Genomic DNA, 137,438 nt, shown 5'->3' with positions numbered 1-137,438 from the left:
GCCTATTTCTGATTGCTTCTCAAGTCCAGTAACTTGTTGGAGACATTGAAACAAGCGATCAGCATTCCCATCCGTATCACTATCACTCTTCGGACATTTTTGCTGCTCTTTTTTACGCAAAAAGTTGTTCATCAAATTTACAGCTTCAGATAGTTCAGATAACAACTCCATTTTCTGATTTTGAATGAGGACAGAACAGTACGTACGCGCATGCGCTTGCAGTTATTTTCATCCAACATGGTCTGTGCCAGCATAGATAATAGACACCCCATGGTAGGGGTGTCTATTATCTATGGTGCCAGCCAGGCTGTGCTTGTCTACTGTACAGCATTGACATTATTACACTGTAAGCAGCAAGGCAAAAATATAGGCGGATAATTAATCTCAAACTTATTCGAATCATGCATTAAAGATAATAAAAAACTTGAGGCACTGAGAGAGTAGCTCAGTCAAGACAATGGAATAAATAGTCCAAATTGTCAGAAAATATGTAATAGTGTAGCAATGGATTGGCCAGCATTGGTGTGATATGGGAAATGTGACACTAAAATAATGGGATAATTTTTCTGTAGGTAAGTAATATGTGTGACTGATTGCAATGCTCCCCATGTACAGTTGGAAAAGCCAAGTTCAGCAAGAGGAAATGAAGTACCGTACGCAAGGAAATTTTGATGTCAAAAAAATTTGACGAATTCAGACTTCAGCAGATTTGACGAATAAAATGTTGACGAAAATGAAGACATTTTAGGCAAAACCTGTACTTTTAAGGGCGCTTATAAACATTTGACGAATTTAAATTTGACGAATTAAACCGATTCGTCAAATTTTTTTGACATCAAAATTTCCTTGCGTACGGTAAGCTATATTATACACATTCAACATCTATGGCTTGAATGAGGAATTTATGTGTAATATGCCATGACCAAGATATTCCAGATCACAGCAGCAGCTTAACCCAAAAGAATGCAACATTTGCTGGAATCAGTTTGTAGGTTTTGACTACCAACCAAGAACTGAGTTTAGTTAGCTGCAGCTGATGGCTTTACCTGACGGAGCTGTGCATACACCACAGAACTGTTAGTTAGGGGAATGCAGTGGCAGCCATGTATGGTGGAAGCCTCAGATCAGTCCCAGAATAAGACCATGTTGTTGTTTAGACCACTTCTTGTAATCCTAATGTTTCATCATAGTATCACATCACTTATTTTCCAGATATACTGATGATATAACTGGTGTGTAAGGTTACACCTTCTTTGTTTAAAGTGTAACACAGTCATCACCTAGTTCACCAGAAAAATGTATAATGAACACAATTATTCTCCAACGTTGTTAATTTAATGGCTGATGTATATTAATGGATGTGAAGTGTAGAAAAACATGCAACTTATAATTTATCTTAGTTTACACCAGTGGGTTTCAGTATTTCTAACTCTGCCTAAAACAATATGAAAAAACATCAGAATCAATACACTGTCAAACACATGTTCTATACCTCCAGTTGTTTAATGATGTCATTGCTAGTGGTCTGGCATTGCACCAACTAAAACAATACGGAATACTTTGATGTTTGATGTATGGATATCTGATTGATATACCTCAGCTTGAAGATCTTTCACTTGTTGTTCAACACTTCCGTCTACTTGGTAGGATTTTAGTACATTGATGTATCCATCACGTTCTTTTGTTAGGAACATTAGTCGTCTTTCTCGTCTCATTGCAACTTCCTCCATCGTTTGAATTTTAGCCTGTTGTGGTGAAAACAAAAATGGCACAAACAAGACTAGCTACTACGTAGCTGTAACCTTTTCTGCTGCTAGTTCAGACTTGAGTGTGTCAACTTCTTGTCTTAAATAATTTTTATCTTCCGTCAGAGATTTAATACTAGAGTTAAGAATAAAAATAATAAAATGCACCACAAAAGTTGCAATGTATATATTGGGACAACTTAGATATTTTTTTGCTGGACCCAAATTGGTCACCTTGCTTCGCATAATTTTTTTTATTATGGGTGTCATGTACTGGCTATACCACAAACTTTGTTTCCAATTCTTTCACTCGACTGATGTTCATCACATCCCGTTGCTGTAGCTCACTGACATGACGTTGCATAGCAACTGGATCAGCTACCAGATCAGAGCCACACCACTGATCCAATTTCTTTCTCAATTCCTACAAGTTTATAAATATTACACACACATAATGAGGTCCATTAAATACTGACCTCATTTTCTAATTGCAGTTTCACTAACTCTGCCTCCATATTTTCAAATCTTGCTACTTTCTCTTCCAATGTAAGTGACTGATATTTCAGTAACTCAACATTACCGCTAGTTTCCCTGAAATTACACCAGTTACATTACAGTATCTTGATAACAGTTGTACAGCACCTTAACACTTTATTTTCACCAAGAAGCCTGGTATTTAATCTTGAGAGGTCACCATGTTCACTGACTTGTGTCTTCATAAGCTGAACTAACTTAACATCATCACTGTAAGCCTTTCTATCTCTTTCCATTTGCTAACAACAAAACAATTGATAGGAGGAGAAACACTTCTGCATTGGACTCCCAACCCCATTTCTCACCAACACGTGGGACTTGAAATTCATTCAACAAATGTTAAAGGATTTATTGCTGATTAATCCAGTACAATAAGGTTCATAGTTTGAAGTACAATTCAAGTGTTGACTACATCATACCTTGATTGTCATTTTCGCTGTAAACAAATCTTGTTCCACTGACTGTAGTGACTTGACCTTTGTAGTCAGTTCTCGAATGGTGTCCTGATATTGTGAACAACTCTGCTCCAGCTCAGCCTTCTCTAACTTGTGCTTTTCTTCTGATATCTCATACCTAGCATCAATACATTGGCTTGTGCATGGAAACTATTCAAATTTAGGGAATCGATGTTTTTCGCTTTTACAAAATAGTACTATTACTATAGTTTAAATGCTAGCAACACTTATGTACCTTGGTAACAAGTGACTGTTATATTAGAGATATTTTAAAACAACACACAAACAACAAACGTATATGTGACAATGTCTTGTTCTTTTTAATGAAACCATCTTGTTTGTCAGCTCACAGGCTTCATTTTCTGTAGCCCAAATAAGAGCACACATTACATTTGCATTTGTTTACGTTCCAGTAGAAGAAATACAATATCATCACTAATTCTCAACTTAACATGCCTTCCTACCCATATGTGGCAGGGATAAAGCTATACCTAGGGGGATTGGGGAATTTCGCAAATTCATGGAAAATACATTTCATTTAATTTAGCTATGGGTCCCAATTTAAGAGTAGTGTATTTTGTTAAACAGATAGATTTGTTTACTCTTCCAACTATCCATGCTATAACACAATAACAGATTGAAACTATGGTAACCCTTTCCTTAGAACACTACAGATAATATTGAGATAATAAAAAAAATTGGAAAAGGTCCAGAAACATGCAAAAAGTGGTGATTTAAATACGCGTACACAGAATGAAATCAATTTCACATCTACCAAACACTTTTTCCCAATTCTGAAATGAAGTTATTGATTGTGGACAGGCCTACACCAGAGAGCAAGTGTATACACAGTTGATAATTAAGACAAATGGTAGTGTGTTGTGTGGCCAAGAAAGCCAGCATGTCACACCATGAGTATATATTGACAGGAAGAAAGAAAATTCGATCTTCACGTCTGTGTAGCTCCATGGTCCCTTCTTCAAAGCACACCATTCATTGCATTATAGCTGTCTGCCAGGTAGGCCACACAGACTGGGACATAGTAAATTTGCTCCAGCCATTCATCACCTTGATATATAAGTGACCAAAGTTTTCATTTCCTCTTCTTAAGGGCTCTAGTCCATGGGTGCCTAGATTCTTCTTTGTGCACACTTTTTGTTGCAAAACATGTAACATGTAATTTGAATCGCCTTAAAATTTAATACAGATAATGAACATATGAAGGCGAATCCACATACTGAGTTTGCAAGGAATCTGATAAGCGTATGAACGTTTATTCCTTTTAAAAAAATCAAACTTCTGTCACGTACGACTACAGGGTAAACCACTTATGGGAATACAGTAACTTTAAATTGGATGGATAAATAGCTAGCCATGATAGTAGTGTCTGTTGATGGTTAGAAGAACAAAGAAGTAACAGCTATAGAATTAACCCAAACAACTGTAAATCCTAGAGTTGAGATACTCTAATAAAACAGTCACCATGGGGTAAAAAGTGCATTATAATGTGTCACCAGAGTAACCTTCAACTAGGGACCTCCATACTGATTGAACACCCAAATCACGGCTGTTCATCTCACTTAATCTCTACTTCATAAATTTTGGTTACAATCAATCTGCTTAATAGTAAAAGTTTAATTTCATAGATCTACCAATGAACATTCTATGTGCAATTCCTCTCAAAAAAATGTGCGCTCTATTAGAGTATCAAAATAATACCAAATGCCAATACAATCATACACTTCTGTCTGCAGAACACAAAAGAAAAGAAACCCACACAAGCTGTAAAAATAGGTGTGGCCTGGGTGAAAAAAAAGATGTGAATCAAAGGTGAAATGGCTGCAATAATGCTGATAAATTTTAATAATGGCTGTGTACATTATTAAAGTTTATATCATTGCCTTGGCCACCACCTTTGATTTTGCAACTTTTTCACCCAGGCTGTTGAAGGCCACACCTTTCTTTCACAGCTTGGCTGTGTTTGTGTGAATTACTATTACCTGTTGGTGTAATAGTCTCGTTCAGCTGTGGAACTCTTAGCCTGGCTTTGAGCCTACAAGAATCGAGCATCTGAAATGATACTAACTAGCACGTAAACAAACCTGAATGAGTTCAGCTTGTAGCCTCCTCAACTCTTTCATACTATCATGATGTTCTGAATTAAACTGTGTAGTTTTCTCATTAAGTTCATTTTCAGTGGATTTCAGTTCAGTTTTCAATAACAGCAGGTCCTCCATAATTTTGTTTCGCTCTTGTTCCAGATCATGTACACGTCTAGCAAGTTCCTCATTAGTTGGTGACCTGTTTGGTAAAGCCTCTTCTTCAATTCGAGCTCTTTTAGCTGCTCGTTTTGCAACAGTCAACTCAGTTTCCAGCTGTGCCACCTTGGACTGCATTACTATCCAGTCACAAGGAGTTGGATTAGTAGTTTGCACATGTGGTGAGGAAGATGTGCTGGGACCCGATGTGCTTTTCTCTGGTGAGTTCTTTGGTGTATCCGAGGATGAATCTGCTTCAGGACCTACCACATCTGGGTCAAACTCATATGAGCCATCCTCAGAGCCAAGTTCTGGAGAATTATCGCTAGAAGAGCACAGAATTATTTCTTCCTCTACTGTAGCATCACAAGTCTCATTAGAATCAAAGTCCAAACGAAGACGAACAGATTCAATTTCTTCCATATTATCAAAACCCACAAACGAATATTGAATAAATATATCTCATTACCACAATCGATATTACAATGGTGACGCTGCAGGTTGAATCTTCTTTCGGCATCGCTTCAGCGCGGCATTGTACTTGCTTACAACGCCATGAGTCGTTGTTGTCTCTTGACGTTCCTCTGGGGATGTCAGTGTGTCGCTGGGATGTGAAGGATGGGAAGAGAAACTTGTTCTTTCAAGCACACGATGACGCTATCATGGTAATGCGAGCAGACCCGGACCGAAAATGGATAGTTACCGCTTCCTATTCCGGAGAAGTGAAAATTTGGAACATGGATTGGAAGTTATTGGTTACTCAACAAGCACCTTCAGACTCAGTTTCATTTGTAAGTTTCCCACATTGATTGCTAGCAGCTAGAGTCTACATGAGTCTACCTTCGCATGTTTACTTTCAGGTAGCGTGGTCCAAGGATGGCTCTAGATTCTTCATAACTACCAATGGCTTTCAGTCTTATTTGTCTTGTCATGAAATAAAAGGGACGTCAGAATCAGATGTAAGTGTCCAGCTGCTATGGAAGGTTATGCCACCAGATGCGGCTGCAAAGAAGTTGCAGATGCAAGAAGTCAAGCAGCAACACTTGTCACCAGCTAAAGCATACAAGTATGGTGATGTATTTACTGCTTGTGAGGTAACTGAATCAGGAAATTGCATCGTAATGGAAGAAAGAGATGGTGAAAATGGAGTTATTCGTTTGTACTCAAGCACCGGCTCATTGCTGAAATCTCAGGAAATTTTTGCCAAGTCAGCACAAAAGGAAACAGATTTGTTAGTGCTATCTGATGTCAAGGATGATGCATTTGTTCTCTCTCTTCTTGGAGGGTCAAACTTGGTAATCAATAGTGTGACACTAGAAATCATTACTTCTTTTGAAACAGTAAGTATTGTATTGTTTTCCTTGTGTATGTATATCTGACCCTGAGGTTAATCGGGATACTTGACATCTGCATACATGTATGCTTCATGGATTCATAAGGAGCAGTTAAAGTATTGTCATGATCAGGATAAGAAAATTATTCACTTTACAAAGAGTGCTAAGATGGTTGTAGACTGTGTGGGTAGTCTATCTATGGCAGTGAGCAAATGTAACTATTTCGCTTTAAGTTGGGGACACTCTATTAAATTTTTCTATATAATAAAAGAGTCGTTAGTATTTTAAAAAAATTCTTAATTTAAAAATGAAGTAGGGATCTATGCAACAAAAAGTAGTGAAACAAGAGATGAATGATGGTGTTACAGCATAGCTCAGTGGGAAGTCCCTACATTGGCATTGAACAGCTAATATGCCAAAGTAGGGACTTTCCCACTGAGCTGTGCTGTAACACCATCATTCATCTCTTGTTTCACTACTTTTTGTTGCATAGATCCCTACTTCATTTTTAAATTAACAATTTTTAAAAAATACTAGTTTGTTTAGTTTTTTGTTGTGGCACAGCTAGCTACAATGTAACTTGTATTAGTCCACTTGTATTTTTCACATTTGTAGGTATGGGAAGGCAGATACCATCATTTGTAAACATCTTGCCCATTTGCTCAGTGAGAAGTGGAGTTCCCCATATTCTGTAGTTATGGGCAGGCTTCGCTGTAGTTTGGGGTTCTCCTTGCTGCGCTCTTCAATAATGTGTATCAGGGGATTGCATTCTAGATCCAAGTGTCCCTGTGTGCCTCCAGCTGTCGACCTTGCTGTTGCTGAGGGGCATCTGTCTCCTTTAGAACAATGATGTTTTTGTATTGTGCTTGCTTCTTTTTCTTATACAAATATGTCTATCAGAACAATGTAACTTGTACTGTTCTTATCATACATGACTGTTGTATTAGAGTGACTGTTGTATTAGAGTATATCTCGAAGTGAGCAGCTAGCTAGACCAATAAGGAGTGAGGTTTACTGTTAAGAAAATATCTAGATTGTTAAGATGTGTGGTCTCCATACTCTTTCACTATTAGATCTTTAATTGATGGGCGTGGTTGAACCTATCGTGAACAGGATCCCAATCACGAATTTGTAGATACCGGTATCTAGCTAGTATATCTCTTCTTTTTTTCCCCCGGGGTATCCAGCACCCCTTGCCACCACCCCTAGCACTAGATGTTGAAGTGCTAGCCAAAGGAAAGACTGAAGTATATCTCTTATGGTAGCGCCAGGACTAAAACGCTTCTGAAATCCAGCTCTGAAATAATTTTGTGGTGTCTATATATTGCCGTATAGCCTAAATATTTCAAGGGGAAAATATTTCGAAGTTGAGCAATGTTGCTAAAAATAAAATTTTCGTGGATTTGCAAATACTTCCAAAATGTATTAGACTATATGGAAGCCTAAATATTTCAAGGCTAAAATTTTTGCTGATAACATTTCCCCCCTCGAAATATTTAGGCTATACGGTATGTTGCTGAAAGAAAGTGTTGATACGGAAAATTAACACTGGTCTCCATATGGTTTCGTTGGATGAAGAAGAAAACAAGCAGCCTGATTGAAGATAAAGATAAAACAAGGCACAGAAGGCCTATACTTGTCGGAACCCCAAAAGGCACATCCCACTGGTGAGTTTGTTATTGTGGTGTAAAATGGTGGCCGTTCGCTGCTTCATTTAGCCTCTGCCGGAGAGCAGCCTTACAAAGGCAGTAATATTTAAACTGTTTGTTTATGGTTTGTGGCCACAAGCTTTACTTCAGGACAACACAGTGAGGTTTTGAACACCAGCCTACTTGTACTTGTCAGCTATGAATGTGCAAAATGTATTTAAAACCATGTTGTCCAGTGTTACCTTTGACTTGTGGGATGCATGAAGTTTCACTTAATAGCTTTGACTGTTGTACTTGACTAGAAACAGTGTGTAACATTATTTTATGACATGGTTACATTCTTTTGGCATGACTACATCTTTAGGGTCCCAGTACTTTTATAATATGTTTGGCAGGACAAAATCTGTGTTGTAGGCAGTTTGACAGCACACTCAAAAAAATTACTGGGAGCACTGTAAAGTAACTGCAAGAGTCCATAATAGATCTGTTGAGTGATTGATCTATCAGAGTAATGGATTGTTTGTTAATGTAGCAGTAGGACCTACATTTATGGTACTGTATATGTATATTGTTGTCTTTGTGACATGTTGACACTGCTGTATACCATTGTAGGGGTTTAGTAGTCGCACATTATCATGGGATGGAAATAATATAATACTACCAGATGGTTCAGGGAGAAAGGTCACTTGGTGGGACAAGAAAGGTCAACTTGTCTACAAGTTTACTGGCCTCCCAGTGGATGATTATATTGTGTGCACACAACTGGGATTAGACCGATCCGTGTTGTGGGTGTGTGGAGTATCATCACTGATGTGTCTGTCGTTAACTAGGAATGATGAAGGTAGAGAGTTAAATGTGGCACCATGACATTAAGTTGTAGATATAATAGTTCATGATGCACCTTTGTATTCTTCATAAGTAACTCAAGCTAAAGCTGGACCATTCTAATAGAACAGTCAGGTGTACTCTCTAATGCAGCTTTCTGTGATTGCTGTATACTAGTGTTGGTTGCAATATACATGTAAACTTTAATACCACATTCTTTATTTGATAGCCATACCAAAATGGTCTTTTATGCCCTGGCATTTAAATGTATTCTTTAGTGGTGTTCCGTAGTGAATCTTACTATATATCAAGCACTAACTGTACACACTAATCATATACTTTTAGTACATATTCTAAATTGTGTGTGTACCCACAGGGGTAATTCAGTCAGCATCTCTAGCACACAGTTTATCAACTACACAAGAGATTACTTGTTGTGGTCTTGCTCTCTCCCCTGACATGAGCAGGGTTGCTGTTGGTGATATGGTGGGCAACGTATGGATATATCATCTAAAAGAAACTAACCCAACACACCATCATAATGTTAGTTATATTATTTATGATAAATTTAGTATGTCCTTTATTAACAGGTGGGGTTGTCGGTGAGGTGCATTATTTGGAGTCACTACTCCACAGTTTTAGTGGGTGATCTTGGTGGTAATATATACTCTTGGATTGTTAATGATGGTGTGTTTGGATTGTGGACCACTCTGGGTGGATCAGTGATTCACTTGAGACAATCACACAGTAAAAAGGTACAGAATACTTACTGCTTAAGTTAATACTGTTTAGTTTGAAGTTTGGTGAATTTGGCAAGGGAGCGGTGTTTTGCCAAATTAAAATCCACCAATTTTTTTGTCCAATACAAATCTGTATTAGTTACTAACAAATTTGTTCATCTTGCCAAAATCCTATTGTGATATATTCGCCAAAGTTTCCTCCCGCCAATTTTATCTGCTATACAGTACTACATGTCTAGTAGGTTTGCACTGATGTACCTATATGTCCTTCCGTATCACTGTAGTTTGTGGCTGTTGGCACATCAGAAGGAGTATTGGTGGTATATGGGAGTGACCTGTCTAACCCTGTTGTTACAGTACCAGCTCATTCTCCGTGAGTTGACACTGCATGTGTATATTATTTTTAAATTTAATTTTTAGTTTCATAAGATCTAATTATTACTGTACCCCTGTACAGTTGCATGCCTTTGTGTAGTATGGTTTACTTGTTTGTCTTTAATCAATCTGGTTTTTGAGGTTGTTGCTTGGTTGTAGAGTTGAAATATGGAGCATATGCTGGAGCCCATCTGATGAGAGATTAGCAACTTGTTCTGAAGACCAGACCACTAAAGTATGGCACTGTGCAGACTGGAAGGAGTAAGTACTGCTATTTCTAGCAGCATGCATGTATGTACAAGGTCTGCCTGCTGGCCCACTTACTTACCTGCTTGACCACAGTCACAAGGCTATAGAAGCTAAACAAAGCAGCACATGGTTGCCATTTTATGCCACAATTACAAACTCACATGAGAACTCTCATGTGACATTTGCCTTTTCTGGTTCTGATGATTGTCTGCCCTCTGTTCTTTCCTTTTGGTCATCTTCTCCATGCCAGGAAACCATTAATTATCACATAATGACACTTTTCTTAGAGGAGCACATTTAGATGCCACAATGCTATTTGAAGCACTTGTGCTACCATAAGAGGGAGTAAATATCTGAAGCTGCACTTACACTACAATCAGATCACTACTGAAATCAGAAGGCATTGACCAATGATTAGAGTACGCTTAAAACAGTGATCACACCCCTTATGGGTGCTCTGTATAATTCACATACAGCTCCCATGAAATTACCATAACTCACAAATGGTTTGGGCAAATACGCTGTACTTTCGTACTGGATATAAGCTAACACTAGAGCACATTTTAGTCCAAACCCAACTGCTAATTTGTTGTAGAATGCGAGTTATAATTTTTCCGTTTAAACTAGAGCTAGTCTTACAGTTTAGACTCTAGAGCCTTGATACTTTCATAATACACTATACAAAACAGTACAAACTATTGCACGTTTTTATTTTTGTCTTTTAGCTTCTCAATCATCAGATACTCAACTTTCGGTTTGACACTGCCACCAATCTTTCTTTTCACTTCCATGCTATTTATCACCTGAGGATGCTATCAAAAAACTGCAAGCGCTCTTTATTAGCAAAATTACTACAGTAACTCCAAAAATTTCATGCCTTTTGGGAGAAAAATGACAGACTAGTTCTATTTTAAATATAAGGGTGTAGAATAGCAAGGGGCGTGCCTGTTTCCTAATGCACAGGTGCTAAAAATTCAATAATAAGCGACAGACTAATTAATGATCATAATATTTCCATCAATGTAAAAGATAACCTGTTTCGCCATGTGACTTGGGAAGCCTTACGCAAACTGTACAGAGCACCCTTAATGATCTAACAGCGTTTATAATATCTGCTGCAGTATTGCTGTAGAAATCAAGACAAAGCTCTCTCCCTGATCTATTGTGTCAATCACTCAGTTGAGATGAAGATACTCTAATAAAGCAGTCATCCTAATACAACAACCATGCTATAGAAGTAGTATAAATGAAGTGGAAATCCACTGAATAAAAGCAGTGAATGGTAGCATGTGGTAGATGGTGTTAACATTCCAATATAGGGATTTTCCCACATTGCTATGTTGTAATACCACTATTCTTTTGTTCTACTACATTTTATTGTTGGATCATAATTTTTAATGATACTATTGAACTACTAGAATTTTAATTTATTAGTTTTACGATGGATAGTTATTACCTATGTAGGGCCACTCATGTCTGTGTGCATGAAATAATATTTTTACTATGCCTCCTTGCATTATTATACAGGTTGGCTGTGCTTAAGGGACACACAATGGCTGTAACTAGTGTAGACTGGTCTGTTTTGGATGGAGTGTCATTACTAGCATCCAGCTCAGATGATCAGGTACTGCTTACAATCTTGCTTCTCAGTGACATTGTTCACGATACTTCTTTTGTTGTGTTCATAGACAGTCAGGGTTTACAGTGGGGATACGCTTGAACTGCACCAAGTGTTGTCAGCATCAGGCTTGATACATGGATGGTTTACACTGACTTATCTCAAGTTCTATGAACAGGTAATGTTAGTATGTAACACACTTGAAAAACCAACTTTAAGTACTCTTAGTGTATACCAGAGACAAATTTTTAAGCCAATCAAAGGGACATGGTTCTTGCATTTTGTAATTCTGACTTGCGAATTTTATAGATGGTGATACAGTGGTCCTTCATTATCAGCTGGTCATTGATTAACTGAACATTCATCTGGGAACAGTACAAGTGACTGTTCTATTAGAGTATTTTGTCTATGGTGTGCATTCTATTAAGGCCACTTCAACTAAATCTTTTGTTTCTCGGGCCCGACCAACCCTATATTTTTAGCATAAAATAATTATGTTAATCACATAATCACCTTGCAAAGAGTGATAACGAGTTGCAAATTTACCTTTAAGCTCTCAAATAGTAGGTAACACTTAATATCTCACCATATAGCTGCCCACTCACAAGTGATACAGCAACCATAATGTAGCTTAGCCACCATTTGACTCGCAAAATCACTCTTCAACTAGCAAAATTAAATATTTTTATTTTTATTTTACCGACCTACCGACCTTTATTTGGCTGAATTTCACCCGAGAAACATAAGATTTAGTTGAAGTGGCCTAATGGGGCTCTGTATATAAATGAACGGATTTAATTTGATTATCTGAACACATTCAGAGCCCAATAATAGAGGGACCACTGTATTCAGAAACTTTTACATGCACACTGTGACAAGCACACACATAATACACAGCTTATAAAAGTATTTCTTAATAGGGCAAGATGTTGTGTGCTACTACACAAAATGGACATGTGGTGATATGGAGGATTGGGTCAGCTCAGTCATCTGATGTGTTGTACTACGGGAGGATGCATGGTGGATCTGTTGAAGGACTTGATGTTGGCCAATCAAAAGGACTAATGACAACCTGCAGTGCTGACTGTGTAGTACACGTGGTCTCTATTCACTGAGTTTTTGTGTATGTTTGTATTATTTATCAGATATGACAATGCAGCAGTGTTACATATACATGTAAGACATGGGCTATGTGAAATTGTGTACTAAGGAACAAAATGGATAATGCCAGTACAGAATAGGGAAGTTAACCCAAGATGAGACTCACTGTGCATAATATAGATCCTTTACACCCCTATGCACTGTGCAATCTAGCCAGGTGCTACTTACAGTGGACAAATCTGGGAGGGTACATTTTGTTGGTAATGCAACTAGTGTACAGCTGACAAGTCTCTGCAACGGAAAATTCTATCAAGTCTGACTGTGTGCACCACAAGGCTGTGTGTGTATTAAAACTTGTGAAGTATACAGCCACTACACATATAAGACAAGTGCGATTGAGACCACTCGGTGTGTACTGAAACCTTTGATCTCACCTTTGATATATATTATTCACTTGCTACTATCTGTACATAAGTATAGCTGTAGCAGTGAATATACCATAATTATGTGACTGAAGCCCATTCAAACAAACAATAGCAGCAGTCAGAGCCTCAGGGGCGGATCCAGACTTGTCGAAAGGGGGTCAAATAAAACTGAAGCACTACATCGGCTGGTTTGGTGAGGTAAGACAAAAAAAAGGTCACAGCCAGCTGACAATACACTACTGGACAATAAATCCATGCTGTTACCATGGAATTCCCATGATCCTCATGAAATACCCATGAAAGTTGCACTTGGTATTTTTCATGGGTAATGAAATACCCATGAAATGCACAGAGCAAAACAATGTACCCATGAACAACCTATGAATGAGTGAGTTTAGTTTGTATGCATGCACAACCGGCCATGAAAAGCCTATGAAATCAAACCTGTGGAAAGCCAATGGAGATTATTCATAGGTTTTCAACAGGGTTTTCATGGCTGTGATTTCACAGATTTTCATGGTATATATATATATACATACCCACTCGTTCATAGCGGGTTGTTCATGGGTACAGTATTAATTTTTACTCCAACATCTCATGGGTATTTCATTTATACCCATGAATAAAAAAACCAACTGCAACTTTTCATAGGATCACGGGAATTCCAATGTAATAGCATGGGTCATTTTCCAGTAGTGCCACCTCACCAACTACGCATTAAAAATCCTTGAAAATAAGCTTGCTACACACTGCTCTAATACTGTGACTGTTTTATTAGAGTGACTGCTCTATTAGAGTATCTCGATCTTGGTATGCTAAAAATTTTTGGAGAGCCCCCTTCCGCCCCTGAAGAGCAGCATACAAGCAGTTGCTAGTATATATATATATATATTTGTTAATGTACAAACTCAATCATGAGTATATTCGTACATATATATGTAGCTAGTTAGCTACTTATTTACAAATTTATAAAATTGTTAAATAAATTAAGAGATGGAGCTTGGATAATATGATCATCTAGTTGGTTCCATAATTTTATTGTAAAAGGAAAGAAGGAGTTCATATAAGCATCTACCCTTGTTGGCAACTGCAGAAATCTTTGATGGTGGCCTCTAGTTGTGGTGTTGCTTGGTCTAAACTGTTGGTGCACATTTTATACATTAGTAAATTATTTCTTCGCTTCTCCAATGTGTGCCATTGTAAACTGTTCAACATTTCTGTCACACTAGCTGTTCTATTATAGTTATTCATCACAAACCTTGCTGCTCTTCTCTGTACCATTTCTAATTTATAGATGTTATGTTCATGGTATGGGGACCACACTGTACTGGCATATTCTAGAATGGGGCGAACAAATGTATTATAGCAGTAGCATTTAACTGTTGCAGGACACTTTGCTAGATTCCGTTGTAAAAGACTCCTTACTGAGTTTGCTTTTGCAGTGATCATGTTAACATGATGTGTCCATTTAAGATTTTTGTCGATAATGACACCCAGATACTTTCTATGACTTACTGATGGTATTAAGGTATTAGATAGGTAATAGGATGATTGAACATAATTCATTTTATTGGTAATTCTCAAAAATTCAGTCTTTGAAGGATTAAATGACATCTGCCAAACATCAGCCCATTGTGATAAAGTATATCCAAATCATTCTGAAGTGCTACCACATCTTGTTCAGAATGAATACTTCTGTAGAGTAAAGTATCATCTGCATACAACCAAATTTTTGATGAAATATTGTGTGCAATATCGTTAGTGTAACATAGAAACAAGAGTGGTCCCAACACTGACCCCTGTGGTACTCCTGAAGTTACTTTACACAGTTGGCTATATTCACCATTCACAACAACTTGTTGGGATCTGTTCGTCAGGAAGCTTTTAATCCATCTTAATATATTTCCACAAATACCAGAGTGACTAAGTTTGCTGCAGAGTCTGTTTATAGGTACGGTATCAAAGGCTTTGGACATATCTAAGAAAATTGCATCAATTTGTCCTGATAGGTTGAGAGTAGTGGCAAAGTCATCAATTGTTCAAGTTCAATTAACTGGGTTTCACAAGATCTTCTGGATCTAAAGCCATGTTGTTGGTCAGCAAGAACATTGTGTTTATTTAAATGAGAGTATAGATATTTGAAGATATTATATGTTCTAGGGTTTTGCACACAACACTGGTAAGAGAAATTGGTCTATAATTTGCTGGTAAATATAGCGATCCCCTCTCTTAAAAACAGGTACCACAAAAGCTTTCCTCCAATCATCAGGGATAATTCCTTGTTCTAAGGATCCTTGGAATAATATTGTAAGACAAGGTGCTAGTTCTGAAGAGAATTCTTTCAAAAATCTGGTTGGAATATTGTCAGGGCCACCAGCCTTTTGAGCATCCAAGTTAGACAGTAATTGTGTCACACCTTCAACATTAACTTCAATACAGTCCATATCTGGAAAAGGTGGGCCTGGTACTTCTGGTGTTACTGAAGTGTCTTCTATTGTAAACACAGACTTGAATTGATCATTAAGAGCATTAGCCTTATCTGTAGAAAGCTTTAACAGCAGCAGCAGCAGCAGCAGCAGCAGCAGCAGCAGCAGCAGCAGCAGCAGCAGCAGCAGCAGCAGCAGCAGCAGCAGCAGCAGCAGCAGCAGCAGCAGCAGCAGCAGCAGCAGCAGCAGCAGCAGCAGCAGCAGCAGCAGCAGCAGCAGCAGCAGCAGCAGCAGCAGCAGCAGCAGCAGCAGCAGCAGCAGCAGCAGCAGCAGCAGCAGCAGCAGCAGCAGCAGCAGCAGCAGCAGCAGCAGCAGCAGCAGCAGCAGCAGCAGCAGCAGCAGCAGCAGCAGCAGCAGCAGCAGCAGCAGCAGCAGCAGCAGCAGCAGCAGCAGCAGCAGCAGCAGCAGCAGCAGCAGCAGCAGCAGCAGCAGCAGCAGCAGCAGCAGCAGCAGCAGCAGCAGCAGCAGCAGCAGCAGCAGCAGCAGCAGCAGCAGCAGCAGCAGCAGCATGTAATAGCAACAAATAGCAGAAGCAAGCATGCTTGTCCTGTTGCTTGTTGCTGCTGCAGCAGCAGCATCAATACCGCGTATAATGCCATACGTCAAAAAAATTTTACACGCGAAATTACTGCATCCATACCAATGCGTACTCCATATTAGGTGAGTTGGTTTAATTCTAATGAACGCACTCGAGACGCACTATACTACTCTACGAGTCTACGTTGTGGATTGCGCGATCGTCACATCAATCATCGTGTCAGGGGATTGTAGATCTACTCAATATATAGACTATTGCCACAACAGTCCCGACAACAGTTAAGACACTGTGAGTTTGGATGGTCACTGGCCATGGAACGCGCCTGAAAGCTACCTTTATTACTTTAATTCATGGTTTCCTGAGTTCCAACTTCCCTGCGACTAGTAGACCCTCGGTATATCCCCATATTATTGTGATCTCCTTACAAGTACCAGTGTACCCACAATTCGTGATTCCTCCCTAAGCAGTGCAGTTGAACATGTGAGTAACAGTCACCTCTCTGCAAGGCCAACTTTACCCTCAAAATAAGAATACTTTATATGTACTATAATCTACCACCTGTTTATTTAGACCATGAAATCTTGACCCATAGGTGACTGGCTGAGACAAGTTTCACTGCATGTATACAGTTGGTTACATATTTGCTATTTTTTGGCACTTTGTGCATATCAGTAGCCTTACACATAATAATGAGGTTTGTTCTACCCCGTGCCACTTCTTTTTACTCTGTGTGTGTATGTACGTACGTACACGTAAAGGGAAAAGTAACTGCCCACGTGTATTTATGGTGCTTTGTTCGTCTATTTGAGGTGTCACCATGAGTCCTTATGTGAACACAGAGGAGGTTGGTGGCATACGAATGACCCAATTAATGGGTTTGCAGTGGTTTTGAATTCAACACTTCTTGCAATTTCATACGAAATGCTTAGTGTGGTCACGTACATATGCATGTTTTTAGGCTAGCTACTACTCAAATCAGGCCTCAGGATGCTGTACACACTTTCCAAATTTATTGTCAGGGATGGTAGCATACTCCAAGATTTGCATGCACAAATGTGCAACCACACTACGTTTCGTATGAAAATAGGAAGAAAATAGTGATGCTCAAGTCAGTGCATCTACGAAAACATGACAGTGGTAGTCTCATATGCCCAACTCTATAGCTGCACACGAAACTAATTGGAACAATTCATTGCTATTAAGTAGTTTAGTGGTGGATCTTGTAACCATGCACCATTTCATACTGCAGGTCACCTTAGAATTTCAAAAATGTAATTAATATGGAAAGTTTTCGTAGTACTTATCATGCTTCCAACCTCCTCTGACATATGGACACGTCTTGTGCCATCATTCTGCTGTTGTAGCTAAAAGCATGAACAAGAGATGTGCATTGTGGATGCTTACATGGAGCTTGTCTGTGCCTTTTCCCATATTCTTTGGTAGTCCATTAGGATTCTCACTGGTTCCTCAAGACATAATATCTCTTGGTTTCCTGGAGCCTCCTTTGTTCTGTATCCAAGTGTCTGGAACCTTTCTTGCTATTCATATAAGGGAGTTTGGCTTTTTCCTGGTTTGGAGTGTTCCATAGCCTAGGTGAAATGCTACTTGCAATATTGAACTCTAAGGTATTACCCTTATTCGTATTTGTAATTTGTTGTCCACTTGTCAGTTAGGCATTAGATGGCAATACACTACACGAATATAGCTAAGGCACAGCTGAGGGACAATAAAAAGTAAATGATCTAATGAAATATAATACTTCTTGTATTTTTAACTGTCTTATGTATGGGTACTAGAGCTATGTGTTTTGCTATTTCTCATCCACCTCAAGGTGCTATGAATATTATTATGTGTAATGTGTGTACAGGGCTACAGGCCTATTTCTCAAATAATGTCAAGATGAGTTGGGATAGTTACATTGACAGTCTGATTGCACAAACAGAAGATGTAGCTGGAGCAGTACACTGTGATAAGGCATGTATCATTGGACTGGACAATGGTGACTCGTGGACTACCCAAGCTCATCCTAATGCATTAAAGTTACAAACACAAGAAGGCCAAGCTATTGCAAGGTGTTTCAGAACCAAAGACTTTACCTTCTTCAAGACTACCGGTGTGTATGTTGAGGGTACATACTACATTTTTATAAGACAAGATGACAATGTTGTGTATGCAAGAACAGCGGGTGAAGCAGTTACTCTTCAGGCAACTAAAACTGCTGTTATTATTGCTCACTGTCCAGTAGGTAGCCAGCAAGGATTTACTAATAAAGGTGTTTATGCCATTGCACAGTATTTGGAGTCACAGAATATGTAATATAATAATTATGTTGTGAATGTGTGACATGAAGTTTAAAGCAATCCAGATCTGCCCATTCAGTGAAAATGAGTTTTTAATACATGAGGTCCGGGCCTTCTTTCCAAACAAATTCATTTTCATTTTGAGTGATCATGAGTGCAAGAACTATATGACCTGAAAATGTGATATATAGATCACTGGTGTAATATTGGGGTCTAGGTTGTTGGCCAATATATTATATGGCACAGTGGACCCTCACTTATCCACACTCTCGAAATTGGAACTGATTGTTTTACCAGTGTATTAAAGTATTTTGAGTACAGGTGCAAGTCTATTAGAGTACTTCAACAGAACTTTGTATAAATGTATTGGGTTTCAGTTATCCAAACTATTGACATAGCTATCTGAACACTTTTATCATTTAATATTGCCTGAGATACATTGGGGCTCAGATAACCGAGGGTTCACTGATTACTAACAACATGAAGGCTTTGCAAGCTATATACACATCTTGTGTTTTATTCCAATGCTAGTATTGTCTTGGAAATGGTGGTATTTCCCTGGCCACCTACAGGACTTGATTGTTGTGAACAGTTTATATGGTACTTAAAAGCTCTCTATTTGCATAACATCACATTACTTCGGGGTGGGGAAGGGCCGGTGTGCTTCAGCCTCGGCTTCAGCATCCCCACATCAGCAGAAGGCTGCAGACATGTGTTGAAATAAATTTTGCATAGCTGTACCGTTTAAGCTCACATCACACTCATTGCTGCTTACTCCACAGCATCAACGGCATAACATAATATATCCTAAGAGTATGATGGCCACTATAGCTACTAGAAACAAAATTATTATTATTATTTATCTAGGACCGCGTCACATACAACCAAGTACATACACCAACGTGACAGCCCCCCGGTGAGGCTATTAGGTGGTGAATGCATTATCTCCAAATCAACTCAATATGTCACAGTAGTGACAGATATAACACAATAGTGGCATCGTAACTAAAGGCCACCAGTAGCTAAGTGCCAGTACATCATTGGTGTGGTAATGGCACAGTGATGTGTACAAAGTATATGTATACAAAACATACAGGAGAGAACTATACATTATTGCAGTATTGTATGCAGCAATACATTATAGGCAACATCACCATGCAGATAAAAATTATTAGCCAATATACAGCAATGCATATCAACATCAACTAGAGCTAAGTAAGGTTCATCAGTGATGTAGCAATGGCACAGTGATGGGTGACACACTATAGTTATGCATACACAACTTTCAGGAGATAGCTACACAATGCTGTAGGCGTATGCAAGCCAGATGAACCAGATAAAGGAAGACAGCCAAGCCACTAGAGCCTAGTAGCTACGCCAGGTGAAGGCAAAAAAGATTAAGCACGTATTGAATTGCCTGACACCAACACAAAGAAAGTTCGCCATGCCAGCTGCACAAGACAAAATTGTTTACTTGTATTTTATATGTAACTGTAAGCTTATTGTAAAGAGCGTGGCATATGTCAGTTTAACGTTTTCTGATTGTTTATTTACGTGAATGAATCCACTGGCAGCTGGCATGGAGACTTGAGATGTTACAAACATAAAAACTTACTTGTAATCTTCTTGTTTACACAAGTGGCTTCTGGCTCTCCTGCACGGGCATCACTAATCTTCTTCGCGCAATATGTAAGTAATTAAGCAAGGGTGTGGTGCTGGGCGTTATATAGAATTACACGTATGGTAGGGTCTGCAATCCGAAAAATCAACTTCTACAAATCAATCCCCCTACCATTGTGGGATGTTCATTGTAGTATCCCATTGCTTGATCCACCATGAAACCGGAGGTACGATTGTTGTCTTCACAGAAATATCATTTTCAGTATCTCACAAGATGCAAGATTTATTTTTATAATTTCGTGCTCCACACAAAGGACTGGATGAAACTTGCTACTTAGCCAAATCGTATCCAGAGTTGTTGTAGTTGAAAACTACGCACAGAAATAAGTAAATGATTTGCTGGGTGTCCGGCACAGGGTTGCTTTTTTTGAAAAAACAGACAAAGAAATATGAAGTTTCGAATTCAAACTGCCCTACCACCCAGGGTAAGAGAAGCCAACTATTCCTCATAGTGTTTCGATACGGTTGGGTGCATAGTCTGTCTATGCTGTTAGTTTGGAAAAGATCTGAGACTTCTCACCATCTGGGTGACAAACGTCAAAATTTTCTGCACTATCACAGAATTGTGTCGCGCTTTCTAATCATTTCCAGCGCTTCTGCAGCCACAACAATCATCAATTATAGACTAAAACTATGGCAAAAGATGTCCCTGAACGTTTGGTAATAGCGGTTGTCAATTATTGTTTCATCCACAGCTTCCACGCCTCGCTCTAAGCTATGCATCAAGGGAGGCAGCAAAATCGTCCAAATTTGACTTCACCTCTCACGCTCCACAGCAGCTTCAAATCTTCACTAGATCACCCTACATCACCATTAAGCTTCAAAACATCCCAAAACAAACCGAAAAATGCACAAAATCTTTCATTTTTGATTCGAGCTGGGTGGAGCTCCTGGTGAGCTGCTGGTATACTGCATCATATGAAATCACAGAAACACCAAGTACCACTACTACCAAACGTTTTGATCCATCATTTATCATCATTCTAAACAAAATTAAGTGACCAGTGTGGCATCAGAAGTACTGGAAAGCACTTTGGTACCATTGAGAGAATCCCTTGAAACGACGCACGAAAATTTTGACGTTCTTCACCCAGATGGTGAGAAGTCTCAGATCCTTTCCAGACTAACAGTATAGACAGACTATGCATCCAACCTTATCACATCACTATGAGGAAGAGTTGGCTTTTCTTATCTTGGCTGGTAGGGCAGTTTGAATTTGAAAATTCGTGTTTTGTTTTGTGCTTTTTGAGAGAAAGCAACCCTGTGCTGGGAACCCAGTGAATCATTTGCTTATTACTGTGTGTACTTTTTAACTACATTAACTCTAGATAATACCTAGCTAAGCAGCAAGTTCTATCCTGTTCTTTGTGTGGAGCACGAAATTTTAAAAATAATTTTTGCATCTCACGAAATACTAAAATCGATAGTTCTGTGAAGACAACAATCGTGCCTCCGGTTTCATGGTGGATCTAGCAATGGGATACTACAATGAACATCCCACAATGGTAGGGGGATTGATTTGTGAAAGTTGATTTTTCGGATTGCGGACCCTACGTATGGTCAAGTCATCAGCACAAACAGGAGCGATGATTATACGTTTGTGCCTTCATTCACAGGCGAATCTATCCCCGGTTAGTTCATGTCTCTAGGCCTCGTAGTTTTCTCAAACATTAGTTATTAATTATTTATTTATTTATTTATGACGTAATTTTAACCGCGTTTCGTATTATTCTTAGTACTTGGTTGTATAATTATTAGCACTTTACAGTGACCAGCACTGAAGGTCTGACAGCAACATGTGCTGCAGCCTTAGGATTACCTAACCTACAAGGACTTAGACCTAGTGACTTAACTTACTGACTGAATAAGGTGTAACAGAAAAGGGGCCAAAGTAAGGAAAAAAATCCCTCCAGCCCCAGGATTCGAAAATTGAATGGTCCCAATTAAAAACCCACCCTGAAGTTTTCATTCAATTCATGCATTGGCAATAATTTTCATTGCCCGTTTGTTTTATGAGAATGCCAATGAAAACACAGGATGTGGGTACTTTTCTCATTAGGTTTTCATAGGACCGTCTTTAATTATGGGTGGGCGCCGCCACAGCCAAACTAATTTATTAGCCGGCTACTTGGGGGCGTTACTATCATCGCGTGATCTAGCGCGTGGGTGTTGTCTGATTCACTGAAGATATATTCAAAATTCTAACCGGGAAGACGATCACTTTGGAAGTAAATTCCAACGATACGCCATTGTTGGACGGTTGTGATTGACAAAGCGAGACGAGGTGAAGGTCCTTGGCGCGACTAGTATACCGGAAAGCCCCTTGTCATCCCGCCATTCCAAAGGAAACCACCTGGCATTAAGTTTTACGATTGTAGCACGGTGGAATGCGCATCTTTATAAAGTCTTTGAATGGAAATACTATCACAGTCGATGTTAAACCAAGTGATACCATAAAATCGCTAAAAAGCAAGGTGTTCGATAAACTGCAAGTACCACCTGATAACCAGCGACTGCTGTATAGTTCATCACAGTTGGAAGACAAGAAAACCCTAGCTGATTATGGAATTGAAGCTAATGCCAATATTCATTTTGTTGTTCGTGTTCCTGGAGGCTTGTCTGGATTGACATATTGTACCGTAAGATACTATAGTAGCTGATTCTGTTTTTTTAAGATGATAAGGTGTATGCTGATGGCAGTTGGTATCACGCAAGCTATAAAAACTGCTCTTGTATATTTTATATATTATTTATTTATGCAACTGCTGATGGTGATGTCAAAGAAAACTAAATTTGTATAGCCCATGTATAGTAGTCAAGCATGTATGGTCTCAGTGGTATGTGATGTTTTGTGGGAATAGAGGGGACAAAGTATTGAGTGTTATGTTAAGCCCAAGTGTTTTTGCATACTTTTACAGAAGCTGCTTGATGATAATTATAATTATATAGTCTACTATATATATGTGTGGTCTGATTGGAAAGGATTTCAATTTGATGAATTGGTCTATTAAGCTGTGCTCACCAAAATAAGATCCCACCAGGTACCAATATAGTTTGCCTATGGTCTCACATAACCTAGCATGTAGTCATTTTAATGGCCCACCAATGTGCTTTATTTACCAATGTACTGCCCTCTAATCAGATCACGTATACAGCACATTTCTTTTGCATCAAAAATTAATGGTACATATGATTTGGTAAACACCACTTCCTAGACACACCTGCACATACGGCCAGGCAGACTTGATTGCTTGTTTATCATCCACAATGTCTGGGAGACTTGCATGTAGGTGGGAGGTCAATTGTTTTTAAAAGAATTGCACTGGGAATCCAAAAATCCAACAGTGCAAGTTACCATAACTACAAAGGTTAGCTATAACCTAAAAATTCATTTACTTCAGCAAGGGACATTTTTTTGTGCTGCAATCTTCTCAGCATCAAAATACATACAAACATGACTAATAGCAGCAGTATACTGAAATTGAGGCAGTGGGGTGAATCGAAGTGATGCAGGTAGGAATGATAAACAATTAATCTGGCCTTATAGGATAATGATATATGAATGCCCATGCAAGATTACAATCCATAATTAAAATATACTGTGTTTTAGTGTTATATGCTCAAGGTGTAGTGATAGACACGTTTCCCTCTCACCTGCAACGAACTGAATGACACCCCATTACCTGGCCAGATTGTTGACTAACACACAACCATGTACAGCAAATGGACTGGACAATTTAGGATTTCATGAAACACAACAGTTGATTTCCACAGTGAATGATTTTGCAGAGTATCTGAATCTAAGAGGACAATGTGACATCCTACTACTAGATTTCAGTATGACAAAGTCTCACATTTGCTCCTGTATCACATTATGGAGCACGAGGGTCACTTCTATCATGGCTTTAAAATCAACTAGTGACAACTACTAGATCACAATATGACAACGAGAAAAGCGATACCACCTAGGTCCTGGCAGGTATGCCTCAAGGCACAGTACTTGTATTAAGCTAACATATAGTTCTATGTGTGTAGAAACTGATAGTGAGAGACGTTAGAAATCACCAAAACACGAACCCCCACAAATAATTGAGAGTAACTCCAGCTGTGATTTATAAAAAAACCCACCAAATTTTCACCAGTTACACTACTTGTAAACATATGAGCCTTATCCACAATTACGTCACAATGCAAAAATGGCGAAAAGTGTGGGGGCCTTTTGTACAGAGAACCATTGGGAAGAAACCAAAAGCAGACCGTAGGACTACTCGAGAAGTACGAAAATGCATGCCCCTACATAGTAAGATAGTTAATAAGCCTCACCAGAGTTTTCTCATGCTTTCTTCACGTGGAACATCTCGAAATGTTATCCCTTCCATACAAAGTATCCCACTTGGCCCCCACACTTTTTGCCATTTTTGCGTTATTTTCATGTTGTGACATAATTGCGGATAAGGCTCATTGAAGATCAATAACTTTTAAAATCAAAATTCTAACCCCCCTAAATTTGGGGGAGCATGATGTATGGTTTATTAGAGTATAATGTTTTGACACTTTTTAGAAATTTGGTTTTACCTACTGGCTCTGACTTTACAGTGAAGGTTCCTTTTGTTAATACCTACATTTTTGTAAGACAGATTTTTAAATTTTAATTTCATTCTGTATTTGTACTATACAGGGGCGGATCCAGAGTTTCGAAAGAGGGGGGGCACCTTTCTGAAAAACAGTTGAAGACCAAAAAAACTTGCTGAAAACCAGTTGAAGACCAAAAAAAAAAAGGTCACAGCAATAATAGCTAGTTATCCTTACCAACTATATCACGTCTGTTATGCAAAATAAAATCCTATTTGTAGCTTCATAGGTAAGCTACACTGCTTCATGAACATTGTGACTGCTTTATTAGAGTAATTGACTGCTCTATTAGAGTATCTCGATCTTGTATGCAATTTCTTGAAGGGGGGGGGGGGGGGGGGGGGCATTTGCCCCAAATGCCCCATCCTGGATCCGCCACTGCTATACTAGAATAAAACACAAAAATACTGAGTAAACTTTTTCTCAGTAACCATGCAGAATAATGCCTCACATTTTGGTGCAGAAACATGTCATAAGATATGTGAAGACAGATTTCTTAAAATCGAATCTAAAGAGCATTTATGATGACATTTGTATTTTTGCTACCACCCATGCATACTAAATCAATTGTATCTCTTAATATATCCATATATGGAACTACTCTCACTAAGTTTTTATGTATGTCCTAATGGGTTATGTTGAGGTCACACCATTAAAATGCAGAAATTTTAACATAAATTTTCATGATTTTTTTTCATTTCTAACGTCTCACTCTGCACAATAATCACAGCGCCATGCACATGAAATTACCATGCACCTGTGAGGAAGTACAGTTGTATGTGTTTAGTTGTTTTACATGTTAATTTACTGTTCAATCCAGCTCACAAGTCACAACATATCAGTCTAATTGAAATATGCATAGCTTCACTTAAACATACTATTGTGCCAAACATGTAAATAGGGTTGTACATGTACTGTGTAGGAATAAACTTATTTTTGTCACTACAAGTTGAAAAAAATGTATAACATGTTCACCAGAGCAAGTCTTGCACCATGCATGAAGTAGATACCAGTGCTATTCTAAATATATTGATCAACTCCACTGATTCAGTTAAAATGTTCAAACTATCATACAAGTTATCAGAAGTAACTAGTACAATCATGGAATTAACCAGAATGTAATTTTACAATAATTTACAACCCAATCTATAATTTACAATACTGCATGTAAGGGAGTGAATTAGTAGTCAGCAAAAATCTGAATCCTTTTGTTGTCGCCATCGGCAACATATACACTACCATTAGGGCTAACATCAATCCCATTGAGATAGCGAAATTTGCCATTAGCAGATCCTTGGGACCCAAAGCAATGAATAAAGTTTCCAACACTGTCAAACATAGACACACGATGATTTCCATCTCCCACATAAACAAGACCATTTTCATCAGTGGCAATACTACAGGGATAATTCATGTGTGCCAAACTTGTCAATATAATGACCATCAAGAGTGAATCTGGCAATGCAGTGAAGGTTACAGTCAGTGACAAGTAATTGCATTCACCACCAAACCAAATGGGTAATCCAACTGGTCGGAAACAAAAGAGAAGCTAAAATATCCATTATACTGGAACACCGATATACGACTACTATCCCACTCAGAAACATATATCTAACCGTTATGTGCCTTGATACCAAGTGGATACTGTAATTCTCCATCATCTGAGCCATAACCTCCAAAATGCAGCAAGTAGCTACCACTGAAATCAAACTTTTGCACTCTGTGGTTAATGTTGTCAACTACATATAAATGGTTACTCTCATCAAATGCAATACCACATGGATTAATGAACTGACCGGTCTTGTTACCTCTGTTACCAAATGAATTGATCAACTGATCTTGACCATCAAACACGTGCACACAGTGGTTGGAATAGTTAGTAACAGCCCATATTCCATTTCTGCCAAATGCAATACCCCAAGGTTTACCCATATCAAAATTATTGTTCACTGTCTTGCTAGGTAACTTTACTGCATGGTAGTTTCTAAAAGTAATGCTATAGGGGTTTCCTATGATAAACCTTCCATCAATGGATACATGTAACTCAGCTTCTCCAGTTTTCTTCCCTTCAAGTAAAGCTACATAACTACCATCATGGTTATCTCTTACTTCCAAGGATGTCACGTGGTCTGCTGATGATCTTAACTCCACAGTCACACTGTGACCTCCCTTGGAACAATGTTCTCCATTTCCATCCTTAGTAATGGAAAATTCCACTTTTGTATGTAGTTGAGAAGATTAGTTATTTCTGATGTATTTGGATCTGGAGTTTCACGTAACTGCAAATCAACAAGTTCACTTGATTTCAACTGATGTTGGTGCTTACTGTTTAGGTCCATTATTGGATCATTACATTGTTCTTTGATAGTATGATGTTTGCATGTCAGCTCATCATATGATTCACAGTCAAGCTTGTTTTCAGCACATTCACTACAAGTAACATCTACATTACCTGCCAATTTCTTCTTCAGATTCAGTTCATTCACTGATTGGCTCTTAAAATAAGTTGATTCAAACTCTTTTACTCCTCCTGTAGGGACAGTAGTCTCCTTCCTAAAATAATTTTAGATTGCATTCGTGCCTTCTCCAGACATTCTTCACAGAAGGAATGACAACAAGAAGGTAGATATTAAGGATTCCTCAGCAGCTGGTAACACACAGAGCACATAAGAGTATCTTTGGGTTCAAACGAGGATGACTGAATAAAGATTAAGTCATAGATACATTTATAGTAGATATTCATAATTCAAACAGCCCCACAACCATCTCATCGTACAATAAAAATTTGTAGCACAGACCATTATTCATTTGGGGACCTCAACAAAACCTGTTGCAAATACCAATATTGACAGATCTAATACAATAGCCAGATAAACAGCGGTGTTCAAATAGTCAGTTATATATAGAACATGCATTTATCTGTAGCATAACAAATGCAGTAGTAAAAACTACTGTATTTCTGAAATTGAAGATTAATAAGTGAATTAAGAAACAAGATACATGGCATACCATAAGTGCGTAAAGAAAACTCCTGCTTTGGTCAAATCCTGTTAAGTTTGTTGTTGTTGTTTTAGCCTATAGCTACTTTCTAGTGCACACGTCACCTTTACAAAAACGTGAATCGCAAATCAGTGTAGGGCACATAACTATGTATGTTGTATCATGGTTTCAATACATTGATCTCAAATTCATTATTTTCTAAACACTTGTACATTATCAGCTTTCAATAGATTCTTGCATGTGAATGCTGTTTATAGATAGTAAACTTGGAAATAAAATTATAATGCAAAGGACCTATTACTTCAATTAACATGTTTTCAAGCCACATATGTACATACTATTTCATACATGCAGTATAAATTATATGGATTCACCAAAGCATTTGGGGCTGGCCCTGTTTGTCCATCCCTGCAGGTAAACAATTTTAAGTGACATTGTTTTCTATTTTAAAAGATTACTTATTCATAAAGCTAACATCCTGGAACATTTTTTCATTGCACTATCAATTTTGTGTGCATGGTGCTGAATTTTTTCAATAAGTCAGTGCCTCAAAGTTGTAGTTGTATTGTTCCAGCAGGTGGTATTCTGCATTCTCTCACAGGGTTATACTGTGTCTAGGCATTATTAATTTTGATAGAATAAACAGTCATATACCAGCTTAGCCCTTACAGGTTTTGTCCAGTACCCAGATGTTGTCGTATGTTCTGGGATAGCCTTGATTTGATGGAAAACATGGTCACAGCAGAAATACTATTAAATGAAATGTCAACATCACATGGATCTTGCTAGCAATGGTAGTATATAAACATACTTGACAGTTAGACAGCACTGTCTTTAGTTCCATATACCTAAACTTTGCAATCGCAAACAACCATAATTCATGAAAATAGACATAAATCTTGTCACTAAAAAACTTGTCAAGCTGTCTACAACACTATCTGACAATTTACAGCTTAAAATTTGTTTTTCTTTTTCTGGAGTTTGAATTGCAACACATAACACAAATTACAAGCTTAAAGTTGCAGGGAGTCGCTGGAATATGACATATCTTGTTTAGTGGTTAGCTCATAGATAATATTTGCCACCATGGATAAGAAAAGTGCCATCTGTCCTAGGCTAGTTTCATACCATCACTGAATGATCGTCAACCTTGACTATACACATTCTCTTGATAATGGAAGGTTTACTGGTTTTGTGAGAAACTCATTTGTTGAAAGTGCCTAGCATGTTATTATGGACGATGGTAACTTGGTAATAAAATTCACCACATCATGAAATTATTTAAAATACAGTTTAGTACACACCTCAGAACATTCAACTCGAGCATTTGTCTAAAAATGTGTATAATAGACAAAAATGACTCACCAGGAATTAAACACAAAAACTAACCTGTCCCTGGAACTTTCACCAGCAAAAGGTTTATGAAAGACTACCACAGGCAATGTATATCACAGGCAATGTATAAGACCTATTGAAGGTTTTCTCCCTCATACAATGACAAACAGGATTTTTGGGTGCAAAACTAGCCCTGCCTTTCTATAGAAATATATGTGACCTAATTTGGGAAAATAGTCGGTCTACACACATCAATAGATTGTGAGATATGTGATTTTAAACATTTTAATCCAGTATAGCTTGGGTAGGTAAATATATGAGATTGAAATTTTCACTGTGATTGAAGCCAACCATGGTGCATGGGTGGTGGGTAGGCAATTGGTATATGAACATGTATGGCCAAGCAAGTCATACGGTATCTCCAGCTTTAATATTGGGATGTCAAGACCACTTGCACCACTGAAAATGAAAGAGATTTATGTAGAAAACATCTGGGAAACTGTCAAAGGCTGTCCATGTCTCTAGCCTCGCGATCGTGTTTCAGCTGGCCAGTGGCATTTGAAGGTGCCAGAGCGCTCCCGGCACACATCTCTAGAAATCCACTCGTGAAAAACAGCCAGAGCAAATCCTAAATTTTATGTGCCGCTAAAATTATAATAATTGCATATTCCAAAGTATTAATTAACCACATCAACACTATTATACTCTAGGGAAGTAACCACTGCATGATGTGTGTCAAATAAATAAAGCTAATAATAACAGTATACTAATGGTACTTATATGGCTGAAAGCTCTATAGTGTGTACAGGGTGATTTGTTATGTGGCTGAACTATCTGAGACTTGTAAGATACTTTAGAGTGACTAAAGTTTCATGGTTGAATGCTGACTTGGTTTGTCTCTTGCTGGATTCTAACTTGCTACGTACCTGAACTCTCTACATGGTGACTTAACATAGCCAAGGGGTGTCAAGTAGGTATGGACTGCAGGACCACAGTCAAAGTCTTGATCCAGGAAGCAAAAATTTCACTTGTGACTAAGAGCCAATTCCAGTACGTGAATACCTATGACTTTTACATGTCATAGGTTTCAAATTTTGGTCCATGACTGTTGACTTGGCTGGCTTTAACATATGACTCTGGTTGCAAATCAAGGGGTAGTCACTTCAATGCTGTTTGTTGAAACACTTACAATTGGCAACAGGATTCAATCAAGTGGTTTTTGTATGGTGAATCATCCGATCAAGATGTCCCTACAAGTGGAAATCAAGTACATTTTAAAGCTAATTTTTTAATCAAGCGATCAAGATGTCCCCAAAAGTGGCAATAAAGTCTAATTTTTAGCAACACAATAATTTACTAGACTTTTACAGTTGACAATCAAGAATAGGTGAAATCAAGGCAAAACTTCGACAATCAAATTCTTGATCCTAGTCACAAGTGTATCAACTGGAGGTATGGAAGTTACTATGGTAGCTACCCCTACAGTGCAGTTCTACCTACAGTGAGTACCTGTATGTCAAAATTAAAGATTTTTGCTTCTTGTGATAACAGATTCTTATTTAGATTCTTATTGAAAGACATATGCATAGCTTCCCATTCAGGCTATAGCCCGCAGCCTAGCTCTGTTGATTTTTTCTTTGGGGGAATTAGGGGGGTGACTGGGTGAAAGTCTACTATATTATAGCGAAGTATAGTTATGATAGCTATAGCAAAGTTCACGACCATAAACAGTTAAAATATGTAGTTGCCAGACTAGTTATATAGTCTAGGCTGTGTCATGCCTGCTTGCTTGGTTGTAGAGTTGAAATATGGAGCATATGCTGGAGTCCATCTGATGAGAGATTAGCAACTTGTTCTGAAGACCAGACCACTAAAGTATGGCACTGCGCAGACTGGAAGGAGTAAGTACTGCTATTTCTAGCAGCATGCATGTATGTACAAGGTCTGCCTGCTGGCCCACCCACCTACCTGCTTGACCACAGTCACAAGGCTATAGAAGCTAAATAAAGTAACACATGATTACCATTTTATGCCACAACTACAAACTCACATGAGAACGCTCATGTGGCATTTGCCTTTTCTGGTTCTGATGATTGTCTGCCCTCTGTACTTTCCTTTTATAATTGATTATATGGTATCTTCTTTTTCTTCATGCCAGGAAACCATACCGAGGCATTAATTATCACATATTCATATTGACACTTTTCTTAGAGGAGCACATTTAGATACCGCAATGCTATTTGAAGCACTTGTGCTACTGTAAGAGGGAGTAGATATCTGAAGCTGCACTTACGCTACAATCAGATCACTACCGAAATTAGAAGGCATAGACCAATGATCAGAGTACCCTTAAAACAGTGACCACACCCAACAACGTTTATAATATCAGGAGCTTATGAGCCACTCATAAGCTCCTGATAATATCAGCTGCAGTTTTGCTGTAGAAATCAAGACAAAGTAACCATGCTCACTCCTTGATCTATTGTGTCAATCACTCATTTGAGATGAAGATACTCTAATAAAGCAGTCACCCTAATACAACAACTATGCTATAAGAACTACTATTCCAGTGAATAAAAGCAGTGAAACATGAATGGTGATAATATGCAACATAGCATGTGGTAGATGGTATTAACATTCCAATATAGGGATTTTCCCACATTGCTATGTTGCAATACCACTATTCTTTTGTTCCACTACATGTTATTGTTGGACCATAATTTTTAATGATATTATTAAACTATGAGTTTTCCATTTACCATGGATAATTATTGCCTATGTAGGGCCACTAATGTTTGTGTACATGAAATAATATTTTTACTATACCTCCTTGCATTATTATACAGGTTGGCTGTGCTTAAGGGACACACAATGGCTGTAACTAGTGTAGACTGGTCTGTTTTGGATGGAGTGTCATTATTAGCATCCAGCTCAGATGATCAGGTACTGCTTGCAATCTTGTTTCTTAGTGACATCATTCACGATGCTTCTTTTGTTGTGTTCACAGACGGTCAGGGTTTACAGTGGGGATACGCTTGAACTGCAGCAAGTGTTGTCAGCATCAGGCTTGATACATGGATGGTTTACGCTGACTTACCTCAAGTTCTGTGAACAGGTAAATGTTGGTGGTGTGTAGCACACTTGAAAAACCAACTCTCTTAGTGTATACCAAAGGGAATTAAACTAATCAAGGGAACACGGCTATTGCATTTTGTAATTCTGACTTTCGAATTTGATACAGTGGTCCTTCATTATTGGCTGGCCATTTATTAACCAAACATTCATCTGAACAGTATAAGTGACTGTTCTATTAGAGTATTTTGTCTAGGGGTGTGCATTCTGTTATAGAGTAATTGAATGGGGCCCTGTATATAAATGAACAGATTCAATTTGATTATCTGAACGCCAATGAGTTCGGATAATAGAGGGACCACTGTATTCAGAAACTTTTACATGCACATTGTGACAAGCACACACATAGCTATATACACAGCTTACAACAGTATTTCTTAATAGAACAAGATGTTGTGTGTTACTACACAAAATGGACATGTGGTGATATGGAGGATTGGGTCAGCTCAGTCATCCGATGTGTTGTACTATGGGAGGATGCATGGTGGATCTGTTGAGGGACTTGATGTTGGCCAATCAAAAGGACTAATGACAACCTGCAGTGCTGACTGTGTAGTACACGTGGTCTCTATTCACTGAGTTTTGTGTATGTTTGTTTATTTATCAGATATGACAATACAACAGTGATACATATACATGTAAGACATCGGCTATGTGAAATTGTGCACTAATGAACAAAATGGATAATGCCAGTGTAGAATAGGGAAGTCAACTCAAGATGAGATGACTCACTGTGCATAATATAGATCGTTTACACCCCTGTGCACTGTGCAATCTACCCAGATGCTACTAGTCAGTAGACAAATCTGGGAGGCTACATTTTGTTGGTCATGCAGTTAGTGTATAGCTGACTGCAGACAAGTCCCTGTAACAGAAAATTCTATCAAGTCTGACTGTGTGCACCACAAGACTGCATGTGCAGCAGCAGCAGCAGCAGCAGCAGCAGCAGCAGCAGCAGCAGCAGCAGCAGCAGCAGCAGCAGCAGCAGCAGCAGCAGCAGCAGCAGCAGCAGCAGCAGCAGCAGCAGCAGCAGCAGCAGCAGCAGCAGCAGCAGCAGCAGCAGCAGCAGCAGCAGCAGCAGCAGCAGCAGCAGCAGCAGCAGCAGCAGCAGCAGCAGCAGCAGCAGCAGCAGCAGCAGCAGCAGCAGCAGCAGCAGCAGCAGCAGCAGCAGCAGCAGAAGCAGCAGCAGCAATATATATGCCATATATACGTCAGAAAATTTTCACACGCGAAATTGCTGCATCCATACCAATGCGTACGTATTCCATATTAGGTGAGTTCATACCTGGGCCAGGAGTTGGTTTAATTCTAATGAACGCACTACTCTAGGTTGTGGATTGCGGGATCGTCACATCAATCATCGTGTCGGGGGATTGTAGATCTAATTGCCACATTGAAAAGTCTTGACAACAGTTAAGACACTGTGAGTTTGGATGGTCACTTGAACGCGCTGAAAGCTACCTTTATTATTCATAATTCATGGTCTCCTGAGTTCCAACTTCCTGCCTGCGACTAGTAGAACCTCGGTATGTCCCCATATTATCGTGATCCCCTTACAAGTACCAGTGTAGCTACCCACAATTCGTGATTCCTCCCTAAGCAGTACAGTTGAGCCACCTCTCTAAAAAGGCCAACTTTACCCTCAAAATAAGAATACTTTATATGCACTATGATCCACTTGTTTAATATACTACCACCTGTTTATTTAGACCATGATATTTTGACCCATAGGTGACTGGCTGAGACTCAAGTTTCACTCAGAAGTCTCACTGCATGTATACGGTTGGTTACATATTTGCTATTGTTATTGCTGAAATTTTTGTGCATACCAGTAGGTATATAGCCTTGCACATAATATAATGAGGTTTGTTCTACTCCATGTTACTGCCTTTTTACTCTCTGTGTGCGTGCATACATGCAAGGGGGAAAGTAACTGCCCACATGTATTTATGGTGCTTTGTTAGTCTTGATCCGTACCATTTGAGGTGTACCATGAGTCCTTATGATACAGAGGAGGTTGGTGGCATGCAAATGAACTTAATTAATGGGTTTGCAGTGGTTTCAAATTCAACACTTGCAATTTCATACGAAATACTTAGTGTGGTCACGTACATATGCATGTTTTTAGGCTAGCTACTACACAAATCAGGCCTCAGGATGCTGTACACACCTTCCAAATTCGGGATGGTAGCATACTCCAAGATTTGCATGCACACATGTGCAACCACACAATGTTTCGTATGAAAATAGGAAGAAAATAGTGATGCTCAAGTCAGTGCATCTACGAAGACATGACAGTGGCAATCTCATATGCCCAACTCTATAGCTGCACACAAAACTTATGAGAACAATTCATGGCTATCTTGTAACCACCATTTCAATACTGCAAGCCATCTTAGAATCTCAAAAATGTAATTAATATGAAAAGGTTTTCGTATAGTACTTATCATGTTTCCAACCTCCTCTGAAATGTGGACACGTCTTGTGCCATCGTTCTGCTGTCGTAGCTAAAAGCATGAACAAGAGATGTGCATGGTTGGATGCATACATGGAGCATGCCTGTGTCTTTTCCCATATTCTTTGGTAGTCCATTAGGGTTCTCACTGGTTCCACAAGACATAATATCTCTTGATTTCCTGGAGCCTCCTTTGTTCTGTATCCAAGTGTCTGGAACCTTTCTTGCTATTCATATAAGGGAGTTTGGCTTCCTCCTGGTTTGGAGTGTTCCATAGCCTAGCTACTTGCAATATTGAACTTTAAGGTCTTACCCTTATTCGTATTCGTAATTTGTTGTCCACTCGTCAGTTAGGCATTAGAAGGCAATGCACTACATGAATTATATAGCTAAGGCACAGTTGAGGGACAATAAGAAGTAAATGATCTAATGAAATATAATAAAATACCTCTTGTATTTTTAACTGTCTTATGTATGGGTACTAGAGCTATGTGTTTTACTATTTCTCATTCATCTCAAGGTGCTATAAATATTATTATGTGTGTACAGGCCTATTTTCTCAAGATGAGTTGGGATAGCTACATTGACAGTCTGATTGCACAGACAGAAGATGTAGCTGGAGCAGTACACTGTGATAAGGCATGTATCATTGGACTGGACAATGGTGACTCTTGGACTACCCAAGCTCATCCTAATGCGTTAAAGTTACAAACACAAGAACGCCAAACTATTGCAAGATGTTTCAGAACCAAAGACTTTACCTTTTTCGAGACTACCGGTGTGCACGTTGAGGGTTATTACTACATTCTTATAAGACAAGATGACAACGTTGTGTATGCAAGAACAGGAGGTGAAGCAGTTACTCTTCAGGCAACTAAAACTGCTGTTATTATTGCTCACTGTCCAGTAGGTAGCCAGCAAGGATTTATTAATAAAGGTGTTTATGCCATTGCACAGTATTTGGAGTCACAGAATATGTAATACTATTGTTATGAATGTGTGACATGAAGTTTAAAGCAATCCAGATCGGTGAAAATGACAGGAGGTCCTACTTTCCAAACAAATTCATTGTGATTGGGTCCAAGAACTACACACCTGAAAATGTGATATATAGATCACTGGTATAATATTGGGGTCTGGGTTGTTGGTAAATATATTATATGATACAGTAGACCCTCACTTATCCGTACCCTCAAAATTGGAAACGATTGTTCTACCGGTGTATTAGAGTATTTTGAGTACAGATACATGTTCTATTAGAGTATTTCAACAGAGCTTTGTATAATGTCAGTTATCCGAACAATTAACTTAGCTATCTGAACACTTTTATCATTAAATATTGTGAGATACATTGGGATTCAGATAACCAAGGGTTCACTGATTACTAACAGCAGTTATGTAGGATGAAGGCTTTGGTAATTGTGCAAAACATTCTGATCAAGCACAAATTATTAAAGTAGCTATACGTATGCACACTTGTGTTTTATTCCAGTGTTAGTATTGTTTTGGAAACGGTGGTATTTACCAATCCACCTACAGTAGCTATCATATTCTTAGGATTATGGTACGCTGTTGATGCTGTGGAGTAAGCAACAAAGCAATGAGTGTGATGTGAGCTAAAACGGCACAGCTATGCAAAATTTATTTCAACACATGCTGTGGCTGATATGGGGATGTTGAAGTGCAGCCCTTCCCCACCCCGTGATATGTTTATCAGTTAGAGAGCTTTAAGTACCATATCAACTACTAGAAAAAAATTCAAAAATGGTCCCAACTAAAAACCCACCCTCAAGTTTTCATTCAATTCATGCATTGGCAATTTTCATTGGGTTTGTCCTATGAGAATAAAAACACAGACTTTAAGATTAAGGAAGAAAATCCATCCCTCCTGGAGGAGACTGAGTGTGGCCCCGACCGTGACTAGACATTGGGTGACCTGCAGTTCGATTCCTGTGGTTGGAGGGATTTTTTTCCTTACTTTGGCCCCTTTTCTGTTACACCTTTTCAGCTATAAGTCACTAAGTTTAAGTCCTTGAAATTAGGTTAGGTAATCCTAAGGCTGCAGCACATGTTGCTGCAGACCTTCAGTGCTGGTCACTGTAAAGCATTAATACAATACAATAATACAGGATGTGGGTACTTTTCTCATTAGGTTTTTCATGGGACCGTCCCTTAATATGGGTGGGCGCCGCCACCGCCAAACTAATTTATTAGCCAGCGCGTTACCATCATCGCGTGATCTAGCGCGTGGGTGCTGCCTGATTCCGGCACTGAAGATTTGTTCGTGAAAATTCTAACCGGGAAGACGATCACTTTGGAAGTAAATTCCAATTATATACCATTGTTGGACAGTTGTGATTGACAAAGCGAGACGATCGTGAAGATCCTTGGCGCGACTCGAGGCGCGACTTGCCACGAGCAATATACCTAAAAGCCCCTCATCCCGGTCCACCCTGAGTGACAACTGCATTCCAAAGGAAACCACCTGGCATTAAGTTTTACGATTGTAGCACAGTGGAATGCGCATCTTTATAAAGTCTTTGAATGGAAATACTATCACAGTCGAAGTTAAACCAAGCGATACCATAAAATCGCTAAAAAGCAAGGTGTTCAATAAACTGCAAGTACCACCTGATAACCAGCGACTGCTTTATAGTTCATCACAGTTGGAAGACAAGATGACCATAGCTGATTATGGAATTGAAGCTAATACCACTATTCATTTTGTTGTTCGTTTTCCTGGAGGCTTGTCTGGATTGACATATTGTACGTAAGATACTATAGTAGCTGATTCTGTTTTTTAAGATGATAAGGTGTATGCTGATCATGGCAGTTGGTATCACGCAACTATAATAACTGCTCTTGTATATTTTATATATAATTTATCTTATGCAACTGTTGATGATGTCAAAGAAAACTAAATTTGTATAGCCCATGTATAGTAGTCAAACATGTATGGTCTGGTACGTGATGTTTTGTGGGAATAGCTGGTGGAGACAAAACATTGAGTGTTCTGTTAACCCCAAGTGTTTTGCATACTTTTACAGAAGCTGCTTTATGATAATAGTATTTATTATATAGTCTATTATATATATGTGTGTGTGTGTGTGTGGTCTAGCTGATTGAAAAGGATTTTAATTTGACAAATTGGTGAGTTAAGCTGTGCTCACCGAAATAAGATCCCGCCAGTATAGTTTGCCTATGGTCTCACACAACCTAGCAAGCGGTCATTTTAATGGCCCACCAATGTGCTTTATTTACCAATATACTGCCCTCCAATCAGATCACGTATACGGTACATTTCCTTTGCATAATGCTCTTTAAAATGGTGCATATGATTTGGTGAACACCACTTCTAAGACTGCACATACGGCCAGGCAGACTTGATTGCTTGTTTATCATCCACAATATCTGGGAGACTTGCATGTAGGTGGGAGGTCATTTGTTGTTTTTTTAAAATTGCACTGAGAATCCAAAAATCCATAAGTGCAAGTTACCATAACCATAAAGGTTAGCTATAACTAATAATTCATTTACTTCAGCAAAGGGAATTTTTTTGTACTGCAATCTTCTCAGCATCAAAATACATACAAACGTCAGCAATATAATGAAATTTGAGGCAGTGGGGTGAATCGAAGTGATGCATGCAGGTAGGAATGATAAACAATTAATCTGGCCTTATAGGATATATGAATGCCCAAGATTACAATCCATAATTAAAATATACAGTGTTAGTGTTATAAGCTCAAGGTGTAGTGATAAACACATTTCCCTCTCACCTGCAACAAACTGAATGGCACCTCATTACCTGGCCGGATTGTTGACTAACATCCAACCATGTACAGCAAATGGACTGGACAATTTAGGATTTCATGAAACACAACAGTTGATTTCCACAGCGAATGATTTTGCACAGTATCTGAATCTAAGAGGACATTGTGACATCCTACTATATACTAGATTTTAGTACTGTAGCAACATAGTCTCACATTTGCTCCTGTATCACATTATGGAGCACAAGGGTCACTTCTATCATGGCTTTAAAATCATCAACTAGTGACAACTACTAGATCACAATGTGACAACCAGAAAAGCAATACCACCCAGGTCCTGGCAGGAATGCCTCAAGGCACAGTGCTTGTATTAAGCTAACATATAGTTCTATGTGTGTAGAAACTGATAGCGTCTACACGCTATAATGAGAGACATTAGAAATGACCGAAACACGAACCCCCACAAATAATTGAGAATAACTCCAGCTGTGATTTATAAAAAACCACCAAATTTTCACCAGTTATACTACTTGTAAACATATTGAAGATCAACAACTTTTTAAAATCAAAATTCTAACCCCCCTAAATTTGGGGGAGCGTGATGTATGGTTTATTAGAGTAAAATGTTTTGACACTTTTTAGAAAATTGGTTGTACCTACTGGCTCTGACTGTACAGTGAAGGTTCCTTTTGTTAATACCTACATTTTTGTAAGACAGATTTTTAAATTTTAATTTCATTCTGTTATAAAAATACAACAATACTGAGTGCACTTTTTCTCAGTAACCATGCAGAGTAATGCCTCACATTTTGGTGCAGAAACATGTCACAAGATATGTGAAGACAGATTTCTTAACATCGAATCTAAAGAGCATTTATGATGACATTCGTATTTTTGCTACCGCCCATCAATACTAAATCAATTGTATCTCTTAACATATCCATATATGGAACCACCCTCACTATGTCCTAATGGGTTATGTTGCGGTCAGACCATTACAATGCAGAAATTTTAATATGAATTTTCATGATTTTTTTCATTTTTGGTCATTTCTAACATCTTGCACTATATGCACTCTGCACAATAATCACAGCACCATGCACATGAAATTACCACGTACCTGTGAGGAAGCACAGTTGCATGTGTTTAATTGTTTTACATGTTAATTTACTGTTCAACCCAGCTCACAAGTAACAACCTATCAATCTAATTGAGATATGGGGTATATACTATAGCTTCATTTAAACATGCTATTGTGCCAAACATGTAAATAGGGTTGTACTGTGTAGGAATAAACTTATTTTTGTCACTACAAGTTGAAAAAATGTATAACAAGTTCACCAGAGCAAGTCTTGCACCATGCATGAAGTAGATACCAGTGCTATTCTAAATATTATAATGTATAATGTTGATCAACTCCACTGATTCAGTTAAAATGTTCAAACTATACAAGTTATCAGAAGTAACTAGTACAATCATGGAATTAACCAGAATGTAATTTTACAATAATTTACAATACTGTAAGGGAGTCAATTAGTAGTCCGCAAAAATCTGAATCCTTTTGTTGTCACTATCGGCAACATATATACTACCATTAGGGCTAACATCAATCCCATAGAGATAGTGAAATTTGCCATTAGCAGATCCTTGGGGCCCAAAGCAATGAATAAAGTTTCCAACACTGTCAAACATAGACACACGATGATTTCCATCTCCCACATAAACAAGACCATTTTCATCAGTGGCAATACTACAGGGATAATTCAAGTGACCTCTTTCAAACCCATGTGTACCAAACTTATCAATAAAATGACCATCAAGAGTGAATCTGGCAATGCAATGAAGGTTACAGTCAGTGACAAGTAATTGATTATTAACATTCACCACCAAACCAAATGGGTAATCCAACTGGTCAGAACCAAAAGAGAAGCTAAAATATCCATTATACTGGAACACCGATATACGACTACTATCCCACTCAGAAACATATATCCGACCGTTATGTGCTTTGACACCAAGTGGATACTGCCAAAATGCAGCAAGTAGCTACCACTGACATCAAACTTCTGCACTCTGTGGTTATTGTTGTCAACCACATACATATGGTTACTTTCATCAAATGCAATACCATGTGGATTAATGAACTGACTGGTCTTGTTACTTCTGTTGCCAAAAGAATTGATCAACTGATCTTGACCATCAAACACGTGCACACAGTGGTTGGAATAGTCAGTAATAGCCCATATTCCATTTCTGCCAAATGCAATACCCCAAGGTTTACCCATACCACCATTATTGTTCACTGTTTTGCTAGGTAGCTTCACTGCATGGTAGTTTCTAAAAGTAATGCTATAGGGGTTTCCCATGATAAACCTTCCATCAATGGATACATGTAACTCAGCTTCTCCAATTTTCTTACCTTCAAGTAAAGCTACATAACTACCATCATGGTTATCCCTTACTTCCAAAGATGTCACGTGGTCTGCTGATGATCTTAACTCCACAGTCACATTGTGGCCTCCCTTGGAACAATGTTCTCCATTGCCATCCTTAGTAATGACAAAAAATTCCACTTTTGTATGTATAGAAATGTAGTTGGGAAGATTAGTTACCTCTGACGTATTTGGATCTGGAGTTTCACGTAACTGCAAATCAACAAGCTCACTTGATTTCAACTGATGTTGGTGCTTACTGTTCAGGTTCAATATTGGATCATTACATTGTTCTTTGATAGTATGATGTTTGCATGTCAGCTCATCATATGATTCACAGTCAAGCTTGTTTTCAGCACATTCACTACAAGTAACATCTACATTACCTGCCAATTCCTTCTTCAGATTCAGTTCATTTACTGGTTGGCTCTTAAAATAAGTTGATTCAAACTCTTTTACTCCTCCTGTAGGGACAGTAGCCTCCTTCCTAAAATAATTTTGGATTGCATTCGTGTCTTCTCCAGACATTCTTCACAGAAGGAATGACAACAAGAAGGTAGATATTAAGGATTCCTCAGCAGCTGGTAACACACAGAGCACATAAGAGTGTCTTTGGGTTCAAATGAAAATGACATTAAATTCTGAGTAAAGATTAAGTCATAGATACATTTATAGTAGATATTTATAATTCAAACAGCCCCAACCATCTCATCACACAATAAAAATTTGTAGCAGAGACCATCATTCATTTGGGGACCTCAACAAAAACTTGTTGCAAATACCAATATTTACAGATCCTAATACAATAGCCAGATAAACAGCGGTGTTCAAACAGTCAGTTATAGAACAGTCACATGCATTTATCTGTAGCATAACAAATACTAAAAGCTATTGTATTTCTGAAATTAAAGATTAATGCACTAAAAATAAGTGAATTAAGAGACAAGATATATGGCATACCATAAGAAAATTTCTGCTTTGGTCAAATCCTGTTTTTTTTTGTTGTTGTTGTTTTAGCCTACTTTCTAGTGCACACTTTTTACAAAAACCTGAATCGCAAACCAAAGTAGGGCAGATAACTATGTTGTATCATGGTTTCACTACATTGATCTCAACTTCAATATTTCTAAACACTTGTACATTATCAGCTTTCATGCAATAGATTCTTGTGAATGCTGCTAATAGATAGTAAACTTGGATAATAAAAATATAATGCAGTGGTATACAAGGACCTATTACTTCAATTAGCATGTTTTCAAGAAATTACTAGCCACATATGTACATATTATTCCATACTTGCAGTACACCAAAGCATTTGGGGCTGGCCCTGTTTGTCCATCCCTGCAGGTAAACAATTTTAAGTGACATCGTTTTCTAAAGATTACTTATCCACAAGGCTAACATCCTGGAACATTCTTTCATTGCACTATCAATTTTGTGTGCATGGTGCTGAATTTTTTCAATAAGTCAGTTCCTCAAAGTTGTAGCTGTATTGCTCCAGCGGGTAGTATTCTGCATTCTCTCACAGGGTTATACTGTATCTAGGCATTATTAATTTTGATAGAATAAAAGTTATATACCAGCTTAGCCCTTACAGGTTTTGTCCAGTACCCAGATGTTGTTGTATGTTCTAGGATAGCCTTTGATTTGATGGAAAACATGGTCACAGCAGTTAAATTAAATATTGACATCACGCTAGTAATGGTAGTATATAAACATACTTGACAGTGTTCTTGGGCAGCACTGTCTTTAGTTTCATATACCTAAGCTTTGCAATTGTAAACAAACATTATTCATGAAAATAGACATAAATCTTGTCACTAAAAAACTTGTCAAGCTGTTTACAACACTATCTGACAATTTACAGCTTAAAGTTGCAGGAGATGCTGGAAAATGATATATCTTGTTTAGTGGTTAGCTCATAGATAATATTTGCCACCATGGATAAGAAAAGCGCCACCTGTCCTAGGTTAGTTTCATATATACCATCATTGAAATGATCGTCAACCTTGACTATACACATTCTCTTGATAATGGAAGGTTTACTGGTTTTGTGAGAAACTCATTTGTTGAAAGTGCCTATAGTATGTTCACGTTGAGCTGAATCCTAAAAAACAGCTAAAAATTAAAAGTGGATTTTTTCTCAACAGAGTTAACATTTCAGCCAACCAGATGATTATTGGTAACAGCAAAGGTGTCAACAACAGACACGTACAGTTTGGCTCCATTACAAGTTCAGGAAAGGGCTATAATGGACACTGTGTTTATATGGCTTCCCCATAGGAAATGTATTGTGAAAATTTTGATTGGCCGTAAATATTATGTCAAATATTTGAACAAAAAGATTTTGAAACATTTTTAGCGGGTCAAGCAGTACTACAAATAAGCCAAATTTCAAGATCGTGTGTAATTGCATCCATGAGTTATTAAATGTTTTTGAGGGTTCAGCTCAACGTGAACATACTATAGCATGTTATTATGGACGATGGTAACTTGGTAATAAAATTCACCACATCATGAAATTATTTAAATTACAGTTTAGTACACACCTCAGAACATGAAACTCGAGCATTTGACTAAAAATGTGTATAATAGACAAAAATGACTCACCAGGAATTAAACACAAAAACTAACCTGTCCCTGGAACTTTCACCAGCAAAAAGTTTATGAAAGACCATCACAGGCAATGTATAAGACCTATTGAAGGTTTTCTCCCTCATACAATGACAGACAGATGCAAAACTAGCCCTGCCTTTCTGTAGAAATATATGTGATCTAATTTGGGAAAATAGTCGATCTACACACATCAATAGATTGTGAGATATGCGATTTTAATCCAGTATAGCTTGAGTAGGTAAATATATGAGTTTGAAATTTTCACCGTGAATGAAGCCAACCATGGTGCATGGGTGGCGGGTAGGCAATTGGTATATGAACAGAAAATGGTCAAGCAAGTCATATGGTATCTCCAGCTTTAATATTGGGCTGTCAAGACCACCTGCGCCACTGAAAATGAAAGAGATTTATGTAGAAAACATCTGGGAAACTGTCAAAGGCTGTCCATGTCTCTAGCTTCGTGATCGTGTTTCAGCTGGCTAGTGGCATTTGAAGGTGCCAGAGCGCTCCCAGTGGCTGGCACACATCTCTAGAAATCCACTCATGGAAAGCAGCCAGAGCAAATCCTAAACTTTATGCGCCGCTAAAATTATAATAATTGCATATTCCAAAGTATTAATTAACCACATCAACACTATTATACTCTAGTGAAGTAACCACTGCATGATGTGTGTCAAATAAAGCTAATAATAACAGTACTAATGGTACTTATATGGCTGAAAGCTCTATAGTGTGTACAGGGTGATTTGTTATGTGGTTGAACTATCTGAGACTTGTAAGATACTTTAGAGTGACTATAGTTTCATAGTTGAATGCTGACTTGGTTTGTCTCTTGTTATGCAGCTGGATTCTAACTTGCTACGTACCTGAACTCTCTACATGGTGACTTAACATAGCTGAGGGGTGTCAAGTAGGCATGGACTGGAGAACCACAGTCAAAGTCTTGATCCAGGGAGCAAAAATTTCACTTAAGACTAAGAGCCAATTCCAGTACATGATCTGTGATGAATACCTATGACTTTTAGATGTCATAGGTAAAATTTTGGTCCATGACTGTTGACTTGGCTGGCCTTAACATACAACTGTGGTTGCAAATCAGTCACTTCAATACTGTTTGTTGAAACACTTACAACTGGCAACAGGATTCAATCAAGTGGCTTTAGCATAGTGAATCAAGCGATCAAGATGTCCCTCCTACAAGTGGAAATCAAGCACATTTCAAAGCTATTTTTTTAATCAAGCGATCAAGATGTCCCCAAAAGTGGCAATAAAGGCTAATTTTTAGCAACACAATATAATTTAATAGACTTTTACAGTTGACAATCAAGAATCAAGACTCTTTTATAGGTGAAATCAAGTGATCAAGGAAAATTTCAACAATCAAATTCTTGATCCCAGTCATAAGTGTATCAACTGGAGGTATGGAAGTGACTACGGTAGCCCTTCAGTGCAGTAGTGAGTACCTGTGTGTCAAGATTAAAGATTTTTACTTCTTGTGATAATAGATTCTTACTCAGATTCTTATTGAAAGACATTTGCATGGCTTCCCATTCAAGCTATATCCCGCAGCCTAGCTCAGTTGATTTTTTCTTTGGGGGAATTAGGGGTGTGACTGGGTGAAAGTCTACTATATTATAACGAAGTATAGTTATGATAGCTATAGCAAAGTTCACGACCATAAACAGTTGAAATATGTAGTTACCAGACTAGTGCCAGACTAGTTATATAGTCTAGGCTGTGTCATGCCTGCTTGGGTGAAGCCACATCTTATGGTTGGTAGAGTTGTACTGTTCACACACACAATTCTGTTTGTAGTGCACTGCTTGTGTTGAATCAGTTGAATAAAACGGGAAATTTGAGACATTGTATTGGCAAGGCACTAGCAATGAATCTAACAGATCTGGGTTAATATCTTCCAAACTTGGGCTATCTGAGATTGAATATTATGGCATTTTTATAGTTTGGGGCCATTCTCAAAACAAGGAACTTTGTAAAATCACAAGCTTTTGAGATTAAATCTGAAGGTAACTATTTCTACCGGTTGTGTGTGTATGCTATTTTGAAGACAATCTACCTTAAAATTGTACTTTTTGAGTTTGAATTTAAGGACAATTTCATGCTACAAGGGCGGCTCCAGAATTTAGGTGACAGGTAACTACATTTTTACAAATCTTGGGGGTCTGGTGAAATACTTCTTAGGAAAATTATGCATTTAGAGGTTGAATATGGTGAAGATTTTCACCAAAATCTTTAAATCTGACATTTTAAACATAATTTAGGAATTGATTGATGTAGCCTGTTATACTTGCTTCTGCTGGCATACAGGGATAGTATCAGGAGCAGGCAAATGAGTTGGTTTGAAGCACCAGACACATAGATGTCAGGTCTGGGGGCATGCCTCCAGGGAAGTCTTCAGGTCTCAAATACTCTGAGATACGTAACATTTAAAAAAAATACAAAATGTACCTGTTCTAGTCAATGTAGGCATTAACCTCCAAAAATTTCTATTGATCACCCACACAGTTTTCTATAATGCAAGGGCAGATCTAGAATTTCAGAAGGGGGATGCTAACAGGAGCATTTAAAATGATGGCTGGTTTGCTAAGAAAAGCGACAACTGGTTTATACAACTAACTACAGTAGTATAGTGTGCGAAGCGTGCTCTATCTGGGGGGGGGGGGGGGGGGGGGCACAGCAAAATTTTGCAATTTAGCCTATTCGGTATTGAATTTGGTAATATTTGGACTGAAAAATGATGCCGCTTTGTTTAAGTTACTCACAATGCTCGTAAAGCATTATGAGTCATCTAAATGTAATAAGGATGAAATGACACCATTATTCCTGAACAGTTGTAATACTAGCTGTCAAATAAGGGCACGGCCGTCATATAAAGAGTACAGCCAGTAACTAAAAATTTATTCTTTACATCTTAAAGAACAGGAATATGAATATCAGCTATATACACATGATCAATACTTGCTTATATTGGTATATTAAATTTAGCAATTTTAAAGTTTTGGATTTTTGCTAATTGATTACATCAATTCATGAATTGCTAAATTTTGTATATGCTAAATTCATCAATATACAAGATTGCTAATTTCATTTAGTGTATTGCTCGGCTTGAGGTATAGCTAGTGTGCTGGCTCAAACTATAATGTCCAAACAGTAACAATGAAGAGAGGGCTTAAGAGGACAAGTATAGACTCACCAGTGTGTATAGTACACAAACGTAGAATTTTACAACTAGGGGGATCTGGGGTGATGCTCCGTCTGGAAATTTTTGGAATATATATAGCTATCACAAGATTGGATCTGGAAGCTATTAGCCAAATACTCTATTGTACTGAAAGATTGTGGGTACAAGATGGATAAGTTCAGTTGTAAGCAATTATAGTTGAAAAGCAGGACTACACTTTTAAAATTAATGTTACTGGATTATAAGGCAATACATTGTCAAAGACAATACACAAGATTAGATCTTGAGGTTATTTAGTCACATGTAGAGATTTAAAATGTACACAAAAATAACTTCACCTTTGTATTATAGTCACAGACTGTTCTATTGCTATTTCAATCTGACTTTTTACAACTATGGCCCCATCACCATATTTTACAACCAGAGTCCAAAGTCACTTACATATACAACCAGTTTTGGTCCACCCTTTATAACCTGGGCACACTGACAGCATAAATGCTGCAGTCTCATTCGAACTTATAAAGTTGAACTTCAAGAGGTTTGGGAGTGCAGACTCTTAGATGCTAAAATATAGGGAGATTCATCAGATAAATGCAGCACGAAACTTTGGTACTGGTAAAGCAAAACCAAACAGTTCTCAGATACCAAACCCTTGATAACTTTATCCATGCTAAGAAATTCACCGTTTTACTTAAGAATGTCAACCCAAACATCAAGTTTGTAGTAACAACTAAAAAAACTATGATATTGAACAATTTGTTAGAAGCTGTTCTCGGAAAGTAATTATCTATGGTATAGTATATGGCAGGATGTTTGGAGCAATGGTAAGGCCACTCCAAATGAGACTGTAGTTTCCCATCCTCCGCCCGCATCATGTCTGGGCACCCACATTGCATGTTATTATTGTCATTATTTTTCCAAAATCACTTCCTGTACTGCTTTCTGGAAACTTCTCATAGAGCCTTTTATTTTGCATTGCTAAAAAGCCTAAAAATGAACAGTTCTGGTGGTTGCTAGTTTGCAAAGAAGCCATTTTCATGACCTTAAAATCCTCTCAAGATCGAGATACTCTAATAGAGCAGTCACATCTTTAACAATGAATAATGATAACTAGCCTCCTGCCCACACCAAATAACAAAAACATCAGGACGGGAAACTACAGTATCATTTGGAGTGGCCTAAAATAGCAGTGCACAGATCAAGAAGGCAAATGTGTGACACACTAATAACTTTTTGAAAAACATTTTTCATGATGGATGCTCTAATAGAGTAGTTGACTGTTCTATTAGAGTATTTCGATTTTTAGCAGCTTTTAGGTAAAGCCTTACACCAAAAGTATAATTTGAGCCCTCTCAGTAATTCTAACAAAAGATGAGCCATTCACCTTTCCCTTTCCATCTTTTCATTGCCCATGCATGCATATAAAATGCAATTGCATCTGTACTGCAACTTCTAGAAGCTTCCTAGCTTGCACATAGTACAATTTTGGAGGGGGTGCTAAGCACCCCCTCCAAATCCACCCTTGTAGAAGTGAGCTACAATATTCATTTTACTTTTATACATGTCATACTACATTAATTTACTGCTCAGTACCACTTATCTATGCTAGTAGTGTTCCAATACACATTTTTATATGTAATCGTATTTAGTAAATTTCATTGCAAAAGCCATAATCTAAGTTTAAATCATCACACTGATAATGCTAAAATCTTTTGACAGGAATTATAGCCCAGGCTATCTACTTCCAGAAAATAGTTTGTATATTGAAAATTTCTTAAGCATATGAAACTAGTTTCGGTTTTACAAAACACTATGAAAATCAAGAAACCCTTGTAACATCACTTAGAATCAAAATACTACATAAAATGATAGTTAAAAAAGACAAATATATAAAGTTCTATGCCCTCTTGAAAAGGGGTCTGGTCCAGAATCAATGTGCCAACTTGTTTTCAACTTGCTTTCACACTCAAATACCATAAAACTTGATATCATTCAACTCCTTATGGATTGCTCTATCCGATTCCGGCTGAACAAAATTCTTAATCACCATGGTAATGGTGTGATACCACTATTTAATTAGAACACGAAATTCATGATTTGCTCTCCAATCGATTTTGTATTGCGTAAGTTGCTACTTACCATCGTTTGTTGTAAATTTGCAACCTGTAAACACTTTGGCTTCGAATAAATTTGTTACCATTGGATAGAGGAGTGTTATGCGTGTATAATAGCGGCCGAACAATTTTGATACTGCCTTCAGAACCAGAGTTACGATGAATAATGTAACTTAAAACTAACTTACCTCCATAGGCTGCTGTACATTGATTTTACACATAATATTTAATGGAAAATTGTAACGTATGGGTTAATTTGACATGAGTTTTGATGTGTGCCCTTTACAATCATAGAAAAACAGCCTCTGTGTCTCTCATCACTGCTACCAGCAATCGTTCATGGCATTTTCAGTGTATACGTGGCTTGAAATTTAAAAGGAAGTATACATTTTATGACAAAGGTTGATTAAACACGAAAATTGATTCTGGACCAGACTTTTTTGAGAGGACACTTAGCCATACATTTTAAACCCTGGAGATTGCGTTTGGTATGTTTTATTTATTAATTATTTGCTTTACAGCATACATACAACAAGATACGTACAGTATAAACATTGGTCCTTAAAATCTAGTGTATGCTGAAGGTCCACTGGCATCCAGTGCCAGTGGCTACGTGTGCTGAAACAACCAAGTACACAGTGTAGTTTACACAATTTTTAGGGGGAGGGGGGAATTTTCTCCTTAACAGCCCTAGATCCAACCCCAGTACCTGAATAACACTGGCCAGTATATACATATATGCTACACTTCGACATATACATATTTAATGTGCATACACAAAAGAACAATACCGATCTCAGGACCTTACTATACCTTATGCTCTGAAATGAAACGCTGCTAACAACAGCTCAACTAAACACCACTAGCATTGCTCCTTTAAGTAGGCTTTATTTGGAATTCCTAATTCTAAATAACGCACAGTTAATCAAAATTGCATATTGTGCTTTGGTGTTCTGACAATCCACATTATGCACAATGAAATGTAGTCTAACGAACAGTGTTATAGCTTGGAATACCTTTTAACTGAAGTTAATGATTTGATGCACTCTCTCGTGCACTTTCAACTAGATTGACAAAGCCCCGCCCTAAACTTTTCACGTGATTTCAGTTTCAGGGGAAGTTCCGAGAAAGTTCGACATTCATTATGCGTATATTTGTGAAAACTCTCAATGGAAAGACCGTTAGTTTGGAAGTAGAACCTACCGAATACTTCGAGACAGTCAAGTTGAGACTTTTTTTAGACGATCCAGCGCTAAAAGATGACGCGCGACTGATATATGCCGGAAAGCAACTTGAGGATAGTTTGACTCCAAGTGACTATTGCATTCAAAACGAATCCACCCTACACGTGGTTGCGCGACTACTCGGAGCTGGGCCGATTAGTGTTTCTGTAAAATCTTTGACTGGCAGAACCATTACGGTCCAAATAGATCCTGGAGAAACCATATTAGTGCTGAAAAAGAGAATTTTTGACAAGTTAACCGTTCCGGTTGATCACCAACGATTGATTTATAATACAATACAATTGGAAGACAATAAAAAGACAGTTTCTGAATACGGAATTCAAGGAAATGCTACTATTCATTTAGTTGTTCGAATTCCAGGAGGACAAAGCCATATGTCTGCTGTGTTATATTAGCCCACATTCCAAATTTCACACATGCTGTATGTGCTGCTAACTATAAGTCCGTGACATGACTGCGTATAATATAACTGTGTATGTGCATAGCCCAGCCGTAGCATTGCATTTTTACGAAATTTGAAAGTTTGTTGCAGTTGAAATTTAAGGCTCATTCATGAATATAGTATGTGTTACACAACTTGACTACACCGCAGTCAGGCTTTGGACAATTTTGCTGTGGAATTTTCTTAACCATCACTGTTTTGTCTTGTAGAATATTTTGAAACTTTAAATAGCATAGCTACTGTCAGATGGAAGGTATTCACTGGTGCTTACTTTAAAGTGTGAAGTTACTTTACTTGAGTTAGTGAATCAGATTTTCATGCAGCTACACAACAGATGGTCGTGTCACCAACTCAAAAGTGTAAGCCTGAGTTAGTATTACATTGTCATAATTGAAATCGCAACTCCACTATATTGTTGCATCATTATGACACCTCCACTTTAGTTGTTTACTTTTAAAAGTTTCTAACTTTAATTTACTTGAGAATTGAGATAACCACTTGGCTATGGGTATCATCTTTATGCTAGCCTTGGTTGCAATGGTTCATTGATCATGAGTCATTCTTCTAATACTTATTGTCAAATATAAATCACCAGCCTTTGAATGACATCAGCACATGCAAGTAACATAACAAACGCCATTGATTATGCATGAACACATTTAACTGGCTGCACAATTTATCATGTGTCAAGAATGCAATCAATGCATATCCACATCAACGTGATCAACATGTGATGATTCATGTTAACAGATGTTATAAACTCTTCATGGTAATATCCAATGGTTAGTCTCCCACACTGACAAATTAATGGTTCAGTTGGTATATGTGCATGCTTTGTGCTTGATCATATACATAACAATAATTGCACATTGTTGTGATCACATCTGTGCCAATGCACAATTTAGCTATTATAGGCTTATCATTTGTACTAACTGACATGCACCAAAACACCCACCTGCTCTCTGCCTACATGTCACATATGTATTTCATACATTGCATGCCAACTCGGTATGCTACCCTATCATGATATTGCATAGCCAGAACTTTGCCAATGAGAGTGGAATGGTGTTTGTAACAGTATAGAGATGGGAATAGATAGATAAGATTTGATCACCACTAAAAATTTGAACTAGTTATGATGTATAATGAATAATTTGGTATGTGTGTACAGTGTTTACCACTGCTTCCATCCACTGTACATTTAAGAAAATACCACTAAGAAGTTTTTCAACAACTACATTATAATGTGTAGACTGAATGTGATTCCTGTTCCTTCCTTTCACAAGCCAAGACCTTACTTATAATTATTCACAGAGGGACTCAACAATCTAATAAGTAATTCCTACAATGATACTCAAATTGAGTTTCACTCTGTACATGCGTAACAAATTAATAGAACTAATAAATCATTTGATTGGTCAGTTGCTGAGCCCTATGTAGCTATTTCTCAAGACATCTAATTTACTTACTGCGATAACTTGGTACAGACAGATAGATGAGATGCTTGCGAACAGACAAGGAACCAATTTAGGATTTAGGAAATTAAATCATCCATATCTGAGTATGCAGTAAATGCCATATGTTTATTGTATAGGTACTATGTGCTATAATCATCAAGAATCCAGACATATATGCTTGTTTATTATTCTGGTTGACTGGCTAATGCAAATGATGGGTGAACCTAATTGTACATGTTTGAATTCCTACCACCAGTGGGAGATATTGTATGTATACATAACTCAAGTTTCTTACATTTTCATTGCCACTATATAAGTACCATATATCGTATTTAGAGCAAGCAGTGTTGTGTTGTGAAGTTGACAAAGTAGTTAGCTAGAAGTAGCTAGTCTTTGCATACACTTTTAACTGCAGTGAAGTTGACAAAATGCTAGTGGTATATTGTGTAGTGATCCTTACAGTGAAACTGGCAATAGCTCAGAGTACAGAACAGTGTGGTACACATCAGTTTAATTCTCAATTCTTTCCTGGTGAGTCTTGTGAGGACATTTACAATAAAGTCCAGCTAATCATGATAGGCCAGGATTTTACTGGACCACTAATGGGCCATGCAGAATGTATTGTGCAATGAATTACACTGGGTCATCTTGTTTGAATATCTATAACAAGCATCCTGAAACTGGTGACAAACCTGGGTATTATCGCATGAATAACAATCAATGGATCTATTGTAATATGACAGCAGTTGCAAATGGCTATATCTCCACTTGTGCTGGTATTGGAGGAGGATGGACTAGGATAGCAAACATTGATACCAATGCAGGACATGGTTGTCCCAGTGGGTGGCAAACTGGCATTCAATCTGGTGTTAATTTCTGTCGTCAACCTGACAGTACTCACTGTGTCTCTGCCTATTTTTATACTAATGGAACAAGTTATCAAAGGGTGTGTGGAAGAGCAAGAGGATATCAAAAGGGAGCTACAGTTGCCTTCTATTATGGTAACCATGGGGGTCATTCAAGAACTAGCTACTATGCAGATGGGCTACTGATCACTCGTAGTTCCAGCTATGAACATGTTTGGTCTTATGTTGCTGGCTATTTTGACAACCATACACAATCTTCCTTCAACTGTCCATGTGCTGTTGGTAGTGGACCAACCTCTCCCACCTTTGTGGACACAAACTTCTACTGTGAATCAGGAGCTGCTGATGTAATCGATTACACTGCCTACTACTTGAATGACCCATTGTGGGATAGATCTGGTTGCTTCACTAGTGACTGCTGTAACAATCCCCTTCAACCCTGGTTCTTTCGTCAGTTAAGTGGTGTTACTTCAGATTATATACAAGCCAGAATTTGTACTGGCTGGAACTTTGGTTCATCAGGTATCTTGATTGATCAGTTAGAGTTGTACATCCAGTAAAAACATAATTATTATGTACATTCAACATAATTATATGTAGCTATATGAACTTTAGCTGTTGTAAGATCACATACATAGTGCATGCATTTGCAGTGTGTACATAGCAAGTTTCTGTATAGTCATTAGAGTATACATACTTTACATTGATAACATATATTTGGTAGACAAATGGTTGATATAGCTACAGTTCAGTTGAGCCGGAATGTTCATTTGAACCAACAGACCATGCAGTTCATTTGATGTGTGTATTCTGGTATTTGTTATTGCATAATACTGGACTTACTAAACATGTTTGTTAGCCCATCAGGTTGACTGTAGCCTTTATCTTTGACACAAAGCTTTGCCAATCAATTCTAAGCGGTTTTCAAGTACAAACTCACAATTATCAGCCATGGAAAGCATTGTCCAGCATAACTTAAACTTTGAAGGCCTATAACTTGCTCATCCTTTACCCTATTCACAGCAGACAACCACAAAGCAAAGAGAAATTAATGTACATTATGATTAAAGTACCTGGTAAAGGCTGAGCCTGTATACCAGAAGGCCTAAGATGTTTATATTAACTGCACTAAGTATGTTTGAAAAGTAGGAGAAAGAAGAAAAAATCCATGACTGGACCTGGGCAGCCTTGAACCTGCAGCCATCCGATTAACGCTCGAATGCTTACAGGAGTCTGCCAGGCGGTCAGGATATTTTCTTCTTACTATTTTCATGTATTTGTATCCATAGGAACCGTAGAGAGTGACTTATTATCTCCAAGTACACCAAGTGGAACCAAACGGACATTATTTTATTATGATTAAAGTACCTGGTAAAGGCAGAGCCTGTACATAGTTTCATTAAATGTACAGAGAATTGGAACATACCATGTACTTTGTAAGTAACAGAGATCATACTATTGATTATCATCATTTTCCCAATGGCTTCAATACATTTTTATGGGCATCCACAGAACCAAGTTGTTGTACATCATACACAATTAACACTAATTGTATTTTTTAAGGAATTGGTCTATTGTTGATTATGTACATCTAGATCTATGCTGAAACATTTACTAGTTAGTTTGTTAGTTAGTTAGTGTGTGTGTGTGTATGTGTGTGTGTGTGTGTGTGTGTGTGTGTGTGTGTGTGTGTGTGTGTGTGTGTGTGTGTGTGTGTGTGTGTGTGTGTGTGTGTGTGTGTGTGTGTGTGTGTGTGTGTGTGTGTGTGTGTGTGTGTGTGCATATAGTGTATGAGGATGTTGTATGTAAAATGGATCCCCTGTTAAAACTGATCTTACAATTACAATCAAGTATTTAAGAGTACTTTGATTATGGTATTTGACTGAACTAATCGTGCACACATGTATGAGTTATGAATAGTTTTGTGTCAGTCATTGTTATTGTTTGTATACGTATCTTATTACTATTGTATCATTAACTGTTGTTTTGCTACTGTAATAATCATCTTATATGTATATACACTTGGCTACGACATTGATGAAATGACAAAATATTACTCAATGATGTCTCTTTATGCCACGCTATTGCTTGAATTACTAATTGCAAAATTTATTAATTTAAAAATGAAGTGCATAGGGTTCCAGCGATAAAAGTAGTGAAACAAGATAATGCTTGGATCATTGTTAAAAAGTTGTTTCCAGCTCAGTCTGTGAGTCCAGTCCACGAGGCCAGTCTATGAGTCCAGTCTGCCAAAATACATTAGGCCATATGAATGGTGGTATTAACATAAAGTGATATTATAAAAGTTAATTCCTTGCCTTGATGAGCCCACTACAGTACTAGTGTTTCATCTATAACATATGCCATTAAATAATTCCCTCACTAACATATATGTTTGCTTGCATAGTTCATGATCTGCTCAATTGAACGTGTATGTTAAATTGAAAAGTTTGATTAAAGCGTGTTTCTGGCTAGCAGGCTTTTAGCTCCACCATTGGGTTTGACTGCATTTACATATAGCTATAAGACTGTATAAATTTTAGACCTATAAATCTTTTCATGGAACAATTTAATCACATATTTCCCTCTTTTTGTTGTGGTTTTGTTATTTCAGAAAATGCAGTTTATATCATTTTGTAGGTCATTATGTACGCAGCTGCATTCATCAAATTTTATAGCATTTATTTAACTTTTGTACAAATGCATGTATACTTTTAGTCAGTAACACATGTAATTTTACTTTTTTGCATGATTTATCATTCTGCTGATATGCCTCTTCTTGATTGGCACTATGCAGAGCCCAGTAGACATACATTTATATTATCTATCATAATGCCATCCGGCTGTGTACACAATACAATAAAAATGTTTATTGTAGATAACTAAAAAGCTAGAATCAAAAATGTCTGGCAATTTGATTGTTTGCATGGAGGCCAAGGGATGGACTTTATCTGCCACCATCACTTTCTTTTCGTTTCTCACTTCCATATATTTTTTTTTGTGGATAAACTGATTAATATGCAAGCAGAAGGATTACTGTAGGATTTAATTGCACCTCTGGCAATTTGCAGGTAACCCTTACTCCAAAAGTTACCATTACCATATATGGCATTCTCTTTCAGTAGGGTTTTACTACTCTTTCCACTGTTAATTTGTAAAAATCGTTACATAAAATCCTCTATACAGTACATAGAATAGTGATTGACTGTTACCCATTCAGACCACTATAGAAGCATGCAGAAACAGATGTCTAGGGCTGGATTGTGGTTTGTAAACAGAAAGCTCACTGTAAGTAAACAATACATTGACATAATATTATATAGTGAAAAGTGCTACAAGATTGCCATGCAATAAGTTGAAATTTTATTGTGTATATAATGGAAAGCTAGTCCAGATATATACATACCATATTACTTTCTTGGTAACCTCTATACTGGTACTTGCCTATATAGCTGAAGTGGGAGCATCATTGAGGTACAATGTATCACTAACTGCATACATAATTGTTTGTGTGGGGATTATATAGTTATAACAGGTAAATGTAATTATTAAAGAATGCATTATGTGAGCAAGTTGCTTTCGACAAAAGTTATGATGTATATGTTCCATATGGGGTACCATACCAACTGCAAGGGAACATTAATATGTGTACGTAAAAAGTTTACTATATAAAAAACATTGAGTTGCACTGTGAATATTTATGTACCTTTAGTTATACTATATACCCCATTTGTACCTAATGATGATATTTGTTCCATGCATTGTGTTAAATGTTGTACATGAATTGCATATAGTTAAATCAATTCACTTATTATAGAATAGTTACAAGAGATGTCATTTTGGTGTATGCTGATGCCATTGTTAGCATTGATAACATGCAGCGGTGTAGAGTCTACAACATGTAAAAGATATTTTGTAAAACCAGATTATGATGAGGATAACAGCAAGAATACTCACACTATCCAATACTACATCAACAACTTTGATAAATATTTCACTTCCTACACACAAATATGGTTCAAATCTGGTCAATATTATCTCTATTCTGATGTGTTCCTAAATAATATAACCAACATTGCTTTTACCGGTCAAGGAATGAACACCTGTGGCATTACTTTTGTAGCTTTTGCAAGTGTGAAAGTTTGTAATAGTTCTAATGTCAAATTTGAAAACCTAAGTTTTATGTCTGAAAAGGACCAAAAATATCATGCATTTAAAACTCATTCAAAATTCAAGGGTGAGGAATGGCAGTATAACAACTACAATGGATCAATTATTCTTTTTCATTGTGTATCAGTAGTTTTCGAAAATATAAAACTGATGATTAATGCAAAAGTTAATGGTATTGTTGTTGTGAATGCCAGAGGCTTTCAGCAATGAATAACATAACTATAGCAATCCAATGGTCACCTAAAGTTTGCATTGACCCAAAAGATCCACAATTGTATGGAATTAAGGTCTCCTACAACAACATGTTAAAAGAGACAACAAATTGCACATTTAACTTAACAAATTTTATTTTTTCAATTGCAGCAAGAAAATCATGCATTAATATCTATATGTATGCAATGAAAATACAATTAAAACAAAGAAATTATACTGTTTTCATTGTCATTCAAAATGCTGTGTTCTGTAATCTAACTAACTCAGCTGTATTGAATTACAAAAGCTACACTTGCGGAAGAGGCACAAAAAATATCTTGCACATTAGTAATGTTACAATAATGCAAAATATTGGGAACACTAATTATGCAATGATTTATATCATGTTCTCTACTTGCGGCTACACTGAGCAATTGGATTTTCATGTAAGGCTATATGATAAGCAGCAGTACAATTTTATTACATTCCAAAACTGTTCGTTCAGAAATAATTCTGATATATTATCAATGATTTCTATATTACCTGCCAGCACGCGAACTATTACTGGATATGTCATGGTAAATAACAGTGAATTTTGTTATAACAGGAATGTTCATTTCATAAATGTCAACAGGAATCAGGAAATCATATGGTAGTTAACAAGTTATATAGTCATTATGCATGCAAAAATAATATCTAATATACATTATTATGGTGGAAATGATTTGATTTCAATTACAAATGGAGTAATTGAACTATCTGGATCAGTGCAGATTGTATTCAACCATTATTATGAGAATATCATCAAGTTGCACATGACTACATTAATTTGTAATGGTAGCATCAAATTATTAAGAAATACAGCTAGATTCATTTTGGGAGCAAAGCTATGTCCTACTTTGCATTATCGGAGAACACATTTGTTAACATGTCAAGGTTGCAATACAAGATCGCACTTATAGTAGCTACTAGTTCAAATCTTATCTGTCCCATACAATTTGTTGGTAAGTTTTATAAAACAGATTTTACAAGAATGATTGTAGCATATGAGAATGTACACATGACATCTGAAGACTTGCCAGGAGAAGACAAGTCGTTTGGTAACTGTTCTTGGCTTGCTGGCTCTGTAGTTCGTAAATATACAGCTAAGTATGTTTACAACAAAACAATTGACATAAAAAACTTAGTGGTTGAAAAAATTTCCACCAGACCTATTCCTTTAAATCTAATAATGCAGTTAAAAGTAATTGCTATTCTCCATTATTGGGTGAGATTAGCCCAGGAAAGACTTTATTGATTAAATTAATGGTGTCAAAACAATGGCTGAAGCAAAAGTATCTTTATGATACCACTCTTGTGGTTGAAAACTCTTTAGATGACAATGCTTGTGATGTTGTAGATGTGTCACAGCTATCACAAATATATCATAACCTAGATTGCAATGAGTACAAATACACTCTGTGGCCACGTAATGAATCTACTAAAACCTGCAAACATTTTCTTGGTTTACATGGTATGCCAGAAATGTTTTATGTGCAACTGAATTGCCCAATTGGATTTACTTTACAAAAGAGTAAACAGGCATGTGATTGTGATCCGATTTTATCATCTAGTTTGCTATTAATTACTTCTTGTAACCTAGATGATGGAACTATACAACGTCCAGCCCATAGCTGGGGATCACTGATGTTGCTCCCAAAGGCCCATTCTCCTATGATGTGTCCCCTTATGGTTCATACTGTTTGCCACACTTGTCTTATCTCAACCTGTCCATTCCTGACTCACGGTGTCAGTTTAACAGGTCTGGTGTGTTGTGTGGACAATGTCAATATGGCCTCAGTACAGTATTTGGTTCATCATGGTGCCATGAAATGTTCTAATGTTTATTTATTAAACATTATACGTTTGGGAATAGCTGGTATTGGTTTGGTACTAATACTTTTCATTTTCAACCTCAGTGTTATTAATGGAACAATCAACACATTCATTTTCTATGTAAACATCCTCAACATTAACATCTTTACACTGTTTCCAAGTTGTAAACCACAGGTAGCTTGCTCACTACTTTCATTATTCAACCTTGATTTGGGTATCACAACATGTTTCTACAATGGAATGGATGATTATGCTAAAGCATGGCTGCAATTGGTGTTTCCTTCTTATATGCTAACAATTGCTCTTTTGCTTATTATCACCAGTTGCTATTCCATTAGAGTACAGAGATTAACTGCACAACGAGCACTACCAGTATTGGCCACACTGTTTCTATTATCTTACACTAAAGTACTACAAACAGTATGTAAGGTCTTGTTTTCTTATGCTAAAATTATTCACCTCTCTTACAATACCACAGAATATGTGTGGTCCATAGACACTGTTGCTCCACTACTTGGATTAAAATTTACACTAATTTTTGTTATTTGTTTAGTTATTTTCTTCATTTTGATGCCATTTAATTTTGTGCTGCTGTGTACTAGGAAATTGTCATATTTTAAGTTAGTGACTATGTTCAAGCCATTGCTTGGTACATATTTTAGCTCTCACAAAGACAAAGTGTACTATTGGACTGGTCTTCAGCTTTTAGTTAGGGAAATTGTCCTTGCTTTATCAGGTCTTCTTAAAGATTCCAACCTGTTGGCTATTGTCATATTGCTGTGTGTGCTATTATCTACACAAGAGACCATTTAAAGATAAATTCAACAACATCCAAGAGTCACTTTTGTTGTTAAACTTGCTAATAGTACATGTGGCTCCTTTATACAAAGATGAATCAGTACGCCTTACAATAGCACAAATAACAGCAGTTATTGGTCTCATATACCTGATAATGGCAATATCATATCACTGTGTAATGTTCAAGTGGAAGGGCGTTGTTGATAATTATGTCAATAGATTGCAATCAATCGTTCACAAAATGAAACACATGAAAAAATGTAACAATTCAAATAGCATTACAATGGATGATTTTAGGAGCAGGATTACTGATGTTACTTACAACTACAAGGAATTTAGGGACTCTTTAATTGGGTATGATGAATAACAAAAACATACTACATATATATGCAAAATAATGTTAAATGACTATATGTAGGTACCTGTGGCTGTACTGTGCATATGTACAAATATATACACTATTGTGTATTTGTAATATTTTTCATTTATTTGTGCTCTTCATAACTCAACTTAATAGCTCAACCATTTGATCTTTATGATGATAAAATCTGTGAATATCCAATTCCTAGCTACGTAGTTGTTAACACAGTGTATTAATCTGTACTACTGTTTTGTGCACATGTTTATTTTACAACAATATATTAATTTTTGTGTGCATGCTGGAGCAGCCGTGTGGTAGAGCAGGCCAAAGAGTGAGGAACCAACTTTGACAACGAATCATACATGTAGTATGAATTTGCCGGAAGCTTAAAAGATATGGATGTCATTTATGGGTTGTCCATAGAAAATTTTATTACATGAAGCTCTGAGAGAGTATTTTAGATGATTTCACTATGTTATTACAAATGAATTAAGCAGCTACTGACAGTTAATGTAAAAGTGAGAGAGGCTGATTGCTCTATTAGAATATGTCTCGATCTTTTCTTGCAAGCATTGTCCATGCACTGAAAGTGAGAGGGCTACATATGCCCACCTCCGCTCTCCTGTTTCCACTGCCTATATGTGTGCTAAAAGCATATATGCATTTCTGTATCTAGTGCTAGCATCCATGAGTAATTGCAGTGTGACAGTGTCTAGAGTTGATTCGGAGAATCCAATATAATTTTACCAGTGGCAAAGAATGTGGGAAATAGAGTATAGGTTATTTGGGCCTGCACGGGTATTCAAATAAGTCATTGATTATCCTGTATTTAATCGTGTTGGTATGGAGTATAATTAGGACTGGTAAATAGCTGTTAGTCTTCACAATTCTGTTCAAATAAAAATTACTCTGGGCTGTACTGATCATGATGTCAGATGCATGTCCTTAAGCGAATTCACTTGTCGATAAAATTATGCTCCTGATCTTGTGGAGTTGCTGGCAGTGACTCTTGAAATCATCTGTTAGTGATTTTATGCATTAGTAGATCTTATGCATGAGTAGATTTTATGCATGTTAGTGATTTTATGCATGCATCCGGGGGGTTCAGGAACCCCCCTGTAAAATTTAGACTTCTGCAAGCAGGATCTTAGCGGCACACCATTTAGTGTGGCAGGACAAAATGAGTGAGTAATATAGTGTAAGGGCGCAGCACAACAATTGATAAAGCTTGCATTCATCTCTCAGGGAAGGATTCACAGAGGTAACATGAGCCCTGTTCAAAACTTGTTATAAGGGATCGATATACTCTAATAGAGCAGTCAGGTATACTCTAATAGAACATGCATGTAAATATATCCATGTCCATATGAAGTTTTTCAGACATTCTAACATTAAATGCAAAACTTAGCATGACCTTATGCATAGATAATATGTGACCGGATTTGACAAAACCAGGCTTCCACACACATCCAAATTTATGACTTTGAAGGACCATAATTCAGTATGAAAGTGAGCTATCAGTTTCAAATTTGGACTTGTTATTACATAAAGCAATGAAAGCATTGTGTGAAAATTGTAGGGAAATAGCATACTGCGTTGTCAAGTTACTATAGCAATTAAAGTCGAAGAATTGGATGTGTGTGGAAGCCTGGTTTTGTCAAATCCGGTCACATATATACCTTACCGGTAAGGTATATATTATCTATGCCTTATGCTGCTATAGCTTTGGTGTGCAGTGTTTAAAGATATAGAGCTCTAGTAATTTATCACTTGTGTTATGCAAAATGAATTCATACTATGCATATTTGTATAGTTATATTGTTTTGATTGTAAGTCATTCCATTTGTATCAGTGGATTCATGGCTCCTATACCACAGTGAGATATACCTATCACTTACAGATTACTATATGTGTCTCTGTGTTAAGCTGTCTGTTTCCACTAGGTGGCTTTATCTAGTACTACCTTCATCCCAGGGGCACTTATATGCATCATAATTAATGTACTTTTGCATAAAATATAGCAATTTGCTGAGTTTTGATTCATTAAAATATTGACAGTCTCTCAGCAGCTGGGGGCTGTGCCCCCAGACCCCTGCTTCTGGTAACTCAATGCTGGTGCTGGAACCCCCCTTCAAAAAATCCTGGCTACACCCCTGCTAGTTGGATATCTTCTGAGAGACTTCCTAGGTTTAAATTTGGGAGCATTTTTGATAGCTAGCTATTTAGCTAAAATGCATGGTTTGCAAAGCATAATATTGGTTAGTGTTTGATGGTAAACAAAATAAGGTAGCATTGTTATAATTTACAAAAACTTTCAGTTTATGACATTTGATTGTGACTAGTTTATGACATTTGATTGTGACTGCTTTATTAGAGTAGTGGCTGCTCTACTACTCATTTTTCTTCACAGTGTGCTTATAACTGTAAAGTGCATTTACAACTGTTGTCTTTTCAGGGGCAGATCCAGACTTTTTAAAAGGGGGGTTCCACTCTGGAATTGCAACTTCAGCCCAGCTATAAATCAAAGACCAAAAAAAAAGAAAAGGTCATCACCTGCTGACAATAGCTGCCCCTCACCATAGATACCTTCACCAATTATATTTCCTTATTTATAATTCCACATGTACTATATACTGCTCCTCTTAGAATACTGTGACTGCTCTATTAGAGTATCTCGATCTTGACTGCTCTATTACAGTATTTTGAGTAAGAGAGGCTCTTTCAAGGAGGGTTCCATGGAACCCTTTGACCCCCCCCTCATCCGCCCCTGCTTCTATTTGCCAGCCTGCTGGCTTTCTGTACTTCTGAATACAGTGTGAATGCATGATTCCTATTTCTGGTGCCAATACAGTCCTGTACCAAGGGGGAGAAAGAGAAGGGCCGGGGGGATGCCCCCCTTGGCGGCTTGGCCCTCCTCAGATCCGTCTATGGTGACAGGGGTGTTGGTCACCCCTGGAGAAAAAAAAGTAAAAAAGATAGATGATGTAGCATTGCTGTATAGGTTCTCGCTAAGGGATTTTTTGGAAAAACCATAATACTGTATATAAATCTATGCTGTAAGTACTGAAGTACAAAGAGAATTTGATCACGTGTGTGATCATGTAGTGATCACGTGCGTTTGACAGATTGGCCTTCGTGGTGAAGCGGAAGCGGTTCAAGTATGGACAGGAGTTTCATCTCTGCTTCAGGTGTCATTAATTTGTGTAATGCCACGGGAAAAAAAGCTTGCATACAATGCATTGTGTGTTAAACGCCCTTTTAACTTTAAATGATCAGTGCAGTTGTCAGACCACAACGTTGACACTTTAGTAACAGGGTTGTAGAGATGCTTGCTGCTTGCGATAATCATATGGTTTCAGCTTACTGCACTGCATAGATCTAGCTACTATAGACTGGTTGCCTTTTTAAGGCGTGGTCGTTTTACCGTAACCTTACCGCATACTTTCCGAGTTTTCTATGTCAAAAATGTGTTTAGGGTTTCCAACTCAAAATAGGAAGGTGCTTACTTTTGCAGTTTCTGGAGATTTTCACACACAGATTGACCTTTAAGATAAAGCAAACATGTGTTAATTTACCATTGGATTGTTTGTAGCATTGGGTATCAACGTAAGCTTAACACACAAAAACAACAAAAAGTGGTCACGTGACCAAAAATACCTTAATGGTTATATCGGACAGCTTATTGAAAAAAAATCATTGTATTTTAGGGTGATCTAAGTCACAAGTATTGTATTTCTTAAGACTTCTACATCTTGGAGTGCTATAGCACATCCTGTATAGCTGTAATGGGATTGTTGGTCACGTGACCACTTTTTGGATATTTACAGTATAAACTGTACCTTATATTGAAAGAAATAGACAGTTTAATCAAACGGTACGGTCGTACCATTTAAGTAGGAATCCAGATGAAATTTCGCACGCCGCCCAAAATTCCGCCTTTAAAAATCATCCTAGAGATATCTTACAAGACGAAAATCACTTTTACGGAATAGTACTAGTCCATATAATACATAAAACAGCATTAAATACAACAAAACACTTACAGGTGACCGGATACAGAATTTTTAAAAATCGCCAAATCTTGAATTTTAGACTGACTGCCTAACTGACTGACTGCCTAACTGACTGACTGCAGTCGCAAGCCTAGAGGCCAATCGAAGCAGTGCACTGCCACCATTTTACGCCACAAGAACAAACTCACCAGTGGGATGTGCCTTTTGGGGTTGTGCCCTCTGCGTCTTGTCTTTTCTTTTATCTTCAATCAGGTTGCTTGTCTTCTTCATTCAACGAAACCATATCAAGTCGTTAATTTTCCGTATCAACGCTTTCTTTAAGCAGCATAATAGACGCCACAAGATTATTTAATGCGCTTAGACTATGCTACTGTACAGAGGCATAGATTTTATATTCCTTACTTATATAACCTATAACATAGGCTACTGTACGGAAGTACCAGTACTAGATAGCTTTCATGATAGGTCACAAGATCCCGCCCATTCTTCATTCTACGCATTATTGATCTATCAATTGAAACCACAATGACACACCCCTTTTACGCTAGCTGCATTTCAGTGACCACACACCTTCAATTTAGAAGGCTGACTCGAGATACTCTATAATCGATCAAAACCATGCCTCTTTTTAGGCAAGCGCACATCTTTGCAGGCTGACTCGAGATACTCTAATACAGCAGTCATCCTAATAGAACAGTCACATGTTTATAGCTGGTTGTATGCCTTAACAAAACAACTAAACAAACTAGTATATTAAAAATTATAAATCTAAAAATGAAGTAAATCTAAAATCGATAAAAAGTAGTAAAACAAGAGATGAATGACGGTAGCTTTTACAGCATAGCTCGGTGGGAAATCCCTACTTTGGCATTGAACACAAAATAATTGCTATACCATGTCAAAGTAGAGATTTCTCACCAAGCTATGCTGTGAAAACTACCATCATTCATATCTTGTTTCACTATTTTTTATTACTTGGGTTTCTACTTCATATTTAGATTTATAATTTTTAATATACTAGTAAATATTAACACCTGTTTGTTTTATCTTAAGGTCAGTCTGTGTGAAAGTCATCAGAAACAATGAAAAAGGCTGAGGCATCATCCCATTTTGCAGTGGAAATCATATATGAAGGGATTTTTGGTCACGTGACCACTTTTTAGATATTAAATTGTGCTGATATTGAATGCTGCAAACAATCCAATAACAAATTGGCACTTGTTTGCTTTATCTTAAAGGTAAATCTGTGTGAAAACTCCAGACACAACAAAATGAGGCACCTTCCTATTTTGAGTGGAAACTCTAATGTATTATGGCCAATGGCCGGGGAAAACAAATGTTTCGGTTAACTTTAGCATGTTAGTACTAGCCAGCTTTTAGAACAGAAAGTATGTTATAGTATTAGGTTTGAGCCAAAACATATCCAACGCGTAAGGTTAAGGATGAAAGAGAAGGTGATTTCCTCTCAATCTCAGGTTTTGGAAAAGCGATAAAACTCACTGAAAACATTCTTCTTAAGACCTCGCTACTAGTCAGAATGATAGATTGGGTGGTTTTAAAACGTTTTGTATCTTTAAAGAATCCATACTGTTTGCTAAGCTATTTTTAACAATGGGTTTTTGTTGACTTCTTGACCAACATTTGTAACACGGAAACACGCATTTGCTCGCAAAGGACACACCCTAAAAAGGAAACCCATCTAGTATGTACAAGTTGAGCCGCTTGAGTTGAGCTGGATCCTCAAAAAACAGCTAAAAATTTTTTTTTCTCAAGAGAGTAAACATTTCAACCAACCAGATGATTAATGGTGATAGCAAAGGTGTCAACAACAGACATGTACAGTTTGGCTCTATTACAAGTCTGGGAAAGGGCTTTAATAGACACTGCATGGCTTTCCCATAGGAAATGTATGGTGAAAATTTTGATTGGCCATAAATATTATGTCAGACATTTGAACAAAACGATTTTGAAATATTTTTAGCGGGTCAAGCAGTACTACTAGTGTGCCAAATTTCAAGATTGTGTGTAATTCCATCCATGAGTTATTAAATGTTTTTGAGGATCCAGCTCAATGTGTACATACTATAGTTAGGGTCCGCAATCTGAAAATAAACTTTTAATTGATCTCCCTACCATTGTGGGATGTTCATTGTAGTATCCCATTGCTAGATCCACCATGAAACCGGAGGCGTCTTCACAGAAATATCGAATTTAATATTTTTGTGAGATGCAAAATTTATTTTTTAAATTTCGTGCTTCACACAAAGGACTGGATGAAACCTGCTACTTAAGCCAAATCATATCCAAGGTTGTTGTAGTTAAAAAGTACGCACAGTAATATGCAAATGATTTGCTGGGTCAGCACAGGGTTGTTTTCTTTGAAAAAACAGACTAAGAAATACGAATTTCAAACTGCCCTAGCTATAGCTACCACTGGCAGGGCAAGAGAAACCAACCAAAGCAAGCCAAAAAAATGCACAAAATCTTTCATTTTTGATTCGAGCTGGGTGGAGCTCCTGGTGAGCTGCTGGTATACTGTATCATATGAAATCACAGGAACACCGACTGCTGCTACTACCAAATGTTTTGGACCATCATTTATAATCATTCTATGCACCACTTTGACACCTCAGATTAAAGGAAACCACAGGGTTATATATCACATATTGCCCTGACCACAGAGCAATATCTAGATATCGCCCTGTGGTTAGGGCGATATCATGACATAGCCCTGACCACAACTGCCTTTGATGCTGAGGCAGCTACAAAGCATCAGTTCCCTTTGATTATTTATATAGAGATACTTAAAGTTTTGCATTGTGGGTTTGAGTTAAACATGTTGATTTAGTTAGATGCATTGTTGTGAAGCAAAAAGAATTGAGTGAGTCAGCATTGCATAGTTCAGTTACAAGACATCACTAAATAATCATTTTTGAAATGTGGGGATTGTTTTTCTAGAGTACATTTCAACTGCATGAAAAGATGCCTCAAACATTCATAACCTTTATGTCTAAGTGTTTATTTTAGCACCTTAGGTCCACAAAGTGGTTATTTGGTTTAAAATGGTATCACTACAACCAGTGAAACCCACAATCATTTCTTTTTTGTGCCCACAATTTAAACTCACAATCGATGTTTGCAAACCTCTGTATAAAAGTAATGTGGTGAATGCAGGTTTGTCTTCCTTTATCTATTAGGTGAGCATACCAGAGTGGTATATATTACTTATACCATGACCACTCGGGGTTTGCCTGATATATGCCCATGCCCTCGGGCTTGGGCATATATATCAGGCCCGTGGCCATGGTATAACTATTAAATACAATATTAGGTGACCAGTGTGGCATCAGAAGTACTGGAAAGGACTTTGACACCCTTGTGAGAATCCTGTGTAATTAATGATGCATGAAACTTTGATGCTCTTCACCCAGATGGTGAGAAGTCTTAGATCCTTTCCAGACTAACAGCATAGACAGGCTATGCATCCAACCTTATCACAATACTGTGAAGAAGAGTTGGCTTTACTTGTCTTAGCTGGTAGGGCAGCTTGAATTCGAAAGTTAGTGTTTTGTTTTCTGATTTTAAAAGAAAGCAACCTTGTGCCGGGAACCCAGTGAATCATTTGCTTATTACTGTGCGTACAGTACTTTTAACTACAATGACTCTAGATAATATCTAGCTAAGTAGCAGTTTTATCCAGTCGTTTGTGTGGAGCATGAAATTTTAAGAATAAATTTTGCATCTTGTGAGATACTAAAATCAATATTTCTGTGAAGACAACAATCGTGCCTCCAGTTTCATGGTAGATCTAGCAATGGGATACTACCATGAACATCCTGCAGTGGTAGGGGGATTGATTTGCAAAAGTTGATTTTTTGGATTGCAGACCCTATATACTAGTTGTTAATGTTGTTATGTACCTAGCTATCAATGCAATATCATGCCCCACCCCTGGGGCAACACAGAAAATTTGACATACTGTATTCTAATATCAATTTTCCCTGTGAAGAAGCTTGTCAAATCCCCACATCACCATGTCCCCTATTTCTTAATTAACACTATTCCAAGTGGTGGTCCTAAGGCTGCCATTATCGGTATTGGTAAAACCAGGAATGGAGAAATAGGAAACAGAAAATGGGAAACAGAGAAATGGAGAATTGATAAGGAAATGAGTGGATAATCAAACTACTGTGCATGTCAATTAAGTGTAGGTGAAAGTGTCTTGCTCGGGAGGTGTCAACTGTGACAAGCTGAAATGGAGACGACGATTAGTGGTGACAGCTCTGAATCAGACCCAGATGAAGCGAGAGATGATGGCAGTGCTTGTGACTTGAACAGAGTTGACTTTAGTGTGGGTTTTTGTTGCTAGTATACTGTCGCAGTCATTGCAACAAGGAATGCCAATAGATGTGGGTAGAAAAGGAGGAGTTGCTAAAAGAATAAGACTACCACATACTCCAGTTGAGAGCAGTTCTTCACGATGTTTTGTGCAAGATAATGGTGAGCCAAACCCAAAACGCTTTACTGTGACAAGCACTGCTATCGTAACACCATACACTTCAGTTGCCACCTGCACCATTATCTGTTTCAGCAAGTGTGCACAGTCTATGGGTATCGACCAACAGACAACTGCTAATTCATCTATTTCTGTACCACTGATATCTCCTTCACAGATTCAAGATATGTTTTGTAGAAAATAATCAGCAACAGAGTTGGGGTCGTTACTCTAAAAATGTAACTAGTTACATATTACTCATACTTTTATGCGATGTAGCACGCTACAGTTATATCTTACTTACTGAAAAAGTAACGAGTTACATATTATTCGCTACTCTGAGGGCTGTAACTAGTAATAATATTACATATTACATTTGTTCATTACAAACTATAAAGTAAGTCCAACTTTCTAAATACAAGCTACCAGCCTACAACTACAAGTGACACGAGCGAGACACGTGTTTCTGTGGTGTATTTCAGCCACAAATACATACTTTGTTGTTGTATCTTGGCCTCAAGGGCACTCCCCTTACGCCATCATTCTTTTTCCATGCCTATAACGCTATCTCCAGTCTTTCCAAAATGCAATCAATCACATGCCTGGATACAATGCGCCTTAATAGGAAGCAACGCATTACATTTGTTACAATTTCCGAATGTAATATCCGTTACATATTACTTGCTACTTTGTCATGTAACACGTTATATTACTCGTTACTGTTAAAGTAATATTATTACATAACGCATTACCCCCAACTCTGATCAGCAATATTCAAAATTCCAACAGTGTGTCATTACTCCAGCTATGTCTACTCCAACAGCTTACCCTTTAATCACTGCAACTTCTTCCACTTGTTTGATTCAACATCAGGCAGCTCCAGCATTGTCTACATCTATCAACACAGTTGGTGGACAAGTTGCCAATATTCTACAACTGTTACAGTTGTTCATTAATACTAGTGGTAATAGCCAAGCTCTCCCAACTGCCTCAACTCCAAGTAACTTCCAACAGCCAGTCAACCCGTTTATTCTTAATTTTAAAACTAATCTCACCTGTGTTTGCCAGTCTTTTCATCAAAACTTTTCTTCTAGTGTTCAACTAGTTGTTGCACAAGCAGAGTGCTGTTTAGTACAGAAAATTACAACAGGAACGAACTTTTTAGGAAGAGAGTTCAATTCACACTATATCATGTTCAAATTTCTTGTCTGAAACTGGCTCGTCCTTCTTTTTCAGGATTACAGCTTGTTGTCCCTCCTGACACAAATAGCAAAACTGACACCAGAACAATCTAAGTTCACTGAACAAGAGTTACTCATTAAACTTTGATTGTGTAACTAACATGGTAATCCAGTATGTTCTACATTTTTATGGTGTGTGTATGATTATATCACTATGCTGAGAATCACAAATTTTGTCCCTACAATAGTCACAATATTGCAACAATCAGCTTAAAACTTCAGTAGCATTTATTGGTGCCATATAATGCTATCAGCCATTTCTTGCCATCTACATAATTCAGTGTTGTTTGTGTGTGGTGTAATGTTTGCTATTGTCTTTATTTAACTATGCATGTAATGTATGTTTAGTTTGTTGTTGTAATTGTTTTGTATCACTCCAACAAGGAGGAACAGCATTGTGTTGGTGGTTGTGAGTATAAAATAATAAATCAATCAATCTAATAAACTATTAGATTGATTGATTTAATTTTGCCTAGCTGGAATTCAGCAATTTACCTCAAGTATTTATAACTACATGAAAATTTTAGAGCAATATCCCTGGGTACCATGACCTGGACATTAAACAATAATAAACACCATAATAATTATTTTGCATTAACCGGTAAAAAATACAGCAATGATTTTGCAGTTAGTATAAGCTTTGAGTATGCCCCATTACGTGGACTACACTGTAGTCCAAGTATACAACAATTCAAACACTACTAAATAAAAAGCCAAAGACCATGGATCCAGAAATTAACTTCAGTAGTAATTATTGTCTTTATGTGTAGGAAATGATCGTCCTTCCTTAGGAGATATGTACAAACATGTAGTACCATCTGTAGCAGACAAGTGGAAAGGTCTTGGTGTAGAACTGTTAGACCCTTCTGTAGTGGAAGGACGTGCGTTGGAAGTGATTGATGCAAACTTTCCTCGGAGTGTTGAAGAATGTTGCAAGAGTATGCTTGAAAAATGGTATACCACACCAGATGCTAGCTGGAATAAACTCATTGATGCTATTAAAAATATTAATTTGAACTCCATTGCTAGTCAGATAGAGGGAAAGTTGAAAGGTAAGTGGTGAAGAGTAAGAAGTGTAATTATGTTACGTAAATCTGATCAGAGTTAGTAACTTTTATTCATGTAAAAACATCGCATCATGTCTACAGACAAAATGAAATTTAAGACCTTAAACCAAGTTACCGTATAGCCTAAATATTTTGAGGGCAAAATTTTCAAGGTTGAGCAATGTAAACATAAATTTTTCATGGATTTACAAGCAATCTCATATATGGAGGTCTAAATTTTTCAAGGATAAAATTTTCACTAACAACTCCAAAAACCTTGAAAGAGTAAAAATTTTCCCTCTTGAAACATTTAGGCTATACGGTAATGTTAGTAGGGCTGCAGTTAAATAGTAATCCATCAGTTGGGCGAGTCAGTGTCGCTAATTACAATTACATCACATGCACACATATGTGTGCTTATTGGAATTATACATGTGATAAGTAGCACCATGTGTCACAGTATAGTGTCACAGTAGTGGCCTGGAGTATAGACAGCTTGTAATTTGCAGTGGCCTGTACATTTACCAAATCCAACCATCATCCAAGGACGGGTGTTGTATCCAAATACCTTTAATCCTACTATCAATGTTAACCACCTATAAACATAGGTTGAAAACCAGTCTGTAGGCAGGTTAACCATTGTGGCACTATTGCATAAGCATGTTAGGGATATTCCATTAAAGGGTAATAGCTGCATTCCTGCAAAACTATAGCACTATATCTCTAGTCCACTAAAATTAATGATTATTGCTTTGAACATGATTATTTTGTAGGGAGCAGTGTGACTGAACCTTGCCAATCACCTTTGAGTTCTCACATGTGTAAATATCGACAACACTTGTGTCGCATGTATGCAAAATTAAAACTGACTTCAATGTATGAAATATTAGACTGCTGCTCCTCAAAGTACATTGATTTGACAATTAAAAAAGTCAATAAACAAAATGAAACAGAGAACAAAAAAGGCAGTGACATTGTTAGTGTGTCTGAAATGCTTAATTTTGAGGGTGGAGAAAATAAAGTAATTTTAATCAAGGGAGATCCAGGAGTGGGTAAGACTACACTTGCTATTAACATATGTAAATCTTGGGCAGAAGGTAAATTGCTGCAAACATATACAGTGATTCTGTTGTTATTACGTGATCCACTAGTACAAAAAGCAGAAGGCATTGGTGACTTGCTGATGACACTAGATGATGAGTTCAGAAAATGTGTTGCTAAAGAAATTACAGATAGCGATGGTAAAAATGTTTGTTTTATCCTTGAAGGATATGATGAATTACCTAAAGAAATACACCAGTCTTCGATTTTCTTTAAGTTAGAGGAACAACTACCAGATTGTGCCATAGTGTATACATCCCGTCCTGAAGCTTGTAACTGGCTAGAAGGTGTCGAGTACCAAATCCAAGGTTTTACGGAGACTTCAATATGTGATTATATTGCAAACACATTTAAAGTTGAAGATCAGAAAATGTTGCGTACCCAACTGGTAGATTCACATTTTGGGGCAGTGACAGGTCTGAACATCTTATACATTCCTATAATTTTAGCGATAGTGTGTATGATTTTTAAACACAAGAAAGATGTACCGAAGACACTTACAGAACTGTACACTTTGTTTTGTTTACGTTTGATACTCAGACATATCAGTAAACAACACCCTGATAATCAAGTTACTGCACTCCGATCACTAGATCGTCTTCCAAATTTTACTCAACTGTGTTCCTTTGCATATAAAGCTATCAAAAACAAAAAGCTTGTATTTACATCACAAGATCTTGAAGATACCTGTATTGCTGACATTCAGAACAATATGGGTCTATTAGTAGCTGCTCCTAGTATTTCAGAATTTGGCATTGAAACGTCTTACAATTTCATACATAAAACAGTGCAAGAATTTTGTGCAGCATGGCACATTTCTAAAGCATTATCCCCAGAAGATCAACTTGACTGCATAAACTCTTACTGGCATGATAATGACTACAGGATGGTGTGGATGTTTTATTCAGGTATTACTGGACTGAGTAACAGGGAAATACTAAATGTTATGCTGCCATATAAACTAATGAGCTCCTGGCTTACTTCAAAGACAGTACGACTTTTGATTGATTGCATTTATGAGACACAAAACCCTGAAGTCTGTCAAATAGTAGGAGATCACCTTGATGGTAGGCTGATTGATCTCAGCAGATCATGGATAGCTAATAGCTATTTCCTCATGCAGTACCAAGAAATAGAATCAGTATACTCTACTACTAATTTGAGTCATCAAATGTTTCAAAATTTGAAAACATTATTGGATAATTCAAATTATGATAAGGCCCTTAGTTTTAGTTGGTCAAATTGTACTATGACATTAGATTTGATTTTTGATCTTGTTTTTACAGAGCGTTGTCCCATTACTGAACTTACTATCATGGGTATGCGATTCAATTCAGCAAATGTTTCTAATTTTAAAGCTGACTATATACAGACGTACCATCACACAATATTGCATTATTACAATTATCCAACTGTTGCAACAGTTTCAAAGTAGTAAATATTAGTTTAACTATGGCAGTATCACGCTCTGTTTACCTAAAAAATTCCAATTGCTTTAATTTTCTTGGATTACGTTACTGTCACTTTGGTGCTACAGGATTTGACAAAATTGGTGAAATTCTGCAAAGTAATGAATCTATCACATCTGTTAATCTTTCTTGCACTTTTATTGAAGACAAGGGAATAGATAGGTTAGTGCATTTTTTGAGCATTACCAACAAAATTCAAGATCTTAATTTGTGTTACAACTCCATCACTGTAGCTGGTGTACACCACCTAATAAGACTGATGGGAACTCTCACCAGAATTGATTTGTCAATTAATCCTTTGAAAGATGAAGGAGTCAGTGTGCTCTTATCATCTCTCATAGCCACAATGAAGCATATTGGATTACGTCGTGTAGAGATGACATCATCTTCATGTCATATAATTGCTGACACTTTGCAGAAAGTAAACTCTATAAGTTTTACTCTACCCAAAGGTGATTGTAAAGTGATCTACGATAGTTTAGTCAATACCATCAGGTTGAGTGATATTGAAATTGAGATTGAAGATCTGTCAATGAATGAAGACATATTAAGTGTTATAGCACAAAATCCTCATATTGGAAGTTTGACACTTAGTTATGGTGAAAACATTATGTGGGTAGAAGGTACCATAAAGACATGGATAACAGGTGTAACTAATTTATTAGAACATACTGTATCACTTACAGAATTGAGTATTATAGGCTATGATGATGAGAACTATCTTTTTGATGACATACTAGTACTTGCTGATGGTGTCAAGAAAAATAAATCAGTCAAAATATTAAAGTATAGCGATAATTCAATGACAGTGGATATTATGTTAAAGTTTTTGGAACGACTAACAGAGGCTTGTACATTAGAGGAAGTAGCAGTTACAGTGTGTGTTGATCCTGATGACTATCATGATTGTCAATGCTTAGCAACTGTAGAGAAAAATGTTCGACAAATTAATAACAATAGGAAGCTAAATGGCATGTCTGCACTCTATGTAATAATTAATGAAGATCTCAGCTATTAAATGATATCATTCAAGAAGTGCTTTCAATTTTCAAGACACTAAACCATAATTATTTCAAAGTTTTGCTTTTGTAATGTGTAATGACATCATTGAGTAATTGCAAGTACACTCAACTGTACCACACTTGCATGTATATAGCATACAGTTTACACCTTGTCCATACGATGACACACAATTATATCATTTTGTAAGTATGCTCACATACTGTCATTCATTTTATTGATATGTAAGATCCAGTATTAAAATATTTTCATAAAACTCACACCAAAGGCTGCAGCACATGTTACTGTCAGACCTTCAGTGTGCCACTGTAAAGCTTTAACACAGAGCAAAATTTATGTAAGGTGAACTAAGTATAAGTAACTTCTTTATAAACATGAAGAGGAGGTATTAGCCAATTGCAAGGTGGAGCTGAGGTTTCTATGCATTATTCTAACATTAGCTCTGAAGTAGTGATATACTACAAAGATGCTAGTTTCCATGCAATGGTGGTGGTGATGTTGATTGGTGGTTAGCCACAAATCTATATATCTCTTACTTCCAACCTGAGCACAACATTAAATTCCATTCAACATTCCGTACGTTCTGGCTCAATCAGTATTATACAGCACCGAACTAACTTCAGCTATCATAGTGTCATGATCACATAATAGATGTATGTTTATGATGCAATGGGGAATATTAATGTCTTATTTGCAGTATATATTGCTAAAAACCCTCACTTTCTGCAGTATTTATCTGTTGGCAACTGTTGAGACTAATGACATTGTTTTCCATTATACATTTTGGCAGTTCCATTTGATATGTTTCCGCATCTAATAAAATTATATGCTGTTAGTCATCAACTGTTCTATTAATTAATTGCAAGTTTAGCCCTTGTTAAACATAGTTAATATTATGACATACACTGGATAGAACTGTAATCTATATAACCCATGCGCATCCCATTCACGTAATCAACTTTGGAGGTAAAATTTAAGGCGACAAAAATTTAAGGAAGGAAGATAAAGTCTCTCCACCCTCCCACCCATGTTTGGGGTACTTAGGCGTGAGTGGGGGAGTAAGAGTAATTATATTGGTAGATATGTAAGTGGTTAAAGTTACATATCTCTAAACATGTAATACAGGTGTATGAACACCCGCTTTTACAGAGTTGTATGTGTACATGTTTCACAGCTGTATATATGCACAAGTGTTGGTTTTCTGTACACATATAATAGCACAGGTACAGCATTGTACATGTATTATAAATATGAACATGGTAATGCTGTGTACGCATTGATGCACTCATTGTAATGGCATATGTGTGTAATCATTGAGGTGCTGGTTTAAAATAAAATATCGTAAGCAGATGTATGTAACCATTTACACAAAAGCATGATAAAATGATGAAGGTTGAATTGTGTATATATACTTGTGGTTACGCCTCAGCATTACAACTAATATTAGGCTAGCTACATCAAGCAGGTTGTTCAGTGAAAGCTACAGCTGTGAGCAGTAAAAATGTGGTATGAGGTCAGCTGGTGTGCGGTTAAAAATTGATGAGTTTCAGCATTTCACTAGACTCAACAGCTATAGGTTTCCCTTGCACGCACAAGCAGTGACCTCTACAAGTTAACGGTACTAGCTAATCGCTTTATGTAATCCTGTATGGTCCAGTTATCAAGGGGGTGTCACTCCGATAGGCACTGTACTACGATCTGCGACCGCGGTCAAAACTAAAGGTCAATGAACAAGGCCGATTTTCCACGAAGAACAATGGTCAAACTGTTTTTCCAGCACGGTCCGCAAAGCTTCGCGAGTAAGTAGTACACGAAAATATAGCGAAAATAAACGGAACCAGGTCAGTAGTCAAGACAAATTTTCGATGAAAGTCAACGGTCAAAATCGAAAATCGATCTTGACCGGCTTTGACCCCGGTCGCAGATCGTAGTACAGTGTCTATTGGAGTGACACTCCTCTCCATCCATTTTGGTATAGCAACATAAAACAAGATCAAGCACGTCTGCGTGCTTTATCACATTCTTCTGGCACCCGCAGTGGTTGGCTTAAAGCACTTCCACAGCCTGCTTTGGGTCTAGCTATTCCTCCTCACGATTTTACTATAGCTTTACGTTTGTGGCTTGGCATTCCTTTGTTCCCTTCTTTACCACTCTGTACTTGTCTATCTGTCATTGACCAGTTTGGTGATCATCTGCTGGGGTGCTCTCATGGTCCCTTGAGGATCCAGCGTCATAATGCTTTAGTGTCTGTTGTACACCATGCCTTGCTCCAAGATCACCCTGGTGTTCTTAGGGAGCAAGGCATTTCATCTGACCAATCTCGTCCTGGCGACATATACCACCCTGACTTTCATCTTGGTCGTCCTGCCTATTTTGATCTCTCCGTCAGGAGTACCACTCAGTCTGCTGTCATATCTTCTGCTTCTTCTCAGGCTGGGGTGGCCGCTGCTGTTGGTGAGATAGCTAAGGACAACCAATACCAGGACATTGTGAATGATAATGGAGGAGATTTTATCCCTCTTGTATGTGAGACCTTTGGTGTTTGCCCTATCAATTTTAGGATCCATTTAGCTGACAGAACAACTGTTAGAAACGGTTTACCTCGAAAGTTTGCTAGGCGCCAACTTCTCCAGCAACTGTCTGTGACTTTGTGGAGGTACAATGCGAAAATGATACTCCGCCAGTATTCGCTTACTGCTGAGGACGAATTTCCTGACTTTGACATTGGTTAAGTTAAGTACGTAGGTAGTAATAATTAAGTATATAGTTAGGTAATAAGTAGTAATATGGTGTAGTTTTCAGTATGTACGTGTGTTATGTCCCATATTCCTTTCCTATTATTGTTTGAACATAAAACAAGACAAATTCACTGCTGGGGCCACAAATGATAACACAGTCCATCTATATTTACCCCCCATCAATACCAGGATAAAGAGGCCGGTATAGCGCCCTATTAATAATCCCTTGCAGGGGCGAATCTAGGATTTTTTTTTTACATTAACATCTACAATGACATTCACGAACATTGGAGTAGTAAACACTGAGAGCGGCCATCACAATCCAAAAAATTCCCCGTAGACCGGCATCCCCTGAAAAAATCCTGGCTCATTCGGACAAGCTGACGACAGAATAACTGAAGTCAAACACCAGAATTAATGAGAGGAGAAAAGCAACACGCCACACGTGTCACGTAAATTTATTTATTTTTCAGAAGGGCGGGGTGCTATGGTTGGCTACAACTATCTATGCTATATCTATGCTATATCTATGCTATCTAGGGGGTCTGGGGGCATGCCCCCACAGATTTTTTTTGCAAATTTAGCCTATTCAGTGTTAAATTTGGCTAGACTGAAAAATGATGCCACTTTGTTTAAGTGATTCACAATGCTTGTAAAGTATTGTGAGTCATGCACCTTAGTGTAATAATGATGAAATGACACCATTATTCCAGAACAGTTGTTATAGTTACTAGCTGTCATATAAGGGCACAACCAGTGACTAAAAATATATTCTTTGCATAAAGAACAGGGATGCAGCTACACATGATCAATATTTGCCATTAATTTTGTATTTGAAATACCTTAAGTTAAATTTAGCAATTTTAGAGTTTGCTAATTGATTACATCAATTCACGAATTAATAAAATTTATATGGTAAATCCATCAATATACAAGATCACCAAATTTAGTGTATTGCTTTGCCTAAGTATAGCTAGTATGCTTTACAGTCAGTCTCTCATGGTTCAAACTATAACGTCCAAACAGTAACAATGAAGAGAGCTGGGCTTGAGAGGGCAAGTATACACTCACCATGCAGTGTGTAAAGTACGCATACGTAGAATTTTCCAGCTAGGGGATCTGGGGTGATGCTCCCTCTGGAAATCTTTGGAATATAGCTACGTATCACAAAATTGAATCTGGAAGCTATTTTTAACCAATTGTACTGAAAGATTGTGGGGGTACAAGATGGATGAGTTCAGTTGTAAGCTATTTTAGAAAAACAGAACTACACTTTTAAATGCTAAGGCAATACATAATAGTGGATTGTCAAAGACATACACAGGATTGGATCTTAAGGTCACTGTAGAGATTTAAAATGCACACAAAAAAACTTCAACTTCGTAGCATATATAGCCACAGACTGTTTTGCTACCATTTCAATCTGACTTTTTACAACTATATGGCCCCATCACCATTATTAATTTTTTACAACCAGAGTCCAAAGTCACTTACATATACAACTAGTTTTTGGCAACAACTAACCCCCTTATAATGTGACAGCATAATTGCTGTAGTATCATTTGAGCTTATAAAGTTGAGCTTCAAGGGGTTTGGGAGTGCAACCCTGTATGACATTATAAGTTTCAATTGATGCTAGATTCAGATCAGATAAATGCAGCATGAAACTTTGGTATATACTGATAAAGCAGAAACAAACAGTTCTCAGATACTACAGCCTTGTTACAAACTGACCTGCCTGTCCAATTTGTTTTCAAATTCCAAGAACACTGATTGTAACTGTATACATGCTAAGAAATTAACTGTATACATGCTAAGAAATTAACTGTTTTACTTAAGCATGTCAACCCAAGCATCAATGTAGCAACAACTGAAAATACCCACTATAGTATTAAATTATTAATTTTGACAGAAGTTGTTCTCAGAAAGTGATTAGTATATGGCAGGATGCTTGGAGCAATGGTAAGATAGCAGTGCACAAGTCAAGAAAACACACTGGCAACTTCTTGAAAAAACATTATGATGGATGTTCTGTTAGAGTAGTACCGTTCTATTAGAGTATTTCAATTTTTAGCAGCTTTTAGATTAAGTCTCACTCCAAAAGTATAATTTGAACCCCTCTTAGTAATTCTAAGTAAAGATTAGCCATTCTCCCTCCTCTTTCGATCTTTTCATTGCCCATGCATACGTATAAGATGCAATTGCATTTATACTGCAACTTCTAGAAGCTTCCTAGCTTGCACATGGAAAATTTTTGAAGGGGAGGTCCTTCAGCACCCCAAGCACCCACCCCCCCTAAATCTTCCCTTGCCTTGCTCTCCCACACACTTTTTGGTAACTTTTCTATTAGTGTAGAAATAGGCATATAGACACAGTGAACACTGTCAGGTTAATAGCAAAATCTAACACACTACTGTGTCACCCACTGGGACAACCATGTCCTGCATTGGTATTGACATTTGCTATCCTAGTCCATCCTCCTCCAATGCTGGCACAAGTGGGAATATATACATATATAGCCGCCTGCAGGTGCTGTCATAATACAATAGATCCATTGATTGTTATTCATGCGATAATACTTAGGTTTGTCACCAGTTTCAGGATGATTGTTATTGATATTCAAACAAGATGACCCAGTGTCATTACACAATACACATCTGCATTGTCCAGCAGTGGTTCATTAATATCCTGGCCTATTATAAGTCTTATGACTGGCTGGATTCATATTGTAGATGTCCTCACATGACTCACCAAGAAAATAGTGTTCATGAAACTGTTGCATGCAAAAACAGAAGGAAGGTTGCATTCAGTAAAGAAATTGTGCATAACTATTTCAAGTGTTTGAATAAACTGCATTTATTTGTGTGGGCAAGCAAAAGTAATACATCTATCCAGCAAGTAGGAGTGGACCCAGTTTAACGTGCAAAGACTCAGCTGTGATAAGACTCAGCTAATAATTAGTGGGAGTTACAACTGACTCTGATCAGTTGCTATGGAATATGTCTAATCCCATTTAAGTCCAAGAAAACTAACATGGCTGCAGGTTTGAGGCTGCCTGGGTCCAGTCATAGAATTTTTTCTCCTTTCTAAACATATCTATTATAAGATAACATCTTTAAACAGATACGTAGTAGCAATTAAGTGTCTTACAGACCTTTGTGCTCATAGTCCCTCATACATAATGTATTTGTGTAGATTACTGGGTATTCATAAGTTTTTGTATGTACACAAGTGTCTTGTCATCTTTAAGACCAAACTGTTGTAAATTAAAAGGATTAACTGATTATGCTATATTGCTAAAGAGTTATATGTGCATAACTAGGCTTCAGCTATTTTGAGACTTTTATGTGCTCTTAGTATGATAGATACATTGGCATAATTACACCAAATTATTTGTGTTTTTATACATTATAACAGTTTAGAGGGTGTTGTGTGCTTTACTTTCTAAAATGGGCCATCCAAGTATGTGGAGACACCTCTTAATCTATTCCTATGCATTGCTGCACAAACATTAGTTATCAGTCAGTAGACATAAACCAAAGGATACAGGATCTCTGCCTACATGTACTGATGTTGTGACAAAGACTTTTATTCATTGTTTCAGTTATAGAGTAGAAGGGCATTGTATGGCATGTCAGAGTAGTAAACTGTTCATACATAGCTATTGTAGCAGTCCAACAATAAACCATTTGAAAGTGCAAATAATTCATTAACAACACCATGGTAACAACAGTGAGCAATTATTTTTCCACTATAGAGTGTAATGTATATGCCAAGCTACCAATGCAAGGGACTGACCCTTAGTTTTTACCATATAATAACAGTTGCTTCAGTTTGTTGTTATAGTATTGGCAAGAGGTCATGAACTCTTGGTATTGGTATATTTGTGGTATTTGTTACTAGGTTGCTTTCATGTGTTGATGTCATTTGTGACCGGATTTGTGAAAAGTACCTTTTTCACACACAATATTTGACCTATTTTTGAACTTTGAAGCTCCATAATTTTTTATCATGGCATATAATTGCCTGAAAATTTCTATGAGTGCAGCTACAGACATGATCAAGTTAGTCAGTATAAGAAGTCAAGTATTACATGCTGGTATGTAAAATGTGTGGAAAGGTACCTTTTCACAAATCCGGTCACATTTTAAGGTTTCTGAACTAAAGGTGTCTTGTACAATTATTATAGGAAGAAAGCATAAAAATTTGATAACGATAATAAGTTATGTGCTAGATAGCTACGTATAATAATACTTTTATATGTTCATATGTTACTGACAATATATGTATCCATAACAAGTGCTCTATATAAAAGTATTATGACATGAAGTTCCAAGTATTGTGTGTCCCACATGCACTTGCAATGCAGTTCACAGTAACTATGTGATGCTATACAACTTTACTTCTAATGTATTGTGTGCATGGTGTTTGCCAATTCATACTCTACATGGATCTGTTATCACCAATATTATGCCCAAACACATCACAGATAAGTCTGCATTGACCATTGTGAACAACTTCAAACAGCCAGCTAGTTATTCCATATGACTGAGCCTGTGAAAATAGGGCATGTGGGCACAAAAAAATTGCCTGCATCTGCTTTATCAAACTTTCATTAGCTTCTTATCATGCCATGATGCTATGGCCATACAAATTCCAGTACTCATAAAAAATTCAATTGGTGTTAAAGTTACAGAATGCAGATTTTTAATGTCAGTATTGAGATTTTATCTGTTATGTAATGTGATATAGTTTGTGCCCACATGCCCTATTTTTGCAGGCCCAATCACGGATAATAATTCAGTTGCAACAAGAATAATTTTGGGGGATTGCCTCAATGTCTCTATACTGCAATGGCATGACAAATTAACGAATGTTTATAGTTATTTATAAAGGCTTTACATTTACAGCACAAGTGCTGAAGGTCTGTAGGACACTTAAATCCTACAACCTGTTAAAAATTGTTCCATAAAGTAGGTTTGAAAAGGTGGAGAAGGAGAAAAATTCCATGACTGTACCTGGGCAGTCTCAAACCTGCAGCCATCTGATTAACGCTTACAGGAGTCTACCAGGCAGTCAGGATGTTTTCTCCTTGCTATAAAGCATTTTACATGATGTCACAAAATTGCCAATGTATATGTATGGTCATAGCTACTTTTAATTTCTATTTTACAGTCTACTACTAAGATTAACAACTCCCATAAGCAATAGTTGCAGTGATTTAATTAATTGATTAAAATTGCCTTACAATTCATTCTATGGTCGTAGCTACTTTTAATTTCTCTTCTACGTACTACTAATTAATGATTAAAATTGTCTTAAAATTCTATAACTTTCAAGCACAGATTTTTGAATTGCAGCCTTTTAGCTACTACATAGTTCTTTTTTTAAATGTCTCTCATTTTCATTCACTATTTCCTTAAATTTCTTTCAATCCTTTTTCACAATTAATTTAATTTTAGTTATCAATTGCTTCCAGCTCATGATATAGAAAATTTCCTAAGGGAGCATGCTCCCAGACCCCTAGTTGGACCATGTGCTATATATGCATATATGCATATATGAGTGTGAAAAATCCGAGAACTCCTTGGTTACCCCCTCTACTGACACTTCACCACACAAGCCCTCTCCTGACTATAACTATTTGGACATTTAAGTTTTGAGTCATGTGATATAGCACACAAAATACTTCAAAAGACAAAATTATGCAGATTCACTTACTATCAATTATTTGTAAAAAATACCCACTTCTCTCACATCCTGCTTTAAGTTAGGGCTAGTTGTAAAAGCAGTCTTTTAGCCACTGGATATGCATGTATATTGAAAGAACAATAGTTTGAATAACAACAATGGGTGACATATGTATGTGTGGGCTGACTGCGTATGGTTCAAATCATTCAAAGAAAATCTTGGGAAATAAAGCCCTAAAACAAACCACTTCTGACAGGTTTCAAAGTAATTGTCAACAGTATAGCTCAATTAAGGGATTTATTTAAGATGGGATCAATTTCCAGGAAAATAACCTACTTAATAACCACCTCATCACTTAATAAGACTGTATCATTACAGTAATCATGTCAGGTAGTATGCATCCAGTCCGGCCACAATAGTAAGACTTCCACATTATTCATAGTCTTGTTATTGGGCTAGCATCATTGTAGTTCAGCATTGCATACATGGTTTAAGAATTACATTCATAACATATTCTACTATGTAATTTACTTATAATAAACACAACTGTATGCTCCAATTGTTTAATCATGTAATAGACTTTTCGCAAGTGTAAATGTGATCCAGCATCTTTTGGTATCTGTTGCATTCAGCTTCAAATTGTAGTAAACTTTCCATGTACAAATTCAGTCCAGTATTATTTTATTTTATTTTATTAAGGCTTTACAGCACAAGTGCTGAAGGTCTGTAGAACACCTGGTCCTACAACCTGTTTATGCTAAAAGTGTTTGAAAATATTCAGAAATATATGTACAAGTAATAACTTGCTGTGACTATTTTTGATCAAGTGGTTTGGTACTGTACAACAAGTTTAATCTCAAACTGATAACATATTATGCATTGAATAGTCAATAGTATATTACCTTGTAGTTTAGAGCTGCAGTTTCCCAAGAAACTGAATTGATAAAATGTCAAACAATGGTTAAGGTGATTTTCTTAGCTTGATAAAGTGATTTCTATGTATATTGTGTTTAGGGAAGTGCATGCAATTGATGGTGCAATATGGCCAGGGTTCAGCCTATAAAAGCAGCTCTCACTCTGTGCTATATAGTTCAAACCAGCTAGTGTGACTAACTGAGTGTGCTGCAATTATTTCTTCAATCAAGATGACTGGGATTGTTGCAACAGCAAGTCTCATAGTGATAGCACTCATATATAAAGGTGAGAGTTTAAACGTAGATTTAACAATAATATCAGATTATTTTAACACTGCATGTTCATATAGGAGATGCTAAAGTTGAGCTTAATGTTTCTAGTACTCTTTACGATGGAGAAGTAGCCAATGGAAGCTGTATTTTTACAGGAGCAAAAAAACCCATGTACATACGCATCAGTGGGATGGGTCCAAATTGCACAGTCAATGAAGCGATGTTAATGGGTCCAGCTCTACGACATGCAAACTACATTAACAACTTCAAGATTACCTGTTTAAAGGGTAACATTTCTTTTGACTTGGAATGCAACACAAACAACAAGAATGAAATGATCAGTAAACCAGTTCAAGGTATATAGCACAGCATACATAGAATGATTTTATTACTGTCTTTACACCTACAGTGATATCTAAAGATTCCAAACCAACAATAATCAGCAATCCAGTTAATGCTACTGTTACTAGACCTGGTCTACCCATCACTTTATCATGTGAAGTGTATGGTGATCCAAACCAATACTGGGTGGGATGGTTGTATAAAAGTTCCATCATCCAAAATGGAGATGATGATCACTCTGTTTCTGTGTCTCCAAGTTTCAGGTCACTACAAGGCAAAACCCATCACCTCACTGTCCACTCTGTGAAACATGATGGCAAATATCAGTGTCTAGTGTTCACTATAGGAGATGGAAGTGTAGTAGATCAACTAACCCATCAAGTGACTATCAGTAAAGGTACACAAGTGATATTTATGTTTATGGTGTCATCTTCATATTCTCCAGGAGATAGTAAAACATCATCATCATCATTGCTGGATGCTGTGTCTAAATTTTTCTCTTAAGGAAAAACTCCTCAATATACATGTACTTGCACCACATACAGTGTAGTTAATACTGTACTGGTGTATAGCTATACAATGGTATGAATTTTTTTGCAACTGAAAGTCTGTAAAATATGTACCAGTATAATATTATGAAGAGCTATATTACTGGGGAATTCTAGTAACTCCAGTTACTTCATAGATCCTGGTTATGTAGTTATTTACCAGAGAAACCAGCTTTACATGGGGTTCAAGTGTGTAAAAAATTGTGCAGAACCAAAGAAATTATGTGCAATCCAAATAAAGTTGTAGCATGATAAACATGTATGTAACTGAATCCACTATATACATGTATGTATTAAGAATTATATTTATGCCTCAAGCAACATGACAATCTTAATATTGTAATGCTTTGTTGCCATGTAAGTAATATTAAATTAACCATTTAGGTCCAAAATATCTCCTACCAGCTATATACATGTAGATGCTCCTGATTATGTTTGAACTACTTACATGTATCACATAGCTAGTATATTATTGCCCTTATAGCTCACACATTCATGTACATGTCTTGCTACTGTTGCCATTCAAATCACAACAATTACTAGTATTTGCTGGAAAAGGTGTACAGGGTGAAGTTAATTTTGTAAACGAAAAGCCTTTGACTGTTTTTCATGATCATCTACTGAACAAACCACGTTCCATTGTGATAGCTGGGACAGTATGTATATGGAAGTGATTTCTGAAGTACCACTGCCAATGCATCAAAATTGGAAATTCATTCTCAAATTTATACAATATTCTGTTAGGGGTGCCTCAAGTGAGTGTCCCAGTACTGGACCTCAATTGCTTGTCATCTTAATTTACTCAAAAACATTCAATTTGCAATCCCTTTCATTTTTTCAGATGACAATTTACACAGTGGAAACTCACACTTTAAAAATGCATTACTCTGTGCAAATCTTTGGTGTGTGGCAGTGGATGGGACCCTGATACCTGCAACTGGTTTTAATATTCAGATTCCTGTACAAGAACTGAAGTGGCCCTTACTCCATTCTAGACGATCCTACTTTTCTGTTTGTTTAGTCCATGATATCCTAATTTCCATCCTATTTAACAAGCATTTTCAATTTTCTACTACCGACACACAATCCCATCCACTAACACTTTCTATTTCCTCTAGCTATCAATCCTTACCATCATTCTTTGTTCATTAACACCCCTTTTTATGGAACTTGTTTTCTTACCATATTTTCTAGTTGTCAAATCATCTTGCATTTCACATGGCACTTCATCGTTTTCTTGTTGTGTAATTTAATTGTTTTGTTATTTTTGTATGTGTCTTATCTGTTGTAATTATAAACTTGTTCTCATGTGTATGTGTGTATGTACTTTGTGTGGGTAGCACGTTAACAAGCTATATGCCTTTTGTGTACCCCTGTCTTTTGATAAAAATGGATAATCCAATCAAATCTAATTTAATCAATGTTATTGGAAGGCTGAGAAAGATTGTGACAGGACAGCTTTCCTTTTTTTTCCTTTTCTTTCAGTCCAGAGTGATGTCATTTGGCCTACAGGGAGCCCCAGCAGCCTTTCAAAGGATGATAGACTGTTTAGTATTAATTTTCAGCAGCTTATTAAGATGATTTAGTACTGTTCAGTGAGACATGGGAAGAGTACCTTGAACATCTACACTCTATTTTGTTACGTTTGAGAGAGTCAGGAGTGACAACGAAGCTAAGCAAGTGTCAGTACGCTATGCAGCAGTGTGTGTAGCATGTACCTTGGCCATGTTGTAAGAGGTGGGACAGGGAGAAAAATTGAAGTATCCCTTGAGCAAGACACATTGCAATTACTGGATAGAACCATAAATTCTGCCAAATTATGCTTCAGTGGCAACCCCCTTGACTAATTTGACTAACCAAATAGAGTATAGTCTGGACTGAACAGTGTCACCAAGAACGGCAGAAACTGAAAGATTTATTATGCTCAGCCCCTGTTTTGAAGAGCCCACTGAAGGATAAAATTAATGACTGGGATAATCTGGGAGAATAACACCCTATAGCTTACTATAGCAAAAAACTATAACTTAGAGGGGTGCCACATTATTCCACTGTTGAGAAGGAATGTAGATTTTTCACAGACTTATTCAGGGTGTACTTTTTGGGTTATCAGTTCATTATTGAAACCTAATTATCATCAGGCTTTGTAGTGGCTGGATTGACTAAAAGACAGTAGTAATCCAAAATTGGCAAGACGGAGTTTGGCTTTGCAGCCATATAAGTTAGCAGTAGAGTATTGACAGGGACACTTAATGGTAATGCTGATGCTCTATCAAGAGTAGCAGCAAACTAGTGGAGAAGGAGGTAGGAGTGTGAGAGATTAAACACTTTAATTTTTATTGTGATTTTTATATTGCTGAGGGCAGAACCAGAGGAAATGGAAACTGAAAATTAAAATGGAAATGGTCAAATCTTTGTATAGATGTATCCTAGAGCAAACGCCTCACTTAGTGGTCACCTCTTAAAGACCACCTTTTCACAAAGACCACACAGTAATTAGGTTCTAAAGATAGCTAAGGCATACTTGATGATCTGATTGATTAGACCACTTCATGGTCACATTTTATAAAGACCACCTCTTTATAAGGTAACAAGAGTTCATAATAAAAATAGTGAGGGTGGTCTTTACTATGAATTTTATTATTATTTTTTATTATTAACACTTTACAATTCTTGATGGTAATATTTATAAGCTTCAAACATGTATTTAATGACTCATATAAAGGGGTCATTTATATTTTGCTCCACACTTCACTGGAGTCATTTGGCTATCAACATCGCTTAATTAGTTGTACCAGAATGTGTCATACAAAAATAGCCAATGCAAGTGGAATGTAGCTAGTATATGCTACAACCTACTGTATCGAAAGAAAATGAAGTCTATATATATATATATATTATAATAAGGAGATGATTACCTTAAGTGCCTAGCTTTTTTTAACTGACCTATATAGCTGTTTTGATAAAGTCATGAAATAGACATTTAAAACTTAGCCATTATCACATTATGAAGAGGTGGTCTTTGTAAAGAGGGTGGTCTTTTTAAAGGCAACCATGAAATAGTCTTATGAATTTATAAGGTCATTAAGTATATGCTTTAGCCATCTTTAAGATCTAATTACACTGTGGTCTTTGTATGGAGGTGGTCTTTAAGAGGTGGCCACTAAATAAGTGTTATACTACTGGGTACACTTATATAACAATTTGATCATTTCCATTTCTGGTGTCCATTTCCACCATTTCCAATTACTTTATTGGTGACTTTTGTAATTGCGTGACTTGTAGAGAGTGCACAGATTTTTACAACCATTGTTTATTGTGTATTGTAATTTTGTTTAGCTCTTGTGAACTGCTAGTTTAGGAATTATTGTTTATTATTTTGCATGCATGCTATATAGGATAGAATTTTATGCAAGTTTTGTACCTATAAATGCTTGAATCATTTAGTCAAAAGTCATGCAGAGAAGTTGCTTAAAACTTGGTAGTCCATACAGTGTGGCAAAGCTAGTCACGCTGTGCCAACCGGAGGATAGGATCATACAAAACACACATGAAATTATGTACACACATTATCATACTGAACATGCAAATAGTGAATACTTGGTTGTACCGTGTAGGAATGAAATTAGTTTTGTCACTACCAAGTTAAACTCAAAATGCATAACATGTACACTAGAGCATGCCCTGCACCATAAAGCAGGTACCAGTGCTTTTTATAGTACGATTTATAACGTTGGAACTCCACAAATTCAGTTGAAATCTTCAAACTATACAAGTTACCAATCAGACTTCAGTACAACAATCATGGAATTAGGTGCTGAGCCAGAATGTAATTTTACAGTAATTTATAATCCATTCTATAATTTACAACTGAAAGGGAGTCAACTAGAAGTCAGCAAAAACCGGAATCCTTTTGTTATTGCCATCAGCAACATATGTACTGCCATTAGGACTAACAGTAATCCCATTGAGTCAGAGAGAGTTAAATTTGCCACTAGCAGATCCTTGGGACTCAAAGCAATGAATAAAGTTTCCAAAACTGTCAAACATAGATACACGATGATTTCCATCTCCCACATAAACAAGACCATTTTCATCAGTGGCAACACTACAGGGATAATTCAAGTGACCTCTTTCAAACCCATGTGTGCCAAACTTGTTAATATAATGACCATCATGAGTGAATCTGGGAATGTAGTAAAGGTTATAGTCATTAACATTCACCACCAAACCAAATGGCTAATCCAACTGGGAACCAAAAGAGAAGCATGATATCCATTATACTGGAACACCGATATACGTCTACTATCCCACATATCTGACCGTTATGTGCTTTGACACCAAGTGGATACTGTAATTCTCCATTATCAGAGCCATAACCTCCAAAATGCAGCAAGTAGCACTGACATCAAACTTCTGCACTCTGTGATTAATATACAAATAGTTACTTTCATCAAATGCAATACCACGTGGATTAATGAACTGACTGGTCCTGTTACCTTTGTTACCAAAAGAATTGATCAACTGGTCTTGACCATCAAACACGTGCACACAGTGGTTGGAATAGTCGGTAACAGCCCATATTCCATTTCTGCCAAATGCAATACTGCAAAGTTTACCCATACCACCATTATTGTTCACTGTCTTGCTAGGTAGCTTTACTTCACAGTAGTTCTAAAAGTAATACTATAGGGGTTTCCCCTGATAAGCCTTCCATCCATGGATACATGTAACAAAGGGTACATAATATATATATATGTATATATATATATACATATATTACTAAATATTAGGGCTGCACCGATTCCACTTTTTACTGATACTTCAAATACCAAGTACTCAGCTGGGAAGTATCTGCAAGTACAAGTACCGATACCAAGTACCTTAAAGTAGCTACTTCATATAGTGTACGCATTTATTATATAGTACATTTCATGGTATTCTTGTACATGTTTTCAGTATGGTTCATGTTTATAATGTAGTAGCCAATCAAGATTTACAAAGAAGGAAGTCACTAAAATGCAAACCAGTGGATATTCCAGTATTCTTCTGGAGAAGTGTAGATAATATCATAATGGTGCTTACAAAATCACAAAATATTCTAATCACTTCTAGCTACCTAATTGCTCTATTAGAGTTATTGACTGTTCTATTAGAGTATATCGATCTTTTTCTCAGTAAAACGTTTTCACACATAGGTTTCAGCATATTTCAGTTATTTTGCCAGTGGCGTAGCCAGGAAAATTTTTTTACCAAGGCAAAGTCTATTCATTGAAATAATTGAGAGGGTCAGCTTCTGACTCAACTGATTCACACACACTTTCAAGATTGGGTGGTACAGCATTTGCAGGCTGACTCTCTGTTTGGATGGAAGAAATTGTTTCAGAAGACTCTGAGCATTTTCTACATGTCATAAGTAATGTTCCAGCTTAGTTAGTGCTACAGTATATGCATACCATGCATACTTCAATTTGTAATTGCACTCAACACAAAAACTGAATCAGACTACTCCAGAGATATTTTGAGTGATCAGGCCATCATGGACTGCAATGGTAGTCATAGTCATGCACACTACTTTTTCAGCATTGATCTGCTGTGATGTTTTAAGTCAGAGATTATCTCTTTGATGTGATGTTCAACTGCATGTGCTAATCATGTCAAGCTAGTGAGTCTAGTGGCATGCTCCCTTAAGGAAATGTTTGAAAATATATGCTTTTAAATGGTATGTGGAGTCTATTTTTTATTGTAACTGCTAATACATGATATGCATGATCAATTGATTAACATAAATGTAAATGATTTAGACCAAGCAGTGCAATGAGAACAGTGGCTATAATCTGTACTGAATGTTCTATTAGAGTGTATTATGATGACTGCTCTATTAGAGTATCTCGATCTTTTACAAACTCAAGTAGCTGAAAAATGATCCATCCAATGCCGGACTGTGTCACCAAGGGTTCTGGCCCTGCTTAGTACTACAGCCATAGATACTATTGTGTGTGGTACAGTAATGCTGTCTAGTCATGTTTGAGTAGAAAATTCGGGGTGCCAAAACTCAGGCCTGCTCAGCCTGTTGCATTTTTTTTTTACCGAGGCAGCTGCCTCGGTTGCCTCAATGGTAGCTACGCCACTGTTTGCTGGTAGTTATTAGTGTTACACTTGATGCTTTTAGGCGTCCACTGTGCTAGTAAAATAAGCAAGTACAAACAAACGTTATTTTATTCTCGCACGTGATAAGAATCGGTATCTGCAACAATATAATGGCCGATTCCGATACTTCATGAAAACAACAATATCGGCCCGATACCGATACCGATACTAGAATCGGTGCAGCCCTACTAAATATATATATTATGTACTCTTGATGTAACTCAGCTCCTCCAGCTTGCTTACCTTCAAGTAAAGCCACATAACTTCCATCATGATCATCCTTTACTTCCAAACATGTCACGTGGTCTGCTGATGATTTTAACTCCACAGTCACATTGTGGCCTCCCTTGGAACAATGATCTCCATTGCCATCCTTAGTAATGATAGAAAATTCCACTTTTGTATGTACAGAAATGTAGTTGGGAAGATTAGTGGTTACTTCTGATGTATTTGGATCTGGAGTTTTACGTAACTGCAAATCAACAAGTTCACTTGATTTCAACTGATGTTGGTGCTTACTGTTCAGGTTCATTATTGGATCATTACATTGTTCTTTGATAGTGTGATGTTTGCATGTCAGCTCATCATATGATTCACAGTCAAGCTTACATTTACTACAAGTAAAATATACATCACCTCCCAATTCCTTCTCCAGATTCAGTTCATTCACTGGTTGGCTCTTAAAATAAGTTACACTCTTTTACTCCTCCTGTAGGGACAGTAGTCTTTGTTTGGATTGTATTCATATCTTCTCCAGACATTCTTCACAGAAGGAATGACAACAACAAGGTAGATATTAAGGATTCCTCAGCAGCTGCGCACACAGAGCACATAAGAGTGTCTTTGGGTTCAAATGAGGATGGCATTAAATTCTGAGTAAAGATTAAAAAGTCACAGTTTAATAATTACACCCTAATAGCTGATACAATGTAGCCAGACAAACAGTGGTGTTCAAATAGTCATTTACAGAACAGTCACATGCATCTCCTTTCTATATAGCTTAAAAACTAGTGTATTTAATTATCAATGAAATTAAAGATTCATGCACTAAAACAAGTGAATTAAGAGACAAGATAGATGGTATATCATAAGTGTGTTAAGAAAATTCCTGAATGTTTTGTATTTTTTTCCTTAGTTTACTTTCTAGCACACACTTTTTACAAAAACTTGAATCGCAAACCAAAGTAGGGCACATAACTATGTTGCATCTACATTGATCTCATTCATTCTAAACACAGTGTACTTGTACATTATCAGATTCTTGTGCCAGAATGCTGCTTATTGGTAGTAAACCTGGATAATCAAAACTATAATGCAGACAAGAACTTATTACCCTTCTATCAATTAGCATGTTTTCAAGAATCACTAGCCATATATGTACATATTATTCTATACATGCGGTATATAATGAAATCTAAAATATGAGGATGAAATCTTCCAGATAACTCTACAAACTTCACACCACTTAAATGTAAGGAATTCTAAGTTTGATTAGGGATCATCGAAATATTAAACAAGATCACCTACACCTGAAGATGTACTAGTCTCTATACCCTAGGGATTTAATGTCCACTAGTATATCTCCGATTCTCCAGGTGTAGGTGACCTCCCTTGTTTCACTACTTTTTAATTCTATGATCACTAATCGAACTTACAATTCCAAATACTTTTTTGTACTTGTTTGTTTACTTTTTGTAACATAATTATATTTATGACCAGTAAATTTGTGCATACCACATCAAAAGAAAGAATGGTGCCAGACTTAACATTTTCGTCTGAATGCATGGCACAACTATCAATTACTGAAAAGTGGAGCATTGCTTTTAGCTAAGTTCAGCACAGCATTAGGACAGTATGAGAAGTGCCTCACCAATCACTATGGAAATATGGACAAATTCCTGCACAAATGCAAAGAAGCCATCATGCGCTACTGTCAGCGAACTAACACCTAGTGTTGTCAGCGAAGATAAATGGGACACAAAGGAAAGCAAAGATATAAATCTATGATGAATGCACTGTGTACATACTATGGTATGCCAAAAGGCACTGAAGCGACATCTAGCAGTAAAACAATCAGCTTTTTAGCCTTAGCCGTTATTGAGTTACTCTTGTCTGAAGGTATTAGCAAGTAGGCCAGTCAGTAGAAAATTCCACTAAATAAAAATAATAGCCGTTATCGAGCTATGTTTGTCTAAGTAAGTCAGTCAGTCTGTCCATGAGTCAGCAAAAGAATTACACTGAATAAAATAATATATAAAATTTCATAGCAATTAACTTATTGGAAGTATTTTGGGTCGCACCGAAGATACTTCACCAATACTGCTAAGATGCTGTGAGTGGCTGCACGGTTTCTGGTCAAAATTTTTTTGTGAAAATGGGCAAACCTCCATGTTCCCTAATATACAATACAACCATATAATGTGATTTATGCAATCAAAACCTTTCCTTATTTGTTGCATGCATCTATGATGATAATTTATGATTTGATTAGTGAGCATAAAGCTTACTACACAGTAAAGATTGAGGAGTCAACTACTACTGATAATGCCCTCGACTGTGATTATGATAAGCACCACTGAACTTGAGTACAGTTCCTTGATGCAAACCTGGAGTTTATTAAAGGGCATAATTTAAATGGGTATTTATATATATATATACAGGGTGAAGTATGATGGTAATGGTAAAGTGAAGTGTTTCAAAGGCAGACTTGTTGTCAAGGATATTCACAAAGTGTTTATAGGAATATTTTCCCTTTTGCACATTTGCCATCTACCCCACTTGCATTTGCAGCCAAGAAGCTATACGTGCAGCTGGGAAATTAGTCAGCAAACTGAGTACACAAGTCTATATCTATGTCTTGAAAAAACAATCACCAAACTGCTGGAATGAAAAGCTCTGTGGTCACTTAAAATTCTTTGACTTTAAAGAGAGTGGAGTAGACCAATGTGTTTTGATTCAAATTTGAAAACAAAGCTATGTTGTTAGATGAGATACGGCAGATGAAAAAGATTTGTCTAAAACCTTCAAGATGATAGATAGGAACAGCTCAGTTATTGTCTAGACATTAATTGTGAAGTGACTCAACTAGGTGTTTCAATCTTTCAGAATAGTTGCAATTGTTGGAGAAGCATATAAGCTCTCAGAAACTATACAATACACACATACAGTAACGAATTGTAATGTTAAGTCTGTGAAAGAGATATTCTGCCAGCAAGAAGTTTACCCAATTCAATACCCACGGTTGGTAACATGTCAGATGATGCCCGTAGAAGAAAGGATAATTGCCCTGGATGGAATCCTGACAACAAACAATTTTAAGATCCACAAGTAGCTTCCAGCATAGCTGAATCATCAAATTTGCACTGAACTGAAAGTGTTTGGAGGTGATCCTCACAGTGAGATGTTTGGCTTTCAAGTATATTGATTGAGCTAATGGTAAAGTAGTAAGTTGATTCTTGGCAGCCATTAAGATGGAGTAATCACGGGCTTGCATTTGCAGAAAGTAGCCCGTTGCACTCAAGACTTATGATCACTTAAACAAGCGCCTGTAATTTTTTTTTCTGTATAGGCACTGTACAAATCAATTTTGTTCTTCTTGTTGTTTATTGCTATAACTCTGAAAGCATTTACCAGATAAGGTTGAAATTTAACAACTATAGGTGTAGAAAGCGGGGAGCCCCCCAATAAATTAGTTAGCTATTTCAAGTCATCTCATAAGTTCTCTCATGTGTTCTCAACAGTCTACTTACCACCCACATTTCAAATTACTCTATAATTCACCTTTCTATTCAATCAACAATCCATATAGAATTAATGAAGCTATCAGCTTACATAGTGACTTCTCAGCAACACTTCAAATCGACAATTGTGGCAAGTGCCTCTAAAATTAAATTCATAGTGTTTGTGACTGACATTGAAGTAAATGATACAAGTAAGAATACACTGCTGGAAAGTGTTTTTACTGCTAAAATACTCTGAAATTCAGTTTCAGAGCATTAGTTTTCAAAACTTTCTTGGGGGGGTATGCTCCCACATTCTCTATTTTAGCATGCTTCAGCTTTTATTTTATTCTACCATTGTCTCCCCCCCTCCCCCCCCCCCCCCCCTCAACCACAAGGTGTTTGCTACGCCTATGACAACCCATTGGTTTTTCTTTCTAGACAACAATAATCATAAAATGAAGTTTGAAAGAAACACAAACAAGTCAGGTTTTCACTCAGTGGGTCACAAATATACAAGCGTTTGGTCAAAAGTCAAACATAATTTTAGTGTAAGTCAAGGGTCAAGATTTATTTTTTGACTTTGACCGAGAACAAAAATTAAAGCACATGGTTGATTGGAGTGCCACCCTCTTGTTATATAGGCTACACTATACCATAGAGATATTATAAGCTCTGGTAAACAGCAGTATTGCACCCATGTAGCTAGCTAGTTATGCATTGTTTGGTACAACAAATGTATTGCATGAGCCCTATCATAAAGATGGTAGGCTTCACAGCTGCATGGGGAATAGCTACACATAGGTACTCAGATCACTTTTTTTCTTTTTGTTGATTTGGTTAGGGAGCAGTCTGGGTACAAGGTTAGGCAGGGGCGGATCCAGGGGGAGGGGCACAGACAAGTTCAGATTCACATTATTAAATGGGTTCCCACTCTGAGTAGCTAGTATATAGCTAGCTAGCTACAGTCTGTTATGATTGATGCATACGGCAGATAATCACCTATCAGTAGTGTTTCACTGGTAAAATTTTCGATTCAGGCCATTGCAGACGGTTGAGTCTTAAAATGTGTTACACAAGCTATCGATGGTTTAAACAACTACCACACAATAATTTTTAGAGGCGTTTAGTGTACACGAAAGTGTTGGGTGAAAGTTTAAATTTGGTTTCAGGTAAATTTGCAGATGATACGGCTGCCTTTAAAATTATTCAATATATCAACATTTCTTGAATTATAAACTAAATTTTGGCTATACTGGAATATCACAAGAGGTAGTCCTTCCTACAAGGAAAGGGATGGGGCGAGGGATCTGCAACTCTCTTGAAATCTTTACAACCTCATTGAAATCTTGTTGAAACCTCAAATTTGAAATCTAAAGTTTTGAAAAGTGCTTTATTAGAACTGTCATCCGTGCTTCCCAAAGCAGTCCACGGCTCTTGTAAACATTTTAGCGACAGAAATCTATTTAAATATTAGAAAATGGTATGTTAGCAATGCTTTAAGTTCAATTAAAATAGAAGTTAGTTATGAAGAGACTCCAACACAAGTCTCTGAGTACCAACCATACTAATCAATTAGTTATCACTACTATGCACACAAGAATTTACCGCTGATATAATTATATTGTCAACAAAACAATAGCACAACTAACCTAGTAGCTAGGTAGTGCATGTTTTTCACTACCTATACTGGTGATCACGAGTTACCGGCAACTGGAGTGCCAAGGTAGGTATAGGTGTCTTAATTTTCCTAGAAAATGGGCTCCGATGCTGCGACATGACAAACGCCATTACAGTATTGTTACTAGCTATATGATTCCACTTTCACTTCTTTTACACGAGGCATGGTGAATCCAATCCATGAAATCTTGCTCGTGGTAGTCTATTTGACTTGTCTTGGGTAGAAGTTGAGGATAGATACTCATCTAGTTGAGCGTCTGGTGCACCGATACAACTTTATATTGTTGAAGGTACTGTTGCTAATTCTTGATACATTTCTCTTACTCAAACTGATGCAGTACTTGTTGATAAGCAGTGTGTATCACCAGTAAAAGTACTGTCTCAGCAGCTGAGCCTTGAGAGGCAGGTAAATTTTCACATGGAGTTTTCCAATCAGCCTTTTGTATACTCTTCACATGAGGCATAGCTACAATGTCCTTTTCACTGCTGGCTGACCATTTTTTGAAGCAGTTAGATACCAATACTAGCGACTTTGAGGCATAAATGCTTCATAGGATCACATCATTCTAACACTTGCTACTCAGCATTTTATGCCTCAAGGATGCTGGTATGTGTGGTATCTAACTATTTCCACACATTTTAGGATACTAAGCATCACGTGATTGAACTATCCCAGATACTAGATATTTCATTTGCTTTGAAATCTTGCCATGAATTCTTTAAAATCTTGCCAAAGATTTGAAATCTTGTACAGGATTGTTCGTAGTTGCGGACCCCTCAGGCTACTAGTTATTAGTAGGAGCACTTTAGCATGTTGCAAATTATTGTATACATGTAGTGATTAGAATGGCTAGCCATGCACTACGCACAGTATGATACCATTGATTTTTCTTATCTAGGAACAGCACTCCTAAGATTAGGAGCAGCGCTCCTAGGATTAGGAAAAGTGCTTCTAGGATTAGGTTAGGGTTAGGCAACTGTTTAGAAGTCAATTTAGTCTCTTAGACAGGGCACTAATGAAGACAATGCAAGGGAAACTCAGCTGCAAGGGCCTTCTAACTTTACTAACCCTGTCTTCAGATCACAACTTTTATTTCCTTTTTGTACTCGGTGGCCCTTGTGTTATACCTATATGGGTAGAAATTCAGATCTATTTTATTATACAGTCATAAACTGCATCAAAAAATGTTTGAATCTTATTATGTTCAATGAGTAACACTATAAAAATTTCTGAAGGGGGGGAGGGGTATTGGCCCCTCTTTCCCCTCCCCTAAATTTGCCCCTCTATACATTTAGAGATGCATGGAGATACTCTATTAGAACAGTCTAATAAAACAGTCAAGAGTATACAAGTACACAAAAAAATGGAATTTTCAACTAGAGTAGGGACCATAGCACATCAATAAAAAAGTGCTGAAACAAGCTGGAGTAGTACACAATATTAAATCACAGTAAAACAATAAGAAATGTTATATCCCTACTGTGCATTTCTTTAATCGATGTGCTATGGTCCCTACTCTAGTTGAAAATTCCAAATTATTTTGTGTACTTGTCAACTTTATTTTTTGTAAAATAAAATTAATTATTTTGACTGGTGAACCCACGCGTACCACATCAAAAGAAATGGTGCCACGTGCCCCAGCTATCAATTATTGTCTGAAAAGTGAAGTATCTGTTACGCTTTGTTGTCAGCTATGTTCAACCGTTACATAAATTTTCAACCACCAAAATCATTCTCAAAAAGTGAATTTTTCAAAATTCCTTACAGACTTTATAGCTACTACCAGCTCAGTAGTATTCATGCTTCCAGCATTGAATTTTCATAAACAAATTCAACTTTTAGTCAAAATTGTCACCAAATTCCATCTCAGAAAGTTGATTTTTCAATTTTTCCTTTGTTGAGGAAACCTTATACTATATTATACTAGCTAATTCTGCTTTCTAGCTCACTATAATAGTATCATAGATACTATCTATGATAGTATTCATACTTCTTCTTCCAGTGTACATGGAACTCAGCAAAAATCCAGGGGCCTGCAAGGGGGGGTTCGGAAACCCCTTCTGAATGACAAGAAAAGCTCAGGCCAATGTGTTGCTGCTTATTTAATTTGTTCACAAACACATATCAGTATGAGTACGTACATCAATCTACACCATTACAATGATGATCAGTGGGAGCACAGCCTCTTTCCTCAAGGAACTCCACAAAATAGTATTTTGGCTAAAAGATCGAGATACTCTAATAGAACAGTCAGTGAATTAAATACTACTATTCTACAGTTGCTTAGTGTGAAAACTTGTATCTGCAGCACCTATATATTCTATGGGTACACTATAGGAATTTCAGGACCTCACTAGTGACCTTCACTAATTTGTTTTTACTGTGTTTAGCACTCAGACTACTGCATGGAATTTGACAATCCACAAAATTAAATCTTTTGGGGACCAGATCCTACATCCTGGATCTACTTTTCAGTGGAAACCACCTTTGATAACTCCTACGCATGCTCCTAAAATTTCAGTCAAAATTGCACACCAAATCCAATCTCAGAACACTACATTTTTCAAAATTGCCTGGTAGACCCCCCTAGATAGACCATTCTTCGCATTTCACAGAGTGTGTGAAACGTGGAGTGACTTCTATTAGTGTGCTCCTAGCAAAATCCTGGATCAGAAGGGAGAGGCGGGTATTTGCCCCCTGCTGGATCCGCCACTACTAGGGGATGGGCTGGTCACCAGGTGTGCTTCCAGGTTCAGGTTGACCTGAATATTTAATTTAACTTGTTTAACGCACATACCTCATAATTGAGTGTTGTGTGCATGTGAAAAGATGTAAACTTAAAATTACTGTTGTCTATATAGATGAAGTGCGTGACAAAATGTGTTTAAGTCAGGTGTATTAGTTAAGTTAGTAGGTAGCGAGTTGTAAAGTCGAATTAAATATGCATATAATTCCAAAAGTAGTCTAGTCTAGTGCTGTCCGCTCCCCCAGCTTAACAAAAAAGTACAGGGGCGGGCAGACTAACACTGTGACAAAAGAACAATAATACCGATCTCAGGACCGTAAACTAGTAATTACCTTTAATATACTCTGACATAACATTGCTAACAACATCTCGACAGAACAATACATTGCTGCTTTAGTAAAGTATGCTTTATTTGGAATAACGCACAGTTAGCCAACATAATTTTTTTTATTATAATTGATATTTCTACAATCCAAGTTACGAAAAGCACAATGAACTTTGTGCAGTGCGTAATAGCATGGTTATAACTGATACCTTTTACCCAATCACCTTTTACAAATGATGCACTCTCGTGCACTTCAACATAACAAAGCCCCTCCCTCAACTTTTCACGTGATTGCGATTTCGAGCCCCAGTGCGATTCAAGAGAAGTTCGGCATTCACTATGCGTATATTTGTGAAAACTCTCAATGGAAAGACAGTTAGTTTGGAAGTAGAACCTACTGACTACTTCGAGACAGTTAAGTTGAGACTATTTTCAGACGATCCAGCGCTAAAAGATGACGCGCGACTGATATATGCCGGAAAGCAACTTGAGGATGGTTTGACTCCAAGTGACTATTGCATTCAAAACGAATCCACCTTACACCTGGTTGCACGACTACGTGGGGCCGGACTGATAGTTGTTGCTGTTAAATCTTTGACTGGAAGGACCATCACGGTCAAAATAAATACCGAGGAAACCATATTAGTGCTAAAAAGAAAAATATTTGAAGAGCTTAATGTTCCAGTTGATCACCAACGATTGATTTTTGGCGTGGAACAATTGGAAAACAACAAAAGGACTATCTCTGATTATGGAATTCAAAGTAATGCTAACATTCACTTGGTTGTTCGAGTTGACGGGGGACAGAGTTGTTGTATGTTAGATTAACCATTCCACACTTACGCATGCACAAACAGTATTATTATTATTTTCCAAATATGTACAGCCTCAGTTTGAGGATTAACGCACATATGACACATGCATACAAAATGTTTTACAATATGATTGACTATGGGATTAGTGATTGGCAGGGAAAGTAATAATAATTTCAGATGGTACTTAAAAATATGTAATGATTGCTGTTGGATTAGGTCAGGTGGGAGTGAATTCCATAGTCTAATTGATCTAGGGAAGAATGAATTACTGTACTGATTGGTCCTTGCATAGATATGATGAAATCTTTGGTCGTGTCCTCTGGTGTTAGAAGTGACAGTGATTAAATCAACAGGAACTATATCAATGAGATTATGAGCAATTTTGTAGAGGAGGGTGATACTGGATACTTGACTGCGGTGTTCTAAGCTGGGAATGTTAAGATCAATGAGCATGTTGGTTACGCTGCTGAAACGCGAGAAGTCAGCCATAATGAATCTGGCAGATTGCCTCTGTATTTGTTCAAGCTTATCAATGTCTCTTCTGATGTGAGGGGACCAGACAGGATTGACGTATTCTAAGATTGGTCTTATCATGGCATTATAACATTTCAATTTAATTTGATCTGAGTTGGGCAGGACTTAAGATTTCTCTGTAGGAATGCTTTGACTGAAAGATCTAGAGCTTTGGATGTGATGTTAGTAATGTGTGTGGATCAAGGCAAGTTATTGGTGATTGTAACTCCTAAATATTTAGTAGATGAAACTTCTTTGATAGAGATGTCATTATAATGGTGTAGTTGTATGTGATCGGATTGTGTTTACGAGTGATTCTCATGAATACACTTATCAGGATTAAAAAACACACCATGCAGATCTAGTGCCCCATTGTAATAAGGAGTTGAGATCATTTTGAAGTGATAAACAGTTGGATGTAGAATGAATAACATTATAAAGTATGGTATCGTCAGTATTGCACATGCCGCTGTGCATAGCTAGTTACATCAGATGCATATAGCTAATTTATATGGTAAAACGCAGCTACTGATCTAGCACAAGCTGAATGGAGCACTGCATTTTTCATGATTATATTATACGTATACATTGTAATATTTTGCAATTGAAAGCCACTCAAGAATGATAGCTAGTCCTTTGTAATTTTGAATCACCAATGCAAAGGCTATATCTGTATACGTAGGTATCATGACTATATACATGCAGTTTATTGTTATTATAATAATGCAGGACCCTATATAAACATGCAACAAATTATATAGATTAACCATTAGTATATAATCTTCAGGTCACTAGTTTACTTTTACCCAAACAATGTGCCAACAACCTAGGCCTGCTGTAGTTAACACTAAATTCCTATCTGTTGACAGTTAATATTATAGTGTATAATTATGTTTTTATATTCCCAAGTGAACTCTTCATGGTCAAATAAATGCATTAACTAGCTATAGTTTATTTTTCCAGCCTGATTTTGCAAACTTAGTGTTATCACATTTTGTATAATGGTTAGTAGTGCAAATCAGGATGTGCACACGTGTGTGTGAGGCAGCATTGCCAAGTGGCTAGACAATTGGCCTGGTAATTGAAAGGTTTCAGGTTCAATGCCAAAGTTGCATGGTATTGTTGTTGTTCTTTCTTTAAACTTTACTCACATTGCTCTATTCTACTCAGCCGTATAATGGTGACTTGGTGTCAACTGGGGAAGCAGCACACCCAGCTGTAACATCAATGGATACCAGATGTTAACTGGGGAAGCAAATTGCTTGTCTCACTTATCAGTGTTGGTGGAATTTTGGGCTCCATGGCCTCTGACTGTGAGACTTGAACAGTCCCTTTGCGGGTTAACAGTCCTGCCCTAAGAGGTTTTGCCTGCACAAGACAGGTATCCCAATGCTGGTTCACTGGCTCACTGCTGTTGGAGGCTTTTGGTTTGCTTAGTGTGTGTGTAGTGCGCATGTGTGTGTGAAGAATCTTGGTAGTAACAGTGGTAAAATGCACAAGATATTGTTGGATTGAAAGAAGACTTCTCCTCAGCAGTGTATCATCCAAGATGTTTTCCAGATTTGGTAGTGAGTGATAAGCATAGGGTCTCAGAGTGCAGCCGATCATAGCATTATATTACTTCAAATTTACTGAAATTCATGTATTCCCTTTAAATCATTAATGTCAACAATTCGGTATATATGGTTTCTGGCTGCACAGTCAAGTATTGTAGTGATCCAAACACACATATCTGATTTGGCTAACTAGTTACTATACTGAAATCATTCTTTTGATGTCCATTTAAAATTGTGTTTTGTAACAAATGTACCCTTCATCTACTTTTGAACCAATACAATTTTCCTATTACATTGCAGCCGTATTTTGCCCTTCCTTGTTCCCAATTTTGTGCTGCCAAACTATGATAGTTTCAGTGGTGTTTCTAGTGCAAGCCCACAAGTTCAAATGTCAGAGGAAGTTTCCTGAATCCCAGGAAACTCTAAATTTAAGTTACTTTAATTTGGGGATAATGTACAGACCTCAGTGGTATAATATTATAGCTAGTTATTATTATATTATTATATTTGTTACTGTGCAGAAATCAAAAAGATTATTGTGCACAGGTGTGATCATAATGAATATTCAGGTTAGTACAAAACTCATCTAAGGTAGGGGAGTGAATTACAAAGGGGGGGAGTGTGTTCCAGAGTCTGATTGTAGAAGGGAAAAAGGAAAATTTATAAGAATCAATCATAGTGTCAAGCTGTTTATAATATCCTTCCCTTGATGGACGATGATTAGGCATTAGATCATTTGTGGGTATACTTAAATTGCCATTAATTATCTTATACATTGTAGTTATCTTAGACTTGTTTCTTCTTTCTTCGAGGGTAGGTAAGTTTAATGATGACATCATTCTTGTTACACTACTAAATCCAGAAAAATCATTGTAGCAAAATCTAGCTGCTCTCCTTTGGATGGACTCAAGTTGGTTTATGTTGGTGTGGGTGTGGGGGCCCAGACAGAGGATGCATATTCAACAATGGGGTGGACCATCATCTTATAACAATTGCTCTTAACAGAAACAGGGCATTGGTGAAGGTTACGGCGCAAGAATCCATTAACCTGGTTTGCTTTGCTAGTGACTCTTTGAATGTGTTAATTCCATGATAGTTTCTGGTCAATGGTGACCCCGAGATATTTCGTGTGAGGAACCTCAGAGATGATAGAATTCTCCAGATGATAGCTATGAATGATGGGATTTCTTTTATTGGTAATTCTCAAGTGTTCGCATTTCTTAATGTTAAATTCCATCAGCCAAGTATGAGCCCATTCAATGAGTTTGTCAAGATCCTGTTGTAGGGCTATACAATCTGATTTGGAATGTATGTAAGAATACAGTAGGACATCATCTGCATACAGTTTAATCTTACTATAGACACAAGCAGGGAGATCATTTATATACAGTAAAAACAGAAGTGGTGTGAGTACAGCACCTTGGGGTACACCAGAGAGAACTTGTTTAGAGTAGCTGTTTTTCCCTTCTAGCACTACATACTGGGATCTGCAAGTTAAGAAGGACTTAATCCACAATAGGATAGATCCATCAATCCCATAATGTTGAAGCTTGAGGTAGAGTCGGGAATGTGGAACCTTATCAAAGGCCTTACTGAAGTCAAGTAGGAGTACATTACACTGGCCCTTATGATTCAAACACTTAGCAAAGTCATTAACCATGGAAATTAATTGTGTTTCACAACTCCTTTTGTGACGGAAACCGTGTTGTTCATCACATAAAATGTTGAAGGATGTTAGATAATTAGACACACTTGAATATACTATATGCTCTAATATTTTACAGCAGATACATGTAAGGGACACAGGTCTATAGTTGCATGGGTCTGATTTATTACCTTTCTTATAAATAGGAACTACCTTCGCAGTTTTCTAGATATTTGGTAGTGCACCTTGATATAAAGAAGCCTGGAAGATCAATGATAAGGCTGGGGAGATTTCATATGCCACTTCTTTAAGAAAACGGGCAGGAAGGTTGTCAGGCCCAGATGCCTTATGTTGTTGGATGTTGGATAGTAGTTGGTATATGCCATCCACATGTATCTGAATTGGTGGTATGCTAGGTGTTGGATCAGTACTTAGCGTAGGAAAGTGACTGACATCTTCATTGGTGAAAACAGAGGAGAAATAATATGCTAAGAGGTTTGCTTTGTCTGTAGCATCCACAAATGTTTCACCCTGATGTTTGAGGGTGCCCACTCCAACAGAATCTTGCCTTTTATTCTTAATGAAAGACCACAAACGTTTAGTAATTGTGTTCTTATTAGGATCAACAAGGTTGGATACATATCTATTAAAAGCTGTACGACATTCGCGCTGGGACTGTCTTTTGAGATCGTAATACTTAGACCAGTCTGTTGATAGGCTAGAAAGTCTAGCTTGATTGTATGCACGCTGCTTTCTGCGGGTCATGATCAGTCTCTTAATGTAATTATTGATCCATGGGTGCTTACATTTGGAAGAAATTAGTTTGGTTGGGACTGAATCCATACAGGTATTACAAATGGACAGAAATTCATTCCATAAAACATCAACAGAAGTTGAACTTGAGTGGTTATTGAGAAAGTCCTCACAGAGTGTTTGAATGTTGCTTCGGATAATGTTAAAGTCAGCTTGGGCCCACAGATAGATTATTCTTTTAGATGGGGAGGAGAGGTTTGCTATAACGGATGAGACAACAAGAACTGCTTCATGATCACTGATACCATCTACAGTATCACATGTCTCAACTAAAGAAGGTCTGTTGGTTATGAAAACGTCTAATATGTTTGGACCCCTAGTGGGTGTGTTGACCATTTGACTAAGTGCATTGTTATTAAGGAAATCAAGGAAGGAGTTGTTTAGAGTAACAGGATAAGAGTGACCAGTGGTGTAACTATTTATCCAGTTTATATTAGGAAGGTTAGTGTCTCCTGCAATCCAGAATGCAGAATTGGGGAATTTCATATGAATAGCTGTAAGCTGTCGGCAGAGTTCTGCTAGGTAAGATTCATCACTAGAAGGTGGTCTGTAAACTGAGCAAGCAATAAGTGATGATTGATCTGCTAGTTGAATATGACAAGCCACTAACTCACAAGACAAGGCAGTGAGATGAATATCATGAGTAGTAAAGGTATCACGACAGGAAACAAAAACACCACCATAGCCGTCAGCTCGGTCTTGACGATAAACAACATAACCACTTGGAAAGACTTCACTGTTCTTTATACTAGACTTGAGCCATGATTCTGTACCAAAAATGACATCAGGAGAGTAAGTATTAATTATATTTTGAAAGGATTCTTTCTTGGAAACCAAAGATTGGCAATTTAATATCAGAGCAGTCAAAGGGTGGGATACATCACAATCAGTAGAAGTAAAATCAATTGGGGAAGGGGGTATGGGATTATCAGTGCGGAGGGGGTTCAAGTATTCCTCCGCACTATTTTCCCATTTTTTATCATATAAACATTTTCTGACTTATTCATGTCAGCCAGTTGCTGCCTCAGCGCTTTGTGTTTCTTTTGTTCAAGTGGGGTGAGATCTGGTGTTATAAACAAGGAACGAATATTTGGTGGATTTGTGGTAGATCTGAGTTTTGTTTTGTTCTTTAGGATAGAAGCTCTTTTTTGAGTGGAACTGAGAGACACTTTCAAAAGTCTTGGCTTATCAGATCTTTTCCCTAGTCGGAAAGCATTGGTGATTGATACAGATAGGCCTAGGTAGGTTTGAAGTGCTGACAAACACTTAAGTAGTTAAAGTCTAATAGTGCGTTTACACTAGTAGCTCCAGCTCGGTACGGTACAGCACGGCACGGTACGCTACGTTTTAAGTGCGCGTTTACATTGGTAAGGAAATAACCGTGCTGGGCAAGTTTATACATAAGCACGTGATGGCTAAAGTATCGTCCTACGAGATTCCCTCGCCGTTTTCAAGCTTGTTTCAAGCTGTTGCTGTCGTACAAGTTACCGGCAATCCGTTTGAAGGACAATATCAGCGGCTATCGCTCTATGGACAGCTCATTCAAGTTGAACTTGGTAACTGGACTTTGTTTCACGTTTGGCCATGGTAGAAGCCATCGTATTTACGTGCAGCATCCAAGGATATAGCAAGGTTTGTTTCAATTTGTCTACTGTGCCGTGCCGTACCGAGCCAGCACGGTTGAAGTAGCAGGGCCAGGTCAGCCCGGCACGTAACGGTTTGGCTCGGATCGATACCCATTTACACTAGCAAAATTAAGCGTACCGTGCCGTGCTGTACTGTACCGTACCGTGCCCAACTGCTAGTGTAAACGCACTATAAGTAGCTAAAGTCTTTGAGCGGGCTATAGGACCAGGTGTCCTACAGACCCTCAGCACTTGTGCTGTAAAGCATTAATAAAAAAATAAAAAAATAGCCAGACATCAGAAGATGCCAAGCCTTCTCACAAGGCCCTAGTTGTAAGATTCATGTAGTATATCCATGGTAAAATTAGCTATTTGGAATCAAGGGCGGATATAGGGGGGGGGGTCAAAGGGGGCTCTTGACCCCCCCCCCCCCCCCCCCTCCAAAAATTATTAGTATACCAAGATCGAGATACTCTAATAGAGCAGTCACTCTAATAAAGCTGTCACAGTATTAGAACAGTGTGTAGTGAGCTATTTAAGGATTTTTATGTACTTTATCAGCTATAAATGCATGGTTGGTGAGGTGGGCAACTATTGTCAGCTGGTTGTTACCTTTTTTTGGTCTCACCTTATCAAACCAGAAACAAAGTGCCTCAGTTAAATTTTGACCCCCACTTTCCATAAGTCTGGATCCACCCCTGTTTGGAATAGTCACTACATTAGTGTGCAAACCAACCTAGGGGGTCTGGGGGAATTCCCAGGAAATGTTTGAAAATTAGGCCCTCTAAAGGTGAATCTGAGAGTATTTTAGCAGTTTTTCAGTGGAAAACAATGGAATTTCAGTTTATTATTTTATCATTCAAATTTTACTTTTCCGTTAAATCAAGACTGATTGCAGTATGCATTGAGTATAGCTATCATGCATTCCTTTTCACTTGTAGCTACCAAGCTTTTAGATATAGCTAGCTATATGTCATAATGCATCAGCTCTTCTTAGCCATGCCTAAATCTGTGAAGCAGAAACATGTATAGCTAAGTAGTAGTGGTGTTGAACGCCACAACTATGATGCATGCTCCTTAGCCTATTTGTTAGCCATAAAACCAATGAAGTGCACTGAAAACAGAATGCAATGAAGGGTACTAGTAGCTATTAGCTAGTCCACTGGCAATCCTTAGCAAAGTGCAACTATATTTGCATTTATGGGCTTTCTGAATTTATTGTTGTGATAGTCAATTTATTAGATCTGCCAGGTTATGAAGACTGAACTATAGGCTAGTTACAAATGCCAGCACCATAACCCACAGTAAGGGGTCACATCAGAAGGTAACTGGTACAGATTTTACATTTAAAGCAAAGTGGGTGAATATGCAAAGACTACAGTTTGCTAAATGGCTAAGTTGGTAGCTACATATTATACTGAAGCTGATAAATCTAACCAATTAAACCAACTAACACTTTTTGAATCATATAATTCTTTTTAAATATAAAAACCACACTAGTCACCTCTTTTAGCCACACTGCTAACCATTTGAATAAAACAAAATCCACAATTACAACTTTTGTAACTGGAGATGCAACCTACAATCGAAACTTGTTTTTGAAGAACTTTAGAGGAAACGGAAACTATATTCTACTGGAACAGAGTTGAACAATAGGTATAGTTACATAGTCATTATTTGTGTTGGTAGTGGTGCATATAGTTCCTGAAATAATGATACACACAGAAGATATAGGGTTTTATTGGCTAAGTACTAAGGAAGGGGGGCTACAGCCACCTTAGCCCACCCACTCCCTAAATCTGCCCCTGGTACACACAGTACAGACGGAATTAGCCTTATGGAGATTCACTATTTAAAATGGCCTTTGGCATTAGTTTTCTTGGCATCGTGTTGGTTCTTTGGAATAGCTTCAAAGTTGGGAGGGGAAACGGTGGGGTATTTTCCACTTCGATTTGTGAATCCCCACTCATTTCTCACCCTGCCCATACTGTGTTGGGGGGATAGGCATTATGGGAATAAAATTAATGTAGTTGTACATTTGATAATCATAATGGCCAATTCAAACCACGAGAAACCAAATAGTTGTAGCAAGGTATCTCTCAGCTTGTTTAGTCCTGTATACCCTTAAGTGCACCTATCAATGTAATGTCCGAATACCACAAGTATGGGCTGAGGGTATGAACCTTATCCACAATGATACCACAACATAAAAATGGTGGCAATAGTGGGGAACTTGCAATTGTACAGAGGGGTATTGGGAGATGTGATGATAATGCATGCACTGCAGCAAGTGGGAAGGTGAGGCATATACATCTACTTACAAGACAAATTTGGATAGTTTGTATCCACATCACAACTTTGGTCTGGTTTTGCTTAGTCACATCACTTGTTCATACATGCAACCTTATCTAATGGTTCCATGTCATAAAAGTCACAAGTGAAATTCCTTTTGGCTACTACAGTTGAAAACGTAGTGAAGACCCCACTAACATGGCTATTTTGTCAATTATGATGTCATTGTGGATAGAGGTTTACCGATATGGGTTTTTGCCATTTTCCGATATCCGATACTGATGTCACTTAAAGAAATTAAACCAATAACTGATGGTCGATCTGATATTTGCAAGGCACAGTTTTTAACAAATGTAGCCAGCCGTAGATAATACTATACCTATCTATGATCTACTGTAGCTCTTTTATGCTAAATGCAATCTATGGTCTATGTTTGTGGTGTCACTTCCATTGTGCAACCCAGAAGCACCACAAATAATTATTTTATGCATGCTCCCATCAAGGCTTAAACGAATTACTTTGCATTACTTCACATTTTAATGGCTGGTAGAGAAGACAGATTCTGCCTTCCTTAGTTCTCCTGTGGCTTTTTCATCATCTCTAAAGTACTGGCTTTTACTATTTCATTTTAAACAATGGATAAGCACTTCAGCAAGGAAAAAATCACCTGTGTTTGTATGGCTTCTAGCTTTGTTCAGCACAGCCTCAATAAACAAGGAGCAGTGACACTAAAAGTGCCACTGATTAAGTAAGAAACCAATGTAATCCCACTGTGTGAATATTGCTAGCAATATCGATTCTTGTAGCACCTTTACCAATTACCAATATGGGCTAAAATTCCCATATTGGTGGCCAATCTGATTATCGGTACACCTCTAATTGTGGACATGGTCCATTAAGGGAAGGTGGAGGTTTGTATTGTTAAAATTTAAGGGTGCCCAAGAGCAATACCAATGCAAGATTTGAAACATTCTTTGGATGCCAGCCACTACACTTGTACTACTAAAGCCTGGCTTAAAGTCAGAATATAGATCACATATACATGCAACTGTGTATATCCCCTCTTAGCCATGAACCTCAAGTTTTGCTACATGGGGGTTTATATTGTCGATATGTCTCAGTACATGTAGGCATGAAATTGTAATTTTATGTCAATATCACAATTACATAATAAAAATGTCCTACTTAAAGCTTGTCGTATTCCATTTTAACGTCTGTCTGGAAAAAATCACATAATTGGTACTTTAAAGTAAATTGTCCACTGATCAATGTCTTTATTGTAGGCAACCAGTTCTCCTGTAAACCACTCTCAGTCATATTTTGCCTTTACTTTTCCTCCTATCTTGGGTTTATTGCTAGGATTGGCGCCCTTTTTTTCTTACCTGCTTTAAGTCATCTTCATCATTCAAAAAGTGTTGCTGCTTGTCTGGAGGACCATAGATAGCTGCAGTATCTCTTGGCTTCTCTTGCTTTGTAAACGTTTCTTTTTAGCATCCTCTGATCTACCAATAGCATATAACATTAATCATTAAGCCATTAACCAATATATATTAACAGTATTATAATGTTGCACACACAGAACAGTCAGTAGGGGTCCACAGGTGCTGGCAATCTCCCTTGTTTCCTGACCTTTCTCCATGAATCCAAAGCTTATTAATATTTTTCTTTCTACCTGTTTTTGTTATAACAGAATTTAATAACTTGTTTATCAGCACATGTTACATACAAGACTCTAATTACAGTGATAATTGTGTTGCAAATAAGTTAACAAATGTAATCGTATTTCTTGTACTTGTATGGTGTGCTTAGAAATCAGTGTGCTGGTAATCCTGTGCATAGCTCATTTGGCATAGCTAACACAGACAATATTGTCCGAATGTGTGTCCCTCCTATCAATTTGTAAAAGTTTGTTAGCCGTGTCATTTATTTAGTGTAACAGCTATGTCCCCATTACACAGCATTTAAACAACACTTAGTAGAAAAGCCCTTCTGTATTCAATCCAGTCATTATGGAGAAATGGACAATTCACTGGGAAACCATAACAGAGCTACAGAATCAACACCTTGCACTGTAAGAAATTGGACAAAAAGGAGGACAAATGAAAGCATGCGAATGGCATGATTTGTGTGCATTGTATATACTACAGTATGCCAAAAGGCAACGGTCAGCATCTAACAGCGAGCTTGTATCCTTACCCGTTCTGACTGAAGGCAGTCCGTCATTACAAAATTCTGTTTTTTTAAATTCTGTATCAATCTATCCGAAATATTTATTGGCTGTTCTGAAGATACTGTTAGGTTTGTTACTACCATAAACAACAAAAATTTAGCGTGGCTTAAGCAAATTTGACAAACAAAGGAAATTTGCCAAACTTTATTTGCCTATTAGTTATTTTTATACTGTTCAGTACTGGCCATATACAGTATGTTTGCCAAACGTTTCCTGCTTTGCATGCTGATTTGCCAAAATTAAGTCACCATCATTTTATGGTACCTAACTAGTGCTGCCCATAGTTGCTACGTACCTACAATATTTTGCTAGGGTATATTAACACTTGCAAATATTTTACTGACCCTGTTGATAGTGCATTAATAAGCATAGAGGCTATTCTTCCAGCCAACTTAACCAGTCTATTTATTTAATTCTTCATATGTTACCACTAATATTTATCAACAGACTTCAGTATTATCAAACACACTAGTATAAATTTGGTTAGGGTCTGTTCAGTTATTCACTTCAACCCATGCTCGCCTTGAGCTCAGAAAAAATTACCTTCATACGGACAGTGAAAGTCATCATTTTGCTAAACAGGCAATACTAAAGTTATGGTTAGGGTTGGCACAGATTAACATATTGCTATATATTGACAAATCCATGAAGTCAGTAGCTACCATGGTGGTACAGTGGTTCCATTCTGAGATCAAATACTGAGATCCAATCCCGAATGTTTTTCCCTTCATTTATAATTATAGGAGCTAGCCTGACAAAGTTGGCATCCAGGACCAGACGTGGGAATTGAAAGCAAAGACTTTTCATATTTCCAGTAGATTGGATAATGATTGTGTTCTTCATGTCCAGTACAGCATCAATGATGGACTTCTGATACGGATAAAAGGAGAGAAGCGAAAAAGATTCAACTAAAATTAAAACTTTACTGGCCTCGGCACCATTCAAAGAATCATTACTGTGATGGGAGCTCTGAGAACTAACAGTGTTGGTGCTGGGCAGTCAGGTGCTGGGACTCTCTTCTACAGGCACCTATGCACACAACACAGTATTATTTAATTTTGTATGAAGATTCATGAGGTATAAGACTCACCAGTGAATGTCCAGTTCTTTTGGGGTTACGTTGTAATAATTCTGAGCAACTGCTGCAAAGAGGCCTTCCTTCAGGACTGCAGTCATAGCATAGAAAATCTGCAGCCTCATTACAGCACAGTTCACAATCCATGTGGTTGAACCGCCAAAGTCACATGATCAAAATCAAGTGGTAAAGGGCCTCTAAAATCACGTGATACTAGCTAAGGCAGCGAGTGATCATAGAGGGTGTGCGCGATGGTACCACAATTGATTTGAAAAGCAAAAGCTTATATAGCAGCCCGGTAATAAGCTAATAAATACGGTACTGTAGTAGTGAATTCATGAGACGGATTGCGTGACAGTGGGAGGCAGACACGTCACAACTACAGATAACTAAGGCCATACCTATTGGATCTTATGTTGCACGGGCGAAACCTTGAAAAATATGGGTAGGTAGGTCGATTTGATAATGATAATGATAGTTTTTTCAATAGTATTATTTAATGTAAACATAAAAAGTATCACAGTACATGGCTACTAAACTTTAAAATTCAAACTACATAAAGCATGGTACATCAATACAAATACGAAAGCATTTGTTACCAAAAATGAACCTATGTAACTATACGTATGGTTTTAGTTTTTCTTTTGCTTCTTCATATTATTAGGTTGTCTAGTGGCAGGCCTTTTGCCACTAGATCTACACAAAAAACAGATTGGCCGTACAACAGCGTATTGCTTGCGTAACTCTTTGATGGAATCATCATTGACCAGTCCATCTGGTAAGCCACAAAAGTAACAGATTAGAGGAAACGATACGAGCGTTGCACTGTAATATTGTACTTCAATGGAATCACTGCATATCAGAGCTGCACGTGTAACTATCAAGTCATAGCGGCATGAAGTTGGCGGAAATAATTCAGAACCACAGGTATACAGCTTCGAGTAATCAATTTGTAAACCCAGAAAAACTTCTGGGATTATGTAAGCTCGTGAGGAAAATTGATCATGATGTGGATCCAGCATCCACAAGCAATCTGTAAGGGCCTTCAAAAACTTTATACCTGTGGTTTCAACAATACCTGGACTCCATCCTAAGTTTCTGCTGTTCAACAGTTCAAGTAATTTATTGTAAATGGCATGATCACCTCTCAATGGCTGTTCATCATATGGTCGGGGTAACACTGTCTTGTGAGCTGCAGACATCATAACCTGGAAGGCGTTAGGTTTGTCTCCACTGTGTGTACAGGACAAAGAAGTGCTCACACTTCTATTATCTTCCAATGTAAAGCATACAAACTTGCAATGAAACTGATTACAGAGAAACACTGGGGCATCAATGCTGACCTTTTATGAAAGGCACAGGAAATGAAGTTCGCATGGCATAATACAGTGAGTAGCTATATGATTTATAAATATTAAATACCTTTTAATAACTGTATTCTACTGTATAACATTCACATACATACATAATTCAATAATAATAGTAATATAGCCCTAGCTATATAGCTATATAAGCAAACCTCGTGGGTAGACAAAAATTGATCAGTCTGGGAGATCTCCACTTTTACAACTCTTCTTTCTGTGCTGTACGACTTCGAAAGTAAATCACCAAAAGAGTTTTCCCAATTACAACTGATTATTTTTGAACGCTGTACAAGCTTCAGCCCTTCTTTTACAATCACGCTTAACCACGCGCACGAGTTAGAAGCCATATTAGAACACGTGATCAAAAATCACGTGATTATCATTATCATTTTAGGTTATGAAAAAAGACAGTCGGTCGGGCCCGCGCAACATAAGATCCAATAGGTATGGCCTAAGATCATGTGACGCAATGACTTAAAATTCTCCCGTAAAGATGACGGAGATGATGTACTTAAAGCTTCCCCGTAATGAAGACGGAACACGTAACTTAAGTTACTCCGTAAGTATGATAGCGCTGGTTACTTAAAATTTTCCCGTAAAGGATATGGTAATTTTTGCGTTATAAGTAAATTTCTGCAAGACCTTATGCCAGTGATGAAGGATGGAAAAAGTAGGCAAATTTTATGTGCCCACATGCCCTGCTTTCACAGACTCAGTCACATACATATTATATATATAGTTGTACGCAGCACGAGTGCACGTTGTATAACTGTTATGTACCACTTACCTAATAGGAGGGGAGAGTCTCACAAGACAGCTGCACCTTATAAAGGCCAGGTTTCTAACGATTGTGGGTATAACAGAAGCAAACATTGTGGTGACGTTCCCTCAGTCTACATATACATGCAGTATCTCAGCCACCAGAGATATTGAAGCATAGATAGTATGTTCTATGTAGAACATATTATCTATGATTAAAGCTAGTATATACTATGGGATACCTATAGCACTAACCTGCATTCGCTGTTCGACTCTCATCATGTAGTGTTCGACATAAATTGAGAAACAACACCAAGTGTATCATAGAATTCCCTTCAAAACAATGATTCTATAGAATATGCCAGTTTAGGTAAACTACTTCCATTTCCAACTATATATACAAATTAATTCCATGCAGTGAAATCTTTAATTTATAACCAACAAGGATACAGTGTATGGGGCCTTTGCCTATACAGTTCAGCCTGCAATACTCAATCGGATTCCACCCATGTGAACATGCATACTTTAATTAAGGTAGCAAAGCAAATTATCTGTGTCCATGGGTTAAAAGTTGCATGACAAAATAAGAATGACCACTGTATCTCTGGTATGCTTTGCCTATACAGTTCAGCCTGCAATACTCAATCAGATTCCACCCATGTGAACATGCATACTTTAATTAAGGTAGCAAAGCAAATTATCTGTGTCCATGGGTTAAAAGTTGCATGACAAAATAAGAATGACCACTGTATCTCTGGTATGTATTCCAATCAAGAATGTGTTAGGCTGATTTTGACACTATTATATGGTTTCTATTGTGATAAACTGTTTTAAACATGAATGCGGGGATCTAGACACAGGGTTTCTGTGGTTTGACAGACATTTGGTTGAATTTTAGCTCAGTACTCCTGGCAGTGGTGATATTATTGCTAGTTATCATTGCAAAAATCCCTATGGCTATGCCACCATATTTCAACAGCAAATGTCCATCATAGCTAAACTACACTTTTATCTCTTTTTCAAAACAACCTAGATACTCTAATAGAGCAGTCAATGACTATTTTAGTAGAGCAATCAAAGTACTTTGATACAGCTTTTCAACTTGTGAGTTATATTTTACAGTTTATATAAATCCATTGAATTTGTTGTGATTATTACTTAAAAGTATTCTAAATATCCTATCCAGGGTTGTCCATGAATTCCTTATTTTATTCATTCCTTAACTACAAAATGCTCGATTATTATTGTAACATTAAATTTAAGAAAATCCCTTTTAAACTCCTACTGATTGAAAAGAAATCTTTATTCAACAATTTTGATTAAATGTACATGTAAGTGAAGTGACAAGCAGACAATGTACATAGCTATAGCCAATTTAATTTTTTTTAAATTTCAACTCAATGATTTCATCATTTCAAGTACTACATGCATAAAGCAAAACGATAGTTTTACAACTGAAGTGCTATGGTAGCACTTAGAGGTGCTATGAAGCAGTCAAAATTTAGCACTTAGCTATAGAAAAACTATCATAACATTTTAGGTGCTACCATAGCACATCAGTTTAACAGTGCAGCCTTTTTACATGTAATAGTAAATCCATGTGTGTGAGGTGAAGTGATTCCACAAAGAAATTAAATAAAACTGTTTTTAAGCAGTTAATAGTATAGCAACCAGATCTATCTCATTATATATAGGTCATTAATAACAGCACAATTAAGTGTATCAGCAGCTTCTGGTTCACAGTAATAATGTGTCCACAAATTTGGTCCATTACCTACAGCACATAGCTGAGCAATAGAAGATTGTATATGATTGTCAAAATAATTGAAAATATCCAGTAACATAAGACCAGACATGTCTGTTGCTGAGGCCACAAGTGTTTAATATTATAGTCTGTATACATAGTAGCCAGTATTTGTTTGACTGCCATGCATGAACACCATATTAGAAGACCACGTAGAGTACATATTTAGTTCCCTTTTCACAACCTCTTGCTCTTCCACACACTTTTGATAGTTCACTCCATTAGAGTTGAAGTATATAGGAAGCAAAACAATTGCCAGTATTAGCTTGATGACAGAAACTAAAATCAGAGTAAGTATCACTATGCCATCCATTGGGACAGCCATGCTCTGCAATGCTGTCCATCCTCCTCCAAACACTGACACAGATTGGTATATAGCCATCTGCTGTCATATTACATTGATTGTTATATTCATGTGATAGTAACTATGCAGACTAATGATTTGTCACCAGTTTCAGGATGATGATTGTAATTGTGATCGTAACATAATATATTCAGTCCAAACACAGCTATATATAGGGCACATTTTATATCATCATTAGTATGATTTACATAATTGAGCCATAACATTGATTAATTGTGACCTTGTCATTGGACTAGTACAACTGTAGTAGAAATTCATGCATATATCATGGGTTAAGAATTTCATTTATGCTGCACTACACGGTTTACTAATACAGATTTTCATAAGCACAATTGTATGCTCTAATTGTTTAATCATGTGATAGTATGTGCAAAAAACAGTCCAAGGACCTTGTAAACTGTTACCTACATGTATTCGGATTGTTTGATTGCAATTTATAGCAAACGTTCCATGTACAAATTTAGTTCACCACAATGTGGTATATATGTGAGTGATTCAGTAGTTTGTATATATGATGTATACTGTGCAATAACATATAATAATTCACTGTTAAAATCTCATGATATAGCTATTTTAATTTGTTTTTAAGGAAGCATGCCTCCAAACCTCCTAGCTGGACCATGCTATGCATGCATGAGTATTAGAAATCTGACCCCTCTACTGACACTTTATCACACAAGCCCTCCCTTAACTGAAACTGTTTAGACATTTAAATTTGACTCAATGAATCACGTGACTAGCTATATAGCGCACATAATATGTATTTCAAAACACAAAATTATACTGATTATATTCATTTACTATCAACCATGCATAGAAAATACCCACTCTTCCTCACAGCCTGCTCTTTAAGCTAAGGCTATAGTTGTAGTCTTTTAGTCATTGCAGCTGGATGTTGTGCTTCATAATTCCCTGTATTCGAAATAACAATAGTTTGAATGACAACAATGGGTGACATATGTATGTGTGGGCTAACTGGTATAGTTTGTTGTAGTTGCATATGGTTCAAATGACCTTCAGTGCTGGTCACTGTAAAGCATTAATACAATACAATAATACAAACCATTCAAAGAAAATTTTGGGAAATAAAACTTTAAAATAAACTACTTCTGACAAGTTTCAAAGTAACTGTCAGCAGTATAGCTGATTTATTTAAGATGGTATGGGTAAATGCGATCACTTTCCAGAAAATTAACCTTGTAATAACCACCTTATCACTTAATAAGACTATCATTACAGTAATCACGTCAGGTAGTATGCATCCAGTCCACATTAGTAAGACTTCCACATTATTGAACCATGACATTCATTAAACTACATTTAACATCATTGTAGTATAGTATTGCATGCTTGTTTTAAGAATTGTATTTATGACATATTCTAATAATGGAATTTGCTAATATAAATTTATAACAAACACAACTGTATGCTCTAATTGTTTAATGATGTGATAGACTTTTTGCGTGTGTACTGTGTAAATATACAGTACAGTGCCTTGTTAATTGTTATCTGTTGCATCCAGCTTGTTTGATTGTAAACTGAATTAAATTTTCCATGAACAAATTCAGTCCAGTAGCATATATACATATATTTTATTTTACTGTTTTACTGAACAGCCCAAGTGCTGAAGGTCTGTATGGTCCTACAGCCTGCATGGTTAAAGATGTTATATTAAGTGCAATTGAAAAGTTGCTGAAATATATGTACAAGTAATAAACTTGCTGAGACTATTTTTCATCAAAGTGGTTTGTGTATATTATGTATATACTGTACAACAAATTTGATCTCAAACTGATAGTCAATAGAATTACCATGTAGTGTAGAGCTGCAATTCCCAAGAAACTGAATTGTTAATTAATGTCAAACAAAACTTAAGGTGATTTTCTTAATTCGATAAATGATTTCTACATTGTGTTTAAAAGAAATGCATGGCCAGGATGCAGCCTATAAAAGCAGCTCTCACCCTATGCTAGTTCAAACCGGCTACTGTAACTAACTGAGTGTGCTGCAATTATATATTATCTTCAATCAAGATGATTGGGATTGCTGCTACAACAAGTCTCATAGTGATAGCGCTCATATGTAAAGGTGAGGATTTGAACATATTTCTGAAATGCTAACACTGCATATTCATATAGGAGATGCAAAGATTGAGCTTAAAATTTCCCATACTCTTCATGATGGAGAAGCAGTCAATGGAAATTGCACTTTTACTGGAACAAATAAACCCATGTACATACGCATTAGTGGGATGGGTCCAAATTGCACAGTTGATGGAGCAATGTTAGTGGGCCCAGCTCTACGACGTGCAAACTACATTAACAACTTTAAGATTACCTGCTCAAAGAGTAATATTTCATTTGACTTGGAATGCAACACTAACAACAAGAATGAAATGATTAGTAAACCAGTGCAAGGTAAATAGGACAACATGTATAAAATGATATTATTACTGTCTTTACACCTACAGTGATATCCAAACCAACAATTATCAGCAATCCAGTTAATGCTACTGTTACTAGACCTGGTCTACCCATCACTTTATCATGTGAAGTGGATGGTGATCCAAACCAATACTGGGTGGGATGGTTTTATAAAAGTTCCATCATCCAAAATGGAGATGATGATCACTCTGTTTCTGTGTCTCCAAGCTTCAGGTCACTACAAGGCACCACTCACCACCTCACTGTCCACTCTGTGAAACATGATGGCAAATATCAGTGTCAGGTGTTCACAATAAGAGATGGAAGTGCAGTAGATCAACTAACCCATCAAGTGACTATCAGTAAAGGTATACAAAGCAATCATAAGGTTTATGGTGTCAACTACATAATTATTCTCTAGGTAATAGTAAAACATCATCATCATCATTGTTGGATGCTGTGTTTAAATTTTTCTGAACTCCTCAATATAAATGTACTTGCATTACATACAGTGTGGTTAATACTGTACTGGGGTATAGCCATATATACAATAATATGAAATTTATTTGCAAATGAAAGTCTACAAAATATGTACCAATATAATACAAGCTACTACTGGGGAATTCTAGTAACTCCAATTACTTTGGTTACATAGTTATTTATCAAAGAAAACAGCTTTGCATGAGGTTCAGGTGCGTAAAAAGTTGTGCAGAACCAAGAAATTATGTGCAATCCAAATAAAGTTGTTGTGTGATAAATATGTATGTATACAACTGAATCCACTACATGTGTGTAATAAGAATTATTTATGCCTCCAACAATGGACAATCTTGAGTATAATATTGCAATGCTTTGTTGCCATCTACATTATGTTAAATTAACCATCTAGGTACAAAAATCTCCCACCAGCTAGATGCTCCTGAACTATATGTAACACATAGCTAGTATACTATATTGTCCCTACAGCTCACACATCCACATGTCTGGCTACTGTTAGCAATCAAACCATAGCAATTAGCTACTAGAAAAGTTGTACAGTGTGAAGTTGGTGTTGTAAATGAAAAGCTTTTACTCTGTTTCTCATGATTGTCTACTCAACGAACTGCATTCTGTTGGAATAGCTGGGACAGAATATGGAAGTAGTTTCAAGCTAATCTGTAATATCACTACCAATGTATCAAAATTGGAGGCTCATTCTCAGATATATACAATGTTCTATCATGGGTGTCTTAAGAGTGTGTCTTAGAACTGGATCTCTATTGCTTGTCATGTTTTTTATTGGATTTTCTCAAAAACATTCAATTTGCAATCCCTTACATTGTTTTACAGATGACAATTGACACAATGAATATTCACACTTTAAAGATGCATTACTCTACAAATCTTATTCCTGTGGGCTGTGTTATTAAGTACCCAATAAAAGTTGGTGATGATCAGTGTGAGTAATAAGTTATGGTCACATTCAATCAAACAATCAATTTCTATGAATGCTATCTCACTAGGGACCTGTGAGAAGGCTTAAAGCTGCGAATACAGGGAAATGTGTAACTAAAACGTGAAGAATGTAGAAAAAATCCCAGACCCATTGGTGACTTCACTTGATATCGACAAGCAAAGACCATCATATCCATGCTCATGAACACCTCACTTAGTGGTCACATCTTAAAGACCACCTTTTTACAAAGACCACCTCTGCACAAAGATCACATTGTAATTAGGTTCTAAAGATAGCTAAGGCATACTTGATGATCTTATTGATTAGACCACTTCATGGTCACATTTTACAATGACCATGATTGACCACCTCTTTACATAGTAACAAGAGGTCATAATAAAAATAGTGAGGATGGTCTTTACTATGAACTCTTGATGGTACTACTTATAAGCTTCAAACATGTATTTAATGATTCATAGAAAGGGGTCAATAAATGTCATATCCTATATTTTGGTCCACACTTCACTGAAGTCATTTGGCTATCTGTATAAACATTGGTTAATTAATGATACCAGAATGTGTCATACAAAATAGCCGATGCAATTGGAATGTAGCTAGTATGCTACAACCTACGGTATCGAAAGAAAATGAGGTCTATATATAAAAAGATGACCTTAAGTGTGTGTCTAGCTTTTTTACTGACCTAGCTGTTTTGATAAAGTCATGAAATAGATATTTGGAACTTAGCAATTATTACATATCTGAAGAGGTGGACTTTATAAAGAGGGTGGTCTTTTAAAGGTAACCATGAAATGGTCTTATGAATTTATAAGGTCAGTAAGTATGTTTTAGCCATCTTTGAGATCTAATTACACTGCGGTCTTTGTATGGAGGTGGTCTTTAAGAGGTGGCAGGGTTGTACTCCAGGGTACATTTATATGACAATTTGATCATTTCCGGATTCCATTTCCACCGTTTCCAGTTACCTTATTGGTGATTTTTGTAATTGCATAACTTGTAAAGAGTGTACAGATTTTCTTAAGAGTTGTTTATTGTGTACTGTAATTTTGTTTAGTTTTTGTGAACTGCTAGTTTCGGAAATATTGTTTATTATTTTGCATGCATGCTAGGATTTTATGCAAGTTTTGTACCTATAAATGCTTGAATCATTTAGTCGAAAATTAGAGAAGTTGCTTAAAACTTGGTAGTCCATGCAGTGTGGCAAAGTTAATCATGCTGTGACAACTGGAGGATAGGAGCATCATCAGGTGGCTTCAATACTGGTGGGTCCTGTACAAAAGCATCCATGTCATGGGTTTCCATTATAATTATTTTCCATACACTTCAGATAAAACTTCTGACATACTAGTTGTATAACTGAATAAAGCATAGGGAAATACCAGCTAACTACAAATGGATCCATGTCCTCGTCCATGACACAATTGTTTGTCAGTGTTGTATTTGAAAGATCAATAGTTTGAATGGACAATGGGTGCACCATCCCAGGGAAATAAAACTTATAACTTCTGATAATGTTCTCAAAACAATTTGCATGAATACATGCCACACCCAAACAAAAAAATGATCATGTTTATATTTAAGACTGCATGTGTAACTATATCCCACCATTCATATAGGAAATCCTTAGATAAATATCCCACAGTTTTGAAGAATTTACTGAATTTATTGTATGGTGTTAAATGCTGTTGACATAAAAGGTGTTTATTGCAAACAGTAAATGAAACAATTAGCATTTTAATTACATGGTGTTCTGAAACAATCAAAGATATTTATTATCAAATATCAATGCTACCCACAATTACGTGTAAGTACATTCAACATTTTAAGAGCTAAATCTTTGACATGTCAAATGCACCCGCCTAGGTAATTCAGTCACATATGCACTGTACAACAACTCAACAAGCATGATCTCACACTGATAACATAATGGAATAGTATATCTCACAGCAAGTACAATATCATTTTCAATGAAACTGAATTGATAAATAGACAATGGTAAGGTGATTTTCTAAACTCACTTCTATATTGTGTGTAGCAGAAAGTGTACAATTGATGGTGTCCCAGGGAAAGCATAACTAGAGTATATACTTAGCTTATATAAAAGCAGTGCTTATGGTATACTGAGTTGCAACAGTTCATAATATATTATGCATAACTGATTTTGCTGCAATTTTATCAAGATGACTGGAATTCCTACAACCGCAAGCCTCTTACTGATAGCACTTATATGCAAAGGTGAGGATCTATACTTTACTATAACTATAACATAGGCATCTTTGCTGCTTAGGAGATTCTAAGGTTGAGCTTGGCATTTCTGGTAGCCATTATGATGGAGAATTGGTCAATGGAAGCTGCAGTTTTACTGGAGCAAATAAACCCATGTACATACTAATTAGTGGGATGGGTCCAAATTGCACGGTTAAGTTGATGGAGCAATTTTAATGGGTTCAGTCAGCTCTATGACGTGCAAACGACATTAACAACTTTAAGATTACCTGCTCAAAGAGTAACATTTCTTTTGATTTGGAATGTAACACAAACAACAAGAATGAAATGATCAGTAAACCAGCGTTGAAACCGGGTCGGGTCATCCGGGTCACATTTTCTCCGGGTCATCCGGATCCGACCCGGTTTGGATCACGTGAGAAACGAAATTGTTCGTTTGACGACGTGGAAACTTATGAACGCTATCGCGTAGCTCTTTCGTGAGCCACGCCCACTTATCGCGTTACCAACATACGCTCAGCTACGCCCATTTATTAGTAAGTGCAGTATGTAGCACAAAACTGAGGGTATCTATGGTGAGGGGTAGCTAGTCTCGCGTGGCCAGACCCTTTCCGCGCAGCCGCTTAACAATTGGAAATTATAAGCGCCGCGCTACAAGGGTCTGGAATAGTTCATGAACATGAAATTTTTCGACACGTTATTGGTGACAATTGATTGATTGGGTAACACCTAAGATACAAAGGTACAAAATGCAACGTGTGTTCCCTTGAATCTTTAGTCTGTTTTGATCGGCAAAATCCGCTTAAAACCTTTCGCCTACTTTCCTTGTAACTCGAGATGAGCTGAGCTTGTTTGTCTTTATTCAGCCGTACTTGTTGAAGATTCAGTAGTAGGTAGAAGGAAAAACCTACACGGGTCGATACCCGTAACCTCCAGAGGCCTTCTTCAGCCCATTCTTCAGTAATCAGATCACTTTGGCGATTAAGGGATCGCGTGAGCCAATTTACACTCTCCAACCACTGGGGATTGTAGATTTTTTTAAATACGTGAACTATTCCAGACCCCTGTAGCGCGGCGCTTATAATTTCCAATCGATAAGCGGCTGCGCGGAAAGGGTCTGGCCACGCGAGACTAAGGGGTAGCTATTGTCAGTAGGTGATGACTTTTTTTTTTTTGGGGGGGGGGGGGGGGGTCTTCAACCTACAGCTAGGATGAAGTTGCAATAGTCATCCGGGTCAGCAGTAGTGACGCTGCAGTAAATCAGTTCAAGGTAAATAGCACACAACATGTATAGGATGATTTTATTACTGTCTTGCACCTACATACAGTGATATCGAAACCAATAATAATCAGCAATCTGGTTAATGTTAATGTTACTAGACCATCACTTTATCATGTGAACTGAGTGGATGGTGATCCAAATCACTACTGGGTGGGATGGTTGTATAATAGTTCCATCATCCAAAATGGAGATGATGATCACTCCATTTCTGTGTCTCCAAGTTTCAGGTCACTCACCACCTCACTGTCCACTCTGTGAAACATGATAGCAAATATCAGTGTCTAGTGTTCACTATAAGAGATGGAAGTGTTGTAGATCAACTAACCCATCAAGTGACTATCAGCAAAGGTACACAAAGTGATTTTTAGTTTGTGGTGTCATCTTCATATTCTCCAGGAGATAGTAAAACATCATCATCATCATTGCTGGATGCTGTGTCTAAATTTTTCTCTTAAGGAAAAACTCCTCAATATACATGTACTTGCACCACATACAGTGTAGTTAATACTGTACTGGTGTATAGCTATACAATAGTATAAAATTTATTTGCGACTGAAAGTCTGCAAAATATGTATACCTGTCTAGTCTTTGAAGACCTATTTTACTGGGGACTCCAATTACTTCATAAATCCTAGTTACGTAGTTATTACCATAGGAAACAGACATCTTTGCATGGGGTTCAAGTGTATAAAAAATTGTGCAGAACCAAGAAATTATGTGCAATCCAAATAAAGTTATATCGTGATAAACATGTATGTAACTGAATCCACTACACATTTGTGTATTAAGAATTATTTATGTCGTAAACAACTGACAACCTTAAGTATAATTAATATTGCAATGCTTTGTTGCCATGTGCTTGATGAATTAACCATCTAAGTACAAAATCAAAATATCTCCCGCTCCTGATTATATGTTTAGACTACTTACATGTATCACATAACTAGTATACTATTGTCCTTATAGCTCGCACATCCATATGTCTGGCTACTGTTATATAGCATTCAAATCAAAACAATGAGTATTATTTGTTCAAAAAGTTGTAGAGTGTGAAGTTAATGTTGTAAATATTGGATTACAGAAAAGCCTTTGAGTCTGTTTCTAATGATCATACTGCATTCTGTTGGAATAGCTGCATGGGACAGTATGGAAGTGGTTTCAAGCTTATCTGAAGTATAACTGCCAACACAATGCAGACTCATTCTCAGATATATGTGATATTCTATAAGGGGTGCCTCCAGGGAGTGTCCTAGGACTGGGCCACCACTGTTGTCATTTTTATTAATGGATTTTTCTCAAAAACATTCAATTTGCAATCCCCTTCATATTTGCAGATGAAAATTCACACAGTAATGATTCACATTTTAAAGATGCATTACTCTACAAATCTTATTCCTGTTGGCTATCGCGAGTAGAAGTTGGTGATGATCATTTTATGGTCATGTTCGATCAAACAATCAATTTCACTTGATATCAACAAACAAAGAGTAACATATTCATGCACATGGGGTTAAATTTCTGTAAACACAGAAGCAAATTAACAAACAATACTTATAACATCCTACGTAGTTTGTGGCTACTGCAGTCACATTCATATTCAGGGGTGGCCCCAGGAATTTTGGTGACTGGTTTCCAAACTTTTGCTATACGCAAATTTAAATATAGGGGTATGGGGCAAGATTTTCCAGAAAATTGTGTAATTTGAAATTGAATCTGGTAACAATATCAACAGTTTTAAAATAGAATTGTGTTAGGTATAATGTAAGCTGCTTAATTGTGCTTGCTTCTGGTACAGTATCAGGTGCAGACTAAAGAATTAAGGGACAGCAAATTTGACGTTTGATGCATATAACAGACATGGATGTTGTTCTGGAGATCTTGGGGCATGCCCCCAGGAAAATTTTCAAATTTTAACACTATGTTATAAGATTTTGGACCATTTTTTACTGTGTTTGCACAGGTAAATAAAGCAGCTAGCTAGCTACAGGTGTACTTGCAGTTCTTAAGAGAAATACGAAATGTGGCTGTTCTATTAGAGTGGTTGACTGTTCTATTAAAGTATTTCGATCTGAACTTTTGTACCATTGCAAATCACTGTAAAATACACTTGACCAGTTTCTGGAAACCTCAGAAACCCCCTAGATCCGCCCCTGCATATTAGTGGCTTAGAAATTACTCTATTGTTACAGTATTTATTAATAAATCCAGGAGCTCTGTATATATAAATCAGCTGCAAGTGACAATGGTTTGTTGCATATACAGTAGAATTCTCATGAATGTTCAATCGGTGAATTAAATTTGACCTGAGGCTAAAGATCTTTCGACTTTCGTATCAATTTGTGACAATGTAAATTCGTGAAAATTTAAATTCGCGAAATTGTTCATAGAAGCCATACCACACAAAAACAGCCAAGCTGTGAAAAAATGTGCGGCCTTAATAAGCCTGGGTGAAAAAAGTTGTGAAATCAAAGGTGGTGACCAAGCAATGGCTGCAATGATGTTAATGCTATTAAATTTTAACAATGCCCCATTATTAATTTTTTTTGCATTAACATCATTGCAACCATTTCTTGGCCACCACCTTTGATTTCACAACTTTTTCACCCAGGATTTTTAAGGCCGCACCATTTTTTCACAGCTTGGCTGTTTTTGTGTGGATTTCATTTCTTTCTGTACTTTATAAGGCCCAAAAACTAGCCTATGGCTGACTTTGAGGTTTCTTTTTACTCACATTTCTTCTTTTCTATGCGGACACAATGATGATTATTGAAGACAGACTTATATATGTATTTCATTCCAAGATCAAAAAAATGTACACTCTATTGGAGTATTACAATAATATTATCAAATAATATTATCAAATAATATTATTGTCAAATAATATTATTGTAATACTCTAATAGAGTGCACACTTTTTGAGGACTTCTAATAGAACATACATAGAATGTTCTAGAACAATCTAGTACTTCTATTGGTAGATCTATGAAATTACAAAGGTTTGATTGAGCAGATTTCAACTAGAAATTTCATTTATAAAGCAGAAATTAAGTGAGGTGATCAGCCAAGGTAAGAGTGGTCAGTGGTTAAGGATGCAGGTGTTAGGTATGGAGGTCCCTGGTTCGAACTTAGGTAAGTTTTTATCAACATTTTTTGCACACCTTTTTACCCCATGGTAACTGCTCTATTGGAGTATCTTGATCCCGTGATTTTACACTTGACTAGTTTTGCTTTATAATTTTGTTGCTGTAACTCTATTGCTATTCAAACTATCAAAAGGCACTGCTACAATGATCTACACACCAATTTGCAAGTTATTTCTATACTCAGTTTACCCTGTAGCCGTGACAGAAGTTTGATCTTTTTATGTGAATAAACACTCATAACTCCTTGAATATTCCTCAGATTCACAACAAAAGTGGTACGTGAATCCACCATTACATGCTCTTCATTTGTGCCAAAGATCAATGCAATTGAAGTACAGGTTTGCATTTTATAGAAATTTTTGCAAAGTGTGCAAAAAGAAATCAAAGCTTCCGTAGCTACAGCATAAGAAGACAAAAACGAATAAATTAAACCAAAATTTTGAATGCCCATTCTCACAAATGGCTGTTGCAAATTTAATCAAGTATGCTGTGTGGCATACCCTACCTGACGGACAGCTATATAATGCAAAAATGGTGTGCTTTGGAGAAGGGGCCATGGAGCTATGCATGCATGAAAAAAACTGTTTTTTTTCTTCCTGTCAATATACTCACGGTGTGGTCGCCGGCTTTCTTGGCCACACGACACACTACCATGTGTCTTGATATACATACATGGCTACAGTTAGATACATAGGCTCAATTTGAAGAATAACAAATAATTTAAGGATTATTATCATTACGTATTATGCACATATTTTGATTCACACACACACAAACATTGTCACTCTTATTATTAATATAATGTCACTGTTACCACATCACATCAATCTATAATGTCATCCATTACTTCCATAAAAGATTCTTGGTAGTGGACAGGACCATCTTTATTTTGTGACTGGCTTCTACACAGATGTTAACATTTAAACACAGTAAAATAATACTCCAACTTATATGGTCACCTATACATGGTAAAATTATACAAAGACTTTGTAGTATACCTCAGGGGGTTTAACTTAATAATAATATTCTAACTAGACAGTGTTGGGAGTAACGCGTTACTTATGTAACGCGTTACGTAATATTATTACTTTTGTGGTAACAAAGTAATATAACGAAATACGCTATAAAAACAGGTAATATAACGCAAGTTACTTTACTTACAAATGTAACGCGTTACCTAAATAATATAGTTACTGTAACGAGTCTAATATTACGTAATATTATTACTACAAGTAACGAAGTTACTAATCAGGTTAGCTATCCTCTGAGTAACGCCTAGCCACAACGAAGTAACGAGGCCTACTGAATGAAGCTTATTCACTAGCTTCTTACTTATAACCAAGATTTGCATATTGTCCAACAACGCAATCATGTCACATGATAACGTGGTAGTTTCACACGTGACAACTTAAGGCCGTGGACACAAAGTAATATAATATGTAATATTATTACAGTTACTTTATTTTATGGGTAATATGTAACTGTAACTAAATAGTTCAGTTGCAAGTAATATGTAATATGTAACTAGTTACTTTTACAAAGTAACTTGCTCAACACTGTAACTAGATATACCTTTTAACAGAACAGTATGTATGTCTTAAAATGTTATCTTATTTTCACTTCTGTATAAGCATTGATATATAGCATAAATTTTAGCATGTGACTAGCTACATAGTTCAATGATAATAGTGAGCATTTTGACTAGCTCACTGTGACATAGGTGATGATAGACCAGGCCAGCTATCTTTTACCACATAACATACAGTTACTTTATAAACATTTATAAATTTACGTGAAGATTACTTGCTGGTAGACTTACATATTCAACATGATGACATTCTTTGGTGCAACATAATCACCAACAGATACATAACAATAATCATTATGAGCAGGATAGTTGGCAGTGAGGTTAGGCTTGTGACATAATCGTTTAGTTATTTTCTTGATAGCATGCTTGTTTATGAACAGTTCCATTAGAGTGAAAACTATTAAAGGCAACATTATTAGAATGTAAGTAATCGATAGCAGAAAATACTGATTATAATTGTTAATAAGTGGTGTCATTGCTACCAAGGCCATTGCGTGTAAAACAAAACCATCAAAGATGTTGAGAATGTTCCTTTCATATGGTCTTACTATTAGTTGTATTAAGGCCAATATCATACTTGCAGCAACTAACAAAAATTGGGCGTTTACATAGTCAGAAGGGTTTGCAATTATAATTATCACAATGATCAATATGCGGCAAATCATGTAATAAGCTGCAAAGCAACGATACTTGTCTTTGTAACATCCTTGAAACTGATCCAGTAATGGCTTCATCCTGATGAAGTTGATCTTGTGGTTAAGGAATGGCTCTAGTAGTAGTAGAAGTGGTAGACCAGTCACAATCACTAGTGTACATAACACTGCTACTATAACATATGGTAGATGATGACCATGAAAGTATTCTATGTCAGGTGATAGGTAAGTGTAAATATACACCTTATCCCCACTATCAAATCTCAGTGATCTCAGTAACAATAATGAAGTTGTGGCCACAGAAGTGTATGATAAGAGCAGTAGCATGCAGACAGTACTGATAATACCTCTACTAATAAATGATGAAAACTTGAGAGATATTCTTGCTGATAGACAGATTATTACTATTATTACTGAGACAGCTAGTGGATGTACATAATGAATGAACTGTTGGTCAATTCCTATCATATCCTCTACTAAGCAAAGCTGTCCTAGAAATTGTGGAGTGATTTTAGCTAAGCTGGAGACAATGCTTACAGCTGTAAATAATCCCTTTGATTGGTATAAATTTTGGCTCAGTAGAATATCCAGCATACTGTAATAGTATGTAATAGCATACAAATAACCAATCCCAACATGATAGTACGACATGATAAACACTGCAATAACTATGACTATCCAGTATATCATTGATAATGTAACTACCATTACTGTCTGTTCAGTTGTACACTTGTTAACATTTACACATTGTACAGAATCAAACGAGAGAGTATAGCCTTCTTCACAACTACCACAAGCAGTACCAGATCTGTGTGAACTACATTGATTCATTCTTGCTGGTGAAAGTTGGTAGTATCCATTAGCAGTTTCACAACAGGAAAAATTGCAGTAATTGTCAGGACAAACTGACACCGTTGCTTCACCATTACCTGGTCCAGTACCAAACCAGTAACCTATTTTGATAGTTGATGTATGATCATCAGAACATGATACAATACTAGTCTTATCGTAACACTCACAATGATGCAATGTATTGTTATAGTGGAAGCCAGGGTGACATGGCGATAGTTCAGTTATTAGTTCTATTACAAGTTTTTCTTGATTAAGACTATTAACATGTGACACAATTAATACCGAAACATTTAGAAGATCACATACTTTCTTTCCTTTTATTTTAATTCCTTGAAGCATGTCACATGATATCAATATAAAGCTAGGACCATCAATATGATATTCTGAATTGTTGCTTTTTAGTGCAAATTGTGTTGCACTGGCATTGTTATCGAAGTGGTCCAGTACACAAGCATCAATTATAATTTCTTGTCCAAGCATTACGTTTTTAATTTGATACTTATTATTAGGGCAGTAATTCATATCAGAATTGTTGGTATGACTTGTGTGATTAACACACTCAGCTGGATCATACAATACCAGTTTACTGAATGGAGTAATGACATGATTAGTAAAGTGCCTACGATTGAAAGTGCCATCAGTACTATCCACCATGATTTCATCACGACATATTTTATCACATGAAGTTAGCATATTTATGTAAACATTATTACCTACTGAGGCAGTGTTGTTCTTGAAATCAGTATATGTTGAATTATCAACTGTCATTTTACTATCGTTATTTTGAATGACACTACCATATACAGCTCCACCATATCGATCAGCATAATTAAACAAGTATCTAATGTTTGAGCTATCATTGACTGATAGGATAAACTTATCATCAAGATATATGGCTCCACCACGCTCATAAGCTTTGTTATACATGAATTGAATAGAGGAATTTCCTGCAAATGTTATATTTGATTGGAGAATAGAAATTGCTCCGCCATCTCGAGCAGTGTTGTTAGTAAAGGTAACCAAACTATTTCCTTTCAGTGTTAGATCAGAAGTACGGCCACAAAATATACTACCGCCATCATAGATAGCTTTGTTTCCAACAAAGGTAAGGGTAGAGCTTCCTTTAATTGTGAAGATACTGTTGTCATAAGCACGCATGGCTCCACCAAATATTGCGGTGTTATTCTGAAATGTTATGTTAGTAAGTTGTGTGAAGTCAGCAGTGGAGTTGTAATATATATTAAAAGCTCCACCAAAGAATGTACAGCTATTGTTGGAAAAGGTTAAAGTTGAATCTTTCTCAAAATGGACAATACCATCATAACTAGAAGCTATAGCCCCACCACTAATATGAGCTTTATTGTTAGTGAATGCTGTGTGAGAATTACCTTTAAAATAGATTTTAGATTGTCTGGTTGAATACACCGCTCCCCCTCTTTCTTCAGCCACGTTGTAATTAAATGTTACTACAGCGTTTGCCTTAAAAGTTACATCACTCCCTCTAAATGAAAATATGGCTCCACCATGCTGCATAGCTGTGTTATTCTGCAGAGAAACAATTGATCTATCAATGAATTTAATGCTGGACTCCAAAATGGAGTAAATAGCTGCACCATCTTGTCCAGCTGTGTTATGGGTAACCGATGTTGACGAATTTCCTGTAAATAAAATACTAGTGCTACTAACAGATGCTATAGCTCCACCATTTAATTCAGCCTGATTGTTACTGAAGTTCACCTTTGAACTCAATCCAAATACAATGTAGCTTTTCTTTTTAAAATAAATGGCTCCACCTGCCTCTGCACTGTTATTAATAAATGTTACTGAAGTGCTCCCATTAAACAACACACCACCAGTATTTTTAAAGTATAGGGCTCCACCCTCTGTGCCACTGTTATGGCTAAATGTAACATTTGAGCCTTCATCAAATGAAATAACAGAGTTCTGTGAGGTATAAACAGCACTTCTAATATTTCCACTAAATTTCGCACCTGCAGTTCCAAGAAATGTAACAAATGAACTTCTCCAGGACACAGCTCCTCCTTTACCAAGAGCTAAATTGTTACTAAATATTACTGTGGAGTTGTCACTGAAAAAGATATTAGACCGACTGTTAGAAAACACAGCACCACCATCCTCTGATGCATTGTTGTCTGTAAATTCTGCGGTTGAATTTCCTGTAAATAAGACATTGGAGTCATTAAGGAAAATACATCCACCGTTATTCTGAACAGAATTTCTGCTGAAAATCACATTAGATCTGTCACTGAATATGACACTAGAATGATTATTATAAATGCCTCCACCATTACTGGCTTTGTTCTGTTCAAATAATACACTATCATTGAGGTGAAGATTGGTGTGTGAAATATAAATGGGTACTCCTTGGTTTTGCATAAATACAGAATTTTTTGTAGTCAGCTGCAGGTTATTGTGGTTTGGTATTCCATCAACACAAACAACACTTTCAGCTGGTCCATTTACAGTGAAGTTGCACTTATCAATTACCACATGTAGCTGAACATGAGGTTTAGATTGAGAGATGTGTATGGTTGTACCTTGTCCTTCATACGCATTGTTGTGTGTAAACTGACAATTGTTAATGTACACGTTTCCTGACACTTTTGATAGTACAACAGCTTGACCTGTCGAGCGATGAAATGAACAATTTTGGATTTTAACATTAGATGAATCATAAAAGCCAATTGCAGGATTAGTCAGAGTACCACACTGCTCCCACCTGACACCTTCAATGGTGACATTTTTACACGATACAAACTTTACTGATCCATTACTGTTACAATCAATGGAGTCTCCAACAATTAAAATGTTCTCAAGATATTTTAATACCACCATTGAAGACAGAACAGTTGTATTTGTGATATTAATAATGCTATTATTACTGACTGTACCAACAAGTGTATCCTGAATACTTGAACTAGTACCTTCTACATCTGCCTCAATTCCAATATCTTGGAAGAAGATCAGTAGTAAAATGACAATGAGCATAATTTTGTATTGCTACCAAAATACCAGCTAGACCAAACTAACTGAACTAAATGTATTAAAATTATTATGTGAGAAGTCATACAAGTGATAGAGCCACAAATATTTGGTTAACCAGACTTCTATTGTTCTATATTTATCTACAAGAACACAAAAGAAATAATTATGACAAGGTCATTATGGTTGAGTCATATGTTTGTGGACAGTGGATATAATTGCTGTAGTTTTCAGAATAATGGAAAGGTCTACACAATTAACTAGTATACTGTGTAATATTTCTTATAACAAGTAAAATGTAAATGTATTTATTTTGTATGTGTGATAATCACATGTTTGGAGAGTTATGTTCTTATTTGTTTGTGACAGAATGAGTGTGTGAATATGATTTCCTCTAGTACCGGATTGTGATCAGCTGACTCATATGTTTAGTCACATGGTTATTATACTCCTTCAGGTCTGCACACTATTTTAATGTTATTCATTTGTGAGTGCATGTGAATGTGTACTGTATTATGTTCACCACTAATAATTTTTGTGTTCATATCTCTTTGATAATAAATACATCATATATAGACTGATAATCAAACATAAATGCTATATCCTTATAATTTTATATACCTGTAAGGAAAAGGCTACACCTATGTATGCATTAATGTAAAGAGACAAATTCCAATGTAGAAAAGCCCCAAGGCTATTGGTGAATACATAGAGTTAGTTGCAGCTTGATCAGCAGGTTTAGTGCCAAGTGATAAGGGCATAGCAGTCATTTTGGTCAGGGAAGAGTTATTTTGTTTGTAAAGATGGAGTTAATTTTGCTGTTTTGCTTCTCAGTTTCAAGCAATTTATTTTCATATCCTAAAGTACTGTGCTTATCTCTAATGTTTGCAATTCACATGGATCAGAGTTCCAATTTATCAGTTGATTATATCATTAAAAGCATATCGTGGAACCTCTCTTAAGGCCATTTTGGACACAAAATTCTTGGCCACTTTTTACCGCTGCAATGTCAGTAGAGCTTTCAGAGGTAAAAAAATGTACTAGCCAGGTCTGTTGATACCAAATTTTTGTCCTTGTTTTAGGGTTGGGCAATATTTTAATATTATTGCCTGTAAGCAATATTATGATGTGTAATACTGAGTACCGCAGCTTTTTTGAAAATACCGCAATACCGTTTGTGCAATATTATTGTATTTTTTGCATAATTGCTAAGAGCAATTATGTTAATTAGTGCTTTTCAGTAACTATAGACTGACACAAACAATAGAGAGCTGTACCTAGGAGCACTGAAGGTCTGACAGCAACTTGTGCTGCCATTACAAATCAGAGTTGAATACTGTAGTGTAGGCCCACAATAATGTCTTATTTATGACACATATTATCTTATAGTAGACATGGCAATACTCGCAATTATTGCATGACCACCTCAAAGCAATAATCACAAGTAGAAAATACTAGTACCACCCAACCCTACCTTGTTTTTCTGTACTTAACTAGGGGAGTACGGTAAGAGAGGTTCCGCTGTAGTGACTATCTTATCATATAGTTTGTATAATTTATGGACCAGATATATGAAAAGGGGTCTTCTACACACATCCAATATTATGAACTGAGAGTCTGAGACCATAATAGTGACAAACACATCTAAAAATTACTTTCATCAAATGCTATGTTGGTGTTCACACTGCTAACAAGTCAACAATCTAAAGTAATCAATTGTCAAAGTGGGCAAATTGATGTTTGTGGAAGACTCCTTTTCACAAATCCGGTCATATTTGCAATTACTTGTCTTTATTTTGGCTGTGTTTTAAATGGTTCCATAGCTACTTCTTTACTTTGCATACTGCCTCAATCAGGCTGATAGCAAGTGAAAAGGTGGGTCGTGTCAGTGCCCTATGCACTTGCACATTCTTATAAAATTAATTTTGTCTCAAGTCAACCACTTTCATCTGATGTGCACCAGAGGATAGGAGCATCTCAGAAGAGTTAATGGTGGCTTCAATACTACCAGCTCCTGTATAAAGCATTCATGGTCATTGGTTCCCATTATTATTATTGTATATAATAAGCATATAGTTACCCTTCAAGTAAAACTATGTACTGAACTACTACAGTTGTATACCTAAAGCATACGTGTCATACATATCATTACTGGGGAAAACACCAGATAACTACAAATGTATATCTGTGTCACTATTTTTTGTCAATACTGTACTTTAAAAGATCAATGGGTACAACATGTAATCATTCAAAGAAGAAATAAAACTCAATTCTGACAATATTCTCAAACAATTTGCAAGGATACATGCACCCAAATAAAAATGATTAAATTTGAGGGATTTATACATTTAAAACTGTACATATGTGTAACTGTAGCCCATTATTTAGTTCCTTACATAGTTAATATTCCAGTGAAGCCACACTTCAAAGAATTTACTTGAGATGTATGGTGGCTATTGGCTGGGTAATAACTACCATACACTCCAGTAAGGTATTAAGGGTGCTCTGTACAGTCCGCTTATATGGCTTCCTATGAAATTTAATTTGTTCTATAACTTACAAATGGTTTTAGCAAATGCTCTGTACTTTTTTACTGGATATAAGCTAACACTAGTACACAGTTTAGTCCAAACCCAACTGCTAAATTTGCTTTAGAACATGAGTTACAGTTTTTCCCTTTATACTAGAACTAGACCTACAGTTTTCGCACAAGAGCCTTGATACTTTTATGATACACTATGCTAAACAGCACAAACCATTGTGCATTTTTATTTTTGTCTTTTAGCTTCTCATTCATCACATATTTATCTTTCGGGTTGTCACTCCCAGAAATCCTTTTCTTTACTTCCATGTTATTCATCATCTGAACTTGCTATTTAAAAATGGTAAACGCTCTTCTTTGGCAAAATTACTAAAGTAGCTTGTGTGAAATTTCATGTCCATTGGATTAAAAATGATGGAGTAGTTCTAATTTAAGTGAGAGGGTGTAGAATAGCAAGATGTGTGCACTTGTTGCTATGGGATACCTAATTTATGGGTACTAAAATGTGTCAACATGTCACAGACGAATTAAGTGACCATAATATTTCTTTTAGTGCAAAACAGACTATGTCTTGGGAAGCCTTGTACGAACTGTACAGAGCACCCTTAAATTATTAATTTCCTTTGACAAAAAAGGTGCTTATTGCAAAAAGCAAATTAAACAACAAATGTGTAATGTTGGCATGTATGAAACAATTAGAATTTTAATTACATGGTGTTCTGAGACAATCAAAGATATTTATTATCAATTCTATCCACAATTATGTGTAGGTATATTTAACATTTTAAGAGCTAAATCTTTGACATGTTGAATGCACCCACTTTCGTAAATTTTTAAAATTCAGTCACATACTCTGAACAACAAGCAGCACAATCTCACACTGATAACATAATGGAATAATGCATCTCACAGCAAGTACAATATCAATTTCCATGAAACTGAATTGCAATGGTAAAGGTGATTTTGTAAACTTGCATATTGTGTGTGACAGGAAGTGGTAAATTGATGGTGTCCCAGGGAAAGTATACCTTTACATATATAAAGCAGCACTTATGTGTTGAGTTATAACAGTTCATAGTAAAACTAACTCATTTTGTTGCAATCATATTTTCAATCAAGATGACTGGAATTGCTACAACAGCAAGTCTCATATTGATAGTACTCATATACAAAGGTGAGGATCTACACTTTGCTATAACATTTCAGATAACTTTATTGCTTAGGAGATGCTAAGGTTGAGCTCACCATTTCCAGTACTTTTTTATGATGGAGAAGCTGTCAATGGAAGATGTACTTTTACTGGAGCAAATAACCCCATGTGTATACGCATCAGTGGGATGGGTCCAAATTGCACAGTTGATGGAGCAATGGCAAAGGGTCTAGCAATAATCAAAACATTTAATTGTTACGTAATCATTTTTCAAAAGGGGTTTCCATGGAAACCTTGAAACCCCCCTAAATCCGCCACTGCATGTTATCATCATATTACCTACACACAGTA

At 37.0% G+C, this 137,438-nt stretch overlaps 16 protein-coding genes and 2 long non-coding RNA genes across 26 annotated transcripts in view; 12 read left to right on the top strand and 6 right to left on the bottom strand.

The window, feature by feature from the left end:
• The window catches only part of LOC136266554 (uncharacterized), an 8,073-nt gene extending 7,880 nt beyond the window's left edge, over positions 1-193 (bottom strand). The window contains exon 1 of the mRNA XM_066061557.1: positions 1-193. This exon is cut by the window's left edge and continues 67 nt beyond it. Coding sequence (XP_065917629.1) covers positions 1-171 — 171 coding nt within the window. The 5' untranslated portion in view covers positions 172-193.
• Positions 194-1,333: 1,140 nt separating this feature from the next.
• Positions 1,334-5,466, bottom strand: LOC136267399 (mitotic spindle assembly checkpoint protein MAD1-like). The gene is made up of 10 exons (XM_066062541.1): positions 4,837-5,466; positions 4,735-4,787; positions 2,699-2,852; positions 2,388-2,518; positions 2,222-2,336; positions 2,036-2,169; positions 1,803-1,881; positions 1,596-1,745; positions 1,493-1,540; positions 1,334-1,435 (listed from the first exon to the last, which is right to left on the bottom strand). The coding sequence occupies exons 1-10, from the start codon at positions 5,413-5,415 to the stop codon at positions 1,397-1,399; spliced, it is 1,482 nt and encodes a 493-aa protein (XP_065918613.1). The 5' UTR covers positions 5,416-5,466; the 3' UTR covers positions 1,334-1,396.
• LOC136267398 (uncharacterized WD repeat-containing protein alr2800-like) lies at positions 5,460-13,006 on the top strand. The gene is made up of 10 exons (XM_066062540.1): positions 5,460-5,783; positions 5,853-6,332; positions 8,588-8,816; positions 9,177-9,343; positions 9,391-9,555; positions 9,825-9,913; positions 10,075-10,176; positions 11,692-11,788; positions 11,853-11,960; positions 12,703-13,006. The coding sequence occupies exons 1-10, from the start codon at positions 5,478-5,480 to the stop codon at positions 12,895-12,897; spliced, it is 1,938 nt and encodes a 645-aa protein (XP_065918612.1). The 5' UTR covers positions 5,460-5,477; the 3' UTR covers positions 12,898-13,006.
• Positions 13,007-17,704: 4,698 nt separating this feature from the next.
• Positions 17,705-18,648, top strand: LOC136267521 (profilin-like). The gene is made up of 2 exons (XM_066062687.1): positions 17,705-17,843; positions 18,200-18,648. Exons 1-2 carry the CDS (start codon positions 17,705-17,707, stop codon positions 18,646-18,648), a joined length of 588 nt encoding a protein of 195 aa, XP_065918759.1.
• Positions 18,649-22,699: 4,051 nt separating this feature from the next.
• LOC136267520 (ubiquitin-like) lies at positions 22,700-26,066 on the top strand. The gene is made up of 2 exons (XM_066062686.1): positions 22,700-22,951; positions 25,923-26,066. The coding sequence occupies exons 1-2, from the start codon at positions 22,700-22,702 to the stop codon at positions 26,064-26,066; spliced, it is 396 nt and encodes a 131-aa protein (XP_065918758.1).
• Positions 26,067-26,117: 51 nt separating this feature from the next.
• On the bottom strand, positions 26,118-50,108 carry LOC136267400 (E3 ubiquitin-protein ligase TRIM71-like). Of its 4 annotated transcripts, XM_066062543.1 has the most exons (3): positions 50,017-50,045; positions 49,814-49,906; positions 40,043-41,712 (listed from the first exon to the last, which is right to left on the bottom strand). In XM_066062543.1, the coding sequence occupies exon 3, from the start codon at positions 41,597-41,599 to the stop codon at positions 40,520-40,522; it is 1,080 nt and encodes a 359-aa protein (XP_065918615.1). In that variant the 5' UTR covers positions 41,600-41,712; positions 49,814-49,906; positions 50,017-50,045; the 3' UTR covers positions 40,043-40,519. The 4 variants fall into 4 exon arrangements, with proteins under 4 accessions (XP_065918617.1, XP_065918615.1, XP_065918616.1 ...); XM_066062545.1 differs by lacking the exons at positions 49,814-49,906; positions 50,017-50,045 and adding an exon at positions 26,118-26,617 and having other exon boundaries at positions 40,666-46,141; XM_066062544.1 differs by lacking the exon at positions 49,814-49,906 and having other exon boundaries at positions 50,017-50,108.
• On the top strand, positions 33,695-35,875 carry LOC136267403 (profilin-like). 3 transcript variants are annotated; one of them, XM_066062550.1, is made up of 2 exons: positions 33,695-33,834; positions 35,416-35,875. In XM_066062550.1, exon 2 carries the CDS (start codon positions 35,431-35,433, stop codon positions 35,845-35,847), a length of 417 nt encoding a protein of 138 aa, XP_065918622.1. In that variant the 5' UTR covers positions 33,695-33,834; positions 35,416-35,430; the 3' UTR covers positions 35,848-35,875. The 3 variants fall into 3 exon arrangements, with proteins under 3 accessions (XP_065918622.1, XP_065918621.1, XP_065918620.1); XM_066062549.1 differs by having other exon boundaries at positions 33,695-33,937; XM_066062548.1 differs by lacking the exon at positions 33,695-33,834 and adding an exon at positions 34,170-34,193.
• Positions 50,109-50,144: 36 nt separating the features above from the next.
• On the top strand, positions 50,145-50,639 carry LOC136267519 (polyubiquitin-like). Its single transcript, XM_066062685.1, has one exon. The coding sequence runs from the start codon at positions 50,145-50,147 to the stop codon at positions 50,637-50,639; it is 495 nt and encodes a 164-aa protein (XP_065918757.1).
• Positions 50,640-50,641: 2 nt separating this feature from the next.
• Positions 50,642-53,728, top strand: LOC136267401 (uncharacterized). The gene is made up of 2 exons (XM_066062546.1): positions 50,642-52,674; positions 52,723-53,728. The coding sequence occupies exon 2, from the start codon at positions 52,760-52,762 to the stop codon at positions 53,567-53,569; it is 810 nt and encodes a 269-aa protein (XP_065918618.1). The 5' UTR covers positions 50,642-52,674; positions 52,723-52,759; the 3' UTR covers positions 53,570-53,728.
• Positions 53,729-63,480: 9,752 nt separating this feature from the next.
• LOC136267131 (NACHT, LRR and PYD domains-containing protein 3-like) lies at positions 63,481-73,736 on the top strand. Its single transcript, XM_066062199.1, has 3 exons — positions 63,481-63,593; positions 70,925-71,206; positions 71,974-73,736. Exons 1-3 carry the CDS (start codon positions 63,566-63,568, stop codon positions 73,734-73,736), a joined length of 2,073 nt encoding a protein of 690 aa, XP_065918271.1. The 5' UTR covers positions 63,481-63,565.
• A 17-nt stretch (positions 73,737-73,753) lies between these two features.
• On the top strand, positions 73,754-74,788 carry LOC136267518 (NACHT, LRR and PYD domains-containing protein 4C-like). The gene has a single exon (XM_066062684.1). The coding sequence runs from the start codon at positions 73,754-73,756 to the stop codon at positions 74,786-74,788; it is 1,035 nt and encodes a 344-aa protein (XP_065918756.1).
• Positions 74,789-84,317: 9,529 nt separating this feature from the next.
• LOC136267402 (uncharacterized) lies at positions 84,318-85,396 on the top strand. Its single transcript, XM_066062547.1, has 4 exons — positions 84,318-84,419; positions 84,484-84,762; positions 84,816-85,145; positions 85,194-85,396. The coding sequence occupies exons 1-4, from the start codon at positions 84,365-84,367 to the stop codon at positions 85,250-85,252; spliced, it is 723 nt and encodes a 240-aa protein (XP_065918619.1). The 5' UTR covers positions 84,318-84,364; the 3' UTR covers positions 85,253-85,396.
• LOC136267404 (uncharacterized) lies at positions 84,698-99,944 on the bottom strand. Of its 2 annotated transcripts, none has more exons than XR_010706669.1 (3): positions 99,922-99,944; positions 89,646-92,315; positions 84,698-85,235 (listed from the first exon to the last, which is right to left on the bottom strand). It is a non-coding gene; the product is annotated as an uncharacterized lncRNA (long non-coding RNA). The 2 variants fall into 2 exon arrangements; XR_010706668.1 differs by lacking the exon at positions 99,922-99,944 and adding an exon at positions 95,224-95,362.
• Positions 99,945-100,253: 309 nt separating this feature from the next.
• Positions 100,254-100,742, top strand: LOC136267517 (polyubiquitin-like). The gene has a single exon (XM_066062683.1). It carries the CDS (start codon positions 100,254-100,256, stop codon positions 100,740-100,742), a length of 489 nt encoding a protein of 162 aa, XP_065918755.1.
• Positions 100,743-104,668: 3,926 nt separating this feature from the next.
• LOC136267516 (uncharacterized) lies at positions 104,669-106,996 on the bottom strand. Its single transcript, XM_066062682.1, has 2 exons — positions 106,864-106,996; positions 104,669-106,023 (listed from the first exon to the last, which is right to left on the bottom strand). The coding sequence occupies exons 1-2, from the start codon at positions 106,994-106,996 to the stop codon at positions 104,669-104,671; spliced, it is 1,488 nt and encodes a 495-aa protein (XP_065918754.1).
• An 11,759-nt stretch (positions 106,997-118,755) lies between these two features.
• On the top strand, positions 118,756-124,931 carry LOC136265869 (uncharacterized). 3 transcript variants are annotated; one of them, XM_066060804.1, is made up of 4 exons: positions 118,756-118,857; positions 118,908-119,186; positions 119,240-119,560; positions 124,553-124,930. In XM_066060804.1, the coding sequence occupies exons 1-4, from the start codon at positions 118,803-118,805 to the stop codon at positions 124,609-124,611; spliced, it is 714 nt and encodes a 237-aa protein (XP_065916876.1). In that variant the 5' UTR covers positions 118,756-118,802; the 3' UTR covers positions 124,612-124,930. The 3 variants fall into 3 exon arrangements, 2 of the variants coding, with proteins under 2 accessions (XP_065916876.1, XP_065916877.1); XM_066060805.1 differs by lacking the exon at positions 124,553-124,930 and adding an exon at positions 119,614-119,775; XR_010705789.1 differs by lacking the exons at positions 118,756-118,857; positions 118,908-119,186; positions 119,240-119,560 and adding exons at positions 124,068-124,144; positions 124,203-124,504 and having other exon boundaries at positions 124,553-124,931.
• On the top strand, positions 122,679-123,201 carry LOC136267011 (uncharacterized). The gene is made up of 2 exons (XR_010706454.1): positions 122,679-122,883; positions 122,936-123,201. It is a non-coding gene; the product is annotated as an uncharacterized lncRNA (long non-coding RNA).
• Positions 124,932-127,999: 3,068 nt separating the features above from the next.
• Positions 128,000-133,437, bottom strand: LOC136265866 (probable outer membrane protein PmpD). The gene is made up of 2 exons (XM_066060799.1): positions 129,119-133,437; positions 128,000-128,201 (listed from the first exon to the last, which is right to left on the bottom strand). Exons 1-2 carry the CDS (start codon positions 133,399-133,401, stop codon positions 128,123-128,125), a joined length of 4,362 nt encoding a protein of 1,453 aa, XP_065916871.1. The 5' UTR covers positions 133,402-133,437; the 3' UTR covers positions 128,000-128,122.
• Between the last annotated feature and the right edge of the window lie 4,001 nt (positions 133,438-137,438).

The sequence above is a fragment of the Dysidea avara genome, chromosome 9, assembly GCF_963678975.1.
Source record: "Dysidea avara chromosome 9, odDysAvar1.4, whole genome shotgun sequence".
In the NCBI taxonomy this organism is placed as follows: Eukaryota; Metazoa; Porifera; class Demospongiae; order Dictyoceratida; family Dysideidae; genus Dysidea; species Dysidea avara.
This window is presented reverse-complemented; position numbering and strand designations above follow the sequence as displayed.

Excerpts from the sequence above, each read along its gene's own strand:
- LOC136267399 (XM_066062541.1), bottom strand. The coding sequence starts at position 5,415 with ATGGAAGAAATTGAATCTGTTCGTCTTCGTTTGGACTTTGATTCTAAT. Across the intron at positions 1,746-1,802 it reads CTGAACTAGCAGCAGAAAAG|GCTAAAATTCAAACGATGGA; the intron begins GTTACAGCTACG and ends TCACCACAACAG. Across the intron at positions 1,436-1,492 it reads ACATCATTAAACAACTGGAG|GCAGAGTTAGAAATACTGAA; the intron begins GTATAGAACATG and ends ATATTGTTTTAG.
- LOC136267398 (XM_066062540.1), top strand. The coding sequence starts at position 5,478 with ATGGTGACGCTGCAGGTTGAATCTTCTTTCGGCATCGCTTCAGCGCGG. Across the intron at positions 5,784-5,852 it reads CTTCAGACTCAGTTTCATTT|GTAGCGTGGTCCAAGGATGG; the intron begins GTAAGTTTCCCA and ends GTTTACTTTCAG. Across the intron at positions 8,817-9,176 it reads GTTAACTAGGAATGATGAAG|GGGTAATTCAGTCAGCATCT; the intron begins GTAGAGAGTTAA and ends GTGTACCCACAG.
- LOC136267521 (XM_066062687.1), top strand. The coding sequence starts at position 17,705 with ATGAACAAGAGATGTGCATTGTGGATGCTTACATGGAGCTTGTCTGTG. Across the intron at positions 17,844-18,199 it reads CCTGGAGCCTCCTTTGTTCT|GGCTACAGGCCTATTTCTCA; the intron begins GTATCCAAGTGT and ends ATGTGTGTACAG.
- LOC136267520 (XM_066062686.1), top strand. The coding sequence starts at position 22,700 with ATGCGCATCTTTATAAAGTCTTTGAATGGAAATACTATCACAGTCGAT. Across the intron at positions 22,952-25,922 it reads CTGGATTGACATATTGTACC|AGCAAGTCTTGCACCATGCA; the intron begins GTAAGATACTAT and ends CATGTTCACCAG.
- LOC136267400 (XM_066062544.1), bottom strand. The coding sequence starts at position 41,599 with ATGTCTGGAGAAGACACGAATGCAATCCAAAATTATTTTAGGAAGGAG.
- LOC136267519 (XM_066062685.1), top strand. The coding sequence starts at position 50,145 with ATGCGTATATTTGTGAAAACTCTCAATGGAAAGACCGTTAGTTTGGAA.
- LOC136267401 (XM_066062546.1), top strand. The coding sequence starts at position 52,760 with ATGTATTGTGCAATGAATTACACTGGGTCATCTTGTTTGAATATCTAT.
- LOC136267131 (XM_066062199.1), top strand. The coding sequence starts at position 63,566 with ATGGACAGGAGTTTCATCTCTGCTTCAG. Across the intron at positions 63,594-70,924 it reads GAGTTTCATCTCTGCTTCAG|GAAATGATCGTCCTTCCTTA; the intron begins GTGTCATTAATT and ends CTTTATGTGTAG. Across the intron at positions 71,207-71,973 it reads GATAGAGGGAAAGTTGAAAG|GGAGCAGTGTGACTGAACCT; the intron begins GTAAGTGGTGAA and ends ATTATTTTGTAG.
- LOC136267518 (XM_066062684.1), top strand. The coding sequence starts at position 73,754 with ATGGCAGTATCACGCTCTGTTTACCTAAAAAATTCCAATTGCTTTAAT.
- LOC136267402 (XM_066062547.1), top strand. The coding sequence starts at position 84,365 with ATGACTGGGATTGTTGCAACAGCAAGTCTCATAGTGATAGCACTCATA. Across the intron at positions 84,763-84,815 it reads GATCAGTAAACCAGTTCAAG|TGATATCTAAAGATTCCAAA; the intron begins GTATATAGCACA and ends TTACACCTACAG. Across the intron at positions 85,146-85,193 it reads TCAAGTGACTATCAGTAAAG|GAGATAGTAAAACATCATCA; the intron begins GTACACAAGTGA and ends CATATTCTCCAG.
- LOC136267517 (XM_066062683.1), top strand. The coding sequence starts at position 100,254 with ATGCGTATATTTGTGAAAACTCTCAATGGAAAGACAGTTAGTTTGGAA.
- LOC136267516 (XM_066062682.1), bottom strand. The coding sequence starts at position 106,996 with ATGGGTATCGATCCGAGCCAAACCGTTACGTGCCGGGCTGACCTGGCC. Across the intron at positions 106,024-106,863 it reads TATATCCTTGGATGCTGCAC|AATCATGGCTCAAGTCTAGT; the intron begins GTAAATACGATG and ends TTTTTGGTACAG.
- LOC136265869 (XM_066060804.1), top strand. The coding sequence starts at position 118,803 with ATGATTGGGATTGCTGCTACAACAAGTCTCATAGTGATAGCGCTCATA. Across the intron at positions 118,858-118,907 it reads GATAGCGCTCATATGTAAAG|GAGATGCAAAGATTGAGCTT; the intron begins GTGAGGATTTGA and ends ATATTCATATAG. Across the intron at positions 119,187-119,239 it reads GATTAGTAAACCAGTGCAAG|TGATATCCAAACCAACAATT; the intron begins GTAAATAGGACA and ends TTACACCTACAG.
- LOC136265866 (XM_066060799.1), bottom strand. The coding sequence starts at position 133,401 with ATGCTCATTGTCATTTTACTACTGATCTTCTTCCAAGATATTGGAATT. Across the intron at positions 128,202-129,118 it reads AATGTCATCATGTTGAATAT|AAGCCAGTCACAAAATAAAG; the intron begins GTAAGTCTACCA and ends ACATCTGTGTAG.